This window comes from Hemitrygon akajei, chromosome 10, assembly GCF_048418815.1.
Source record: "Hemitrygon akajei chromosome 10, sHemAka1.3, whole genome shotgun sequence".
Taxonomy (NCBI): domain Eukaryota; kingdom Metazoa; phylum Chordata; class Chondrichthyes; order Myliobatiformes; family Dasyatidae; genus Hemitrygon; species Hemitrygon akajei.
Window position 1 is genome coordinate 114,106,900 of NC_133133.1, and position 144,179 is coordinate 114,251,078.

At 42.6% G+C, this 144,179-nt stretch overlaps 1 protein-coding gene across 3 annotated transcripts; it reads left to right on the forward strand.

Annotated features, from left to right (window-relative positions):
• The first annotated feature begins 12,504 nt into the window (after window positions 1-12,504).
• Window positions 12,505-93,127, forward strand: nap1l1 (nucleosome assembly protein 1-like 1). Of its 3 annotated transcripts, none has more exons than XM_073058773.1 (16): window positions 12,505-12,627; window positions 27,319-27,352; window positions 32,340-32,425; window positions 37,794-37,896; window positions 41,228-41,369; window positions 44,355-44,435; window positions 45,206-45,334; window positions 45,900-45,971; window positions 53,921-54,060; window positions 64,785-64,930; window positions 65,020-65,039; window positions 69,570-69,692; window positions 70,933-70,965; window positions 71,150-71,200; window positions 88,979-89,016; window positions 92,283-93,127. In XM_073058773.1, exons 2-15 carry the CDS (start codon window positions 27,336-27,338, stop codon window positions 88,982-88,984), a joined length of 1,149 nt encoding a protein of 382 aa, XP_072914874.1. In that variant the 5' UTR covers window positions 12,505-12,627; window positions 27,319-27,335; the 3' UTR covers window positions 88,985-89,016; window positions 92,283-93,127. The 3 variants fall into 3 exon arrangements, with proteins under 3 accessions (XP_072914874.1, XP_072914875.1, XP_072914873.1); XM_073058774.1 differs by having other exon boundaries at window positions 88,979-89,012; XM_073058772.1 differs by lacking the exon at window positions 88,979-89,016 and having other exon boundaries at window positions 12,506-12,627.
• Window positions 93,128-144,179: the final 51,052 nt, after the last annotated feature.

Genomic DNA, 144,179 nt, shown 5'->3' on the forward strand with positions numbered 1-144,179 from the left:
CAAGGAGCTGGTGGTCTGTCACTGGTGTAACCTTTTGTCTGTAGAGATAGTGGTGGAACTTCATACTGGACCAAAAGGTCTCTTAGTTGATCTGTGCATAGTTGTGTTCTGTGCTCATCAGCAATCTTGAAGCAATGCGATCAGACATGCAGATCTATCTTTCATAGTATATGACAAAAAGCCACAAATGCCATAAGGGGATGCCAGCCAGTCCGATGGGCAGAGATGGGTCATATTGGGTGAGCAGTTCATTTGCTGTTTGCTGTTGTTAGTCTTTTTGTTTCCTTGAAAGCTCTTTCACATCTTTCTGACCATTCCCACTTTGCTCCTGACTGTAACAGTGCATTCAATGGATGCAGCACTGTAGCAACGTTTGGAAGAAACAAGTGGTAGTAGTTTTCAAGTTTGACCTGAGTTGTGACACATTTTCCAGTTCGGGTGCCTGCAGCATGGCTTCATTCTTCTCTTGTGACTTTATGTAAGCCATGCTTGTTAATGATGTGTCCACAAAATTAGATTTCATTCTTGAAAAACACACATTTCACTCTCTTTGCGCACAGACCATACTCACTCAGCCTGGTAAGCACTTTACCAAGGTTCTGGAGGTGCTCTTCATCATTTTTGCCAGTCACAATGATGTCATCAAGATGACATTGTGTTCCTGGGGTATCTTGGAGCACTTGGTCCATTGCTCTTTGCCAAATTGCAGGAGTAGATGTGACGCCAAAGACGAGATGATTATACTGGAACAGTCCCTTGTGAGTGTTAATTGTGTGGAATTCCTGCTTGACCCTTAATCCCCATTTGTAGAAAGGCTTGTGACAAGTCAATCTTTGAAAACTTCTCCCTGCCTACCAAAGATCCAAAAATGTATTCTATTCATGTCAGGGGATTTTTGCACAGTATGCAGCATTGGGCTGATGCTCACTTTGAAGTCCCCAAATATGCAAACGGCTCCGGCCTTCCCTTTCTTGATCACTGGGACAATGTGGTTGGCCCAATCACTCCACTCAACCTTGGAGAAATTCCAGACACCTCCAAGCTCTGACATTCAGCATTCACTTTAGGTCGTAGTGCATAAGGCACTGGACAGGCTTTATGGAACCTTGGCGTTGCTGCTTCATCCAGTTCAGTACTGGTCTTCTTGCCTTTGAGTTTACCAATCCCCTTCTCAAACACCTTCTCATTAGCATTAAGCAGCTGTGACCGTCTCTGGTTAGTGCTACCGTTTGGGCTGCAGTTGCCTGTCGATGACACATTGAGAGCTTTGAGTGTGTACCAGTCTGGTTGGATTTTTCTCAACCACTCACATCTAAAAAATGCTGGGTCCTCCGCTTTTCAACACAAAGCTCTAACTGCTGTGTTTTGCCTCCATACATCACATTTACTTTTAGTTTTGCCTTTGGGAGACTCTTTTTTGCCTCTGTAGGTCTCTACCAGATCTTTTCTAATGGTAGCTTAGAAAACAGTCTGTTGTAGCGAGCCTTTGAAATTATAGACACAGCTGACCTAGTATCCAGCTCCATTTTCAGTTTTACACCAGATACATTTGTTGAGATCAATATGATTTTGCGATCTGCCTCGGAAATTCTATACAGTTCTAGGCATGACAGCTCACCTTTGTCAGACTCTGTGTTGTCTGATTCAGTTTCACATACAGTCACTTTATGTATCTGTTTCGTTTTGTTTTTGAAACTTTTCACTTTGTGTGCTTTTTCTCTTCGGTTGTGCTTTTTGTCTGATTGCACACTCTCTCTACGTGGCCTTATCTGTAACACTTTCTGCAAACATTTTCTTTGAACCAACAAACATTTGCATTATAGGAGGATTTGCCACAGCGATAACATTTTTGGTGTTTTGCACCATTCAGGGAAATTTTATGCATTTCACATTCTAGACTCTTCTTCTGTAGTTCTGTCACATCCTTTTCTGCTGTCTCCAATGATGTTGCAATGGTCAATGCCCGTTCTAAGGTTAGGTCTCTTTCTGACAGTAGCCTCTTTTGAGTGCTTTGACTATACATGCCACATACAAGCCTGCCCCTTAATGCATCAGAAAGTCAATCTTCAAAGTCACAGTATTGGGAAATCTTGCACAGTTCTGCAATGTATTTAGAAGTGCCTCCATCCTCTGACAGGTTCCCTTTGTGATATCTAAATCTCTCAGCTATTACTAGCGGTTTAGGGTTTAAGTGATTTTGTAAAATTGCAACAATTTAATTGAATGTCTTGCTTGCTGGCTTTTCAGGAGTTACTAAGTTGCATGAGAGACTCTACGTTCTAGCACTCATTAAGCAAAGAAATGCGGAGGCTTTTGTTTCCTCATCCACATCATTCATGTTACAATACAGTTCAACACTTTTGATATACGACGCCCAATCCTCATTAGTACTAGCCAATTCGTCACCTTTCCCGACTAAGGCTATTGTCATGTTATTTTCACTTTAGCTTTGCTAGTTGTGTATCTCTCACTGTGTACCAGGCACTATTAATCATGCAATCATGCATCCCTTTTGTTAGCATCCATGATGGCCTTCTCTGTACTGATTCACTCTTTCTTCTCACTGTCTCTCTCCCTTCCTTGGAATTCTGTTGTCTTGTAACTGTCAGCGCAGTTGGTGATATTCGCCGACATTCAGGTTCGTGATATTCAGTTTGTTTTGTCGGTAGAATTACATAACAATTAAATAAAAGTACGCATGCGGGGGTGAGGTTAATTGGTATATTACAGCGAGAGAGAGAATAACAGATCAATGCTCATAGGTAAGTTATCAGTCAATAATTATTGCTAAGAGAATCATTGCGCTAAAATAATGATCCATACGTCACAATATACATATACAAATTTATACAAACAACATAAGGCCTGCTATGCATAGAGGCAGATACATTATGGACATTTAAGAGACTCTTAGATAGACACATGAATGACAGAAAAACGGAGGCCTACGTGTGAGTGAAGGGATAGATTGATCTTAGAATAGGTTAAACGATTGGCACAACATTGTGGACTGAAGGGCCTGTACTGTGCTGTAGTTTCCTATTTTTAAATTCCTGACCAGCTGAGTTGTTCCATTGCTTTAAGGTTGGTGGTTTAAGCCAAAAGTGATAAGCTCTTCTTACTTTGAGCTTTGCACAGATTCAGCATGTCATCTAAAGCTTTAACAAACTTCTATAGATGCACAGTCGAGAGTATCCTGATTGATTGCACTGTGGCCTGGTATGGAAATACCAATGTGCAGACTTCCCCTTCAGTTATTACCCTTGAACCATCAGGCTGGAAAATTTCACTCAACACTGAAATGGCTGTATAATCTAACTTTCAAGACTCTACAATTCATATTCTCAGTGTTAACCTTTATTTGCATAGTTTGTCTTCTTTTGCACTTTGGTTGTCTGTCAGTCTTTGTGTATAGTTTTTCATTGATTTGATTGTATTTCTTAATTTTCTGTGAATGCCTGCAAGAAAATGAATCTCAGGGTAGTATAGGGTGGCATATACATACTTATATAATAAATTTATTTTGCACTTTAAACTTTGAAGGACCTATGCAGTGCTGTAATGTTCTTGAAGATGCATAATGGAGCTTATATGAACTGGGTGCAGTGACAAGCAAGGAATATTGATGGGCGATTTTGCAGATGCTGGAAACCTGGAGCAACACACACAGAATGCTGGAGGGAATCAGCACATCAGGCAGCCTATGGAAGAGAATGGACGGTGGACAGTTGGAAAAGAATGGTGTTATTTTAGAACATAGAACAGTACAGCACAGGAACAGGCCCTTCAACCCACAACATTGCAATGAACCAGTGTAAAAGTAAGTCAAAAAACCCTCAAAAACTAATCCCTCTGACCCACACAGTATCCATATCCCTCCATCTTCCTCATATTCATGTGCCTATTTAAACGTTTCTTAAAATCTTCCAAAGCATTTGCCTCTACCACCATACCAGACAGCGCATTCCAGACATCCACCACTCTCTGAGTAAAAACTTACCCCTCACATTGCCTTTGAACCTACATCCTCTCACCTTCATTGCAATCCATCTGGTATTAGACACCTCCATCCTGGGAAAAAGATACTTCCTGTGCCCTCTACCTATGCCTCTCATAATTTTATAAATCTCTATCAGAGCTCCCCTCAGTCGCTCCAGAACGACCCAAGTTTATCCAGCCTCTCATGATAGCACATGCCCTCTAAACCAGGCAGCATCCTGTACCCTCTTCTGCACCCTCTCCAAAGCCTCAACATCCTTCCTAAGGAGAGGCAATCAGAACTGTATGCAATATTGCAGATGTGGCCTAACCAGAGCTTTATAAAGTTTCTGTATAACCCCCTGACTTTTGAACTGAATGCTTCGAATAATAAAAGCAAGCATTCCATAAGCCTTCTTAACCTATCGACCTGGGTAGTCACTCTCAAGGAGCTAGGAACCTGCACCTCTCTGCTCAGCAGTACTTAAGGGTCTTGCCCTTATCAGTGTACTGTCTCTTTGCATTTGCCCTACCAAGGTGCAACATCTCGTATTTATCGAGGTTAAAGTCCATCTGCCATTTCTCTGCCCATATCTGCAGCTGATCTATATCACACTGTATTCTTTGCCAGTCTTCTACACCGTTGACAACTCTGCCGATCTCGGTATCATCCGCAAAGTTTCAGACCCCACCCACCTACATTTTCATCCAGGTCATTAATATACATCACAAACAGCAGAGGTCCCAGCACAGATCCCTGTGGAACTCCACTTATTACAGGCCTCCAGCTCGAATCAGTCACTTTAACCATTACCCTCTCTCTTCTATCTGCAAGCCAGTTCTGAATCCAAACAGCCAACTCGATGTGGACCCTATGCATCCTAAACTTCTGGATTGGCCTCCCATGAGAGACTTTGTCAAATGCATTACTAAAATCCATGTAGTCAATATCTACCCTTCTTCAAACTCTCTCATCATTATGTCAAAAGACTCAATCAAGTTGGTAAGACACAACCTGCCCCACACAAAGCCATGCTGGCTCTTCCTAACTAGGCCATGGGTTTCCAAGTGCTCATATATCCTATCCCTAAGAATTTTCTTCAGCAATTTCCCTACAACTGATGTGAGACTCACCGGTCTACAGTTTCCAGGATTTTCCTTTGTTCCCTTCTTAAATAGAGATACAACATTAGCCACTTGCCAGTCCTCCAGGACCTTGCCTGTGTCAAGAGAGGACACGAAGATGCTGGTCAAGGCCCCAGCAATTTCATCTCTTGCCTCCCTCAATAACCTGAGTTAAATCCCATCAGGCACTGGGGACATCCCCCTTAATACTCATTAGCAGGCCCAACACTTCCAACTCCTTGCCCTTTAAATGCCCTAACATATTTATGCCCTTATGCACTGATCTCCTGGTCTTCCATGTCTTTTTCCTTGGTAAGTACTAAAGTAAAATTCTCATTAAGGACCTTACTCACATTCTCCGCAAATGGTTCTCACTCACATTCTCCAAGCAAATGGTTCCCCTCTATATCCTTGAGCTCCAACCTTCTTCCCAGTTATCCTCTTGCTCCTGATGTATGTATACAACGCCTTGGGATTCACCTTAATCCTACTTTCTTACTTTATTTTATTTTGTTTAGAGATACAGCATGGTAACAGTCTCCTTCAGTCAAATAAGCCCACGGTGCAGAATTATGCTGCTCAGTGTGACAGTGACAGGAATTGAACCCAGTCACTAGCCCTCGAAAGCATTATGATTACTACACTACTGTGCCGCTCACTTGAAATACTTGATATTGTTGGGTTGCTGTGAGAACTTAGGGCTGGCTGGTGCTGTCCCCAGAGATGTCACACAAGCCTTTTATTTCCCAGATAAAGGTGGTAGGTTACTGTAGTCAATCCTGTACATTCTGGCCAACAGGAGATACTTAGATACTTAGGGTGAAGTGCTGATCAAATGAACAATAATGTCCTGGATGGTGGAGCAACACGTAACATTCGAAAGACGTACGGGATAGGGTTAGGATACCCATGGGCATGCTACGTTGATGCCAGAAGCATGGTGACACTTGCCAGCTGCCCCCAGAACATCCTCGGACTGTGTTGGTTGTCGACACAAATGATGCATTTCACTGTATGCTTCAATGCAGATGTGACAAATAAATGTAATCTTTTCTTTTTTCTTTTTCATACACCAAGATACAATGAAAAGCTTCTGTTTGTGTACCATCCAGACATTATTTCATGCATAAGTCATTGAGTTTCCCTGCCTTTACAGGTCCCTTTGAACAGCGATGAGGAGGAATTTCTTTAACCAGAGGGTGGTGAATCTGTGGAATTTGTCACCCCAGACAGCTGTGGAGGCCAAGTCATTAGGTGGATGTGAAGTGGAAGTTGATAGGTTCTTGATAAGTCAGGACATCAAAGGTGATGGGGAGAAGGCAGGAGAATGGGGTTGAGAGGGATAATATATCACCCATGATGGAATGCCAGAGCAGAATCAATGGGCTAAATGGCCTAATTCTATTCCTATGTTTTATGGTCTTTAAGAAATCTCAAAAAGAATCTCCAGGTAATATATGGTGACATGAACATACTCTGATAATAAATTTACTTTGACCTTGACTTTTAACTTTGATGAATTTCCAAAATGTGGGAGAAATCAGCTGCTTTGACTCTGTCACAAAGTTGTGAGTTTTCAGCAGGAGAGCTGAAGAAGTTCGGAGGTTTCCTGTCCACAACAGGGAGTTAGCTGTGATGCAGATCTGTGAATCCAGCAATACACATCCTTTATTTCCAAAGGATTGTCATCTGAAACTAGGAATTAAATTACAAAGCTTTGCAAATACATGCACATTCATGGGGTTTTAGTCAGAGCCATTCAGAAGGTGTCAGCACTTTGTTGTTTTTGTCAGCAGGTTTTGACGCTGACTCAGCTTTTGTTAACTGCCAGAGCTGGAGCCATGTAAGGACAGATGAAATATTTCTTTTAATTTTTATTTGGACATACAGCACGTTAACAGGCCCTTCCGGCTCAATGAGCCTGCAGCACCCAATACACCCATGTGACCAACTAACCCACACATCTTTGGACTGTGGGAGGAAAGTGGAGCACCTGGAGGAAATCCACGCAGACATGCGGAGAACGTACAAACTCCTGACAGGCAGCGGCAGGACTGAACCCAGGTCACTGACTAGGCACTCATTCCCAGCAACATCAGACTCACTATTGAAGTCCCACTCCAGAGATGAACCAAAAGGTGATGGTTTCAGTGTAACGATAACATCTAATCTAAAATGGTTATTTTTGGGTAAAACGCAAGATTAAGATGGACAACCCTTAATCACTACAGTTTAGCATCACTTTGATCACTTTACACTAAAATTGACTTTGGTTCTCGTTGTATTCGATCTTGTAAAATTTGTGTATAATTTATGTATATGTTTTCCTTGCGAATGGTGCTTATCTGATGCTATGTACCTGTGATGCTGTGGGAAGTAAGTTTTTTATTGCACCTGTGCTTTCATGTTCAAAATTCAAAATTTGAATTAGAATTCATTATCAAAGTACATATATGTTCCCATATATTAACGAGATTCGATTTCTTGCAGTAATTTTTAGGAAAAATAAAGAAATACATTATAAATTATGATTCTATGAGAACCTATGTCTATTGAGTGTTGAAAGGCAATAGAGTAGATGTGGAGAGGATGTTTCCTATGCTGGGAGAGTCTAAAACCAAAGGACATAGGCTTAAATAGAGGGGCATCCTTTTAAAATGGAGATGAGAAGGAATCTCTTTAGCCAGAGGGTAGTGAATCTGTGGAAATTGTTGCTGCAGACGGCTGTGGCAGCCAAATCATTGGGTATATTGAAGGCAGAGATTGATAGATTTTTGATTAGTCAGGGCATGAAGGGATACGAGGAGAATGCAGGAAATTGAGGCTGAGAGAGAAAATGGATCAGCCATGATGAAATGGTAAAGCAGACTTGATGGGCCAAATGGCCTAATTCTGCTCCTATATCTTATGGTCTTATAAACAATGACTGACAAACAACCAATGCGCAAAAAAAAAGAAAGCAAAATAGGTTTGTCAAAGTTTTTTGGTGACATCTGGTGCAAAATATATGTAAATTTCTAAGAAAGTGAGGCTTGTTGTGTCTTCTTTGTCATGACGCTTACATCCTGGTCCCTGGAAATATCCTCTGATATGCTAATGTAAAAGGAAATTAAAGCTACTGACCCTCTGAATGAACATGGACATCTAGCTTGTTCCTCCTGCGGTCAATAACCAGCTCTTTAAATTGGCCAATGTTGAGAGAGAGGTTATTGTTGTGGTACCATTCAACCAGATTTTCAATCTCCCTCCTATATGCCAATTGGCCTAAGGACACAACTCCTCACCTATGCTGATGGAGATTGTGGAGGAGATGTTGCTACACATATACTTGTGCATATGATAATAAACTCGACTTCGATCATGTACCTCTGCAAGCAGAGCATTTGTCACTAATACCTTCGCAAGTGGTCCATTGAGGCAACTGGTGAGGGGCAAAGTGATTCTTTCTGCGCTATGGGGTTAGAGTCATAGAGAGCTTCAGCACAGAAGTATGCCTTTAGCCCATCTAGTCCATGCTGAACTATTATTCTGCCTGGTCCCATCGACCCACACCTGGACCATAGGCTTACATACCTCTCTCAGGGATCAAGGCTCACCATTCACATTTACATATGTTAGGAATTCACTGTGGTGTGTTGGCCAGCATGCAACATGCAATCAAAGATAATACCACTCAAGAATTATAAAGAATAAAGATTTATATGAAAAATAAACTTCATCCACGTACTTATCCGAACTTTTTTTAATTCTGCAATTGAACCCGCATCCATCACTTCTGCTCTCTGCTCATTCCACACTTGCACCACTCTCTGAGCGAAGAAGTTTCCCTCACATTCCCCTTAACTATTTCACCTTTCACCCTTAACCTATGCCCTTTGGCTCTGGTTTCACCCAACCTCAGTGGATATAGCCTGCTTCCATCTACCCTATCTATGTCCCTCTGTCAAATCTCCCCTCATTCTCTTATTGTGTTTTAAAAACAAACAAAAAAGGTCTTATCTGAGAGACTACATGAACGCTATCATTTTAATGTAAACAGTCTTTCCTGTCAGATAACTTGTTGCAGTTTCACAACTGATCACCAGTCAGTGTAGCTGAGCAGTAATAGCGTTATAGAGCTATTAAACAAAATTTCACATCATCACATCATCTGATCAACCATTCTGGAGAGCACCCCCTCCCCCTCTATCTATTACCTCAGTCACTGCACCGTACACACTTTAAACCACTTTTTATAACACTGTTTACATTATAAATACAAGCTGATATTTGTGTATTTATGCACATTTTATTCCATATCTATACTTCAACCTTTAACTTTATATAATTCACTATTCATTTTAATTGTTGAATGTTGTTTTCTATTGCATGTCATGCTTTGACCAACACACCAGTGTGAATTCCTAGTAGATGTATATGGCGAATAAAGGTGATCTTTGATTTACTGTGGAGTTCTAGCCGGACCTGCTAATGTGTAGTCTGTAACAATTCAATACTGTTGCCCGTCAGGCCCCGGGATCCTTGATTTGCCCTTTGGTTGGACGGATTAGAGGTGAATCATTGGTTAATTTACAAACAGGTAAAATCAAAGGCTGTGAAGGCAGCCAGAATGTTGTTTCCTATTGCCGAGGGTTTGGAGTTCACGAATAGGGAGTTTGTAGAGAATGTTGGTGGGACAACATCAGGAATAGTGTCAGCCCCTTTCCATTTGGAGACACCCAATTTCTCCAGTCTTTTGTGTGTGTTGCTCACGACTACCAGCAAGTCTTGTGATTATAATTTTCTGTTCCACTGTGAAGTTTATTCAAGGCAAAAAGATTCCTAACACTTCTCTACAGTGAGACCCTCTCTCACTGTTCCCCCTCTGTGTTCTCTGCTGCTCTTGGTCTCTTAAACCATGCCTCCTTGTACACCTTCCCCTTGCCCCCACCTTTTATTCTGGTTTCCGCCCCCTTCCCTTCAAAGATCTAGGATCTCGAACTGTAAGGGATGCAGACTCAGTTGGCACTTTTAACCACCAGATCAAAAACTATTTATTTAACCTTGCTTTTAATTAACATTATCCCATTGTAAAGCACTTTGAACTATATAATTTGCATGAAAAGTGTTCTATAAATAATTTACATTGTTATTAAGATCAAGGATCAACTTTATTCACTATTTTTACATGTGTTAGGAATTTGCTGTGGTGTGTTGGTCAGAGTGTGACCAACAAAAATAGCATTCAACAATTATAAAGAATAAAGAGTTATATAAAAATAAAGTTAGAAAGTACAGATATGGAATGAAATGTGCATAAATACGGTATGTAAATATCAGCTTGAATTTATAATGTAAACTGCATTATAAAAAATGGTTTAAAGTGTGTACATTGCAGTGACTGAGGGTAATAGATAGAGGGGTTTGGGGGGGGACTAACCATTACGTTTGATTAAATCCTAATGAAGGGTCTCAACCCAAAATCTTGATTGTTTATTCCTTTCCATAGATGCTGCCCGACTTGCTGAGTTCCTCCAGCTCAAGATTTCCAGCATCTGCAGAATCTCTTGGATGAGAGGGCTGTCCTCCTAAGAGGGTCTGGACAAACTTGGTCTGTATCCCTCTGCAGTTTGCAAGAATGGGGGATGAACTAAGGGGCTTGTTGAGGGTATCTTGAGATGTTTTCGTTAGTGGAGACTCGCAAATAAGGGGGTTTGCCAATTAAAACTGAGATGTGTAGAAACTTCTCTCAGAAGGAGGTGAATCTCTGGAATTCTCTGGCCTTGAAAATGATTGAGGTTGGATCATTGGAGATATTTAGCATCAGGGTAGATAGACATTTGACAGATTAAGGAATTTAGGGTCACGGGGAACTGACACAGAAGAGGAGTTTAGGCCAGCATAAATCAGACATGGTCACATTAAATAGTGGGGCAGGCTTGTGGGGACTCATGACTTCTCTTCCTTGTGAATAACTGATGGCTTTGGAGCATACAGGAAAGTAAATTTATGATTAATTAGCAGGAACATCATCAAAGTCCTCACCCACCTTGGACATTCTCTCTCCTCTTCTGTCCCACTGGACAGAAGATACAAAAGCCTGAAAGCACCTATCACCAGACTCAAGGACAGCTTCGATCCCATTGTTAGTAGACTTGAATGATAAGATGGACTCTTGACCTCACCATCTACCTCGTTACGATATTGCATTTTATTGTCTATCTGCACTGCACTTTTTTGGTAGCGTTTACACTTTATTCTGCATTGTTATTCTAGCTCAATGCTCTGTGTAATGATCTGATCTGTATAAACAGAATCAGAATAAGGTTTAATATCACTGACATATATTGTGAAATTTGTTGTTTTGCAGCAATAGCACAATGTAATATATAAAGGAATTATAAATTATAACTATATATAGTTCTTATTATCATTTATATATCATATATTATATATATACACACATCAATAAAAATCAAATTTTCTTTAAAAAAAAATAAACAGGACGCTCTTTGCCTATTGTATCTGCGCTGGCTCTCACTTGTCTCACTTACCCTTCACATTCTCCAAAGCCTCTCCTATACTAAATCAATCATTGCACCTTTCAGGACATTATTAATCTTGATTTGAACAACTTGTCTTTCTTTTGCACATTGGATGTTGTCATTCTTAGTGTTTCATGAATTCTTCTATAACTTTATTTTCCTGTAAGTGCCCGCAAGAAAATAAATCCCAAGGTAGTATATGGCAACATATAAGTACTATGATAATTTTTTTTCTTTGACTTTGCAATTACAGTGTAAACTCCCTTTTGGAAATCATCATTGATTCTCGAACAATGCCTTCTTAGAACATCATACTTCCCTGCATTCATAAACAAACGCCTTCTCATATTTCTCTCTCGTTTGTCAATAACTTTGAACTTGCTCTGGTTCCTGACCCTGTGGCGAGTACAAACAAATCCTCCGTATTTACTCAGTGAAAACCACTTACGTGGTGGAAAATAAAAGCACCGGGTTCTGGGTAAATTTCCTGATCCAAATAGGTATTGCCTCCTAAATGCCATATTCCCAGAATAATGCAGGCTTCTATCTGACTTTTACGTGAAGGTAATTGGCGCTGCATTACAAGCCCATACAAATAGGGCGCAGTTCCCTCTTCGGGAAAGACAGACCTCGCGAACAATGAACATGAGAATTATGAATGGATTCTGACAGGCGCTTTGATTGACAGCTTGCACGACGCCCCCTGAAGGAGCGGAGCGCGGGCTGGAGACGGCGCGCGCACGCAAGGCTGCGGCTCCACCAGTGCTGTGGTCCGGCAGGAGGGCTGCGCATGTGCGGCGGTCGAGGAACCGGGGAGATGGGGGTAGAGAGGGGAGAGAGCCGTGAGGCGCGCAGGCGCAGCGCCTAAGGAGAGCCAGAAGTAGACGGGGCGGGACTGCGGCGCGCGCGTTCCCCTCGTGGTTATATCCAGCCAATTGGCACGCTCTTCTTCCTTTAGCGCCATCGGAGAGCAGCTCGCGCCGCAGGAGCCGTGCGTCCGGTAAGCGGCGGTCGGGGAGCACTGGGATCCGAAGCCCCTCACCCGACCACCCCTACGGGGTGCAATCAGAGGAGAAACTGGGCCTCCGATAGGCCCAGTGTTGAAAAATGGGGGCGGTGGCTGGGGAGGGGAAGAGACCCGTCGAGGGTTTTGGGAGGGAGAGACCCCTTTGAGGGGGATTTGGGAGGGGGGAGCAGTTGCGGAATGGAGCAGGCCCCGAGCTCCGCTCCCGGTTCTTCCACATCGCTCTCCCCTCCTCACCCGCGAGAGCACGTGTGTGTCGGGGAGAGAGCGGTGCAGCATGGCCTGTCAGGGATGGGGGTGAGGCGATGGGAAGTGGTCGGTTAGGCCGTGGGGCGTTGGGGGTTGGCGTGGCGGGAATGCGTCACCCCCACCCCCGCACTCTCTTGGGCCTCGACTACCCGACTGTGTCGCACTTCCCTCCATCACGCCGCCGCGTAAGCACCACCTCTCTCCTCCCCCCCCCCCCCCACTCCTTACGCTGGTAATACGGACTGGGGAGGGGGAGCCATTCACCTCCACCCTTACCCCACCAACACGTGGTGGAGCTCCCGACCCGGGTGTTAGTGGCATTAGAGGGGAAAGGGGTTCGGCGGCCGGCGGCTCGGTTCCACTAGTTCCCTTTTGTTCTACGTGTCCTGCCGCAACCCCAGGCTCTGTCTGTGAAAGCTCGCATGTCGTCTCATTTGGCGGCGGCCTAGGCCGCTGCCACCCCCACTCACCCACCCCGAGATCGGCCGGAGACCACCTTTATTCTTCTACCGCTCAGCATCTCAATTGGATACTAGCCGATGGCTTCTCACACTTGGTGTGGCAATCTAGTGTGAGAAAGGGTGTGATTGTAACTCGAATATGACAGTAACTTGTCAACTGCATCCTTTTGTAACATCATCCCTTAACATTGATTTATCCTGGTTAAAAAATTGTTCTCTCTCTCTTCCCCACTCTGGCCTCTTACCTCTTCACATCTGCCCATTAACTCCCCGTGTCTCCACCTCCTTTCTCCTATGGACCTATTAATTCTTTCCTCTCCAGCCCTTTACCTTTTCCACCCACCTGGCTTCACCTGTCAACTTCTAGCTTGTCCTCCTTCTCTCCCCCCCCCATCTTTTTATTCTGGCATTTTCTCCCTTTCCAATTCTGAAGAAAGGTCTTGTCCCAAAACGTTAACTGTTTATTCATTTCTGTTGATGCTGCCTAACCTGCTGAGTTCCTCCAGCATCTTGTGTGTGTTACTTTTAATTTCCAGCATCTGCAGAATTTCTTGTGTTTAACTTAAAACCTTGTCTAGTTAGAACACCTCAGGCACTGGTTCCCATAAGCCTGCATGTTTGGGTTGCCCAACGGTCTTAAATGGGTGAGAATTAATATGATTAACGTGTTTACTTAATGTTGTCAGTTTGAAATTTACGACTTTGATTTACGGAATACAAAGTATATAATGTTTTTATCATCCATTTGAAAATTGTCATTAATTGGAATGTTAACCAGATATGAATGTTTTTCTAAATCACAGGTTGCTTTAATCAAGATTCAACTGATTAAATTTTCCCATGTGATTTGGTTTTGTAAAAATGTCATACAGCATAGATACATGCCCTTTGGCACAATCAGTCTATGCTGACCAAGGTACCCATCTGAGCCAGTCCTATTTGCCCGAGTTTGGCTCACATTGAGAAACATTTCTTACCTACTTGTTAAAGCACTTTCTGAATGTTGTCATTCTTCCTCTGACAGCTCATTCCATAAATGACCACTCTTTGACTTTAAAAAAAAAACTGCCCCTCAGGCTTCTATTAGATCTCTCCCAGTTCTTGATTCTCTACACAATTCCAGATTGTCCCTCATTCTATGAATGAAGTGGTAGCTTGTTTAACCTTTCTAAAACTGAGTCCCTCATGTCCTGGGAGTATTCCCTTTGCACTCTACATCTCAATCTTAAATAAAAATCCTGCTATCCAGCTTTTAATCTATGATATAGGCTGATTGCTGAGGTTTTTAGTGAGTTGAGGATTTGGAGCAGGGGTTCCCAACCTTTTTTATGCCATGGACCCCTACCATTAATTGAGGAGGCCATGACCCCAGGTTGGGAACACTTGGTTTAGGGGGACAATATCTGCTTTAGGAATTATAGTTTGTAAGGATTCCATTGTATAGTGTTTGTAATCAGAAGTTCTAGTATCTTAGCCAATTAATGTTACAAGTAAATTAATGTGTGGTATATCTCAAAGCTTATGGAATCATGGCTAGTTACAATATTTGATCAAAACAAATGAAGAACTGTCAATAACAAAACACTTTCTCCCTGAGTTGTCATGATCCAGAACTCTGCACTTTTAGATCCTTTTGTCCTTTTACATTTTGACTGAACAGCATAACATTTTATTGCTTAGCTGAGAAAGACAGACAATAGGGGAATTGCTGAGATGAAGCTCTTTCATTGTCTAGTAAGTACCTTTGCAATTATAGTTTGGTGACCCAAATTCAATCCTGCTCTGCTATGGTACTATGTGGAGTTTGTACATTCTTATGACCATGTGAGTTTTGTTGAGGTCTTAATGTTTTCTCCTATCCCAAAGTAGAATTGGTTGGTTAATTCACTACATTACATTGCCACTACTGTAATTTGCTGGATGTGGGGGGGGGGGGGTGCTTGTGAGAATATGGGAGAACAAAATGGGATTAATTCAGGCTAATAGGTGTGTGGACAGCACAAGTTCAGAGGGCACTGACTGCTGTTGGATTCTGACACTGTTTTAATTAGGTAAGATGCAACACTAATGGAGTTGGTTCTTGATAGGAAATCGTATTTTTACCCCCAGAAAGACAGTTGGACCTGTACAATTGAGACAAGTGACTGCAGATGCTGGACTCTGGAGCAACACAAAGGTGCTAGAGGAACTCAATAGGATCAGGATAGTTTTGACCTAAGACATCAGCTGTCTCATTCCCTAGGTGCCTGACCTGTTGAGTTCTTCAGCACTTTGTGGTGGACCCATAAAATTGCTTTTTCCAGAAAGCATGTGCAAAATAAAATCCTTTTGCTGGGAGAACCCAAGCAGCTAGTCCACAACATTGTACTTCACTGAATTAACAGTCATTTTGCCCTTTGGCACTGGTATTTTAGATGGAGAAATCTGTAGTACAGTGCTGTGGACTTGTGCAACTGACTGCTGTTGTGAAGAGTCAGAAAAGATTGAATTTATTGGCTTGGAAAATTTAGAGCCCTAGAATTGGGTAGTATGTAATCAGGCCCTTTAGCCCACCACAGTTCTGTAGATTATCTTGCCTGCATTAATTCTATAATCCTCTGTTATGCTCATTAAAATACCTGTCCATATGTCTGAAGTGTTGTTATATTCCTGGCTCCACCACTTCCACTACAGTTCATTCCAGATATCAACTATTTTGTGTGTGTGTGGGAGGGAATACTATTTACATCCCCTTTAAATTTCCTCCCTCCCTCCCTCCCTCCCTGAAAGTCATGTCCTCTAGTTTTAAGCACTCCAATCAATATCTATATGTCTCTCATAATTTTACATTATCTCTGTCAGGTCAGCTATCAGCCTCCTTTCCTAAAACCCAGCCTATCCATTCAATTTATAACTCAAGCCCTCCACTCTAGGCAATGTCCTTGCGAATCTTTTCTGGGCCCTCAATCTTAATCACATTTTTCCTGTAGTGTGGCTGACAGAACTGTATGCAACATTCCCAAGTGTGGCCTAGCCAACATTTTGTGGGTCTGTAACATATAATCAGCTGATGAAAACAAGTAAGTTGGGATTGGACCTAGAAGGTTGCATATCTTGATTTCAAAATGGACATTTTGTCTATATTCAAGATTATCAGTAGTTTTCCTCTCGGTGATTTCTAAATTGCAGCTTGTTTTTGTTTCATCTAAATTAGTATCATTTTTAAAATGTTTTCTTTTCAGGCTTGGAAAGAAAACAATTGAAACAACTTTTGTTCCCAGTTTTCTTGGGAGCAAGCTGGATTTTTATAAATTAATCCTTTTATTTTTCAGTTGGATTTTTTTTGCTAATTCCTGGCATAAAGAATTTTTTATTTATTGTCCTCTTTGAAATTGTTCTACCTCTTTTATTTGGAAGGGTGGTGGGGAAATACTGTGCTACTGTAAATTTTTGGGGAGGTTTTTAATTCCATTTTCATAATTTGGTATTTGCAATATTTTTATGTTCATATTTTTAAACCTTTGAAAACCTTGTGGCCTTCTTGATGGGTCTAAGCTTAGAGTAACCAAGGAATGCAGAGTAAGGTCTGTAGTTCATACTTGTCTGTTCATTCCCTGGTCTTAGCTGCAGCATTAGACCAACAATCCTTATGGTGTTGACAATATAGAGAAGAAATTCTGTCTCTGTTGTATACTCTTGTGGAATGTACAGTACATGTACTTGAGGGCAACAATCAAATGCAACTGTGTGTCCTTGTGTTCAAGTATTTAACTAAACAAGAAAGATCGCTACCCAAGCAAGAGAAGCTACTACTTGAAAGATGATTGTTAGTGCTCATTTTGGGATCTATAGTTTTAAACAAAAAGTCATATGGTGAACTTTGCAGTGTTATAGAGAAATATATCATTATTGCTTTTACTTATCATTGATTTTAAAAAAGAATCAACTGGTCATTCTTGCATCCTAGTAATTATCTGAAGCTGGAATTTTAAAGCTACAATAACATCTATTCATTCAGTACATTCTAAGGTAGTCCCAATTTGTCATCTTTGGAATGATGAACTTAATTTCAAGGAATAGCCAGCATCTTGGGAAGAGCAGAATTTAAGGCGAGGCGTTTAAGAATCGTACCATATGAAATTTGTTTCCCTTGTTTAGTGTATGTGTTGGGGCACATTTCATGAAGATGAAGTAATATTTTGTCTCTAAATCATTGAGTAGATATAAACATAATTAGTGTTGTTATAACTTTGTAAATGCAGGTTTTTCCTGTTCAGTGGCTGTAGTAACTCTACGGTTTTCGCTTAGGCAGTCTCACTCCAGTAATTCAGATTTTGAGGTGCTGATGAAGTGGTGTTGGGCACTGTAGATTCTTCCCTGAGTGGGTCAGGATTAGTGGTGGACTCCTTTCATTTATGCTGGGCTTCTTTGTGGCTTAGACTGGTTTCTGGTTTCTCATAACGTCACAAATGTTGCTTGATTTTGAGTGGCTTCCCACTTTAAGAAATGTTTGGAATCATTTTCTATGCCTACCTGATAATCTTTTGCACTGACTTGGAGTTTTGATGTTACGCGAGTCTAATGTTGGGTATATGACTGTATCCTACTTTTTGGTGCTAAGAGCAAAAGATTCATTGGCCTGGTGGAGAATGCTTGGCATTGGTTTATCCTGTGAGTGGATTTGGAAGATATTGCAGACACCACAATAGTACCTTTTCAAGTGCTATTTTACAAGTGATCTGTGTCTCAGAAGTATATGAAAGGGTGGAGAGTTAGGACATTGCATATAGTGCTGGTTTTGAGGTCTTAATACTCATAATCAAAGGCTATGCTGGTACACGGAAGGTAATAAATTTCAGTCCATCGATGATTGACCTTGTTTGTGTGATTTTATTGAAATGCAATATTTTCATCCTATCCATTTACTGTATACTTTGCAATTGTAGCTGTTATGCAAAATGACCCATTGGAAAATGGTCACCAATATGACATCAATAATTTTATAATTAATCCTACCATTGGATTCCTTTTGAAATGCATCTTTTAAATTCATGGCTAGGATACTTCATTATAGAACATAGAACACTTTTCCTAGGTATCATGCTTTTCATAATCTTCATAGCCTTCCATTTGTCTTATCATTCATGTGGCTATAAGTTTCTTGCATACCCTTAATATATCTGCCTCTACCAAATCCCCGACAGGGGGTTCTACCCCTGCACTACTATTTATTAAAAATAATTAAAACCTATCTTTGACAATCCTCCTATACTTTCCTCCAATCACCTTAAAATGTTGCCACCTTAAATTAGCTATTTCTGCCCTGGGGAAAGAGTCTCTGGCTATCCACCTGATCTGTGTCTCTTGTACACAAACATTCAAAGTTTAAAGTAGATTTTATCAAAAGTACGTATGCCATCATGTATATCCTTGAGATTCATTTTCTTGTGGGCATACTCTAAATCAATAGATTAATAACCATGACAGAATCAATGGCAGACTGGCCAACTAGGGTGTTCGACCAGAGTGCAGAAGACGACAAAGAGGAAATAATAAATAAATGAGATCCTTGAAGTCCTTGAAAGGGTTATCATATGAGGAACGTTTGATGGCTCAGACTGTACTCGCTGGAATTCAGAAGGTTGGGGGGGGGGGGGCGATCTCATTGAAACTTTTGGAATATTTAAAGGCCTAGACAGAGTAGATGTGGTAAGAATGTTTACCAAGTGGGAGTGTCTAGGACAAGAGGTCACAGCCTCAAGGATAGAGGGACGCCCTTTCAAAACTGTGCGGAGAAATTTCTTTAGCCAAAGGATGGTGAACTTGTGGAATTCGTTGCCACATGCAGCTGTGGAGGGGAGGTTGTTGTGTATCTAAGGCAGAGATTGATAGGTACTTGATTGGATGTGGCATCAAAGGTTATGGGGAGAAGGCCGGGAACGGGTTGAGGAGGAAAAAAAAGGATCAGCCATGATTGAATGGTGAGCAGGATTGATGAGCCAGATGGCCTAATTCTGCTCCTGTGTGTTACGGTCTTATGGAAAGTGAGTCCACTGGTTGTGGGAACATTTCAAATGATGGGGCAAGTTAAGTTATCTGCTTTGGTTCAAGAATGTGATGGTTGAGGGCTAATACGTTCCTGAACCTGGTGGTGAGTTCCGGGGGGTCCTGTACCTTCCTGACAGTAGCAGCAAGAGAACATTTTCTTGGTGGTGTGTGTCCCTAATGATGAACACTGCTTTCCTACCTGAGTCCTGCTGAAGGGCTTCAGTCCAAAACGTCAACCATACTTTTTACCACAGATGCTCCCTGGCCTGTTGAGTTCCTCCAGCATTTTGTGTGTTGTTTGGATTTCCAGCATCTGCAGATTTTCTCTTGTTACAGCTTTTCTACAAGTGTTTTATGTAGATGTGCTCAGTAGCTGGGAGGGTTTTACCTGAGCTGATTACACTACTTTTTGTAAGATTTTCTGTTCAAAGGTATTGGTGTTTCCATACCAGGCTGTAATGCAGCCAGTCAGTATATTCTCCACTACACATCTATGGAAGTTTGTCAAAGTGTTAGATGCCATGCTGCATCTTTGCAAACTCCTAAGGAAGTAGGAGTTTCTTCGTAATTGCACTTGCACAGGACAGTCCTCCAAAATAATAATACCTAGGAATTTAAAGCTGCTAAACTTCACCTCTGATCCTCCAGTGAGGGCTAGCTGCCTTTTCCCTTCTGAAGTCTGTAATAAGCTCCTTGATCTTGCTGACATTGGGTGAGAGTTATGACACCAATCAGCCAGATTTTCAGTCTCCCTCATATGCTGATTCATCACTACCTTTGATTTGGTCTACTGTCGTCAACAAACTTGTATATGGCATTGGAGCAGAGCTTAGCCACACAATCGTAAGCATAATGCAAGTAGAATGGGGGGCTAAGCACAATCTGATGGCGATTGTGGAGATGATGTTGCCAATCCAAACTGACTGGAGAGTCTGCAAGTGAGGAAATCCAGGATCCAGCTGCACAAGGATGCATTAAGCCCAAGGTCTTTGAGCTTATCAATTAGTTTTGGGGGGACTCCTACAATATCACCTCTTGTCCTCCTTTGCTCGAAAGAGAAAAGCCCTAGATTGTTTAGCCTAAATGTAATTTTCATGGCCATTTGCACCCATCAGATGAGTGGCTACTGGTGTTGGTCCACATTGCATTACTTGCTATTTGTCATAATTCATGCCCTCTGTAAGAAAGCCATGCATGTTTAGCAAAACAAAATTATATAGCAACACACACAATGCTGGGGAATCCCCACAGGTCAGGCAGCATCTACGAAAGTGAATAAACAATCGCAAATTTTGGGCTGAGACCCTTCTTCAGGACTGGAAAGGAAGGGAGAATAAAAAGGTGAGGGGAGGGGAAGGAGGCTAGCTGGAAGGTGTTTTGTAAAGCCAGGTGGGTGGGAAAGGTAGAGGACTGGAGAAGGAGTCTAATAGAGTAGCAGAAGGGGTGGGGGAAATGATAGGAGAGGTAAAAGAAGCAGGTGGAAAATTGTAGAGGGAGGAGGGAACTTTTTTTAACCTGGAAATAAGGTGTTGCTTTTTCACTCTTGAGGGTGGCACAAGAGGAGGACATGGACTGGTGTTGGAATGGGATTGGAAATTGGAATTAAAATGTTTGGCCACCGAGAAGCTTTGCCTTTGGTGGATGGAGTGGAGCTGTTTGAATTGGTCCCCCAATTTATGACAGGTCTCACTGATGTAGAGGCTGCATTAGGAGCACTGGACACAATAGACGACCCCAGTAGGGGTCGAAGGGGTGTGTTGCCTCACTTGGAAAGACTTATTTGGGGCCCTGAATGGATGTGAGAGGAGGTGAATGTGCAGGTGTAGCATTTATGCTGCTTGCAGGAATAAATGCTGGGAGGGAGATTAGCACAGAGGAGCAAGTGGAAAGGGAACCTGTAGAATGCAAGGGGATGGTTATATAGGTTGCTTTGAGGAATAACAGTGTGTCCATTGCACAAAGAAGTTGTTACTTTAGACTCTAGTAAAGGTATCTGGATTTGACCCCCCTCAAAAACAGTAGACAGCATACAGTGGAATCTATATAGTGTTTTTCTATAATACATTTGTGACTGCACAAATGAAGATTATAGAAGTATATTTGTGATTATAGCAGACCCTGTAGTATCTGTTTCAGGAGGTGACTTCAGTTAAGGGGTTGTTGACTGGATTGACGGGCTGGACATTCAAGGGTTGGACTTGAATGAAAGAAACCAATAAAAGTTCGCAAACTGTTATTACTGATGGTGGTATATTCCAACAAAGCAAGTTCAGCTTATTTGTGAATGTTACTATGTTTTGGTTTGGTAGGTAGGCTTGATTATTCTTCAGTCTTGATTTTGATTGAATCATCCTATTGTTTGCTATTACCCAGAATTTGAAAGTCACCAATTTTCAAGCAACTTGATAAAATAGTATTTCACCATTGAGATCAGATTCATAGGTCCTCTTCACACCATTTTCATAAGGTTTTGCTGAGTTGTGATCTGAAATGTAAACCTCAGATTACTTTTGCTTTACATTAAGGAAAAACTAAAGATAAGTTGGCAACTTCACTGAAAAACATTGGCTTTCTTTCTAAGCACTTCCTGATTTTATATAGATTAATCTGACTTCCTGTGGAAAAGAAAATGTAGATTCTATTCTAGGTTTCATCTCTTGTAAACTTGAATGCCTGTGTAAGGATGTGTTGGATAGATTTTTGCATAGAAGGGGAATCAAAGGTTATGGGGAAAAAAGCAGGTAGGTAGATGGAGATGAGTCCATGGCCAAATTAGCCATGATCATATTGAATGGCGGTGCAGGCTCAACGGGCCAGATGAGTTTCTCCTGCTCCTGCATTGATGAATTGGCAAAGATTATACAAATATAGGCTTCAGTGGTTTAAAGAAAAACTGTCATTGAGGGCTGGCAGTTTAGTTGCCTAATGGAAATTTGAAGGCTAATTTGAAAAAGAGAAAACTGGTAGTGAGACAAAGTTTGATCCATCTTTAATGGTACATGGGAGAGAAGTGTCATTCATAATATTTGACTTTTCCATCTATTGACCTGCCAAGAGGTTTTATCTTAGTGAATAGCTATGGGTTTGAGTTGTTTTGGAATCAGGTTTATTGTCATGTTGGGGAATTTGTTGTTTCGTGGCAGTAATGTGCAAGATAAGATTACACAAGTTACAATTTTTAAAAAATGATGCAGAAGAGGAATGGTTCAGAAATCTGATAGCTATGTGTATGTAGTTTGGCAGACAACTAGCATGCCAAGCATGAGTTTTTGATATAGAAATATAGTCAAATGTAGTGGAATTTGACTTTTCCTTTGTAGATGTTTTAGCTTTTAATTTTTTTCAAATTTGCAGGCATTTTGGTGTATTTCAGTTGTTCTGTTATCTCCCAAACTGCAGCTTCTGCCAACAAAATCAGCTCAGCAAGTGTGTGGGAATGTATTGTCACATGACAAGTTGTGTACTGTCCTGACTTGGAGTATTTCACCATTCATTGTCACTAGGTCTAAAACCCGGAATTTCCAACCATTTCATTGAGCGAGGTGAGGTTAGTCCTTCATCGGGAGAACTAGTAGTGCTAGAAGATGGGTCATCACCACCTCTACATAGAGAACAGTTGGACACGGGCTTATCTTTGTTCTTAAAGAATTGAACGTAGCCACAGCTATGTTTTAGAGAATTTGTAGTTGAAGGCTAATGTTGAAATGGTGAGAAAATACGAAATGGCGCAATTAGTAAGGCTGAGAACCAACACCATGAAGGGGACACTGAGAACCAACACTTGAAACCTACCTTCTGTAGATCTTTGTTTTTGTGCACAAATAGGATGCAAGACAATCTGTTCCAGATAAAGGCATGTCAAGGTTTGTGACTACAGTTGAGTCCCCAGCAAGGTTTTAATTGTTCTTTAAGTGAAGGTTTAATTGTTGAAATGAATAGATGCAAATTGTAAATATGAAATGTTTGATTTTAGTACTGAATCTCTTGAATAATTTGTCCATATGAGAGATGTGGCGATAAAGGCTTTGTTTTGTGCCTTCAGCTTCAATGCCACATAGTTTTAAAGTAGTAAAACATCATTTTTTAATTGGTATGTTAAGACTTCTGAGGATGTGCAAACTGACCAATTCTCACCAGAATTCAAGGTGAAAATCCTCAGTATATTCCTGAAGATGCAGAGAGAAATATGAAATGCTGAGAGTGTTTATTACTTTGCAGTGGCTCACTCTGATTAATATGCCAGTTATAACTGAATAAATGTTTTGATACATGGCATGAATTCAACTTTGGAAAATGTTGGGTTACTTCATTGGATTAGATGCAAGTATAACTATAAGCAGCAGTGGGTAAAGAAGATGTTAGACCATTTCATGTGGCTGACATTGCAGAATAGATCAGTTTGAAGAGTCCATCATTTAGTAGATCAGGAATAGGAAAGTTATGGGGAAAATTTCATTGGATTATTCCAAGATGGATTGTGGAGTTTGAAATTGTTCAGGATACCAGGAAAGCTTGCTGGTACAACTTTAATACTTCAAGGCCTAGGATCCTTCTGTGCATTGCCTAGCTTGACCAGTATAAAAACTGATGAAACTCAGCACCTCTGAATGGTAATTTTATATTTCAATATAAAGGGGAGGTTGAGATCATGAAGGTGATATAGAAAGCTTTTGGCACATTGGCCTTCATAAATCAAAATATTTAGTACAGGAAAGGGGATGTTATGTTGAAGTTTTGTAAGATGTTGGTGAGGCCTAATTTGGAGTATTGTGTGCAGTTTTGGTCACCTACCTACAGACACTAAGATTGAAAGGGTACAGAGAATTTACAAGAATGTTGTTGGGACTAGAGGACCTGAGTTATAAGGAAAGATTCAATAGGTTAGTACTTTATTCTTTGGAATATGGAAGACTGACTGAGGGGAGACTTGATAGAGGTGTACAAAATTGAGGGGGATAAATGTGGTGTACGCAAGCAGGCACCCACTGAGATTGGGTGGGACTACAGCTAGAGGTCTTGAGTTAAGTGTGAAAAGTGAAATATTTAAGAGGAAACTTGACTGAGGGGTGTCAAAGTGGAGTGAGCTGCCAGCGTAAGTGGTGCATGGGAGCTTGATTTCAATGTTAAGAGAAGATTGGACGGATATATCAGGAACATCTCTGACTCCATCACACTGAGCACTGGATCCCCACAAGGCTGTGTGCTTAGCCCATTGCTGTTTACACTGCTCGTTTACATGACTGTGAAGCCAGATTCAAGGAGAACCTGATCATTAAATTTGCAGATGATACCACAGTGATGGGGCTCATCAGCAAAAATGATGAAACAATGTACAGGGAGGAGGTCAAACACCTAGACATCTGGTGCAGTAACAACAACTTGATGCTTAATATCACCAAAACCAAGGAGATGATCGTCGATTTCAGACGGTCTCAGCCTGAGCACACACCCCTCAGCATCAGTGGCTCCACAGTGGAGAGAGTGGAAAACATCAAGTTCCTTGGGGTGCAGATCTCGGACGATCTCACCTGGTCCAGGAACACCACTGGGATTGTGAAACGAGCCCAGCACAGATTGCACTTTCTGAGGAAGCTTAAACAAGCATCACTCCCCACTAACATCTTAACTACATTCTACAGAGGAGTGGTTGAGTGTGCTGACCTTTTGCATCACAACCTGGTACTCCAGCTGCAGTGCTGCCGACAAAAAAGCCTTGCAGAGGGTGGTTAGGGGAGCAGAGTAGGTTATTGGGGTTTCCCTGCCTTCTGTCCAAGACCACTTTCAGAGTCGATGCCTCCAGAAGACACGGTACATCATTAAAGACCCCTCACACCCTCTCCATGAACTGTTTATTCTTCTGCCATCAGGTAAACGTTACAGGAGCATAAAAACTAAAACCACAAGGCTACTAAACAGCTTCCTCCCACAGGCAGTCAGACTGCTAAATAGCTGCTCTACCTGACTCTGCTTTGGACACTTTTAACTTGCACTGGACACTTATAACTTGTTTTTAACTGACGTGGCTGTTGTGTTTTACTATTTATTGTTGTGTTTATTATTTAGTGTTGCATTTGTTATGTTATGATTGCACTGCTCCTGGGAAACGCTGTCTTATTCTGCCCTGCAGAGCTGATGTACGGTTAGAATGACAAAGTTTTTGAATCTTGAATCTTTGAATATATAGGAGGAAAGTGGAGAGCTATGGTCTGGATGCAGGTCACTAGGACTAAGCAGTTAAAATGGTTTGGCATGGACTAATGGATCCCAAAGGGCCTATTTCTATGCTGTACTTTTTATGACTCTGAGCAACACCTGGAGAAATGCAGCTTCAGGCAGTGTTTATGGAGATGAATAAACAGTTGACGTTTCAGGCAGGGTGCCTTTTTCAACACTGGAAAGGAAGGGAAAAGAAACCAGAATAAGGTGGGGCAGGGAGGTGGTGTGCAAGCTGGCAGGTGAGGGGGGAAAGAGATGAAGTAAAAACTGAGCTTTGCTGCAGAATCTCTTGTTTATAGGTTGAGGTCATGTGGCTGCTGACAAATAGTGAAATCTGTCATCAAGCAGGTATACTAATGCATCGACTGAATGCAGGTGTCTTTGTGACACATGGAAGTCTGACTTGAAGCAGTTGCAAATCTCTTTTAAATCTCTTGTGGATGCGGAGTTTTATTAGATGAGAGGCTGGTGATAATACAAAAAAAAATTAAGGGGCTTTCATTTGTGCTCACTGGCTCAAGAGACGGATGAAGTTGGTGTGTTCTGCATGATCTAGTTTCCATTCTCTGCTGGGAAATTACTTAAGTAAGGTGGTAGTGATAGATTGGATTAAGGAGTCAGCGTTTAGTTTTCAAGTCTATTCTACTTTTGAATGGCTGTTGATGTAACTTTTGGCTAGTTGTCAGTGAATTATTGAAGTGTAGAAATTGTCTCTGCAGGAAAAGTAGAAAGCAACACTGCTGTGAAATTGTGGCTGAAGATAATTTTACAATCCTTGACCTAAGAGCAATGATTCTCTCTTGCCACATGTCCCATTATTTGTAATTGTTTTTCATATGAAGAGACAAAATTCATGTTTTTGATGTACTAGTTACATATTTGGTTTATTTGTGATAATTCAGTCACTTTTCAGAATAATTCAATAATCTGATTGGAATTTGGCAGTTTAAAATGGTATACGGATTTTTGCACTACAAGAATGCATTATAATGCCCTCTAGTTGTGAAAACTGGATATTGCAACTGGTAAGATTTTTAGTTGACACATGTCTACCTTACTATTCTCCTTGTCACTTGTGTATTTTAGTTTCATATTTCACACTGTAACTTAACTGTTTACACCTGGAATTGCTTTGCTACTCTTTAAAACTGGAGAATGAAATCCTGTTATATGCAGCTTATTAAAAGCTTTGTCTGTTTGGCCAAAGTAAGTGTACATTTGAGAATTCCTTACTGGGATGCTTATTGAGATCAAGTTCTGTTTAGTTTGGGATGAATATTTTAATGATTTGTAGCTCTAAAGATAGCTGCAGAGAATCTTTCAGGGGCTATATTTCTGGTGTTTGATTTACCTATAAACATGATTTTTCAGGAGAACACAGGCACCATGGTAGAGTAGTAGTTAGTGAGTTGCAACACTGAGTTCAGGGTTTTGATTATTGGAGTTCAATTTCAATACCATCTCTATGTCGTTTGTATGTTTTCCCCAAGACTGCGTGGGTTTCCTCCCATATTCCAAAGACCTACTGGTTGGTAGGTTAATTGGTCATTGTAAATAGTCCTGTGTTTAGGCTAGGGATAAATAGGTGGGTTACTGGATGGCGAGACTTGTTGGCCCAGAAGGGCTGATTCCATGCTGTATCTCTAAATGGATAAATTAACAGTTAAAATCCATAACTTTGAAACCACGTTGAACTTTCCCTTTTCCTCCCCAGATACTTAACTTTTGAAGATGGCAGACATTGACAAGTAAGTACCTGAATCACAGAAACTACTTAATCTGTAAATTGACTGTGTTTAGTATTTAATGGATGTATGGGTCTAGTAATTTAAATACCTGGGGTGGGGATTAGGCTTAAATTTGGTAGCAGTTGGGAGGGTGGGAGAGGGGAAAGTTAAGGAACAAGGTATATGGGAGTAAAATGGGTATAAGTGACTGGAATGGGAGGGGAGCAATGTATACTAAAGTGAACATTCATTAGAGCAGAGGAAAAAATGGTTTAGAAAATCTAAATTGAAGATTCTTTGTCTGAATGGGCACAGCTTTGGTAGTTGATAATTGCATGGTGGAAAGGGATGGGTACAGTCTGCTATACAAAGTGATCAAGCTTGGTATTAAATATTTCAAGGTACCTTTAGAAGAGTAACAAAATGGAAAATGAAGATAAATCACCGGTTTTAAAAAAAAAATGAAAAAGAAAGGAATATAGCTTGGAAAATGAAGCAACAGCAGTTTGGAAACACCAAAAACAATACATTGGTGGGGGTTGTTCTAGGCTCCCTAATGTTAAGGAAGGGCATATTATTTCTAAGAAAGGTAGAAGCACATATCAAAGGGTAATGAAGAATCACAATGGACTGTAATCTGCACAGAATGATTTTTCAAATTAGTAATAGTGGGAGAATTAATTCAAGGTTTAAAGAAATGATTTCTTAAGTCAGTGACAAGCCACTGAGGGGAACATTTTTGAAAGACAGTGTTACGCTTTGAGAAGGTTATTTTTGTTGTTAAAGGAGGCTTTAGGTAAGTGTGATCGTGTGATGGAATTTCATGTACATATTAAGAGTGATAGTTTAATCAGAATCTTGTCTGAATTTAAAAGCTCAAATATGAATTGGCTACAGGAGATTAGAAAACCATTTTGAATGGTATAGTAGTAAATTAATAATTGGTAGCATATTGTAGGCTTTATGGGTAGAACTAAGAAATAAGAGTGGTTTGAGCACATTAATGGGATGATGTTATAGACCACCCAAGAGTCCATACAAACAAATTTGTAGAGAGATTGCAGACTTTTGTAAGAAATGCAAGGTTGTTATAGTAGGTGATTTAACTTTACACATATTGACTGGGACTCCCATACTGTAAAGGAACCAGATGGGATAGAGTTTGTCAAATGTGTTCAGGAGCATTTCCTTAGTGAGCGCACAGTAGTCCCAACACAAGTAATCTGCGATTAGTGAATGAGACTGGACTGGTGACAGAAGCTTGTAGAGAGATACTTTGCATTTCGGTCTCAACCCGAAATGTAAACTGTTTACTCTTCTCTATGGTTGCTGCCTGGCTTGCTGAGTTCCTTCAGCATTTTATGTGTTATTTTCCATCTCGTGATCATAGTGCCATTAATTTCAAAGTAAGTATGAAATAAAATGGGTCTTGTCTGTAGAGTGAGATTCTGGGTTGCAGGTTTTACTTCCGGTCTTTTTGCCCCAGTGTGCATGTGTGTAACTAATCAATTTGGAGTCAATCTTGCCTTTCAGTAAGGCCGAGGTAGGGGATCTTATGCTTAAAAAGGTTGGTGACCAGTACTCTAGAGCATAGAAGATTGAGGGGAAATTTGATAGAGGTATACAAAATTGAGGGGGTATAGATAGGATAAATGCAAGCAGGCTTTTCCACTGAGATTGGGTGAGACTGTAACTAGAGGGTGAAAGCTGAAATATTTAATGGGAATATGAGGGGGATCCTCGTATACTAGACTTTTCTATACTAGACAAGTATATGGAGGAATGTAGAGTGGAGGGTTATATGGGAGGCAGGGTTGAAGGATCGGCACAACATTGTGGGCCGAAGGGCCTGTACTGTGCTGTATTTTTCTATGTCCTATCACTAAGAGGGAGGTGAGAGTATGGAATGAGCTGCCAGAACAAGTGGTACATGTGGGGTCAATTTCAACTTTCAAGACAAATTTGGAGAAGTACATGATGGAATGGTTATGGAGGGATAAGGGGTGTATGTCAATGGATCTAGGCAGGTTAATGATTCAGGACGGATGAAATGGTCTGAAGGGTTTCTGTTCTGTAGAGTTCTATGAAGCCATGACAAAATGTGTCCACTTGGGTTGGGTACTGCAGAGTGTGGTGCTGGGGCCACCCTCGAAGAGTCACCTAGACATCTACGTGCATGGCTCCCAAGTTGTTGGGCATAGTGGTGGTTTAAAGAATCTAATCTGAGTGACACACACAAAATGCTGGAGGAACTCAGCAGGCCAGGCAGCATATAGATGAAGTGTCTCTGCCCGAAACGCCGACTATACTCTTTCATTGATGCTGCCTGGCCTGCTGAGTTCCCCAGCATTTTGTGTGTGTTGCTTGGATTTTCAGCTTTTTCAGATTTTCTCTTGTTTGTGCTCAATCTGATTTAAATGAAGATTATCAAGTATTCAAGTTAGCTGAGGTTAGGTTGGGTTGTGATGAAAATACTGGGCACATGGCAGGTAGATCGAATGTAAAATGTGAGTTCATCTACTTGAGTAGAAAAACAAATGGGGTTTTCAAAAATGACACAAACTTTTGTCAGATAACATGGGTGTCCATGCACATGAAAAATTAACTTGCAGATTGAGCAAGCAAATAAGAAGGCATATGGTATTTTGGCCTTTATTAAAAGAAGACTTTAATGAAGAGTCTGCTCAGTCATACATGTGTCTTGCTGCACTAACAGAGCTCAGTGAACGTTGGAAAATGTGTTTAGGCAGGTTGTGCTTATTCTCTCAAGTTTAGAAGAATGATAGTTATTCCATGGAAACCTATCAAGTTCTCGTAGGGCTCGATAGAATAGATGCAGGAATGTTTCCCTTACTTGGGTATCCAACATCAAGCTTAGCAGTTTCAAAATAACAAGTCACCCCTTGAGGAAGACAAAATATTTCTATACCAGGAGGATGTTGAACCTTTGGAATCTGATAACTGTCCTCTATTGCTCTTAGGTTTTTTTTTTAAGAAAGAGATTGGATATTGGAATTGAAGAATAAGGATTTAGTGCAGGAAAATAATATTGGGGTAAATTTCAGGAATGATAGTTTAATTGATGGTGGAGCTGAAGTGGGAGCTGAATGGCTTTCAACTGTGGTTCTTGTATTGAACCACAGAATCCAGTATGTGAGTATGGAACAGGGGGCCATTTCTGGCAGATGTAGCCTACTCTCAAATCATTAGTAAAATGATGCTGTCAAATGGCATTCACCAATAAACTTCTCAGTTTGCTTTCCCAGAATCATTCAGTTCCTGACTATTTTGTAGCTTCAATTTATGCTTGAGCATGCATCCTCTTCAATAATTCATGTTGCAAGGGTGATAATCATTAAGACAGTATCTGATCAAAATGGCATTAAGACAGCTTAATTCTTGAGTTGATATGAATTTTGGGAAGAGCTGGCTGGAATCTAACCCCTCTAAATAAAAATGGGTGTGATGATTGAAGCACTGCCATGTCTGACCACCTGCTATTAGAATTTTAGTGTATGATTGGTTAGCTTCAACAAAATAACGGGAGCACTTCCACCCCAAATGAGACATAACTGGGAATATTCACATCATGAGAATGAAGGGTTCAATATTATTATAACTTGATGTATCCATACTCTGTTAGTAACAATATGTGAACTTGATCAAGTTTCTTACTACCTCAGTGTTGTGTAAGGCAAAGTATTAGCAGTAGTCCTGGCAAGTATGAAGCAATGTGGCTGGATGCAATCACATTGTTTTAAATTATGGCTACTGATTTAGTGGAGATACCCAGGAATGGACATTTTGTTTAGCTACATTGTTCTGGCCTAACAGTGGTGAGCAATCACAGGCATCCATGAAGTTCAGGTAAATTATTCATTGTATGAACAATAATTTGAAATTCTCTGGAATTTTGTCAATTTAATATTAATAGCTGATAAGTGTTAACTTGGCTGTTGTATTTGATTAGTAAAGCAAGCAATAGCACTTTAAATCTGTAGAAGACTTGTGCACAAGTGATATCTAATTTAAAAATTACAATACATTGGAAGTGTTTTTGACAATTTAAAAACTTTTCACTAGGTGCAGTGCTAAGAAATGTTAACTAGTTTTAAAAAGATCTGCAAACTAATTTCACTTATTTCACATATTCACTAATTTCACGTATAAAATTCTAAAGGGATTGGACAGGCTAGATGCAGGAAAATTGTTTCCGATGTTGGGGAAATCCAGAACGAGGGGTCACAGTTTAAGGATAAAGGGGAAGCCTTTTAGTACCAAGATGAGGAAAAACTTCTTCACACAGAGTGGAGAATCTGTGGAATTCTCTGCCACAGGAAACAGTTGAGGCCAGTTCATTGGCTATATTTAAGAGGAAGTTAGATATGGCCCTTGTGGCTAAAGGGATCAGGGGGTATGGAGAGAAAGCAGGTACAGGGTTCTGAGTTGGATGATCAGCCATGATCATACTGAATGGCGGTGCAGGCTCGAAGGGCCGAATGGCCTACTCCTGCACCTATGTTCTATGTTGCACTTGACTTCGTCATCTGTATATGAACATAGTCTGCGCTCTAGTCAATCCAGAATATTATAAATTGGCAGTCATACCAAGTGCTATTAAATTTTGTTAACCTGTAATTGACCTGGATCTATGATGCTTCCTTCCCCTCCCTCCAACTTTTTATTCTGGTGTCATTCCCCTTCCTTCGCAGCCTTGAAGAAGGGCTGTTTATTATTTTCATAGATGCTGCCTGACCTGCTGAGTCCCTCCGACATTTTGTGTGTTGCTTTGCATTTCCAGCATCTGCAGATTTTCTGATGTTTATGGTTCCTAGTTCACTTTTTCTTGTCAGAATGAGTTTTAACCATTATTTTTTATTGGATTTTGGAAAATATTTATTGATTTGTAGCTGTAGGTCAGCTTTTAAATTTGAAGTTATTTATCCCAGTACATTCTTGTGATTACGAAGTTGGTGTAGTTGAAATGTCTTGTTTGAAAATCTTTTAGCAAAGAGCAGACTGAAAGTGATCAGAAAGAAGATATGGAGGATGTCGAAGATATTGAAGAAGAAGAAGCATCCGAAGATAACAAAGGTATCTTTTGCACAACTTTACATCTTGAATTCACTGAGCTTTGGAAATAGATCAGTAATTATAATTAAAATGAATACAAGTACAACTTTTGTTACTCTACTAGTGCTGTTTTGACAAAAGGAGTGTTAACAGGCAGGGGAAGGAGAATTGGTTAGAGAAGCAGCATGCTTAATGGTCGTTAATCTGGTAAACATGTTGGTGATCAGTAGATACAAAAATAGAGATCAAAAGTAGTTGGTAAAATTTATGAAAATCTGCAGATTTGAAAAACATCTGTTAACACCTCAGGAGAATAAAAGGAAATGGGTTTGTGTCCCTGGTTCAGTTGTTACCACTGGTATTGTTTGATTCTTCTCCAAACCTCAGTTCATCTTTTTGTTGTGTCATCATATCTTGCCTTTCACTGATAATGATCAGTATTCTGCCTGCTGCCACAACTGCTTTGTGTCATCCCTTCCTGCTCTCGGAAAGGTATCTTTCCCCCCCCCCCACACCACCACTGCCCCAAAATCTATTTGGTCCACTTTCGTGGTTGAGGCATCAGTTTTTTCAGCTCCAGCAAGAGGGAGTTCCAGATCTTTTCTTTTAAAAGTCAGTTGAGGAGAGTGTCATCCTTTCAACAAAAGCAATAGATACTGCATGGAAGTTCAAAGTAAAATTCATTATCAGAGTACATGTCACCACATATAACCCTGAGATTCTTTTCTTGTGTGTATACTTAGCAAATCTATAGAACAGTAATTAAACATTAGGTACTTGTAAACAAACTACAAATGCAGGTATAAATAAATAGCAATAAATAACGAGCTGTAGCAATGTGCTACACACAGCGCTGAAATAATGACACGTAGTCGGTAAGTCGTTTCGAGACTAGTTTATTCAAACTTTGTGGCGCTGGCATTTAATCCCTAGCACCCGCCCTCTCCGGGCAGAAATGACGTCAGAGGTGCATTACCAAAGTCTCCCCCCGCGCGCTGGCTATTTGTGAGCCGGTTCGCCTGCGCAGAAAGTTGGTCGCCACATACCCCCCCCCCCAAAGAACCAGCGATACACCCCCCAATGTCCACAGTCTGGATCAGCCTCTGTTTGGGAGGTCTGCCTCTGCTCTGCGGTGCCTGAACGTCGACCGGCTGCGCCAAGTCCACATGGGCTGGTTTGAGTCGGTCTACCGTGAAAACCTCCTCTCTCCCCCCAATGTCCAGAACGTACGTGGACCCGTTGTTGTTGATCACCTTGAACAGCCCCTCGTATGGCCACTGTAGTGGTGCCCGGTGTCCGCCCCTTTGTACAAACACAAACTTACAGTCCTGCAGGTCTTTGGGTACATGGGTCGAGGTCCGTCCGTGCTGTGAAGTTGATACGGGGGCCAGGTTGCCGAGCCTTTTGCGTAGCCTGTCCAGGACTGCTGCGGGTTCTTCCTCTTGCCCCTTGGGGCTGGTATGAACTCTCCTGGGACGGCCAGGGGTGCGCTGTACACCAACTCGGCCGACGAGGCATGCAGATCCTCTTTGGGCGCTGTACGAATTCCAAGCAGGACCCAGGGAAGCTCGTCCACCCAGTTAGGTCCTCTCAGGCGGGCCATGAGGGCCGACTTCAAGTGACGGTGGAAGTGTTCCACCAGTCCGTTCAACTGTGGGTGGTAGGCAGTAGTGTGGTGTAGCTGCATTCCCAACAGGCTGGCCACAGCCGACCACAGGCTGGAGGTGAACTGGGCGCCTATGTTGGAGATAATGTGGGCTGGTACCCTGAAGCGTGCTACCAGGTTGCAATCAGTGCTCGGGCACAGGAATTGGCAGATGTGTCGGTGAGCGGGACTGCCTCTGGCCACCTCGTGAACCGGTCTACCATAGTTAGGAGGTACCGCGCTCCTTGGGACACTGGTAGGGGACCCACGATATCCACATGAATGTGGTCGAACCTCCGGTGGGTGGGTTCGAACTGCTGCGCGGGGCTATAGTGTGCCGCTGCACCTTGGCTGTTTGGCACTGCACGCACGTTCTGGCCCATTCACTGACCTGCTTGTGCAGTCCGTGCCACGCGAACTTGCTGGAGACCAGCCGGACGGTTGTCCTGATAAATGGGTGCGCCAAACCGTGTATGGAGTCGAAAACTCGCCGCCTCCAGGCTGCCGGGATGATGGGGCGAGGTTGACCGGTAGCCATGCCGCACAGGAGGGTCCTCTCACCTGGGCCTACGAGAAAGTCTTGCAGCTGAAAACCGGAGACTGCGGTCCTGTAGCTGGGCATCTCGTCGTCTGCCTGCTGCGCCTCCGCCAGTGCTGCATAGTCCACCCCAAGGGACAGGGCCTGGACAGCTGGTCTGGAGAGTGCGTCCGCCACGACGTTGTCCTTTCCCGAGACATGCTGGATGTCCGTCGTGTACTTGGAGATGTAGGACAGATGTTGCTGCTGGCGAGCCGACCAGGGATCAGACACCTTCGTGAACGCGAAGGTCAATGGTTTGTGGTCCGTGAACGCGGTGAACGGCCTGCCTTCTAAGAAGTACCTGAAATGCCGGATTGCCAGATACAGTGCCAACAGCTCCTGGTCGAAAGCACTGTACTTGAGTTCAGGTGGTCGTAGGTGCTTGCTGAAGAACGCCAAGGGTTGCCAGCGCCCCTTGATGAGCTGCTCCAGCACCCCACCGACTGCTGTGTCGGATGCGTCCACCATGAATGCGGTCGGAACGTCCGTTCTGGGGTGCACCAGCATTGCGGCATCTGCCAATGCTTCCTTGGCTTTAACGAAAGCGGCCGCGGCCTCCTCGTCCCAAGTAATGTCCTTGCCTTTACCTGACATCAGGGTGTACAAAGGGCGCATGATACGGACTGCTGAGGGGAGGAAACGGTGGTAGAAGTTCACCATACCAACGAACTCCTGTAGGCCTTTGACTGTGTTGGGCCAGGCAAAGTGGCGGATCGCGTCCACCTTGGCGGGCAGAGGTGTTGCTCCGTCTTTGGTCATTCTGTGGCTCAGGAAGTCGATGGTATCGAGACCGAACTGGCATTTGGCCGGGTTGATTGTGAGGCCGAAGTCACTCAGGCAGGAGTAGAGCTGGCAGAGGTGGGACAGATGCTCCTGACGACAACTGCTGTCTATAAGGATGTCGTCCAAATAGATGAACGCAATGTCCAGGTTGCGTCCCACCATGTCCATTAGCCGCTGGAACGTCTGTGCAACATTCTTCAGGCGGAACGGCATTCGGCCGAACGGGGTGATGAGTGCTGTTTTGGGGATATCTTCAGGGTGCACCGGGATTTGATGGTATCCCCGGACGAGGTCTACTTTGGAAAAGATTCTTGCCCCGTGCAGGTTTGCTGCAAAGTCCTGTATGTGTGGCACAGGGTAGCGGTCTGGAGTGGTAGCCTCGTTCAGTCTGTGGTAGTCGCCGCATGGTCTCCAACCCCCGGCTGCTTTGGGCACCATGTGCAGGGGGGAGGCCCATGGGCTGTCAAACCTCCGTAAGATCCCCAATTCCTCCATCCTCTTGAACTCCTCCTTCACCAGGCGGAGCTTTTCCGGGGGGAGCCTTTGTATGCGGACATGGAGGAGTGGTCCCTGGGTCGGAATGTGGTGCTGTACCCCGTGTCTGGGCATGGCTGCTGTGAACTGCAGTGCCAGAATCGATGAAAAGTCCACCAGGATTCTGGTGAATTCGTTGTCCGACAGCGTGATGGAGTCCAGGTGTGGAGCCAGCAACTTGGAAAGTCTTGGCATGAACCAGTCTTTTCCCTTGCAAGTCGACCAGCAGGCTGTGAGCTCGCAAGAAGTCCGCCCCCAGGAGTGGTTGAGCCACGGCGGCCAGTGTGAAGTCCCACGTGAACCAGCTGGTGCCAAACTGCAGCTGCATTGTGCGGGTGCCGTAGGTCTGTATCGTGCTGCCGTTTGCGGCCCTCAGGGTGGGTCCTGGCTTCCTGTTGCAGGTGTCGTACCCCGTTGGGGGCAAGACGCTGGTTTCCGCTCCGGTGTCGACCAAGAAGCGGCGTCCCGACTGTTTGTCCCAGACGTACAAGAGGCTGTCCTAGTGGCCAGCCGCCATAGTCATTAGCGGCAGCTGGCCCTGGCCCTTGCAGGGCTGGCGACAACAGCGGGCTTTTGTGCCCCACCGCAGGTGGTAGAAACACCACTGTTCACTGTCCTCCTCACTCCTGCCTCTGTGTTGTGTGCGCCCCCCTGCTGGGCCTGGTCTGGTCCGCTGTTGGGCGCGTGGCCTGGTAATCTGACCGACGGACATCACGCTCTCCCTCATGGCTTTCCACAGCATGTCTGCCCGGGCCGTCACCTTCCGGGGGTCACTGAAATCTGCGTCGACCAGCAGCAGATGTATGCTCTCGGGCAGTTGCTCTAGGAACACTTGCTCGAACATGAGGCAGGGCTTGTGTCCATCAGCCAGGGCCAGCATCTCGTTCATCAATGCTGACAGCAGCCGGTCTCCCAAACCATCCAGGTGAAGCAGGCGGGCACCCAGCTCACGCCGTGAGAGGCCAAAGGTCCCAATGAGCAGCGCTTTGAATGCTTCATATTTGCCTTCTTCCAGGGGCGACTGTATGAAATCCGCAACCTGGGCAGTCGTCTCCTGGTCAAGGGCGCTCACCACGTGGTAGTAACGCATGGAATCAGAGGATATCTGCCGAATCTGGAACTGGGCTTCTGCTTGGCTAAACCACACGTGGTTGCAGCGTCCAGAAAGTCGGCAGTTTTAGCGAAACTGCGTGAACTGATGAAGAGTGGGTCATCTTTGGTCCAAATCCCGTTTGGACCGTCGGGGTCACCAATGTAGCGATGTGCTACACACTGCGCTGAAATAATGACATGCAGTTGGTAAGTCGTTTCGAGACTAGTTTATTCAAACTTTGCAGCACTGGCATTTAATCCCTAGTGCCCACCCTCTCCGGGCGGGAATGACATCAGAGGTGCATTACCAAAGTCTCCCCCCGCGCATTGGCTATTTGTGAGCCGGTTCACCTGTGCAGAAAGTGGGTCGCCACAAAGCATGACATAACAATATAACAGTCCTAAATGAGTGTAGCTATCCCCTTTTGTTCAAGAGCCTAATGGTTGAAGGGTTAGTAACTTCCTGAACCTGGTGGTGCAAATCCTGAGGGTCTTGTACCTTCCACCTGATGGTAGTAGTGAGAAGAGAGTATAACTTGGGTGGTGGGGATCTCTGATGGATGCTGCTTTCCTCAGTGTTACGATTTATACTTTCTTTTCAAGAATGTAGACAGCTGTAGCTGCAATTTTTGAAGTTTTCCTTCCCTGTAACTTAAATAATTACTGTAATCTTCACTTTGTATAAAAACTGTTGTATAGCAATCCACTACTTGTCATAATAAGTTGTGCAATTTCCACCCACTCTACGTGAGCAGCTCGACAACTTACAGTTCAGATGATGCAGAATCCACGGATTTTGGCAGCACTGCAGGAACGACTTGACGGACTTGTTGGAAACCCATCTGGTTACATAGAAAGGTAAAGATTATTGTCACTGTTAGCTGTTGCATGTAAGGAGTGTAGCTAATAAAGTGGCCGTAGTAGTGGAAACTAGTCTGCTGCTGCAGCCTGGACTCGGAAGTTTCACACGTTGTGTATTCAGAGATGCTCCTTGCATGTACTGTTGTAACACGTGGTTATTTGAGTCGCTGTTCTCTTCTGACCTCTGTCATTAAAACGTTTTTGCCTAGAGAACTGCTGTCACTGGATGCTTTGTTTTTCCACACCATTTTCTGTAAACTCTAGACACTGTTGTGCATAAAAATCTTGGCTCAGTTTCTAAGATGCTCAATCCACTTCCTCTGGCACCAACAATCATTCTACAGTCAGTCACTTAGATCACGTTTCTTGGTCAACCAAGTCTGCATGATCTTATGCATTGATTTGCTACCATGATTGTCTGAGTAGGTATTTGCATTAACAAGCAGGTGTATCTAAAAATGGCCACTAAGTGTATATATTTGACATGCTGTGACAGATGCATTGTATCAGTATTAATATTGGAAATTAACTTTATGACACATTCGGCCAACATTGTGTTCTTAAGAGTCAAGTTGCCAAATAGGAAATGCTTTGCAATGATGCATAGCTGGACCCAGAATCTCAGCTCTCTCAACTGAAGATCTAATTGGAATAGAGGACTGCTAGAAATGGCTGTACTTTTGAAGTTTTTTAAATACTGGCTCATCTTGATTTGAGCAATCTAAGTGAAACTTCCTTCATTTGGGTTGCTAAGTAAAATAGGCCAACTCCCAAATTAGCATTTGTTGGTTTGAATTTTGGTTAAAAATAACCAGCAATCAGATTGACAAATGGTGTTTGTTTGTGCCTGGAATTTATTTTTGGAGGTATATTCATGACTTAGAAGGCGGTATGGATTGCAGTTTTCCAAATCTCATGGTGTGCTAATCAATGAAGTTGGTGGGCGAGAGAGGGATAATGAGATAGTAATAGATTGATTGCATGAGGGCGTGTAGTAATGGAATTTGCATTAGTGTTGGCTAGTTTGGGGTTCATTGATGCAGAGAAAATGCGATGCACACACAATATCAAACTCACACCAGATACCGTTATGGAATATACTTTAAAGATTTTACTAAAACTAAATGAGTACTAACAATACAGTATATATGAAGGAAACGAAAATAAAGTAAAAGGCGCCAACTTATCAGAGTTCAGTCAGTTTAGTGCACATCGTTGGAGCTCAGCCATCGAACCATTTGACCCCTCGTCACTTCCTCTGACCTCCATGTCTTTGCATCTGGGACCACCCTGATGGTCGACCGAGCAGTGCAGCATACATCCACCTTCTTCGGCGTCTTCTTCCCCGACTCCCTAAAAGACCGCGAAAACCCCCTCCCAGACCCACAAGACAAAATAACAATTCCCCATTGGTTAACAAATGAATACAATCCCATTATCAGCAGTTCTAAAGCTAAACAACTGCGAGAGAAAGCACTTATAATAAAGAAGCATTCCTACTCAATAAAACAAGCCATTTTGATTAACATATGCAGTACATTGTACACAACCTTTTACAATTGCTGGTTAAACTGTACTAGAGTACAGTCGGCCCTCTGTATCCGCGGATTCAACCAAACGCGGGTCAAAAATATTTGGGGAGAAAAAATACCAGTAAGTTCCAAAAAGCAAAATTTGAGTTTGCCGTGCACCGAGCACTATGCGGAATCCATGCGAATGAAGTGATGTGTAGGCATACACTGCTGTAGCCTCCTGCCATTTCACAGATCCTCAGTCTCTCTCCAGCACTCGTTGTTTGAGTATTGTTCGCCTCGCGTCTCGTTAATTCGTGACATGTTGTGAGCAAAAAGGAGGAGTTTAAGACTAGGAAGGGATGTAGAGCGCTACAGCCTCCAGAACTTAAGGATCACGGGAGAATTTGCATCGGCTGATGCCGAGGCAGCATCAGCGTTCCCAGAAGAGCTATGATGGTACTGAACACGTACAGACTTTTTTCTTGTCATTATTCCCTAAACAATATAACAACTATTTACATAGCATTTACATTGTATTAGGTATTATAAGTAATCGAGAGATGATTTAAGGTATACGGGAGGATGTGCAAAGGTTATATGCAAATGCTATGTCATTTTATATAAGGGACTTGAGCATCTGTGGATTTTGGTATCCACGGGGGTCCTGGAACCAATCCCCCGCAGATACTAAGGTATGACTGTATTGAGATTGGTTATAGTCACCATACTGTTATAAGCGTACTAGAATTAGGATTACTATGATGAGGAACGCGAAGAAAATTTGTTACTCAAGCAAACAATCTGAGAGGAGATTTGATAAAGCAATAAGACTATCGGAGGAGCTGTTAGTTTATGAGAGGCAAAAGATGTAGCAGTTAAAGAATACTGTTATGATCTGGTCTATGTGGGTGGTTGATATTGTTAGTATGGGCTTTCTAAAGAGAAATGGAAAGGCATTTGAAGGGCAGTAACTTGTAGGTTATACTGAGCAAGTGAGCAACTTAAGCGTTTTTGATGTTTTGCTGACTTTCAATATTCAAACTAAATACATCAGTGAAGCAAAGTCACAACAAAAATAATCTTTAAGTTCATTTTGTCATTCAGCCATACACAGGTATACTGCCAAATGAAACAATGTTCCTCTACACTAAGATGCACAATACAGAACATACAACTCACCTGCCCAAGTAATATTACCACAAATAAATTAACATGTAATAAGGTGCACTTATGACACAAGTTTAAAAAGTAAACAGTGTAATGTTACTGGTGCTTCATATGTGATATGTGGTGCAATGAATTCAGTAGTCTTATAGCCTGGAAGAAGCTATTTCTCTTTTGAACAGTTCTTATCCTAATGCTATGGTACCTCCAGTCTGATGGTAGGGGTCAATGAGGTTATAGGATGGATGAGAGAGATCACTGACAGTGCTATGTATGCAGCACTTCTGATGAATATCTCTGGTTGTGGTCAGATCCTTTGAAGTTCCCATACCAGATGATGTTGCAGCTGGTCAGGACACTGCTCCAGTAAAAATAAATAAATCTAGAAATGGGGTGAGGAGTGGGGAGCCTACCTTGCTCAATCTCTAGGAAGTGGAGATGCTGCTGTGTTTCCTTGACCAAAGAGGTGTTGAGGGACCAGGTGAGATTATCTGTTATGTGCACTCTGAGAAACTTGGTGCACCTCCATGGAGAGGAGGCTTTTACATCCAGCGAGGAGTGGTCCTGAGGTCCACAATGTAAATAGTGTTGGGTCTTTGGCTGTATTCTAGGAGGAAGTAAATTCTAACTGATCTTATTCTGGTATGTAGCCTGCCCAAAATTGTGAAGAAGCGTGTAAATGCTTTGAAGAACCTTCAGGTGAAGTGCGCACATATAGAGGCCAAGTTCTATGAAGAAGTCCATGAATTGCAAAGAAAGTATGCTGCTCTCTATCAACCACTTTTTGATCAGGTGAGATGGTTCGTTGGTCATGCACCTGAGTTTGGATTTGGAAAGTCTATTTTCTGTCTTGAATTCAGAACAATAACATTTGAACAGCAACACAATAGCATTTTCAAATTTGATCTCTGCATCTCCACACCATACTCTTATATGCTGCATACTTCCTAACAGGTTTCCACCTGAGGTGTGGATCACTAGGTCATTTGCTATTGAATAGGAATTGTAAATCTCCCCTAATATTTTGCACTTGGACTTTTTTGGCAATTCCAATCTACTTAGTCTTGTATACAACCTGATTAGCAGATGGGATGCTTTTAAATAATTGTGTTCAAGCTATCTGCAGTTTCATGATGCATTAGATATGCAAAATTGAGGATATAGATGGGGAAAATTCCTACACTCCATCTGCCAGAAAAACTGGGATCTCCCAGTGGCTGTCTATTTTAATTGCACTTCTCATTCCCATTCTGACATGTTGATTGATGGCCTCCTTTACTGTCGTGATGAGGCCACACTCAGATTGGAGGAACATTGTCAGGGTAGCCTCCAACCTGATGGCATGAATGTCGATTTCTTGATCTTCTGGTAATTGCCCATCCTTCACCATTCCCCATCCCCATTTCCCTTTCTCCAGCCCTGTATCTCTTTCACCAGTCAACTTCCCAGCTCCTCACTTCATCGCCCCCGGTTTTACATATCACCTTGTGTTTCTCTTTCCCCTCTCCCACCTTTTAAATCTACTCATCTTTCTTTCTCCAGTCCTGCCAAAGGGCTCAGCTCAAAACGTCGATTGTACTTTTTTCCATAGATGCCGCCTGGCTTGCTGAGTTCCTCCAGCATTTTGTGTGTTGCTTAGATTTCCCACATCTCTTGTTTGGGAAAATGCAGACACGCTTTTTGCACTGAGGTTGGATGAGACTAGAACCAGAGGTCTTCAGGCTAAGGGTGAAATCTGAAATATTTGAGGGGAACCTGAGGGCATGCTTCTTTACTTAAGAGGATGGAATGAGCTGCCAGTGGAAGTGGTGGGTGTGGGTTTGATTCCAACATTTAAGAGAAGATTGGATAAGTACATGGATGGAAGCGGTATGGAGGGCTGTGATCCAGGTGCAGGTTGATGGAACTGGGCAGTTTGGCATAGAATAGGTGGACCAAAACGGCTTGTTTTATGTGTGTGTATGTGTATACAGTGGCATGTAAAAGTTTGGGCACCCCAAGAGATTTGAGCTCTCAGATAACTTTTACCAAGGCCTCAGACCTTAATTAGCTTGTTCACAGTCATCATTAGGAAAGGCCAGGTGATGCAAATTTCAAAGCTTTATAAATACCCTGGCTCCTCAAACCTTGTCCCAAAAATCAGCAGCCATGGGCTCCACTAAGCAGCTGCCTAGCACTCTGAAAATTAAAATAAATGATGCCCACAAAGTAGAAGGCAGCTAAAGAAGATAGCAAAGCATTTTCAGCTAGCTGTTTCCTCAGTTTGTAATGTAATTAAGAAATGGCTATTAACAGGAATGGTGGAGGTCAAGTTGAGGTCTGGAAGACCAAGAAAACTTTCTGAGAGAACTGTTTGCAGGATTGCAAGAAAGGCAAATCAATACCCCTGTTTGACTGCAAAAGACTTTCAGGAAGATTTAGCAAACTCGAGGGGTGGTGCACTGTTCACTGTCAAGCGATGCCTGCACAAATATGACCTTCATGGAAGAGTGATCAGAAGAAACCTTTTCCTGCGTCCTCACCACAAAATTGAGCATCAGAAGTTTACAAAGGAACATGTAAACAAGCCTGATGCATTTTGGAAATAAGTCCTGTGGACTGATGAAGTTCAAATAAAACTTTTTGGCCACAATGAGCAAAGGTATGTTTGGAGAAAAAAGGGTGCAGAATTTCATGAAAAGAACATCTCTCTAACTGTTAAGCATGGGGGTGGAGCGATCATTCTTTGGGATTGTGTTGCAGCCAGTGGCATGGGGAACATTTCACTGGTAGAGGGCAGAATGAATTCAATTAAATACTAGTAAATTCTGGAAGCAAACATCACACTATATATAAAAAAAATCTGAAGATTAGAAGAGGATGGCCTCTGCAACAGGATAATGATCTTAAACACGCCTCAAAATCCACAATGGACTACCTCAAGAGGTGCAAGCTGAAGGTTTTGCCATGGCCCTCACAGTCCCCCAACCTAAACATCATTGAAAATCTGTGGAGACCTCAAAAGAGCAGTGCATGCAAGACAGCCCAAGAATCTCACAGAACTAGAGCCTTTTGCAAGGAAGAATGGGCGAAAATCCCCCAAAACAAGAATTGAAAGACTTAGCTGGCTACAGAAAGTGTTTACAAACTGTGATACTTGGCAAAGTGGGTGTTACTAAGTACTGACCATTCAGGTTGCCCAAACTTTTGCTTTAGGCACTTTCCCTTTTTGCTATTTTGAAACTGTAAAAGATGGAAATCAAAAAGTAATCTTTAAATATGAAAGATATGTCATCTTTAACTTTATGCCTTTTGGAAATCAGGTCATCTTTTACTCGCTTAGCTATTTAACAGAAATTTTGACCGGGGTGCCCAAACTTTTGCATGCCACTGTGTATATTATATACACACATTTTACAATTTTGAAAATGAATGGGTTAGCTACCATTGGGTAGAAAGTAGCTCAACACAGATTTTTTGAGTCCATTATTTGGAACAAGACCAGAGTGGTATTTTTAATATCTGCATTTTGTGAAAACAACTTCTCTTAATAGGTTTTGCTGTAAGATTTTTTAAGTTCACTTGCTCAGATAGATTTGAGGTTGGTACAGCATTGAACAATGTATAACTAATTCTGTAAAACTTCCTTGCACTGCCATAACAACTGTTCAGAGATGCATTTTGCCATTTATTGCTTTTTACATAATCTTAATCATGTAGCTGCATAAGTTACTTGGAGAGTAAAAGATCTGGGTTAAGAATTCCCATTAACTAATGAGTCTCTTGTTTATTCCTTAGAGGAGTGATATTATCAATGCCATCCTTGAGCCGACAGAGGAGGAGTGCAAGTGGCAAGGAGATGAAGAAGAGGAATTATCAGTAAATATTCTAGATTTTGTAAACTGTATTTGTGCAGGTGACATGATTTATTTATTAGAATTTAACCTGTGTTGTACCACTTGTTATCTATAGTGTAAGCTAGATAGTGTGATATCTAGACTTGTAACTTTTTGCTACACTTTGTTTTAAATAATGTAAGCAATAATTACGTAATGTCATGCCTTAGGTACCATCAGTTGAATGAATCTTTCGGTATTTAATAGTGTTTTTCACGATAGGATTCTTGTAAAACTTTAAACAATTTCAAATGACAATCCTAATTTTCCATCTTGATACTAATCCTTGTGTATTTAAAGACCTCATCAGGCTGTTAGGGAAATATTCAGCATTTTTTTATTAAAGTAAGTACTCTTTGGTTGTTATTCATCTATTTCTTTTCACCCCTTCATTCTACTGATGTGTGTTTATTCATTTGGCTAATTGGTTTTCTTGTAAATTTCTTGAATTGAGCCAAAAGCTCCACCAGATAGTTAGCTCCATCTGACTTGTCCAAAATGTCATTTTGACCTTTAAACGTTACCACTATTCAACGATCTTGGTAGTCTGATTAAATTCAATATTCCTGCTTTTGCTTGTATCTCAAAAGATATGGTTATCAAAATTCTTTCAGCTTGATTTGAAGTTAACAAGAATTGCTTTTCATTGAACATTTCTACTTTTCTACCTCCACTTCTATTTTGTACCTGTAGCCCTTTAAAAACCCCCTCTCTGGATAATATCTATAGTTCTATTGTTCTGATTCATGACAGGATGAAATGAAAGAAAAGGTGAAGGTGGAGGAAGAAAAGAAAGATGAGGAAAAGGATGCACCAAAGGGAATTCCAGAATTTTGGTTAACTGTCTTCAAAAATGTGGATTTGCTCAGTGACATGGTGCAGGTAGGCTTGTTTAAATGGATAATGAAATAATATGATGGATTAAAGTACACAATGTATACTTGGAGCAAGATCTCTCGACAACTGCACACTGTACCAAAGTGGAGTGTCAAATTCACTACAGTGCAATTATTAAAACATGAGTTTCCCTTTGGTAATTTATTCTATAAAGCCCATTGGAATTAATGGATTTTGTTTGGGTATCATTTTTCAAGTAAAATGGCTGAACCTCAATGGTTCAACTAAGGTCATTTGCAATGGGCAGTAAGATTCCAGCAGAGGGCAGCAAATTTTGATTTTATTTAATAGAATTAAACCTGCCTGCTTGATGCTTGAATCAATAGTATGGTTAACCCAACAATGGTTATGTAGGTTTGTGGTTTCTAGTATAATTTAAAAGTGTGTGTGCTATTTATCTTTTGTATTTTTTATTGGATATTGTTGCTGGGATTTGTTAAGCTTTGATATTATAAGGGTAACCATGATGTGGGGCCAGACTGTGGCAGTTTTGGAGGCTACTGCTAAATCAAGTGCAATAGATGTAAAATTGAAAATTCTCTATTTTCAGGAACACGATGAACCTATTTTAAAGCATTTAAAAGATTTGAAGGTCAAATTTTCAGATCCTGGACAACCAATGGTAAGCTGCTTAAAATATTTTTTAATTGTTTGGTTGGACGGTCTTGAAGATCCCTAATTGCTTGCTAATCTGAATGATATTGTCATTTATCATGTCTGTTAGACACTTCAGTGCCGCCTGAGATTCTGAAAGGTGATGCAAGGCTGCATGTTTTTCATTCATTCATTCATACTCAATAAGTGAGCAGAGTCTAGTTTCCAATCATCTTTGCCATTGGACTTTGATCTGTTGTGTAGCTCCTGTGTCACCCCACATTGAAAGAAATTAACCTTCTAAGTTAATCCCAGTCACAGGCCTTAATTTTGCAAAGCTGTTATAGCTCAGGATTTCAGGTGCTCCCCTGATCAAGAAATGACCATCTGATCTTCTACCAAAGCATTTCACTTTGTGTACTAGAAACACAAACCAAAAGTATTGTTATCTTTATTGCATGAATTTTACCATTTTAAAAAAAAAAGAGCTAGTCTGTCTCAGTAACTTCTATGCCTCATGACCTTGTATCTGGGACCAGCTGGCTGCAGTTGTTGGATCATGTTTCTCCAACTTACAAGCAATAGCTGAGGTCAAAGGGGAATTCCATTCTGTGGAGTTTAATTGTTCCGAGTTCTATTAGGAGGCCAAATGATCTTCATTTTCATTGCCAGATTTGAAAAGGATTTGAACCTTCTGGAAAAGTGATTTGACAAAGTGGGTGAAAGTTCTCAAATGTTGTCATAATCATAAGAAATAGGAGTTGGCCTTCTGGCCTGTTGAGCCTGATCTCCATTCTATAAGATCATGGTTGATCTGGTCACAATCAGCTCCACCTACCTGCCTTCCCCCCCATAAAATTTAATTCACCTACTATGCAAAAATCTATCTAAGTGCGTCTTAAGTATAATGAGGTAGCCTCTACTGATTCCTTGGACCAAGAATTCCACAGGTTCATTACTCTGGGGGTGGGGGGGGGGAACATTTCCTTCTCATCTGTCCTAAATCTACTCCCTTGAATCTTGAGGCTATGCCCTCTAGTTCTAGCCTTGTCTACCAACGAAAAGAACTCTTCTGCCTCTATCTTATCTATCCAACTTGTCATTTTTTGTGTTAGAGATAAATGTAAAATACCTCATTCTAACACCCTTGAGCATGGGTCCTGTTAGTTTCTCATTGTCCAGGTGAGGACTGCAGAGATATTTTTCAACTTGATCAGAGTCATCTTTGACCCCAAGGAATCACCTAACAAGATTGCATCGTGCTGTTATCTCAGTTTCAGCGACTTGGGTTCAAACTTATCATTTAGTGCTGTTAACATAGAATTTGCAGACTTTCCCTGTGACACTGAGTTTCCTCTTTGTGTTCTGGCTTATTCACAATACAAGAGGCTTGCTATTTTGATTAGCAACTACAAATTGCGCCTCTTGTCTTTGGATATTGAAGAAAACAGGATTTCCCTCAACAATCCAATGGCTTCATGGACAGCGTTACTGAGAATAGCTGTGATTTTAAAATCTCCAGTTATTAACTGAATGTAAACTGCATTGTGGAATTTGAACTCTGGATCATAAATAGAGGCCTCAGTGTTAACAGTCTGGTAATTTAACTGCTGTTCTTTTCACAAGTAGTTGCTGTGCTGCAACAGCTCAAGTGGGAGCTACCAAGGGATAACAGTACCATCTTTTATCCATACATAACTGATGTCTGAAGTAACAATCTGTCTGTTAACTTGGTCAGCTTTCACTGTGACTGCACTAATCACTGCAGCGCCGCCTCTATGGCTAGTTATGGTTCATTGTATTTGCTTTTGTATATCAGTACTGATTCAAGCGTTTATGGACAAGAAGTATCTGATGCTTAGAGCATGGTCCACCAGTCTTCACAATCTTCCACTTTGGCACTGTTGCCTTTTTCGTTGACTAGAAATCTTTTTTTGAATGCACACAGTTAAGCTTCCATTAGTTGTCTGAGGCAGATAATTACGATGCATCACTCCCCTTCTGAATGAAGAATTCCAATCCCAAACAGCCAATCAGTTTTCAAGCTGTGGCCTTGGTGCTATAGATCACAATCAGGGGAGACATCATTTAACCCATTGGGTCCTAAAAGTATTTAAGCTTCATCAAGGTCTTCTCATCTCTTTGAATTCCATGGCATACAGCCATGATCTACTGAATCTTTCCTCATAGAGCAACTCCAGTTAGTGACACTTTGCTATGTCAAGAACATTTTACTTGAATAGTAAGACCAAGACTATACACAACACAAAATTGCAGTCAAGTTTCCTTATCCCTGTATTCAAACTCATGCTATTTGCCCACCTGATAACTTGTTGCATCTTCAGGTTGTCCTGCAGTGATCTGTGTACAAGCATATTCAGATTCCCATGTCTTCATCTTAGTCATTTTCAAGTTTAGTTGTCATTTCTACCATACGCATGAGTACAGCAAACAACAGATACTTTGGGGCCAAGGTGCAAAGCATAGTGCTAATAGCCATATAGCACATATAGTTACGACAGCAGAAAAACAGTCCCAAAAAATACCTGAGTGTCATGGCCCGTAGATTTACGGTGAATGGGATGTTGTGCTAGAGCCATGTTTCTGCAAAAGAAAGTACATTTATCAAAATGAATGACCGCACATTTCGTCCTTGTAATCCACCTGCTGTTTCTGTTCACTCGGCTTATCCATCTTCTCTTGAAACCTCTCTCCATCCTCCTTTGTTCTCACGATATCCTGAAGTGGGAAGCTGAACCACCAGAGGTCTTGGTATATATTAGTACCAACGATATGGGTAGGAAAAGGGAGGAGATCCTGTAGGGAGTTGGGAAGGAAGTTGAGAAGCAGGGCCTCAGAGGTAGTAATCTCAGGATTACTGCCTGTGCTACGCAACAGTGAGTATAGGAATAGAGGGAGGTGGAGGATAAATGCGTGGCTGAGGGATTGGAGCAGTGGGGCAGGGATTTTGGATCATTGGGACCTCTTGGGGCAAGTGTGACTTGTACAAAAAGGACAGGCTGCACTTGAATCTGAGCAGGACCAATATCCTGGCAGGGAGGTTTGCTAAGGTTACTGGGGAGAGTTTAAATTAGAATTGCTGGATGGTGAGAACCAAACTGAAGAGACAGAGGAAGGGGTAGTTGGCTCACATTTAGAGAAAGCTTGGAGACAGTGCGAGAGGGAGGACAGGCAGGTGGTAGAGAAAGGGATACACTCAGATCGATGGTATGAGACTTGGAGCTCTGATGTTGTGGCCATTATAGAGACTTGGATGGCTCAGGGGCAGGAATGGTTACTTCAAGTGCCAGGTTTTACAAACCCCATTTCCAGAAAAGTTGGGATATTTTCCAAAATGCAATAAAAACAAAAATCTGTGATATGTTAATTCACGTGAACCTTTATCTAACTGACAAAAGTACAAAGAAAAGACTTTCAATAGTTTTACTGACCAACTTAATTGTATTTTGTAAATATACACGAATTTAGAATTTGATGGCTGCAACACACTCAACAAAAGTTGGAACAGAGGCATGTTTACCATTGTGTTACATCACCTTTCCTTTTAATAACACTTTTTAATCGTTTTGGAACGGAGGATACTAATTGTAGTAGATTTGCAATTGGAAATTTTGTCCATTCTTGCTTGATATAAGACTTCAGCTGCTCAACAGTCCGTGGTCTCCGTTGTCTGATTCTCCTCTTCATGATGCGCCATACATTTTCAATAGGAGATAGATCTGGACTGGCAGCAGGCCAGTCAAGCACACACACTCTGTGTCTACAAAGCCACGCTGTTGTTGCCCATGCAGAATGTGGTCTGGCATTGTCCTGCTGAAATAAGCATGGACGTCCCGGGAAGAGACGGCGCCTTGATGGCAACATATGACTCTCTAAAATCCTAATATACACCTCAGAGTCAATGGTACCTTCACATACATGCAACTCACCCATGCCGTGGGCACTGATGCACCCCCATACCATCACAGATGCTGGCTTTTGTACCTTTCGCTGATAACAATCAGGATGGTCGTTTTCATCTTTGGCACAGAGAACTGGACACTTGTTTTTTCTGAAAACTAGCTGAAATGTGGACTCATCTGACACAGCACACGGTTCCACAGTCTTTGGTCCATCTGAGATGAGCTTGGGCCCAGAGAACTCGCCGGCGTTTCTACATAGAGTTGATGTATGGCTTCCTCCTTGCATATTACAGTTTCAAGTTGCGTTTCTGGATGCAGCGACGGACTGTGTTAAGTGACAGTGGTTTTCCGAAGTACTCCTGAGTCCAGGTGGCTATAATTGTCACAGTAGCATGACGGTTTCTTAGGCAGTGCCGCCTGAGAGCTCGAAGATCACGCGCATTCAACAGTGGTTTCCGACCTTGCCCTCTATGCACTGAGATGTCTTTGAATTCTCTGCAATCTTGCGTTGAGAAATATTATTTTTGAACTGACTAACAATTCTCTCTCGAATTTTGGCACACAGTGGTGAGCCACGACCCATCCTTGCTTGCAAAGATTGAGCCTTTGATGGACGCTACTTTTATACCCAGTCATGATACCTCACCTGTTACCAATTAGCCTGCTTAATGTGGAGTCTTCCAAACCGGTGTTACTTGAATATTCTACGCACTTTTCAATCTTAACTCTGTCCCAACTTTTGTTGAGTGTATTGCAGCCATCAAATTCTAAATTTGTGTATATTTACAAAATACAATTAAGTTGGTCAGTAAAACTATTGAAAATCTTTTCTTTGTACTTTTGTCAGTTAAATAAAGGTTCACGTGAATTAACATATCACAGATAGTTGTTTTTATTGCATTTTGGAAAATATCCCAACTTTTCTGGAAATGGGGTTTGTAGATGTTTCAGCAAGGACAGGGAGAGAGGGAAAAGAGGTGGGGGTGTGGCACTGCTGATCAGAGGCTGCAGGAAAGGAGGAAGTCATGGAGGGATTGTCCGAGTCAGTGGCTGGAAGTTAGAAACAGGATGCGGTCAATTACTCTATTAGGTGTTTTGTTTACAGACCATCCAATAGTGATAGGGACATCGAGGAGCGGATAGGAAGACAGATTCTGGAAAGGTATAACATGGTTGTTGCGGTGGGAGATTTTAATTTCCCAATTACTGATTGGCATCTCCCTAGAGCAAGGGGTTTAAATGGGGTGGAGTTTGCTAGGTGTGTTTAGAAAGGTTTCCTGTCACAACATGTAGATAAGCCTACAAGGGCTTTTCTTTCGTAAGCTTTTCTTCTTGACTAGATTTACAACAGTGTTTGTACACCGCGGGTCCTGTACCCCGCCATCCTTTCACACTCTCATTGGAACATACCTATGCAGAATGTCACACAAATATCCCCTGCACATTTGCCACATTTCTGCCATACATTTCCCTGAGAACATCTGTTCCAATTTATGCTTCCAAGTTCTTGCCTGATAGCTTCATATTTGCCCTTACTCCAATTAAACTCTTTCCTAACTTGTCTGTTTCTATCTCTCTCCAATGCTATGGTAAAAGAGATAAAATTGTGATCACTATCTCCAAAATGTTGACCAACTGAGAGACCTGACACCTGACCAGGTTCATTTCCCAATACCAGATCAAGTTTTGTGAGTCTTACTTCACTGGTTGATAAGTTGATGGAAAAGATCCTGAGAGGCAGGATTATGAACATTTGGAGAGGCATAATATGATTAAGAATAGTCAGCATGGCTTTGTCAAAGGCAGGTCCTGCCAAACGAGCCTGATTGCATTTTTTTGAGGATGTGACTAAACACGTTGATGAAGGTAGAGCAGTAGATGTCATGTATATGGATTTCAGCAAGGCATTTGACATGGTACCCCATGCAAGGCTTATTGAGAAAGTAAGGATGCATGGGATCCAAGGGGACATTGCTTTGTGGATCCAGAACTGGCTTGCTCACAGAAGGCAAAGAGTGGTTGTAGACAGGTCATATTCTGCATGGAGGTCAGTGACTAGTGGTGTGCCTCAGGGATCTGTTCTGGGACCCCTTCACTTTGTGATTTCTATAAATGATCTGGATGAGGAAGTGGAGGGATGGGTTAGTAGATTTGCTGATGACACAAAGGTTGGAGGTGTTGTGGATATTGTGGAGGGCTGTAAGAGGTTATAGTCTCAGGACATTGATATGATGCAAAACTGGGCTGAGAAGTGGTAGATGGAGTTCAACCTAGATAAGTGTGAAGTGGTTCATTTTGGTAGGTCAAATATGATGGCAGAATATGTACATAATGCTGGAAGAACTCAGCAGGCCAGGCTGCTCAGCAGGTTGGCAGAATATAGTATTAATGGTAAGACTCTTGGCAGTGTGGAGGATCAGAAGGATCTTGGGGTCTGAGTCCACAGGACACTCAAAGCAGCTGCACAGGTTGACTGTGGTTAAGAAGGCATATGGTGCATTGGCCTTCATCAACAGTGGGATTGAATTTAAGAGCTGAGAGGTAATGCTACAGCTATATCGGACCCTGGTCAGACCCCACTTGTAGTACTGTGCTCAGTTCTGGTCACCTCACTACAGGAAGGATGTGGAAGCCATAGAAAGGGCACAGAGGGGATTTACAAGGATGTTGCCTGGATTGGGGAGCATGCCTTACAAGAATAGGTTGAGTAAACTTGTCCTTTTCTCCTTGGAGTGATGGAGGTTGAGAGGTGACCTGATAGAGGTGCATTGATTGTGAGTAGTCAGAAGCTTTTTCCCAGGGCTGAAATGGCTATTATAAGAGGGCATAGTTTTAAGATGTTTGGATGTAGATACAGAGGAGATGTCGGGTAAGTTTTTTTTGTGTAGTCAGTGGTGAGTGCGTGGAATGGGCTGCCGGTGACGGTGGTGGAGGCGGAAGCGATAGGGTCTTTTAAGAGACTCCAGTATAGGTACGTGGAGTTTTGATAGAGGGGTATGGGTAAACTTATGTAATGTCTAAAATACGTGTTCAGTACAGCATTGTTGGCTGAAGGGCCTGTATTGTGTGGTAGTTTTTCTGTGTTTCTGTCTCACCACATTTAGTATTGTGAGGAAAAGTTGGAAATGTGACATTTTGCACCCTTGGCTAAACTGACAAAAGCCATGGAAAATCTGGGTGTAAGTCTGTTTTTGAGAATCTCTGACCAATGACTGCTCAGTGATGAATGAGCATTTTGGGTGGTTTGAGAACTCAGCCCCAAGTTCGTACATCAGAAGTTGACAGTAGCCTAGCATAGATAGTTGTCAGAACACATTACCTTAAGTCGTTTGCCTATCTATTCCAGCAAACACTTCGAGGTCATCTGTCAAAATATGTGTTTTCCACATTGGCCTCATCAACTTGAGGCCTTTTCAACAATGAGTTCAATGTTGCTGGTGCCCCTTTGGGACAATAATTAATTCACCTTTCAAGGTATTGCTCCAGAGTGTCTCAATGTTTAGTTTGAAGTACTCAAGTCAAACAGTATTCTATGTTTAGTCACTTTCTAAAGCCCTGAATTATTAAATATTGTATTTGAGTTATATCAAAGGGCGTAGCTTGAGGATTCTTAAATTTCCTGAACTGCTACACCTAATGTTGCTTGTAATAAGACTGTGTAGAGGTGACATGGTAGCATAGTGGTTCGCATAATGCCTGTTCAGCGCCACCAACCCACGTTCAATTCTGCTGTCTGTAAGGAGTTTGTTTTCCCCTTGTTTGTATGGGTGCTCTGCTTTTCCTTCCACATTCCAAAGATGTGTGAGTTAGTAGATTAATTGATCACTTGGGTGTAATTGGGTGGCACAGGCTTGTTGGGCTAAAGAGCCTGTTACCATGGATAGATGTCTCTATAATATTCTCTGCATTAAGCATGATAATTTCATTAGGTATCTCCCTATTTGCATTATTTTGAGAGCAACAACTCTTGGCATAAATTTTAATTAAAAAATAAAAATAGTACATTTGCTTTAATTGAACTTGATCTTTATATCACTGTGTATTTTTTGTGTAGAGTTTTACCCTGGAATTTATGTTTGAACCAAATGAGTATTTCACAAATGAAGTAGTGATAAAAACATACAAGATGAGATCACAGCCTGATGAATCGGATCCCTTTTCATTTGATGGACCAGAAATTATGGGGTGCACAGGGTAAGTCAGCCTCAACTTGCATAGAAGTTTAAGATGCAGTTTTCTTTTTAAGTGGTGCATTTAAATACAAGTTGTTCCCCGTTTCATTTTCTGTTGGAAGATGTGCCAACATATTAATTTCTGATGAGGGCTCTCTGGCCCAAAATATTAACTCTGCCTGAGAATTTTGTTGTTGATTCTCGTCCATTTCCAAATGACCTTATTTTCAAAGATCATTTTCAACACTGAATGGTTGTATTATGCTCTGTATTATCATTAGTTCATATAAAGACTCTCATCAGTATGGTCAAATTTGAACATTTTTAGAATTTATTCCTGTATCTAAGTATTCAGATATTCTGTGAAGCAGAACAAACTATATTTTTTCTGTTTATTATTGAAGGGTACAATTGAAACTGTAACACCCTTTTTCTGCAGTGCTTCAATCAATGACAGTAGGGATGTATCTGTCTGATTAGCTGCCAAGTTTAAAAAAAATATCAGTTTCTTTGTTGTTAGGGAGGGCAGGGATTGGAGGCCATTTGTTTCTGTTAAAATAGTACAAAGTTAATTCACTGAATGTCAGTGTGCCTAAGGATTGCCTGTTTGCTCCAGTGGTGGGGGGGGGGGGGGTGGTACTGAGTTGTTTCTAGGCCAGTAAAGTTTTTTTTAAAAACTTGGCTTTCTGTGTTAATTTTGTGTTTTGGGGAGGTTAGAAAAAGTTCGGTAAATGCTGTATCTTTTATGTACCATTGTGGCAGTTGCAAAGTGACACCTACTTGACTATTTCTGTGCCTTTGGCCATTCTGTACTGTTCAGTTATTTATTGGAGCGGACTAGAAAATAAAAACAAGGATATAATGCTGAGGCTTTAAGGCATTGGTCAGACTGCACTGGGAATATTATGAGCAGTTTTGGGCTCCTATCTAAGAAAAGATGTGCTGACATTGGAAAGGTTCCAGGGGGCATTCATGAGAATAATTCTGAGAATGAAAGGGTTGATAAACCTATGGAATATTCAAAGGCCAAGATAGTGTTTGTGGGGAGGGTGTTTCCTATAGTGGGGGAGTGAGTCTAGGATCAGGCCACAGCCTCGTAGGATTGTCCATTTACAGCAGAGATGAGAAATTTATTTGCCAGAAGTTAATGAATCTTTGGATTTCATTGCCACAGACGACTGTGGAGGCCAAGTCATTGGGTATATTTTAAGTGGAAGTTGATAGGTTCTTGATTAGACGGGGCATCAAAGGTTACAGGGAGAAGGCAGAAGAAAAGGATTTTGAGGGATAATAAATCAGCTACGATAGTGGTGGAGCCTAGTCCTGAATGGCCTAGTTCTGTCCCTTTGTCTTATAGCCTTATTCATTAACTCGAGTTAAATTATCTGAAGTGTTTAGCTGCAAGATTACTGTTGTCAGGCTCTTTTTTCATGTTGTGCCTGTGCTATTTATTGATCTGCTTTCTTTATAGTCACAATGCAACTTCCTGCCATTTCTATATGAATTGTCAATAAGCCACTTTCTTGTCTTTCACCCCTCCACTTCTCCCTAAGCATGACTAAAAGGAAAAAAGTTCATCTGTTTACAAATCCAAACTTACTAAATTCTCTGCCTGATTTTCTTTAGTATATGGCAGGCATTACAGACTTGCTGGAAGGCATCTTAGGCAGCTTGTATTGAAGCATTGGCAGAAAACATTTGCGTATCAGGCAGCATTTGCAGTCAGTGACCCTTCATCAGAGCTGTATCACTTAAGATTTCTTTTTGTGGTGTTACGAACCCCATAACTGGGTTACTTACCAGCAAAGATAGAGACGTCCGTTGAAGTCTGATGATACTATTTTTAACAGTATTAGTAAATATACACAAAAATAATATCAATGCAAAAATACAGATAATATACGTCGTCAATACTAAACCTAAAACTGCGGGTATAATAATAATCAATAAGAAATAAGCTCTATCGTTGTCTAGGGGATAATGAATTGTCTGATGGAAATATAAAGTTCGCTGCAGTTCACACAGGCTGCCGTCGTTTGTTTGTCGCTGTGTTGCAATGGTTGGAGAGAGAAAGAGAAAAACTTTCCGACTTTCCTTTATGATTTCGATCCGTCGGTGTCTCGTTGGTGTGGCCGTTCAAGTGTGACCTTTCCTTTAGCTAAACCGTTCTTCTGTGACGAGCCTGCCACCCAGGCAAGGGAGGACGCACACGAGCTCCCACCGGCTTTCGCTATAAAACGCTGTCACTGGATTTCTAGCGTTTCTCCTGGTGCGTCAAAAGGGGTGTTCCCCAGACCCCTCTTTTATCCTCACTCACTCAGATGTCAATCAGGTTGGGATGATGCAATCCCTCAACCAGACCACTCTGGTTGTCCCCTGAGGGGTTTCAATGAACAGTACAGTACTCAATACACAATTCCTTCTCCAAGAGACAATAGCGGTAGTCAGTGGTTCCGTTCCGCTTATGTCAGGAGACATTCCAAACCTTGTGTATTCTGCGTCTCTCTCTCATTATTGACATGATGTGTACCTCTCTCATTTCCTGGGTCTCAGACCTGAAATAATAGCGATCTTGTGATTCTCAAAAAGGAGGGGGGGGCGACTTTGTACCCTTCGGCCCCTCAGAGTTGTTCCACATTCGTAACAGTGGTAGAAAATAAAGTTTTGAAATGTGTAAGAGGGGATAACTACTTAACAATTAGTGATGACCATCATGAAACCCTTGTGATGAATTTCAACAATACCATAAAACAGGATAAATATTCAAGTAAATCCATTGAATCCTATATATTAGGTTTACTCTACTTAAGTAGTATATTACTTTCATAAATTTATTTCTTTTCTTGTCACTGCCCTTTCTGCCCTACTCACCTTATTTTTCAAATCTGTTGTCAGTTTTCTGGTGTGAATCTTTTGAAATCTTTGGTTTAAGATGGTGCTGGTGAAACAGTGACTACTTGCTGGCAGCAAACAAAACAGTTAGCTACTGCATTAATCACATTTTCTGGAAATCTATCACTGTAATCAATAGCCTGCAATTTCCTTTCATAACTAAGCTTTTGAACTGCCTGTATGACCCAGCATTTTTGCAGTGTGAACTGATGTCTTGAAAGTGCAGGATGGTGAGTACCATAGCATATATGGACCCGATCAAGGTGTGAGGCCCTGGCCTGAAAGTGAGGAATGAGTCACTGTTTGGCCATTGCTGGGAGTGGAGTTGGAGCCAAGTTGAAATGGCAAATCTGAGGCGAGGCAGTTGTAATGGTAGTTAATGTTGTTCTTGTGCCACTCAGAGTTACTTTCAAATGAGAGGACTTCACGTACTGTACAAGCAGGGTTGTCATGGTGTCAGAAGTGCTCATTCATTGATAAATTGGTGCTACAGACCAAGTGAGATCCCATTAAGAGAGAATTTACAGAAAGACTGCTCTTGTCCACAAGTATGTATGAAAAATCTCTAGGGACTTATCAACCTAAACTGCCTATGCTAGTTTGCTATATTGTATGCACCATGGAGGCTGAGCTGAGAAAGGGCCAGGGTGGGTTGCTAGGCAATGCCTTTCAAGTTATACCCAAAAGTGGATACATTGTAATATTCTGTGGGCCACTAGCCTGGGGAAGTGCACAGAGACACGGACACAGCAGAGGAGTCAGTCAAGTTCTCGGAGAGAAAATGAGACTTTTGTAGTTCAAATAAATGCAGCAATAAATTAACAAACAAGACAATGGAGCAAATACCTGCAGTACCTACATTTGTGTACCTAATAAAGGCCTCCAAGACACTTGATTTCTCTAAACTGGGGGACTTTGAGAGATGGCTCAGAAACTTGATTTAGGGTTGCAAGCAATCTCCCACAGGCTTCAGAAGAGTATCAAGTAATCGCAGTGATAGATGGCATGCGTACCAAAACCAGATGACATCTTAGGTGGATTAGGGTTGACAGATGCTTAGAAAAAGGAGTACAAAACAGTGCTGAACAAATTCAAAGAGTATTTCACAGGAAAGCAAAATGAAAGTGTAAATTACTTCATAGACTTGTATGCCCTGTCAGACAACTGCATATGGAAATCTGAGAGGTATGCTCACAAGAACCAAAATTGTCAGGCTACTAGACACCAAATTGTAAGATTTCAGTTGCAGTCAAATCTCACACTAAAGAAAGCTATTGCTATGGTCAGCCAGAGTGGGAATGTTAATCAGCAAAAGGCAGAACTTGGTCACAAAAACAATGCTACGGTAAAGCTAGAAGCAGTACAAAAAGGAAGGGTACAAAAGAGTCAGAAAGAGTTGACTGTAGAGCTCATCTCATACAAAACAGACAAGCAAAGCAGAGCAGGTAAAATGTCCAACTGCAGGTAATGTGTCAAATCTCCATTCCATTTCAAAGATCTGTCCAGCACAATAAGTGAAATGCCACCAGTGCAATAGGTTGCCCACTATAAAAGCCAGTGTCACTCAAAAACTGGTTTTTCGGGAAGTCAAAAACATGATTCAAATGAAGAGCACTTTTCTTGGGGCTCTAGAGAAGGCTGGCATATTAAGGTGCAGTTGCAAACTGAGGCAGTGATGGGATCCTGGACAGATGTCACATTCAGCTCCGAATGTTTGTTCACAAAACTGGCGAAGAAAACAGGCTGTGGACTAAGCCCAACAAGGAAGTGCTCATGGGGCCAGGTAAACACAAGTTCAGAGTGAAAGGACTGTTCACTACTTCCATCTGTAAAAGTGAGAAACAGATAAGAGGATATCCATGTTGTTCAGAAACTATTCTCACCACTGATGGGATCAGATGCCATCGAGAAACTGAACGTTGCAAGGTTGTATTTGTTAAACAATGTTCAGTGGCAAGAGGAAGTACCTGGAGTTGTTCACAGGCCTGGGGGTACTGAAAGAAAAATATTTTACCCAACTGAGGCCAGGAATGACACCCTACTTTCTGACCACAGCAAGGATACCAGTTCCGTTGTCAAGAACAAAGTCAAAGCTGAACTTGAAAGAATAGAGGCAATTGACATTGTAATTACCGTAGATTTCGCACTACAGAGCGCGCCTGATTAAAAGCCGCAGGCTCTAATTTTAGAAAGAAAATCAATTTTGTACTTGTACAAGCCGCACCGGATTTTAGGCCGCAGGTGTCCCACGTTGTAATATGAGATATTTACACAGAAAGATATTACACGTGAGGATTTTTTAACTTTTAATTAAATCCATATGGTAACATAAACAAATACATATTGCAAATGCTTTTTTTCGAACCGTGCCTGTAACACAGCTACTTTTAAATATACATACGTATCGGTAACACACAAATTACGTTGCGTATACTTTTTTACTGAACAGTGCACGAACAACATTCCAATATCTCCTAACGACTGGTAAAAAAATATATACTGCAGCCTACCAGGAAAAGTTATTGATCGCCTTTAACTTAAAAGCAGCGTTTTCGCTCGGGTCTAATGCCGCTCGCCCCCACCTTCCCGTTTATCGCAAACCGGTATTTCCCACAAGACGCGGCGAAACCGGATGTGACGTCAGAGCATCCCGGGATGTAGTACAGAAAACAAATATATTTAAAACACTTCTAACTTTAACTAGAAAATACTAACAAATGAATTACTAAGCGAAAATATTATAAACTAAATGACTGCCATAAAGGCAGCACAAAGCTTTTCTTCGAGTGGTTTCCATGTTGATGAGGGTGAGTACAAATGACTGATTTACAATAATTTAATTGTGAAAGTGCGCTTGATTTATCGTACAATTTCATTGGACCTCTGTGAACTACTCATCAATTTTATTGGTCTACTGTTACGAGGCAAAATGTTTTTGGCGGCATGAAAAAAAATCATGCATTAGCCGCACCGTAGTAAAGGCCGCAGTGTTCAAAGCTGTTCAAAGCGTGGGAAAAAAGTAGCGGCTTATAATCCGGCATCTACGGTAGATTGATTGAATGAACCTACTGACTGGTGTGCAGGCTTTATTCTTGTTCCCAAGCCTGGTGGTACAGTGAGGTTCTGTGTTGATCTAACCAAACTGAATAGAGCCTGCCCTCTGAGCAGTCATTGGATATGCTGAGTGAAGCAAAATTCTTCAACAAAATAAATGCAAACTTGAGGTTCTGGCAGATCCATTTAGCTCCTGAGTCCCAGAAGTTCACAACCTTTATCACACTATATGACCACAATTCCTTCAAACAACTCTCTTTTGGCATCCCATCAGCCCCAAGTTCTTTCAGATGAGGATGAACTAATTTTTGGAGGGACTGGAAGGAGTAGTCTGTCACATGGACTATATACATACTTTAGGAGGCACTGAGAAACATGACAAGAGTGGAAGCTGCCTTGAATTAACAAACGTGTTGAAATCACCCTGAACAAAGAGGAGTGCGAATTTGTAAAGTTGGAGGCGAAGGTCTTCGGCCACCAATTGTCTGCAGAAGAGGTAGCAACCAGATTCGGACAAACTGGCATGAGTTCGGAACATGGAACAACCCCTGAATGTATCAGTGATCTGCAGTAAACCGGCTGGGAAATTTCATTCCAGACTTGGCAAAAAAACAAAATCACTGACTTCCTCTCTGAAAATGTTTTGACACATGACTGAAAAAGCCATTCTCAATACCTAAAGCAGAGCTAATCTCTCCACCAACATTGGTGTTCTTTGATTCAACCAAAACAACCAAGGTCTCAGCAGAGGCTTCTTCCTTTAGCTGGAGGGAGGGCAGGGGTGGTGTGTTCATGCAATACTGCAGTGGTGTATGGAAACCGGTGGCAAGAGCACCAACTCTTACTGAACAGTCTTAAGTCCAAATTGAAAAGGAGAAGCTGGCTCTCCTGTGGGTTTAAGTGCTTCAGCTGCTAGTTGATAAAGTTAAATTCCAGCTTGTAACAGAGCACAAGCCACTTGTCAGTCACTGCAGCTCAGCACTTGGTTGATTTACCTCTTGCGTCTGTAAAGATTCTGTATGAGGCTTGTGTGATACTGTTATGACATCAAACACGTCCCCAGCAAATCGCTTGCAACACCAGACACCCTGTCATGGATGCCATACAAAAGTGAGTGGACAGACGTCGACTCATGGAAGATGCCAACATCTACTTATGTATGTGAAAGCTTTCCTGCATCATGGAGTAAAATGGATGGAATTCACACAGAGTTGAAAAAGGACCAAATCTGCAGTAAGGTCATGCAATACTGTGAATATGGATGGTCAGCTGTGCCAAAAGAAGCTCGCGCTTTACGATCTTATTGACTGATCATTCTTAATGGTTTGTAGCTAAAGAGCTCCAGACTCGTCATTCCTGTTTCTGTGCACGCTAAAAACTTCTGTCAAATCCACCAAGGGCATAAAGGCATTGAAAAAGGCAATCTGTGGAGGCCTGGTCTGAACACAGTAGGGAGGTTATGTAAAGCAATGCGAAACATGCAAAAAACTACACGAAAATCGAACAACTCTGTCCTACAGAAAGTTGAGGTCTCCAATCTGTCCTCTACATCCTCAACAGCAGTTTTACAACTCCACCTGAAAGCTGCATTTGCTCACCATGGAATACTAGAGACACTTGTGTCAGACAACAATTCACAATTCAGCTACTCAGAATTCAAAGCCTTTGTGAGGGACTTGAGTTCAAACACTATACAAGCAGTCCACATTACCCACAGGGAAATGGAGAAGCAGAAAGAGCAGTGAAGGCAAAATACTCCTACAAAACACTACTAGTTTATTGCTCCACTCCTCCTGCGATTGGCCACAGTCCATTGATCCATTGGGCTGGAGACTGAGAACATGCCTGCCTGTTTTTCCTTCCCTTCTGCAGTCTCAATTAACCAAACTTAGACAAAGTGAGAAATTTAAAACAGAGGAAAACAAAGAGCATACTTGATCTCAGACACAACAAAATTTTTGTCACCTCTCAGGAGTAGTGAAGCTGTTAAGGGCTTCAGACCAATTCACCGACGAAACAATAGTTTGGCAGCAGGCACCATGATTGTTTGCGATCAGAACATCAGGTGAAATCAGGCGGAAATTGTGTGCTCGTGCACCTTCCAAGTCCCGAACTGATCCTTATGACAAGGACTACTTACCTGAGGTGGATGTACCTGTTCCAAGAATTTCCAGGAACCTATACCAGATCGGTTCATTTATCTGTCCACCGCAGATATACAAACCCCATTTCCAGAAAAGTTGGGATATTTTCCAAAATGCAATAAAAACAAAAATCTGTGATATGTTAATTCACATGAACCTTTATCTAACTGACAAAAGTACAAAGAAAAGACTTTCAATAGTTTTACTGACCAACTTAATTGTATTTTGTAAATATACACGAATTTAGAATTTGATGGCTGCAACACACTCAACAAAAGTTGGAACAGAGGCATGTTTACCATTGTGTTACATCACCTTTCCTTTTAATAACACTTTTTAATCGTTTTGGAACTGAGGATACTAATTGTAGTAGATTTGCAATTGGAAATTTGTTCATTCTTGCTTGATATAAGACTTCAGCTGCTCAACAGTCCGTGGTCTCCGTTGTCTGATTCTCCTCTTCATGATGCGCCATACATTTTCAATAGGCGATAGATCTGGACTGGCAGCAGGCCAGTCAAGCACACACACTCTGTGTCTACAAAGCCACGCTGTTGTTGCCCATGCAGAATGTGGTCTGGCATTGTCCTGCTGAAATAAGCATGGACGTCCCGGGAAGAGACGGCGCCTTGATGGCAACATATGTCTCTCTAAAATCCTAATATACGCCTCAGAGTCAATGGTACCTTCACATACATGCAACTCACCCATGCCGTGGGCACTGATGCACCCCCATACCATCACAGATGCTGGCTTTTGCACCTTTTGCTGATAACAATCAGGATGGTCGTTTTCATCTTTGGCACGGAGAACTCGATGCCCGTTTTTTCTGAAAACTAGCTGAACTGTGGACTCATCTGACACAGCACACGGTTCCACAGTCTTTGGTCCATCTGAGATGAGCTTGGGCCCAGAGAACTCGCCGGCGTTTCTGCATAGAGTTGATGTATGGCTTCCTCCTTGCATAATACAGTTTCAAGTTGCATTTCTGGATGCAGCGACGGACTGTGTTAAGTGACAATGGTTTTCCGAAGTACTCCTGAGTCCAGGTGGCTATAATTGTCACAGTAGCATGACAGTTTCTTAGGCAGTGCCACCTGAGGGCTCGAAGATCACGCGCATTCAACAGTGGTTTCCAACCTTGCCCTTTACACACTGAGATGTCTCTGAATTCTCTGAATCTTTTCACAATATTATGTACTGTAGCTGTTGAAAGACCTAAATTCTCTGCAATCTTTTGTTGGGAAATGTTCCTTTTGAACTGACTAACAATTCTCTCAAATTTTGGCACAAAGGGGTGAGCCACAACCCATTCCTGCTTGCAAAGACTGAGCCTTTTGTGGACGCTACTTTTATACCCAGTCATGATACCTCACCTGCTACCAATTAGCCTGCTTAATGTGGAGTCTTCCAAACCGGTGTTACTTGAATATTCTACGCACTTTTCAATCTTAACTCTGTCCCAACTTTTGTTGAGTGTGTTGCAGCCATCAAATTCTAAATTTGTGTATATTTACAAAATACAATTAAGTTGGTCAGTAAAACTATTGAAAATCTTTTTTTTGTACTTTTGTCAGTTAGATATTTAGATAAAGGTTCACGTGAATTAACATATCACAGATTTTTGTTTTTATTGCATTTTGGAAAATATCCCAACTTCTCTGGAAATGAGGTTTGTACATTCCATAGCTTTGGACAAGTGACGAAAGAGGCAGAATAATCCTCTCAACTTGCAAAAGTGTTGAGGGTAGTCTACCCTAACCTCCATTAGATTTGGTGTTTTTTCTTCAAAGAGTTCTATTGTTGAAAGCAATTCAGAAAATGAGACCATTCTTTTAAAAGAAAAGGAATTGGTAAGGAAAGAAAAGGAGGAATACAGCAAGCGACTGTTAAAACAAAGCAAAAGACAATTATAATGTTGGCATATGTTTTTGTTAACGTAAGGAGCATAAGTTACATGCTATGGGTAATTGGAACTGGATCGCTCAATTTCAGTGACTATAATTTCCATGCGATTCTGTGGAGAGGGAAGTACATACCTAGCTATTTTTTTCCAAGCAGGAGAGACGTAGTTAATTGTGTTATTCCTATGTCAATCATTTAGCCACTTCCACATATGAAGAGTTAACATACTGTACAAGAGTTGTCAAAAAACTGGTTCAGTATCCTGCCTGCTGGTGCTCTGGTGTGCTCTGCATTATCCTTTAGTAATGAACACGACAGTTTGAGGCCTGGGCACAAGAGCAGAGAATGAGCCAACGTTTGGCCGATTTAAGCCCCCGGGCCATATTGATAAGGTCGTGATGTCAGGGCTGGTGGTGACTAGCTCGCTGAACTGAGACTGCGGCCTGCAATTAATAGACTCCTGTGTAGATTGTGACTGGCTTCATTGCTGTGAAACATTTGAGTGAACTTCTGTTTGCACATTATTGTTTGATGGTCTTTTTTTAATGGGTTCTATTATGTTTCTTTGTTTTGTGGCTGCCTCAATCTCAAGGTTGTGCATAGTATACATACTTTGATAATGTACTTTGAACTTTGCTAAATTCTATTTGTGCTGTCGAGTCAGTCCATATTTTGGTGTTTTTTAAAAAAAATCCTATGTCTCCAATATCTAGCTGTGTTTAAGAATACTTTTCTGTAACTTTCATTGCAGTTGCCATATTGACTGGAAAAAGGGGAAGAACATAACAATGAAAACCATTAAAAAGAAGCAGAAGCATAAGGGTCGTGGTACTGTTCGGACTGTTACAAAAACTGTACCAAATGATTCTTTTTTCAATTTCTTTTCGCCTCCTGAAGGTGAGTGAATGGTTGATGTGATTTATACATCTTCGATTGTGTTGGTAAATAGAGTTCTAACATGCCTTTTTCACTTTATTTCTTCACAGTTCCAGAGAATGGAGAGCTGGTAAGTTGTATTTTGGTCTGATAGGTTTGTTGTCAACAGCTTCCTTGACAAAAAGGAGTTTAGCTTTTCTATCATTATTGTATATAATGCACAGTTTTTTTTAAATTGCTGATCTGCTCTTTGGTGCTGTACATTTGTTTTACTGATTAGCAGTATCGTCTATTGATATCCAAATGCAGGTAAAGAACAATTGAGTACTTTTTTAACCTTTTGATTGAAACCTGAATATTTGGGAGGAAAGGTGAGAATGAAGATATAGGAATAGTGAGGTGGATGATAAATGCGTGGCTGAGGGATTGCAGGAGGGGGCAGGGATTCAGATTTCTGGATCATTGGGGCCTCTTTTTGGGCAGGCATGACCTGTACAAAAAAGACGGGTTGCACTTGAATCCCAGAGGGACCAATATCCTGGTGGGGAGGTTTGCTAAGGCTGTTGGGAGAGTTTAAACTAGAATTGCTGGGGTCTGGGAACCAAACTGAAGTGACGGAGGAAGAGGCGGTTGGCTCACAAATAGAGAAAACTTGTAGACAGTGCAAGGAGGATGGCAGGCAGGTGATAGAGAAGGGATGCGCTCAGACTGATGGTTTGAGATATGTCTTATTTAATGCAAGGAGTATTATGAACAAAGCGGATGAGCTTAGTGTGGATCAGTACTTGGAATTATGATGTTGTGGCCTTTACAGAGACTTGAATGGCTCGGGCAAGAATGGTTACTTCAAGTGCCAGGTTTTAGATGTTTCAGAAGGAATAGGAAGGGAGACAAAAGAGGTGGGGGTGTGGCACTGTTGATCAGAGATAGCGTCACGGCTGCAGGAAAGTCATGGATTGTCTATGGAGTCTATGGGTGGAAGTTAGAAGCAGGAAGGGGTCAATAACTATTAGGTTTTTTATAGACCTCCCAATAGTAACAGGGACATCAAGGAGTGGATAAGGAGACAGATTCTGGAAAGGTGTAATAATAACAGGGTTGTTGTGTTGGGAAATTTTGATTGGTATCTCCCTAGAGCAAGGGGTTTAGATGGCGTGGAGTTTGTTAGGTGTGTTCAGGAAGGTTTCTTGACATGATATGTAGATAAGCTTACAAGAGTAGAGGCTGTACTTGATCTGGTATTTGGAAATCAACATGGTCAGGTGTCAGATCTCAGTGGGAGAACATTTTGGAGATAGTGATTGCAATTCTATCCCCTTTACCATAGCATTGGAGAGGGATAGGAACAGACAAGTTAGGAAAGCATTTAATTGGAGTAAAGGGAAATAGGATATCAGGCAGGAACTTGGAAGCATAAATTGGGAACAGATGTCCTCAGGGAAATGTACAGCAGAAATGTGGCAAATGTTCTGGGGATATTTGCATGGAGTTCTGCATTGGTACATTCCAATGAGACAGGGAAAGGATGGTGGGGTACAGGAACCGTGGTGTACAAAGGCTGTTGTAAATTTAGTGAAGAAGAAAAGAAAAGCTTACAAAAGGTTCAAAAACTAGGTAATGATAGAGATCTAGAAGATTATAAGGCTAACAGGAAGGAGCTTAAGAATGAAATTCGGAGAGCCGGAAGGTGCCATGAGAAGCAGTTGGTGGACATGATTAAGGAGAACCCCAAGGCATTCTACAAGTAGGTGAAGAGCAAGAGGATAAGATGAGAGAGAATAGGATCAATCAAGTGTGTATGGAACCGGAGGAGATAGCAAAGTATTCACTAAATACCTCTGCTTTGGTATTCACAACGGAGAAGGATCATGGCGATTGTAGTGATGACTTGCAGTGGGCTGAAAAGCTTGAGCATATAGATATTAAGAAAGAGGATGTGCTGGAGCTTTTGGAAAGCATCAAGTTGGATAAGTCACCAGGACTGGATGAGATGTACCCCAGGTTGCTATGGGAAGTGAGGGTGGCAATTGCTGAGCCTCTGGCTATGATCTTTGTATCATCAATGGGGACAGGAGAGGTTCCGGAAGATTGGAGGGTTGCAGATGTTGTTCCCTTATTCAAGAAAGGGAGTAGAGTTTGCCCAGGAAATTGTAGACCAGTGAGTCTTACTTCAGTGGTTGGTAAGTTGATGGAAAAGATCCTGAGAGTCAGAATTTATGAACATTTGGAGATGCATGATATGATTAAGAATAGTCAGCATGGCTTTGTCAAAGACAAGGTTGTGCCTTATAAACCTGATAGAATTTTTTGAGGATGTGACTAAAGTTGATGAAGGTAGGGCAGTAGATGTCGTGTATATGGATTTCAGCAAGGCATTTGATAAGGTACCCCGTGCAAGGCTTATTGAGAAAGTAAGGACGCATGGGATCCAAGGGAACATTGCTTTGTGGATGCAGAAGGCAGAGTGGTTGTAGATGGGTCATATTCTACCTGGAGGCCAGTGACCAGTGGTGTGCCTTGGGGTCCCAGAACAGATCCCTTACTCTTTGTGATTTTTATAAATGACCTGGATGAGGAAGTGGAGGGTTGGGTTAGTAAATTTGCTGATGACACAAAGGTTGATGGTGTTGTGGATAGTGTGGAGGGCTGTTCAGCGGGACATTGATAGCATGCAAAACTGGGCTGAAAAATGGCAGATGGAGTTCAGCCCAGAGAATTGTGAGGTGGTTCATTTTGGTAGGTCAAATATGATGGCAGAATAGTATTAATGGTAAGAACCTTGGCAGTGTGGAGGAACAGAGGGATCTTGAGATCCAAGTCCATAGGACACTCAGCAGCTACGCAGGTTGACTCTGGTTAAGAAGGCGTACAATGAATTGGCCTTCATCAATCGTGGGAGTGAGTTTAGGAGCTGAGAGGTAATGTTGCGGCTATATAGAACCATGGTTAGACCCCACTTGGAGTACTGTGTTCAGTTCTGGTCACCTCACTACAGGAAGGATGTGGAAACCATAGTAAGGGTACAGAGGAGACTTACAAGGATGTTACCTGGTTTGGAAGGCATGCCTTATGGGAATAGGTTGAGTGAATTATGAGAGGTGACCTGATAGAGGTGTATAAGATGATGAGAGGTATTGATTGTGTGAATAGTCAGAGGTTTGTTCCTAGGTCTGAAATGTCTAACACAAGAGGGCACAGTTTTAAAGTGCCTGGAAGTAGGTACAGAGGAGATGTCAGGGGTAAGTTTTTTTACGCAATGTGGTGAGTGCATGGAATGGACTGCTGGCGACGGTGGTGGAGGTGGATATGCTGGGGTCTTCTGGATAGGTATATGGAGCTTAGAAAAATAGAGGGCTATGGATAACCCTAGGTAAATTCTAAGGTAAGGACACGTTTGGCACAGCTTTGTGGGCTGTTGGGCCTGTATTGCGCTGTAGGCTTTCTTTGTTTCTAAGATATGCAATCAGCTGGAAATGGTTTATTTTATTTCCCTCCATCAAGGCTGCCAAAAACGGATTAAGCTGACATCTGAAGTGGCATTTTGTTTCATGGACAGGCTGGAATTAAGTTTAGAAAAGTGAAAAGAAACAAAGAGCCAGATGGATTTTAAGGGTTTATTTGCTGTATACATTTATTACGAGTTTGCTGTTGTGTATTGCTTAGGATGGGATGTGTAACAGTGTGGATGTAGTAAGGATGTCGCCTCTTGTGGGCAAAATCTAGAATTTGAGGTTGCTATTCAAATGCAATGGGATAAAGGATTGCAAAGCCTGGTTCTGACTTCAAGGCAGGGGTTTATACTATTTGATGCGGGTGGGTTGCAGTATGAGTAATTACTAAATACAGGCAAGATTATATTGTTGATAGTTGGACCAGCCATATTTGAAATATAGAATACACTAGATGGACAAATGGTTTCCACATTGTTAATTTGTGTGTATTAATAAGATTATTGTGTATTGGCCACATAGAAACCAATGCTCTGGTTTGAGTGTAGGGTGCAATTTGAATTGTGTGTACACCTTCTGAACTAGGATCAACCAATCTGAGAGGTCTTTAAAACAGCTCAAATCAGTTAAGGAATATTTGAGTAGTGGGGTTTAACTCTGTTGCCCTGTTCCTTCAAGCTGGTCATAGAGCTTTGAAATTCATGGCAGGTACAGCACAGAAACAGTAACCTGGTCTTTGAAAGATTTTTTTACGTTAAAAAGTAAATTTTCTAGCTTAGTTTTGTTTTCAAGTGAAGAGTTACTTCAGTGTTTTGAGTGTATTTTGTAATATCAGCCAGGATTTGCTCATTTTCTCTGATCAGGAAGAGTTTAAATTGAATTTTCCTTGTTTTAATCTAGTTTGCCATCCATTATTGTACTTATTTAATTAGACTTATTGGTAAACTGCTCAATCAGCCTGTTTTTATCATTGGTGCTTTTCCTGAAATTGGGGTGCCAGTTTGGAATGAGATCTTTGCATAACAATGGGGCAGGTGAGGTGGAGAAGAGAGACTTTTAAAAAAATATTCTTAAATGAACAGTATGTTGAGGTGTGATACTGCTTTAATCTTGGAATGTGGGCAATCAATATTAACTTGGCTGCATTAAAGCAAGGTTTTGCATTGCAGATAAAAATGAAGCTAGAACTTGTTTTATTTCTGCTATTTCAGGATGAAGACTCTGAGGCGATACTTGCTGCTGACTTTGAAATTGGTCACTTTTTGCATGAACGTGTAGTTCCACGAGCAGTGTTATACTTCACAGGCGAAGCTATTGAAGATGACGATGATGATGTAAGCCACTTTCTGAATTTAAGCAGTGGAATAGTATAAACTGCGCTAGTAGTTCTTTCCGATAAGCTGCAGATTTAGTATACTAGTAAAAAAACATCAGAAGGGAATTGTTCAGCAATTTTGTAGATGTTCCGCTGTTAGGTCATCATGTTCCCCAGACCAAATGTTTGAGGTCGTAATTTAAACGTCAAAAACTAATAGTTTGCATTAGAAATGACCAGCATGTTACTGGCGTGGATATGGCACAGTGGTTAACTTACTGGATTAATATTAAGGCCTGGTGATTTTGAGACAGCTTTGAATCATACCATATCAGGGAAGTTTAAATTCAGTATTTTAACTAATCTGTGACAAAACTGCTATCAATAAAGGTGGTAATAGATGAATCTGATTCATTAATATCCAACAGGACAGGAAAGCTTGCCATCCTTACATGGTCTTCTAGCTTGCGACAAAATGTTCTATAATTTGGCCTGGCATACAATGTTGGGTGCAACTGCGGAGGTGCAATAATTTCTGTTGTGATTAATATTCCATGAACAAATACATTTTTGAAGTGCATATCATGATTGAAAGCCCAATTTACTGAATAAAATGGAACTAAAAAAGGTTTTACTGCAGAAATTTATTACGCGCCTCTGAAATGTCAGCGATGACTCAGATAATGGCATCTTTATTTAAAAGTGATTTCTATTCAAGTTGGGGGAGCTTTATTCATGATGGTGACCGTATAAGACACATTGACTAAAAAGCTTATCTTAAATATTTTATATAACTAGTAATTTATTTGAAGTAATGTTGAGTGCAATCTGTAGTAAATTATTTGTTGTCCAAATAGGCTGTTCTAGAATAGAAAGATGACTATTCACATATTCTAGAAGGCAACATTTTTCTGATCATATCAGATCATCTCTATTGCCATGTTTTTTTCTAGGGCAGCAAGAATACTGTCTGAAACTTTTCCACTTGTGAATCTCAACTTTTGTGTTTGTGCGAAATTTAGATGACAATTAGATAAAATCTAATTGTTATGCTCAAACTTTTAAAGTGACTGATTTTGTTTCTTGTATCGAATAATTTACTCAGTTAAAGTGCTGCATTGGAGCTCTTGAAATTGGTTTATGAAATTGACCCTCAAATTAGATGCATTTCAATACATCTATGGCAAATTATTTTTGTATTGGTTCATTAGATATAAAATGCAAAACAAAATCTGATGGGTTTTTTTCTCCCAATACAGTATGATGAAGAGGGTGAAGAGGCAGATGATGAGGTGATCTTTTTACCTTTATATGGTTGGGGGGGGGAGGCGGAGAATGCTTTGGTGGTGATGTGGAATGTGTCCTGATTGTAGTAAGATTTTTTTTTTGTTTTACTAAATTCTTGTTGCGATATGTGATCTTCCTGATGTTTTAAGGATAAAATTAGACCACTACCTTTGTGTTCTGTTTAAGCAGGAAGGAGAAGAAGAAGCAGATGAAGAGAATGACCCAGAATATGACCCTAAGGTGGGAGTTTGTTTGCTTTCCAATAGATGTGTTGCTAAATGGTGCTTAGCTTGTTTTCAACTTCAGTGCCATTTTATGTATTCGTGGAGGTCATTGCTACCCTGAACTATTTACCAAATCTCTTGTCTCCTTCATGATATTCTCAAATATATGTAAAATGTTTTGAATCATTTTCTTAAGTCATCTTTTTCCAACCGAAATGATGTTCAACAGGGTGTGGTGTTGACACTAAGCCTACTGTGAACAGTATTAAATTAAGCATAACATTTACAAACTCTCAAAGTTTGAGCTGTAATTAGTTAGACCTAGTAAGGAGCTTAAAGAATTTATTTTTAGTTTGGTTGTTTGCATCATGCAAAACACTCTCATTGAGAGAAATGAGTCTGTAAGATTCTGGGGAACACAGTACAGCACAGGAACAGGGCATTTGGGCCACATCGTTGTGCTGAGCCAGCTAAAAAGCAAATCAGAAACACCCAAACACTAATTCCTCCTACCCTGCACCATGTTCATATCCCTCCATCTTCCTTACATCCATGTGCCTATCCAAACGTCTCTCAAAGGCCTCTAATGTATTTGGCTCTACCACCATACCAGGCAGCGCATTCCAGACATTCATGCCTCTGAGTAGAAAAACCTGTGCCTCACATCCCCCTCTCACCTTCATTGCCCTCTGGTATTATACATTTCAACCCTGGAAACAGATATTCCCTTCAATTCTGTCTATGCCTCTCATATTCTTGTACACCTCTGTCAGATCTCATCCAGCCTCTGCACTCCAGAGAAAACCACCCAAGTTTATCTAGCCTCTCGTGATAGCACATGCCCTCTAAACCAGGCAGCATCCTGCCTCTTCTGCACCCTCTCCAAAGCCTCAACATCCTTCCTATAGTGCGGCAATCAGAATTGTATGCAATACTCCAGAAGTGGCCTAATCAGAGTTTTATAAAGTTGCAACGTAACATCTTGACTTTTGAACTCAATGCCTTGACTAATAAAAACAAGCATTCCATGAGCCTGCCTTAACCACCTTATGGATCTGTGTAGCCACTTTCAAGGAGCTATGAATTTGGATCTCCTCAATAACACTATTAAGGATCTTGCCTGTGACAGTATACTGTTTCCATGCATTTCCCCTACTAAGGTTAATCTGGGTTAAACTCCATCTGCCATTTCTCAGCCCATATCTGCAACTGATCTATATATCGTGCTGTATTCTTTACCAGTTTTCTACACTATCCACAACTTCACCAATCTTGGTATCATCCACAAATTTACTAACCCACCCATCTATATTTTCATCCAGGTCATTTATATACATTACAGAGAGGCGGAGGTTCCAGCACAGATCCTTACAGAACTTTGCAATTACTGACCTCCAGCTCGAATAAGTCCCTTCAACAACTACTGTTTCTGTGCAAACCAGTTCTGAATCCAAACAGCCAATTTGCCACAGACCCCATGCATCTTAATCTTCTGGATTAGTCTCCCATGAGTGACTTTGTCAAACGTTTTACTGAAATCCATGTAGACAACATCCATTACACGGCCCTCATCAATCTCTTGTCACTTTATCAAAAAATGTAATGAAGTTGGTAAGGCACAACCTGCAATAAACACAGCCATGGTTTAGGCCATGTGTTTACAAATGCTCATATATCCTGTCCAAGAATTTTCTGCAGCAAATTCCCTACAACTGATGTGAGACTTGCCAATCTGTAGATCCCAGGATTTCCCCCTGTTCTTTTCTTAAACAGCAATACAGCATTAGCCACTCACCAGTCCTTTGGGACCTCACCTATGGCTAGAGGGGATATGAAGACATTGGTCAAGGGCCCAGTAATCTTGTCTCTCGCCTCTTTCAATAATCTGGGGTAAATCTCATCAGTCCCTGGTGAATTATCCACCTTAATACTCATTAGGAAGCCCAACACTTCCTCCTCCTTGACCTTTAAAAGCCCCGAAGTAAAGTATTTGTATAGTGGTGCTAGAAAGTTTGTGAACCCTGTTGAATTTTCTCTATTTCTGCATAAATGACCTAAAATATTATCAGATCTTCATATAAATTCCAAAGCAAGATGAAGAGAACCAATTAAATAAATAACACAATATACTTATTTATTGAGAAAAATGATCTAATATTGCACTTGTTGGGAAAAGTATGTGACCCTCTGAAGTAATATCTGCTCCAATCAATGAAATGAGATTGGAGGTGTAAGTTGTAGAGGTGCCCTGTAAAAGAAAGAAAGAAGATGCACAGGCTACTGACAGAGCCTGCTCTTAAAGCTTTTATGTGCAGCATGATTTGATCAAAACAACTTTCAGAGGACCTTGGAAAAATTATAGCAATACATGAAGCTGGAAACGGCTACAAAAGCATTTCTAAAGACCTGAGTGTTCACAGTAAGAGAAATTGTCTCCAAATGGAGGAAACTGTTGCTACTGTCCTAAGGAGTGGGCATCCTGCACAGCTCACAAAAGAGCGCACAATGCAATGCTGAAGGAGGTGAAAAAGAACCAAAGGGTAGCAGAAAAAGACCTGCGGAGATCTAGAACTTGCTAAAGTATCTGTGTCCGCTATAAGAAAAACACTGAACAAGAATGGTGTTCATGGAAGTACACCACAGAGGAAACCACTGCTCTCCAAAAAAACATTGCTGCATGTCTCAAGTTTCTAAAAAAAAAAAAAAAACAAAAAAAAAAAACCACCTGGATGTTCCACAGCGCTTCTGGGACATTGTTCTGTGGAGAGGTGAGACAAAAGTTGAACTTTCTGGCAGAAATGCGCCTTGCTATGTTTGGAGGAAAAAGGGCACTGCACACAAACACCAAAACTTCATCCCAGCTGTGAAGCATGGTGGAAGGAGCATCATGGTTTAGGGCTACTTTGCTGACTCAGGGCCAGGACAGCTTGCAATCAGTCCATCATCTGAAGCTTAATAGGAGTTGGATATGCAACAAGACAGTGATCAGAAAGATGACAGTGAATAAAATCAGGTCTCCCTACTTGTACATAGTTTTCTCCTTTTGCTTGTTCTTTCTTTCCTCTCTTCTATAAGTTTATACCTCAGATAAATATGTGGAGATTTGTTTCTCTCGCTCACTCACTCACTCACACTCACTCTCTATATGATAAATATGTACAATATCTGAAATCTTATGGAAATGTTTGATGAACTTCAATAAAAAATAAATTACAAAAAAAAGAAAAATAGAATGAATCAACAACAGAATGGTTTAAAAAGAAGAAAATTTGTGTTTTGTAATGGCTGAGTCAGAGTCCTGACCTTAATCCTATAGAAATGTGGAAGGACGTAAACCAAGCAGTTCATGCAAGGAAGCCCACCGATGTCCTGGAGTTGAAGCAGTTTTTCAAGAGTAACGACCTAAAATTTCTCGGAGCTGATGTGCAGGACTAATCATCAGTTACCTGAAACGTTTGGTTGAAGTTATTGCTGTACAAGGGGGTCACATCAGTTACTGAAAGTAAAGGTTTACATACTTTTTCCAACAAATACATGTAATATTGGATCATTTTCCCAATAAATAAATAAGTATAATTTTTTTGTGTTAATTAATCAGGTCCTCTTTATCTAGTTTTGAGATGTGTCAAGATACAATCATATTTTAGGTCATATAAGACCGTAAGACATAGGAGCAGAATTTGGCCATCTCGCCCATCGAGTCTGTTACGTCATTTAAATCATGGCTGATCCATTTTTTATCTCCTCCTCAACCCCAGTTTCTGGCTTTCTCCCGTAACCTTTCATGCCACGTCCAATCAAGAACCTATCAACCTTTGCCTTAAATACATCCAACGACCTGGCATCTACAGCTGCATGTGGTAACAAATTCCACAAAATCACCAGCCTTTGGCTAAAGAAATTCTCTGCTTCTGTTTTGAAAGGGCGCCCCTCTATCCTGAGGCTGTGCCCTCTTGGCCTAGACTCTCCCGCCATAGGAAACATCCTTTACACATCTGTTGTCTAGCCTTTCAACATCCGAAAGGTTTCAATCAGGTACCCCCTCATCCTTCTGAATTCCAATGAGTACAGACCCAAAGCCATCAAACGTTTCTTATGAACCTCCTCTGGACCCTCTCTAATGCCAGAACATCTTTTCTAAGATGAGGGGCCCAAAACTGTTCACAATACTCAAGGTGAGGCCTCCCCAGTGCCTTAAAGCCTCAGCATCACATCCTTGCTCTTGTATTCTTGACCTCTTGAAATTAATGCTAACATGGCATTTGCCTTTCTCACCACTGACTCAACCTGCAAGTTAACCTTAGAGGTTCTGCACAAGGACTCCCAAGTCCCTCTGCATCTCAGATTCCTGGATTTTCTCCCTGTTTAGAAAATAGTCTGCACATTTATTTCTACTACTAAAGTACCTGACCATGAATTTTCCAACATTGTGTTTCATTTGCCACTTTCTTGTCTATTCTCCCAATCTGTCCAAGTCCTTCTGCATCCTGTTTCCTCAACCCTACCTACCCCTCCACCAATCTCTGTATCATCTGCAAACTTGGCAACAAAGCAATCTATTCCGTTATCTCAATCATTTATGTACAGCGTAAAAAGAAGTGGTCCCAACACCGACCCCTGTGGAACACCACTAGTCACTGGCAGCCAATCAGAAAAGGATCCTTTTATTCCCACTTACTGCCTCCTACCAATCAGCCAATACTCTAACTTTCCAGTAAAGTGTTCCTAACTTGGTAAGCAGCCAAGGTGTGGCACCTTGTCAAAGGCCTTCTGAAAGTCCAAAAGTGCCACATCCAGAGCATCCCCTTTATCTATCCTACTTGTAATCTCCTCAAAGAATTCCAACAAGTTCGTCAGGCAAGATTTTCCCTGAAGGAAACCATGCTGACTTTGTACAATCTTGTCCTGTATCACCAAGTACTCCATCACCTCATCCTTAACAATTAACTCTTAACATCTTCCCAACCACTGGGGTCAGGCTAACTGGTCTATAATTTCCTTTCTGCTGCCTTCCCCCTTTCTTAAAGAGTGGAGTAACATTTGCAATTTTCCAGTCCTCTGGCACCATGCTAGAATCCAATGATTTTTGAAAGATCTTTTCTAATACCACCACAATCTCTAACGCTACCTCGTTCAGAACCCTAGGGTGCAGTTCCTCTGGTCCGGGTGACTTATGTACCTGTAGGTCTTTCAGCTTTTTGAGCACCTTGTCTCTTGTAACAGTAATTACACCCACTTCTCTTCCTTCACACCATATTTATGCAGAAATAGAGAAAATTCTACAGGGTTCACAAACTTTTCTAACACCACTGTACACTCAGCACTGATCTCCTGATCCTCTATATCCTTTTCCATGGTAAATAGTGAGTACTTCTCTTCAGTAAGTACCTCATTCACATTCTCTGCATCCAAACAAATGTTGTGTTTGTTCTTTTTCCCTAACCCCCCATCCTTGAGTGGTCTCACCCTCTCCCCAGTTATTTTCTTGCTCTTGATGTATTCATAGAATGTCTTGGTATTTACCCTACTCCTACTTGCTGAGGACTTTTCATGGTCCCTCTTGGCTTTTCTAATTTCCGCCTTTAGTACTTCTCTGGCTTCTTTAAAATTCTCGTGCTCCATTTGGTTCTAAGTTCTGAAGCTTGATGTACTTTTTCTTCTTGACTAAATTCATCGCCTCTCTGCACAGCTACCTTCCCATCCCTGCCCCTCCTAATAGGAACATTCCTTTTCTGTACTCAGTGCAATTGATCTTTCAACACTCTCCACATGTTTGTAGACTTGCCAGATAAAACGTGTTCCCAGTTAAGGCTTAGTTCCTGCCTTATGCCCTCATAATTTGCCCTACTCCAATTTAACTCCCAAGGACCATACCTATCCTTGTAGCTATCCTGAAAATTAAGTAGTTGTGGTCACTGTTCACCCTCTGAAAGGTCAGTCACCTGGACAGGTTCGTTACCTAACACCAGGTCCAGTACTGCCCCTCCTCTTGTTGGACCATCTATATTTTGATAAGAAACCTTCCTACTGGGTACACTGAACAAATTCTGTCCCACCTAAACCCCTTACACTGAGAAGGTCTCAGTTTATATTAGGGAAGTTGAAATCTCCCATGACAGCAACCCTGTTACTTTTACACAGTTCTGTAATCTGATTATTTATGTGGCTGCTGGGGGTTCTAGTACAATACCATCAGTGTGATTACACCTTTCCTATTTCTGATTTCCACCCAAACAGACTTGATGTCTGACCCTTCTTTTATGTCTCCTGAGTGCAGCTGTGATATTTTCCCTGAATGGTAATGCAACTCTTTCACCTTCCCCCACCCTTTGCCACCACATCTATCTCTCCTAAAACTTTGAAAATCTGGTATATTAATCACCTATTCCTGCCCCTCTCAACCAAGTTTCTGTAGTAGCCACAGCATTGTAGTTCCATGTACTGCTCCATGCTCTTGAGTTCATCTCCCTTACCCATAATATTCCTAACAAAATATCAAACACCAAACTATCTGACTCATCATGCTTGTTATGAGTGAGCCTCCAGATGGCTGTGGATCTAGAGGTGTGACCCGTGGACCAGTGCTGCTGGGACACAAGCCGGGGCCTGATCAACCCTAGCTGGATGTCCTGGGCAAGGGTGTCTGATGTTAAAAGACCCCACCACTCCGGTTACATCATTGATGGTGTGTCCCAGTGCACCCTCAGCATCTACAGTTATTTTGATTGTTTACATTTGGAAAATTTAGACAAGAATTCCACCACATGCTTTCTTAAGTACACTTCAATTTAATCAATTTAATAGCAAGGTTATTTGTATAATGATATTTTTCTTTTGTTCAGATCAGTTTTCTGAAACAGGTATTATAACTTTTGTCCCTTTGCCTACTTTTTAATAAGCACCATCCCATTGTAAAAGTTGGTGAGGTATGCATTAGGAAGAAAAATGTAAGTAAACAAGAAAGCAATCAGCATGGATTCAAAGGCTTGCTTCCTGGCTGGATGATTCTGCAAATGTACCTAGAACCAGAGTTCAGCACAGAAATATTTTAGTCCACAAAAGCTATAAAACCCCATTTTCTTTAATCCCATTTATTTCCCCCTATTTTACACACTATGGGCAATTATCTCACCAGTTTATGTTTTTCAAATATTGAGGGAATTCAGGACATCTGGAGGAAATTCATGCGATCACAGGATTGAACCCAGTTGGCTGGAGCTATAACTCTGCTGGTTGTGCTACTGAACTGCCTTGTGCCTGTAGTGAATAATTTTGTTTAGTCTTCATTAGTGAATAGATAATTCTGAAGGTTTATTGTTTGGCTGAATGTATGACCTAGCTCAGGGGTGTCAAACTCATTTTAGGTCACGGACCGGATTGAGCAAAATGCAGCTTCATGCGGGCCGGATCAGTCGGACGCGTGCGAACGCAGCTTTCGTTGCCTCCGTTTTTTCAGCCTGCTCTCATGTGTCTCAGTCTCTGCTATAACTACAAAGTGTTTCACTTTACAAATTCCGTTTCTTATGAAGAAGACTGCCGAATAAACACTAAAAACCCTGAAAACCTGGTACCTGAATAAACTCAGCATTAGCCATATCATACGCCATAGGCGCTTCGATTACTGGGGCCAGCTTTAATAGTAATTAGATATTATCTCGCGGGCCAAAGATAATTCCACCGCGGGCCGGATTTGGCTCGCGGGCCTTGAGTTTGACATATATGATCTAGCTACTAAACAAACGCTATTGTTCCTTAATGTTTTTCTGTTGCAAATGAAAAAGAATGGTGCAACTATTTGTTTTGACATAATTACTAACATTTCATGTGCCTGATTACAACAGTGCAATTTTCAGTAGCCATTTTTAACAAGTGAAATGCATTATCAGAAATCTAGACTTCATGGGTGATGAACACTGAATGCAAGGCTACTGTAGCCTGTGATATTCAAGTAATATTCTTAATTATTATTTTCACATTTAAAGTGCCTGTTTAAAGTGTAAGTAACTGGTTTTTAGTGAAAAGAGTTCCTTATTCACAGTCAAAGGTGATTTTTAATGAAAACATTAAAAATCATTCGTTTGACAGTGAATAAGGAAAAGTTTTCAATTGGTCATTAACCAGAGGCCACATTTAAGATAACTGGTTACCTTAAGTTTTTAAGAGATGAGACAGGGAGAAATGTTAAGATTTTAAATCTACTGCCTCAAGGGGTGATGGAAGCAGATACAATTTAACTCCATAGGGGACTTATCACATAGGAGTGCTTATTAGTTGGAAGCTGGCCCATGTCATGAAAAATTATTGTACTTAGTTCTGGCAATCCAACTGGAAATGTTCTGGTCAATTGGATGCTTGTTAATTTGTAAATGGCTGAGTAATTGGGGAAATTTGTAAGTATATTAGTTGAAACATGCTGGATTTTGATTGCTGTATCATGAAGTGAAAATGCAACCACGGTAGAGATATGTACACTGAACACTTTTTAAACATCAGTTGAAACTTATCAAATTAATATGACACTTCTGACTAGTTCAACAATATGTGGAGGACACAGCATAACTTTGTTTAATGCAATAGAAGTGTAATTTATGAATTAGCTAGGAATCCTTGGAGAAGTATATCATGTAATACAGAGCTGGGAATTCAATCCATTGTAGTGATGGGCTAAACACAGCGCTGAAATAATGACACGCAGTCGGTAAGTCGTTTTGAGACTAGTTTATTCAAACTTTGCGGCGCTGGCATTTAATCCCTAGCGCCTGCCCTCTCTGGGTGGAAATGACGTCAGAGGTGCATTACCAAAGTCTCCCCCTGCGCGCTGGCTATTTGTGAGCCGGTTCGCCTGTGCAGAAAGTGGGTCGCTACATAACCCCCCTGCCCCCCAAGAACCGGCAGTACACCCCCCCAGTGTCCACAGTCTGGATCAGCCTCTGTTTGGGAGGTCTGCCTCTGCGCCACAGTACTTGAACCTCAACCAGCTGCACCAAGTCCACATGGGCTGGTTTGAGTCGGTCCACCGTGAAAACCTCCTCTTTTCCCCCCAATGTCCAGAACGTATGTGGACCTGTTGTTGATCACCTTGAACGGCCCCTCGTACGGCCGCTGTAGCGGTGCCCAGTGTCTGCCCCTTCGTACAAACACAAACTTAGTTCTGCAGGTCTTTGGGTACATGGGTCGGGGTCCGTCTGTGCTGTGAAGTCGGTACGGGGGCCAGGCTGCTGAGCCTCTCACGTAGTCTGTCCAGGATTGCTGCGGGTTCTTTCTCTTGCCCCCTTGGGGCTGGTATGAACTCTCCTGGGACGGCCAGTGGTGTGCCGTACACCAACTCGGCCGACGAGGCGTGCAGATCCTCTTTGGGTGCTGTGCGAATTCCAATCAGGACCCAGGGAAGCTCGTCCACCCAGTTAGATCCTCTCAGGCGGGCCATGAGAGCCGACTTCAAGTGACAGTGGAAGCGTTCCACTAGTCCGTTCGACTGTGGGTGGTAGGCAGTAGTGTGGTGTAGCTGCGTTCCCAACAGGCTGGCCGGGGGACGTCACGTGATGACGTAGGATCGAGACGTAGAAATCCAGCTCTAGTAAAAAAAAACCAGTAAAATAACGTTTAAGTGAAGAAAAGTTAATACTTTTTAAAAACTATTTGTAAACTATTCAGGATTGTCTTAAGATATGCCTTCTAAACAGAAGCAGAAGAAAATTACTACTTTGAAGACAACACAAGTTGGAAAGGAATCAAGGCCGGTTGCTATGAAAGAGCCTTGAGCTCAACTGCATTTTACCTCTGGCAATACAGAACAGGAAACTGCGGCAACATCAACCGTTTCCAAAAAAAAGAGCAACGTGAATTGCGCATGCGTGAAGGAGAGGGCATGTGCAAACACGAGCAACCCAAACTACAAATCCCAGCTGCGATCGGAACTGAAAGTGAAGATGAGGTGGAATCAGATTCTCTGGATAAATCAGATGAAGATGAAGAGACAAAGAAGAGCAACAGGAAGAGGTTGGAGGTGATGGAGACATAAGAAAAACTTTGGTGCAAATAATGCATGAATTAAAAGCATTAAAAGTAATAAAAAGATATTAAAAATATGAAGATTATGTTTGATAAAATGATGAAAAGTCAGGACAAAATGGACTTGAAAATTTAAAAACTTGGAAGAAACAATGGGAGACACCATTGATAGAGTGAATAAAATGGAAGATAATATTTCTGCCTGGACATCAGAAAGAAAACAGTTGTTGGAAAAAGTGGATGTGCTTGAAAATTTTAGCAGACGAAACAATATTAAGATTGTTGGACTTAAAGAAGGTATAGAGGGAGAGGATCCAATAAATTTTTTTCAAAAATGGATCTCGGAAATTTTGGAAATGGAAGAAGGAACCCAGTTAATTGAAAGGGCTCACAGAGCCTTAAGACCAAGATCTCAAGTTGATCAAAACCCACGATCAATCTTGATAAAATGGTTAAGATATCAAGATAAAGAAAAGATCCTGAAGGCGGCTGCCCAATGTGCCAGAAAGAGAAACGGGCCATTGATGATAGAAGGGAAAACAGTTCTTTTCTATCCTTATATAAGTTATGAACTTTTGAAGAGAAAGAAGGAATTTAACCCAACAGGCTGGCCACAGCCGACCACAAGCTGGAGGTGAACTGGGTGCCTCTGTCGGAGGTAATGTGGGCCGGTACCCTGAAGCATGCTACTCAGGTTGCAATCAGTGCTCAGGCGCAGGAATCGGCAGATGTGTCGCTAAGCAGGACTGCCTCTGGCCACCACGTGAACAGGTCTACCATAGTTAGGAGGTACCGCGCTCCTCGGGACACTGGGAGGGGGCCCACGATATCCACATGCATGTGGTCAAACCTCCGGTGGGTGGGTTCGAACTGCTGTGCGGGGCTTTAGTGTGCTGCTGCACCTTGGCTGTTTGACACTGCACGCACGTTCTGGCCCATTCACTGACCTGCTTACGAAGTCCGTGCCACGTGAACTTGCTGGAGACCAGCTGGACGGTTGTCCTGATAGATGGATGCGCCAAACTGTATGGAGTCGAAAACTCGCCGCCTCCAGGCTGCCGGGACAATGGGGTGAGGTTGGCCGGTAGCCATGTCGCACAGGAGGGTCCTCTCACCTGGGCCTACGAGAAAGTCCTGCAGCTGCAAACCCGAGATTGCGGTCCTGTAGCTGGGCATCTCGTTGTCTGTCTGCTGCTCCTCCGCCAGTGCTGCATAGTCCACCCCCAGGGACAGGGGCCTGGACAGCTGGTCTGGAGAGTGCGTCCGCCACGACGTTGTCCTTTCCCGAGACATGCTGGATGTCCGTCGTGTACTCGGAGATGTAGGACAGATGTCGCTGCTGGCGTGCCGACCAGGGATCAGACACCTTCGTGAACACAAAAGTCAGCAGTTTGTGGTCCGTGAACACGCTGAACAGCCTGCCTTTTAAGAAGTACCTGAAATGCCGGATTGCCAGATACAGTGCCAACAGCTCCCGGTCGAAGGCACTGTACTTGAGTTCGGGTGGTCGTAGGTGCTTGCTGAAGAACGCCAAGGGTTGCCAGCGCCCCTCGATGAGCTGCTCCAGCACCCCACCGACTGCTGTGTCGGATGCGTCCACCGTGAGTGCGGTCGGAACGTCCGTTCTGGGGTGCACCAGCATCGCGGCATATGCCAAGGCTTCCTTGGCTTTAACGAAAGCGGCCGCGGCCTCCTCGTCCCAAGTAATGTCCTTGCCTTTACCCGACATCAGGGTGTACAAAGGGCGCATGATACGGACTGCTGAGGGGAGGAAACGGTGGTTGAAGTTCACCATACCAACGAACTCCTGTAGGCCTTTGACCGTGTTGGGCCGGGCAAAGTGGCAGATTGTGTCTACCTTGGTGGGCAGAGGTGTTGCCCCATCTTTGGTAATCCTGTGGCCCAGGAAGTCGATGGTATTGAGACCGAACTGGCATTTGGCTGTGTTGATCATGAGGCCGAAGTCACTCAGGCGGGAGTAGTGCTGGCGGAGGTGGGACAGATGCTCCTGGCAACTACTGCTGTCTATAAGGATGTCGTCCAAATAGATGAACGCAAAGTCCAGGTCGCGTCCTACCGCATCCATTAGCCGCTGGAATGCCTGTGGGCATTCTTTTTTTTTAAACTTTTTTTTATTGTTTTCAAATAGTTACAGAATAAATGTGCATGAAAAAAGTGTTACCCAGCCCCCCTCCCCTTAACCCCTCCCCCTAACATCCCTATTAAAAAAATAAGAAAGAAAAAAAGAAGGAATGCCTGGATGTTGGAAGATCCCCACATGCTCCACAGAGTTCTCATTTTTTTTAATATATGTTAAAATTCTTTTTCTTTTTACTGGCCCATTAAGCCCATTAACATTAAAACTTAAAAAAAATTAGTAGATTAGTCTTTTTTTTATTATATTACTCCAATCTATAATAATACCTAATCTTTCCACTTTCGTGGTATCCTGAGAAATCTTTATAAAAATCTCCATGTTGCTATGTGTGTCCCCACCAATCATCCAGGCAAAAAGATGGAAAAAAATTAAAATATAAAGGAAAAAAAACCCCTCTACTAATGTTGTAGAAAAAAGACACAACATTACCCCCCTCTACTGTACGGGTCATGGCAACCGCCATGATTACACACGTGAATCCCACAGTAACCGATCCACAACCTCCCAGCCCCCCCCCCCCGCAACATAAAAAAGTATATGTATAAGAAGAGAAAAAAAAATACTATTCTCATTTAGTATTTCTAAAATTTTGCTTTTCTATAATATCCATAAATGTCCATCGCTTCTGTTCCTTGGGTCTATCTTCATCTTTAATCCATTACGTTTGGAAGCCTCTATGTGTAATTAGCGAATAGATGGAAGGTCTTGTACAAACTCCTCCGCTTTTCGATAATCGGAAAAAAAAATTTTTCCCTCCTCCAAAAAAATTATCAGTGTTGCTGGATGACGCATTGTAAATTTATAACCCTTTTCCCATAAGGCTTTTTTCGCTGGGTTAAATTCCTTCTTTCTCTTCAACAGGTTGTAACTTATATCAGGATAAAAAAGAATTGGTTTCCCTGCTATCATCAGTGGCCCGTTTCTATTTTTGGCACTTTGGGCAGCGGCCTTCAGGATCTTTTCTTTGTCTTGGTATCGTAAGCATTTTATCAAAATTGATCGTGGGTTTTGATCAGCTCGAGGTCTTGACCTTAAAGATCTATGCACCCTTTCAATCTCAATTGGAGTTTCTCTTTCCATTTCCAATTTTTCAGGAATCCATTTTTGAAAAAAATTTATTGGATCATCTCCTTCTATATCTTCTTTAAGTCCAACAATTTTAATATTATTTCATCTACTGAGATTTTCAAGCTTATCAATTTTTTCCATAAATTGTTTTCTTTCTGATGTCCAAGCAGTATTTTCCTTTTCCATTTTGTCCATTCTTTCAACCATGTCTTCCGTTGTAGTTTCCAAGTCCGTAATTCTTTTTTCCATTTTTTCCTGTCTCTTTGTCATTTTATCAAGCATAATCTCCATATTGGTCATTTTTTTTCCCGAGTATTTTTTGATTATTTTTAATTACTTTTAATGTGTCTAATTTACGCATTATTTGCCTCAAAGTCTTTTCTATATTTCTAGAAGGACTTTTACCTCTTTCTTCATCTGATCCTTCCGAGAGATTTGACTGTCCCTCCGATTCGCTATCACTTTCAGTTGCAGTGGTAGCTGGCCTTTGTAGTTTTTGTTGCTCCCGTTTGCGCAGTTCACGATGGTTTTTTCCTTTGAAAGTGGCCAGTGTTGCCACAATCTCCTGTTCCGTATCGCCGGTGATATAATGTACCTGAGACCGCGGTTCCTCGGTAGACGTGGGCCTTGTTCTTGTTCCAACTTGCGTAGTCTTCCCGGTATTAGTTTTCTTCATCTTCCTTCCTTGAGGCATAGCTTGACACATCCGGAGTCGTTTATAAGTAACTTTTAAAAAGTATTGACTAACTTTTCTTCATTAATTTATTAACTTTTTACGGGAGAGCTGGGTCCCTGCGTCTCGATCCTACGTCATCACGTGATGTCCCCCCCCGTGGGCATTCTTCAGGCGGAACGGCATTCGGAGGAACTCGAACAGGCCGAACGGGGTGATGAGTGCTGTTTTGGGGATGTCTTCAGGGTGTACCGGGATTTGATGGTATCCCTGGACAAGGTCTACTTTGGAAAATATTCTTGCCCCGTGCAGGTTTGCTGCAAAGTCCTGTATGTGCAGCACGGGGTAGCGGTCTGGAGTTGTAGCCTCGTTCAGTCTGCGGTAGTCGCCGCATGGTCTCCAACCTCCAGCTGCTTTGAACACCATGTGCAGGGGGGAGGCCCATGGGCTGTCGGACCTCCATACAATCCCCAATTCCTCTATCCTCTTGAATTCCTCCTTCGCCAGGCAGAGCTTTTTCGGGGGGAGCCTTCGTATGCGGGCGTGGAGGGGTGGTCCCTTGGTTGGGATGTGGTGCTGAACACTGTCTGGGCATGGCTGCTGTGAACTGCGGTGCCAGAATCGATGGAAAGTCCGCCAGGATTTTGGTGAATTCATTGTTGAACAGCGTGATGGAGTCCAGGTGTGGGGCCGGCAACTTGGCTTCACCCAGGGAGAACATCTGGAAAGTCTCGGCATGTACTAGTCTTTTCCCTTGCAAGTTGACCAGCAGGCTGTGAGCCCGCAAGAAGTCTGCCCCCAGGAGTGGTTGGGCCACAACGGCCAGTGTGAAGTCCCACGTGAAGCTGGCGCCGAACTGCAGCTGCACTGTGTGGGTGCCGTAGGTCCGTATCGTGCTGCCATTTGTGGCCCTCAGGGTGGGTCCTGGCTTCCTGTTGCGGGTGTTGTACCCCGTCGGGGGCAAGACGCTGATTTCTGCTCCGGTGTCGACCAAGAAGCGGCATCCTGACTGTTTGTCCCAGACGTACAAGAGGCTGACCTGGTGGCCAGCTGCCATAGTCATTAGCGACAGCTGGCCCTGGCCCTTGCAGGGTGGGCAACAACAGCGGGCTTTTGTGCCCCACCGCTGGTGGTAGAAACACCACTGTTCACTGACTTCCTCACTCCTGCCTCTGTGTTGTGTGCGCCCCCCTGCCGGGCCTGGTCTGGTCCGCTGTTGGGCGCGTGACCTGGTAATCTGACCGACGGATGCCACGTTCTCCCTGTTGGCTTTCCACTGCACGTCTGCCCGGGCCGCCACCTTCTGGGGGTCACTGAAATCTGCGTCGGCCAGCAGCAAGATGTATGTCCTCGGGCAGTTGCTCTAGGAACGCTTGCTTGAACATGAGGCAGGGCTTGTGTCCGTCAGCCAGGGCCAGCATCTCGTTCATCAATGCTGACGGCAGTCTGTCTCCCAAACTGTCCAGGTGAAGCAGGTGGGCACCCCGCTCACGCCGTGAGAGGCCAAAGGTCCCAATGAGTAGCGCTTTGAATGCTTCATATTTGCCGCCTTCTGGGGGCGACTGTATGAAATCCGCAACCTGGGCGGCCGTCTCCTGGTCGAGGGCTCTCACTACGATAGTAATGCGTGGAATCGGAAGATACCTGCCGAATCTGGAACTGGGCTTCTGCTTGGCTAAACCACACACGTGGTCGCAGTGTCCAGAAAGTTGGGAGTTTTAGCGAAACTGCGTGAACAGATGAAGAGTTGGTAATCTTTGGTCCAAATCCCATTTGGACCGTCGGGGTCACCAATGTAGCGATGTGCTACACACAGCGCTGAAATAACAACATGCAGTCGGTAAGTCGTTACGAGACTAGTTTATTCAAACTTCGTGGCGCTGGCATTTAATCCCTAGCGCCCTCCCTCTCCAGGTGGAAATGGCATCAGAGGTGCATTACCAAAGTTTTCCACTGCGCGCTGGCTATTTGTGAGCCGGTTTGCCTGCGCAGAAAGTGGGTCGCCACACCATCAACTTTTCCTTTTGCATCTTTCACACTATTAGGAGAGCCAGTAGGGGCCATGAGAAGGCCTTGGTGGGCAAGATTAAGGAAAACCCCAAGGCATTCTGCAAGTAGGTGAAGAGCAGGAGGATAAGACATGAAAGAATAGGACCTATCAAGTGTGACAGTGGGAAAGTGTGAATGGATCTGGAGGAAATAGCAGAGATAATTAATGAATACCTTGCTTCAGTATTCACTGTGGAAAAGGATCTTGGTGATTGTACTGATGACTTGCAGCAAACTGAAAAGCTTGAGCATGTAGATATTAAGAAACAGGATGTGCTGAAGCTTTTGGAAACTATTAAGTTGGATAAGTCACCAGGACTGGATGAGATGTACCCCAGGCTACTGTAGGAGGCGAGGGAGGAGACTGCTGAGCTTCTGGCAATGATCTTTGCATCATCAATGGGACGGGAGAGGTTCCAGAGGATTGGAGGGTTGCAAATGTTGTTCCTTTATTCAAGAAAGGGAGTAGAGATAGCCCAGGAAATTGTAGACCAGTGAATCTTACCTCAGTGGTTGGTAATTTGATGAAGATGATCCTGAGAGGCAGGATTTATGAACATTTGGAGAGGTATAATATGATTAGGAATAGTCAGCATGGCTTTGTCAAGGGCAGGTCCTCACGAGTCTGAATAAATTTTTTGAGAATGTGACTAAACACATTCAAGGAAGAGCAGTAGATGTAATGTGTATGGATTTCAGCAAGGCTTTTGATAAGGCACCCCATGCAAGGCTTATTGAGAAAGTAAGGATGCATGGGATCCAAGGGGACATTGCTTTGTGGATCCAGAACTGGCTTGCCCACAGAAGGCAAAGAGTGGTTGTAGACGGGTCATATACTACATGAAGGTTGGTCACCAGTGGAGTTCCTCAGGGATCTGTTTTGGGACCCTTACTCTTCGTGATTTTTATAAATGACCTGGATGAGGAAGTGGAGGGATGGGTTAATAAGTTTGCTGATGACACAAAGGTTGGAGGTGTTGTGGATAGTGTGGAGGGCTGTCAGAGGTTACAGCGGAACATCGATAGGATGCAAGACTGGGCTGAGAAGTGGCAGATGGAGTTAAACCCAGATAAGTGTGAGGTGGTTCATTTTGGTAGGTCAAATATGATGGCAGAATATAAAGAATCTTGGCAGTGTGGAGTATCAGCAGGATCTTGGGGTCCGAGTCCATAGGATACTCAAAGCAGCTGCGCAGGTTGACTCTGGTTAAGAAGACGTACAGTGTATTGGCCTTCATCAATCGTGAAATTGAATTCAGAAGCCGAGAGGTAATGTTGCAGCTCTATAGGACTCTGGTCAGACCCCACTTGGAGTACTGTGCTCAGTTCTGGTCGCCTCACTACATGAAGGATGTGGAAACCATAGAAAGGGTGCAGAGCAGATTTACAAGGATGTTGCCTGGATTGGGGAGCATGCGTTATGAGAATAGGTTGAGTGAACATGGCCTTTTTTCCTTGGAGCGATGGAGGATGAGAGGTGACCTGACAGAGGTGTATAAGAGGGAATCCCAGGAACCATTGTGAATAGATTCTCATTCTTTTTCTCCCCATTCTTAAAGCATTTTGGAAGTTTTGACATGGATTTTTATTGATATTTGTGTATTGCAAAATTGCTGGAACTTATAGTTTTGAATAGTACATAAAGTTCTGAAAAGGTCCATGTCTAATTTTCCTTGAGATTTATTTGTATTATTAATATTTTAATAGTATAATACAAATTACCTTTTGAGATTAGCTTTATTAGTTCAGAATTAGTATGTTAATTGGAATTTGAACATAACTAGTTTAAATTTTGTACTTTCATGTCAGCTGCTCTTTGAATTTTTCCTTACTAGGTTTAAATGATGGCTAGAAATAACCCTACCCCTGGTAGGTAAGGCTTGCTGATCTTTATTACATAATACTTGAACTAACTACATGCTTTTGTCAAGTACTAATTAGTGGCATCTTAATTTGGTTCTTGCTGCAGTAACTGTCAATGTTTTGACTTTCTAGTTTTCAATCCAATCTGGCATAATTACTGCAGTGAGACATCAGTTCATAAATCATTTTTAAAAATTCAGCTAGATATAGTGTGTGCTGTGTAAATTTTTGTAGAAGTGATGCTGAATGTGATCAATCAGCTTAAGAGATTGGAAGGATTATTATATTGAAGTTGTGTTTGAGGAGTTTTATTCAACAAACTGCTTATACTGAATATAAGTTCATGTGCTTCTAATTGTATGCTCCTCAATGTATATGAGAGTCTCAAGATTAGCATTATGTTGATGTTCCTGTATTGTGCTAAACATGTAAAACAAATGATACTTTCTGGAGTTTGTGTTGTGTTGAAGTTTGAAGTTGAACATGAGTTGTTGCTAAGTTAAACTGAAGGGCACAACTAGGTGTTGGAGGAAAGAATCACCTGAACAGTGTGTCAGGTCTTTCTTTGCAACAGGTGGCTCCATGGCAGCTTCATAAAATCGAACTTGTAACTACAATTGTTAAATATGGAGACTGCAAGTTTTTAATTCCTGGCTTTTTTCAAAGCAATGGCATCTTAATCAAATAATATTGGTGCTGCAGGAGGGAATTGAATTGTGCTAGTTTTGAGAGAATAGAGCAATTAACTTTTCATTTATGATAATGACATGACCTGCCACTACAACCCTAAATGACTTGATAGGGCATGATTTGAATGATTAATTGCTGTACACTGAAATCTGAATGCTTACCTTGCCTTTTATTGCCCCATCACCCTTGCCTACACATACACCACTTCCCATTGTCCCCTTACAAAAAATTTAGTTAACACAGGTGTTGTACAATAAGTTTTTCATGTTATCCTTTGTTTTTGAAATCCCCAAGTTAATGAAGTGTTTGAACTCAAGTGCAACAGAAGTTCAAATGAATTGCAACAGCCTGGAAAAAGTATTCCTGAGACAGGGACCAATATAGATAACTAAGCACAGTGCTGACGGATGTCAAGATCTAGTGTGAGTTAGTTTGCATTCAGTGGAGTTTTGGATTTAAAGCTGCACATTTTGGAGACAATTACAAAATAGCAATGTTTCAGTAATGTTTGGGAGTTATCATTTGGCATATAGATGTCTTTATTCTTTGCTTGCTCAAGCATTCTGTTCAATTACAGTGGATTCCAGTTAATTGGGATAGCGTTTATTTGGGACAACTCTTAAAGAACTAAATCGAGAAAATAGCCAGGATTCCTTTTGTTTGGGACGATGCTGCTTAGTTGGGACAGGAGACTTACTAAACAGTTTTAACTGGCATCAGTTGTGTGCACTTGCATGGTCGTAGACATTACCGTATTTAGAGTAATCGGTTTTTTAAAAAAAAGTGTCAGTTACATGTGTTTGTGTTGAAGGAGCAGTGATTTTTGTCACTGAATTGGTGAGAAATAAGTAGTATGATTCAGATCTGACTCATCATGGTTTCAAGCAATAAGGCTTGGAGATGCCAGAAGTTACCTGGAGTGAAAATGAAACATTTTCACTGCTTCATCTTAGGAACTACAAAGCATTTGAAGGTATTGATAACTATCTTGAATGTTACAATGAAAATAGATTTGCAGGATTTTGATCATCAATGTCTGGGGCCCTGAATCGTTGTGGCTGTTTAGGGCCCTCACTACCATTCAGGTTCTCAAGCAACCCTTCCAGGCAAGGCGACACTTCACCTGTGAGTTTGTTGGGGTTATGTACTGTGTTCGATGCTCCTAGTGTGGCCTCCTGTAGATCGATGAAAAACGGCGTAGATTGGGAGACTGCTTCGCTGAGCATCTACGCTCCATCCTCCAGAACAAGTGGGGTCTCCTGGTGGCCACCCATTTTAATTGCCATTCCAATGTATCCATCCTTGGCCTGCACCACTGTTGTGATAAGGCCTCACTTGGGTTGGAGGAACAACACCTTGTATTCTATTTGGGTGGCCTCCAATCTGATGGCATAAACATTGATTTCCTCAAATTTCCAGTAATGACCCCCTCAACATTTCCCACCCCTCTTTCCCCTCTCATGTTATCTCCTTGTCCACCCATCACCTCCCTCTGGTGCTCCTTCACCCTCCCCTTTTTCTTCCATGGTCTTCTGTCTCTTTCACCAATAAACTTCCTAGCTCTTTGCTTTATCCCTCCCCCTCCAAATTTCACCCATCTCTTGGTGTTTCTCTCTCCCCTCCCTCCACTTTCCAAATCTACTCAACTTTTTTCTCCAGTCCTACCAAAGGGTCTCGGCTCGAAACGTTGACTGTGCTCATTTCCATAGGTGCTGCCTGGCCTGCTGAGCTCCTCCAGTATTTTGTGTGTGTTGTTTAATAATGTTGACCTGGAATATATTTTGAAGTTTCAGATTGCACATTCTGCCAATATATCCAAAATGTTGGCCTCCTTTTTGTTGGTTCGATTGAACCAGAATGAGTAGTGTCACTAGTTTGTCCGGTCAGTGTGTGTTTGTCTGGAAGATATAAACTAATCTCCAAGCCTCAATTGAATATGCAGGCTTGTTTTGGTGTTCTTTAGAATGATTCAAACATATGCTTCAGAATGTAATATTACTTTGATCTAAAGAAAATGATTGGTTCTTTTGCCTTGTTTAAAATTGGACCTGGCTCCAAGCATAGCTATCATGTGTTTTGTTCTGCAATGTCCTGGATGGAAATGTGTGTGGAGTCAAGCAAATTCAAATTGATCTGTTTCCTGGTATGAGATTTTTTTTTAGATACAACTTGGGTTTTGGCCAATAAGTTGCTTTCCATACTCCCTCTTTCCCTATTTCATACTAATAATCACTCTTTTGAAAGAACCTGTGTTGGTATATTCAATGAGCTGCTTTGTGTTTATAAAGACCTCGTCTTGTGTGCTCATCTGTTTGGAAATCCTGTTCATGTATATGTAGATAAAGATAGTTAATGTTTCCCTGCTTTCTATGATCCAATTTCCTCAAATAGTGCAGTAGATTAAAAATGTTACAACCAGAGTCACTAATCACTTTTGTAGAATACAAATTGCATTTCAATATGTGCTTGAACTTGTTATATATAACTAGTTGAAGATTTAAAGGATGTTTGTAGTGCTGCAGATACTTTATCCAAGCCATGTCTGTTTCTGATTATTCTAATTTGCTTTTCTGTCTCTCTCAACAGAAGGATCCAAACCCACCATCTGAGTGCAAACAGCAGTGAAGTCTGCTTATGTGGCCTTGAGGAACAACTGCACTGTACTGGCTTACAATAGACAACTAATAGTTACTTAACAGCCTTATAATGTTTTGTATTTTCTTGGTAGGACAAATTTCAATTAACTTTTTTTGGTTAATCATGAGCCCTTGAATCAGCCAGTTCAGAATATGGTTGGTACTCTTGTATTGTCTATTAATTGGTTGTTCATGGAATGGAGTTCATAGAAGTCCCAGAATTTGTCATTCCAGTGCTACAGAATTTGGATTCTTCAGAATAACGTGTATTAGAGACACCGCCAATGGCTTTTAGGAACAGCAAAATGCCGAGACCAATATTTGTTTTAGAGATATCTTGCTGGAGAACAATCAACCAAAGTAATTAACCTTCTCTTCAGCCCTGTTGTCTAAATGTATAAAACTGTGGAAAGATTTGTTTTGTAGCTGGATGAGTGTAATGTGGACTTTATACAAAATTATAGAAATAAAATTGTGCAACATGTCTGTGCTTACACTAGCTGTGCCTTCATTACTCGTGTTCCTGTAAAAACACGCAGTTCCAGTGAGTTATCTGCTGAAGACGCATTGAAAAAATGTGGCTGGAATCTATAAATGGAGTTGCAGAATAGTTAATGGAAGGTTTATAATATGTCCAGCCATCTGTACTGCTCATACATTGTTTGCTTAATTATGCTATGGTTTTGTTTATTTGTTTTAATGTCAGATTGTGAGCAACATGATAACTTAACCACCACCTAAAAGGTCCTGCTGTACCACTTGGGTTGTGAATAAAAACTAGTATTTTCAGATTTTTTTTATTCGTCCAGCTTGTGTGCTGTATCGTTTACTTTGTCACAACACAATCACACTTGTTGCTGTTTGGGCTGTGATCTAAAAGAGCACTTCCACTTCTGATTGCGGGCCTGTGCTGCAGTTATTCTTTCAGCTCTCTGATTTGTATATCTGCTGCATCAGCAATTTAAATGCTCCATTTAAAAACTATTGGCATAAATCATCTTTGTTTTAACTTCTGTGGATGTACTTTAATCTCAGTTGAGCAATGATCTCTTGTCCTGAAGTGGAATAAAATATATCCATATACTGTACATAGTTATTTTTAAAGTGTTATGAGTTCCTGATTTTACTGTGTTTTATCATTTTGTAAAAATATCGGCCAACTGAGTAACATCTAATAGTTTAACTTTGAAGTTTTTTATTTATAGGCAGTCAATCAACCATAAACTTTCCTGTAATTTCAGTTTAATGGTCTTGAATCAATCTGACAAAATTTCAAGTATAAAATCTAACACCATTAGTCATAGAGCACTACAGCACAAGTGGGCCCTAGTTTGTGCCAAACGATTATTCTGCCTAGTCCCATTGACCCACACCTGGACCATAGCCCTCCATCCATATACCTATCCAACCTTAAATGTTGAAATCAAACCCATGTCTACCACTTCTGCTGGCAGTTCCTTCCACAGATGCATTGCCCTCTGATCAAGAAGTTCCACCTCAGATTCTCCTTAATATTTTGCCTTTCACCCTTAATCGATTACCTCTCTCTGAGGTGATTAGGGCCATGCCTGATCATGAAACAACAAATTTTGAGAAATAATCTTAATGTTAAAGGGTGCTTATTTAAATGCAAGTTTGTTGATAGTTCAGTGCACAGCTATGAAAAAATGCCTTTATCTTGCAAGTTAGACTTTTTGAAGTCAAACTTGCTGAAGAAGCTGGTGGTTTTGAATTCTGCAATAATTTAACAATGCCCTGGTTAATTTGGTGTTTTCCATATCTATTGAAGACCAGTTTGCTTTTATACTGAAGTTAAATTGCTTTAAAAGAAGCCTTTGATTTTGTTTCTCCTGAAGAGGATAATGTGGCATATACAGTATAATGTAGGTAAATGCAATGTATAACACCCTCATTCAATGACTATATCACCTTGAAATCTCCTTGCATCCTTCTGACTGTGTACTATCACCATTCTGCCCAAGCTTCATTTCAGCAAGTGTGGATATAAAACATTTTGATTCCCTATTAAAGTTGATAACACAGTAGCTGGAGTCCAAACAGATATACTTTGACCACGGCTTCTTTGGGATACTGAATTTTTTTTACTAATTCCCTAGCATTTCTGAAGTTATTTATGCCATTGTTTTGTAATATCAAATCTATGCCTTCTCCCAACAGAGCTTCTGATCTGTCATCAGTTAATCTTTGGGATGTTGAGGTTCCCAATGCACCTGGTGGAAATGGGTTACTTTGCAATTTTTGGGATTTTACTGTAAATTCTGTTAACCCTAACAGATCCACATTTGTCTTCATTAATCTTCATATCTTTACATAATTTGTAGAATATTTCACAACCTGCTTTGGTGTTCCTTGTATATTCTTCTTATTTTGGTTCTTTTAATCAATCTTTCTTCACTTTGACTAAGTTAATTGCTCCCAAACCTTGGGCTTCAGCCTCCCTCAAAACAAAATCTGAGCTCTCCATGATTATTACCTTGGACAGGACTAAGCTACAAATATTTGTCATTCACTTCTAACTGGCAACTGTGTTTCCAAATGGATGACTCAGTGCATTTTAAGGATGAGAATCATTACACCCTACCATCCTGAAGTAGCTTTGGTGAAATACGAATGTTGATCTTGCCCTCAGTAAATTTAACATAATTTTTAGTTTGGTTTCCAGATGCAGCAATATTCTTAGCTAATGGATCTAGAACTGCCCAGTGTTTCAATTGTACTCTTGTGTGCAAGGAATTAAGATAATCCTGATGAGATGGTCTGACTTGTTTCTCCCTCCACAGATAGACAATAGACAGTAGGTGCAGGAGTAGGCCCTTTGGCCCTTCTAGCCAGCACCGCCATTCACTGTGATCATGGCTGATCATACACAATCAGTACCCCGTTCCTACCCTCTCCCCATATCCCTTGACCCCGCTATCTATAAGAGCTCTATCTAACTCTCTCAAGTGCATCCAGAGACTTGGCCTCCACTGCCTTCTGGGGCAGAGCATTCCACATATCCACCACTCTCTGGGTGAAAAAGTTTTTCTGCATCTGTTCTAAATGGCCTACCCCTTATTCTTAAACTGTGGCCTCTAGTTCTGGACTCACCCATCAGCGGGAACATGCTTCCTGCCTCCAGTGTGTCCAATCCCTTAATAATATATGTTTCAATCAGGTCCCCTCTCATCCTTCTAAATTCCAGTGTTATACAAACCCAGTCGCTCCAATCTTTCAACATATGACAGTCCTGCCGTTCCGGGAATTAACCTTGTGAACCTATGCTGCACTCCCTCAATAGCAAGAATGTCCTTCCTCAAATTTGGAGACCAAAACTGCATACAATACGCCAGGTGGGGTCTCACCAGGGCCCTGTACAGCTGCAGAAGGACCTCTTTACTCCTATACTCAATTCCTCTTGTTATAAAAGCCAGCATGCCATTAGCTTTCTTCACTGCCTGCTGTACCTGCATGCGTGCTTTCATTGACTGATGAACAAGAACACCTAGTTCTCGTTGTACTTCCCCTTTTCCTAACTTGACTCCATTTAGATAGTAATCTGCCTTCCTGTTCTTGCCACCAAAGTGGATAACCTCACATTTATCCACATTAAACTGCATCTGCCATACATTTGCCCACTCGCCCAACCTGTCCAAGTCACCCTGCATTCTCATAACATCCTCTTGACATTTCACACTGCCACCCAGCTTTGTGTCATCAGCAAATTTGCTAATGTTACTTTTAATCCCTTCATCTAAATCATTAATGTATATTGTAAACAGCTGCGATCCCAGCACTGAACCTTGCGGTACCCCACTGGTCACAGACTGCCATTCCAAAAGGGACCCGTTAATCACAACTCTTAGCCAGCCAATTTTCAATCCATGTCAGTACTCTGCCCCCAATACCATGTGCCCTAATTTTGCCCACTAATCTATGTGGGACTTCATCAAAAGCTTTCTGGAAGTCCAGGTACACTACATCCACTGGCTCTCCCTTGTCCATTTTCAAGGGACTGAATATCATTCCTCACCAACAGAGCCACCCCACCCCCTCTGCCAGTCAATCTGTCCGTTCGATAAGATGTATATCCTTGGATATTCATTTCCCAGGTCCTGTCCGCTTGAAGCCATGTCTCAGTTATTCCCACAACATCGTACTTGCCAATTTCCAACTGAGCCTCAAGCTCATCTACTTTATTCCTTTTACTTCGTGCATTCATATATAGTACTTTTAGTTCGGTACTCCCCTCTCCTTTCATATCAATTCCTATTTCACTTGGCCATACTGTATGATCTCTTGAGCTTTCTACTCCATTGATTCTGTTGTCCTTTTTAACTTTTCTTATTTTCACTTTCCCTTTAACTCCATCCTTATATTTCCAGTTCATCCCCTCCCCCCACTACTTAGTTTAAACACATCCGTGTTGCAGTGGCATACCTGTCTACCAGAATGCTGGTCCCCCGCCTATTAATGTGCAACCCGTCCCTTTTGGTCCCCCCTTTTTCATCCCTACCCCAAAACAGATCCCAGTGGTCCAAGAATGTAAATCCTTGCTTCCTGCACCAGTTCCTCAGCCACACATTCAGATCCATTATCTCCCTCTTCCTGCCCTCTCCAGCATGAGGAACTGGAAGCAAACCAGAGATAACCACCCTGGAAGTCCTGCTTTTCAGCCTTCTTCCGAGTTCTCTGAAGTCCCGCTGCAGAATATCCTTCCTCTTCCCCATAACATTTGTGCCGACATGCACTACCACTTCCGACTGTTCACCTTCACCCTTGAGGATTCCCTGCAATCGGTCCATGATGTCCTGGATCCTAGCACCAGGGAGGCAACGCACCATCCTTAAATCTTGCCTGTTGCCACAGAAATCCCTTTCCGTACCTCTTACTATGGAGTCCCCTATTACCACAGCTCTTCCTGATGTCTGACTCCTCGGCTCTGCTTCTGCACCAATTTTCGGCTCGCAGACCTGTCCGCCTCTCAGACTGGCAGTATCTTCTGTCCTGACAGCTTCCAAGAAGGTGAACCTGTTTATGAGAGGTACATCCCCTGAGGTCTCCTGTACTTCAAGCATCCTTTCCTTACTCATCGTCGCCCCCTTTCTCTCTTCTGGTATCCTCGGTGTAACGACCTCACTGTAGCTCCTGTCCAGAAAACCTTCATTTTCGCGGATAAACCTGAGGTTATCCAGTTCTTTCTTCAGTGCTGCAACATGTTCCTTCAGAAGCTGAATCTGGACACACTTTCCACAGCTGTAGCAGCCAGGGGCACTATCAGTGTCCCTGACCTCCCACATCATGCACGTAGCACACTGAATCAGCTTAGCGGTCATGTCTTCACCCTCTGCAATTGTGCCTGGTGTAGTCTCACCGAAGACTCTCGAGCCAAAGACTAGTACTTTTCACACCAGGCACTTCCCTTGACCAGGCCACTTCCCGATGTTGGTTAAATATTTCCAGTTTTTGTTTTGGATTTCCAGTATCTGCAGTACTTTTTTAAATTTTAGCATTAATGTACAATGCTTAAAGTGCCAGTAAAATTGCACCACAGAATTAATAGTAATTAGGAAATAGTTTGCTGGTTAAAAATAATAATTTAGCAATTAAATAGAATTTTTTAGATTATTAAATCTCAAGTTGTTAAATCAGGTTTCTAGTTGGTCTTCAACTGCAGATATGTTCTCAAGGGGCTGAATGGCTAGCCCAAATGTTCAAATGGAAATGTGGAATATTAACCATGGTAGTGTAGAGGTTAGTGTAACACTTTACAGTGTTATCTGTATAAGACTGGTGTTTGATTCTCACCACTTTCTGTGAGTAGTTTGTTCTGTTTTTGACCATGGGTTTCCTCCCATGTTCCAAAGACCTACAATTAGGGTTGGAGTTGGGGGCAGCTCAGTATTATTCTTGCTGATTGATTTGATGGAAACAATGCATTTCACTGTCTCAATGCAAATGTGACAAAGCTAATCTTAGTACACATTTCCAAGATGGTATCTGAATTTTGATTCAGCTCAAACAATGTTGTGGATCAAAGGTTTGATGAAAGGGAAAAAAAGCAATAAAATAATTGCCCCTGAATACCATGGTAACTGGTGCCAATTGGCTTCCAAAGAAAGAAATTAAAAGTATGGAAGTAGTGTTAACAACTTCTTTGGAAAGCTTGTAATGGAAATTGATTCCTGCTTGCCCCATGTCTAACTCCTTTCACAGCTGGGTTTGGGACTGTCCAGAGCGGAGTTTACTAGAATAGTGCACACTAGTTAAGGTGGCCTATCTTTTACATAATATTAGATTTTATGGCTTTTAAAAAGTCCGGTCAACATTTAATTGTTAGGTGAGAAAGGTGCTAACTAAGATGTTTGTAAATTTCTAGATTGAAGTTAATATACTTAATGTTTTAACATTAACATAATTAGTCATAATTCAATTTCATCAAGCAGAATTTATTTTTGTAAAATAGTTTTGAAATCAAAGGTGACTTTGAAATACTGATCTTGATCTGTTTCTCATTGGTGGGTCTTAATGGAAGGAAGCTGGTGTTGCTTGTCTGCCATATCCTATGATGACAAGAAGCCTGTGTGGGTATTTTTAAAGTGGAAAAGCAATTGTATTGAGGTAGTTCCACTCTCAAAACTCAGATGTCTGTGTCCAGTGGTACAAGTATTCATCACAACTAGGGTCTTCCTTGGTTGCATTGGATAACCATGGCTAGTGAGAGCTGCATGTCCAGTCAGCACCAAAGGTGAGTGCGCTGCAGCAGAATGGACAGGGCAAGTCCTTTCAGGGGTGCTACCCTTCCCTGGACACCCCATGCACCCCAAGAAGGAAGCTGGTATATGCAAATTGCTAGAGGAACTCAGCAAGTAAGGTAGCATGTATGAAGAGGAATAAGTATCAAAATCAGGTTTCATCGTTGCCATATGTCATGAAATGTAATGTGCTGTTGCATATATACATGTGCAAAAAACATGGGTTAAAAAATCAGACAGCAGAGGGGAAGCTAATCCTAAAACATTGAGTGTGTGACGTAAGCTCCTGTACCACCTTGATGTAGCAATGAGAAAAGGGCATGTTGTGGGTAATGACAGATGCTGCCTTCTTGAGGCATTGCCATCTGAAGATGACCTATGCAGAAGAGGTTAGTGCCCATGATGGAGCTATCTGAATTTGCAATTTGATCCAATCCTATGCAGTGGCTCCTTCATACCAGACAATGATGCAACCAGTTAACATTCTCTCCATGGTGTGTCTTTAGTGTCATACCAAGCTTCCTTAAAGATCTGATTAAATGTATCCTGTCATGCTTTCTTTGTAATTGTAGAGAAGATCAAAATAGATCTTCAGAAATATTGACACCCAGGAACTTGAAACTGCTCACCCTTTCCACTGGTGTGTGTTAGATAGATAGATAGATAGATAGATAGATACTTTATTCATCCCCATGGGGAAATTCAGCATTTTTTCCAATGTCCCGTACACTTGTTGTAGCAAAAACTCATTACATACAATACAATACTTAACTCAGTAATAATATGATATGCATCTAAATCACTAGCTCAAAAAGCATTAATAATAGCTTTAAAAAGTTCTTAAGTCCTGGCAGTTGAATTGTAAAGCCTAATGGCATTGGGGAGTATTGACCTCTTCATCCTGTCTGAGGAGCATTGCATCGACAGTAACCTGTCGCTGAAACTGCTTCTCTGTCTCTGGATGGTGCTATGTAGAGGATGTTCAGGGTTTTCCATAATTGACCGTAGCCTACTCAGCGCCCTTCGCTCAGCTACCGATGTTAAACTCTCCAGTACTTTGCCCACGACAGAGCCCGCCTTCCTTATCAGCTTATTAAGACGTGAGGCGTCCTTCTTCTTAATACTTCCCCCCCAACACGCCACCACAAAGAAGAGGGCGCTCTCAACAACTGACCTATAGAACATCTTCAGCATCTCACTGCAGACATTGAATGACGCCAACCTTCTAAGGAAGTACAGTCGACTCTGTGCCTTCCTGCACAAGGTATCTGTGTTTGCAGTCCAGTCTAGCTTCTCGTCCAACTGTACTCCCAGATACTTGTAGGTCTTAACCTGCTCCACACACTCTCCATTAATGATCACTGGCTCCATGTGAGTCCTAGGTCTCCTAAAGTCCACCACCATCTCCTTGGTCTTGGTGACATTGAGACGCAGGTAGTTTGAGTTGCACCATATCACAAAGTCCTGTATCCCTCAACCTTCCCCTTCCTGAAGTCTGCAATCAATTCTGTGGTCTTACTGATATTGAATGCAGGGTTGTTTTTGTGACACCACTCAACCATCTCATTCCTGTACAGCTCATCATCTGAAATTCTGTCAATAATCATGTCATTTTCAAATTTATAGATGGTGTTTGAGCTGAACCTAGCAACACACTCATGGGTGTAGTGAGAGTAGAGTCATGGGCTAAGCAAGCATCCTTGAGGTGTGCCAGTATTGATGGTCAGCAAGGAGAATGTTACCTCCGATCTGCACTGACTGTTCTGATAAGGAATTCAGGGATCCAGTTGCAGATGGCTGTACAGAGGCCCAGGTTTGGGAGCTTGTTGATTCATACTGAAGGTATGGTGGTGTTCAATGCTGAGCTGTAATCAATACACAGCAACCTGATGTAGGTATTGCTATTGTCTAGGTGATCCAAGGCCAAGTGGAGAGCAAGTGAAATTACATCTGTAGACCTGCTATGGTGATAGGCAAATTGCAGTGGGTCAGGTCCTTGTTTGGGCAGGAGTTGATCCCAGCAATGACCAACCTCTCAAAGCACTTCATCACAGAAGATGTGAGTGCAATTGGGTAATAGTTGTTGAGGCAGCTCACACTGTTCTTCTTGGGCACTGATATTATTGTCACCTTTTAAAAATGATTGGAAATTCTGACCGCAGATGTGAGAATTTGAAGATGTTTTCGAACACCCCTGAGAAGTGGTTGGCACAGGTTTTCAGTGCCCTACTAAGTACACAATCAGTGCCCGACACTTCGTGAGGGTTCAGCCTCATGAAAGGTGACATCAGCCTCCATGACAGAGATTACAGGGTCACCAGATGCTGTGGGATTTGCACAGGGATAGTTTATTCTCACTTTCAAAGCATGCATCTGGTAGTGAAGCTTCACAGCCGTTTATGATGTTAGATTTCGCCCTTAAGTCGATGCTTAAGGATCTTGGCCAAGGAAGTGGGATTCTGGCTTCCTCTCCCTTCCTTTCCAGTCCTGATGAAGGGCCTCTACCCAAAACATTGACTGTTTATTTCCCCCTCCATATATGCTGCCTGACCTGAGCTCCCCCAGCATTTTGTATGTGTTACTCTGGATTTCCAGCAACAGCAGAACCTCCTGTTTAAAATCTATAGTCATAGTCCTGTTCCCTCTCCCCAATGACCTCTCCTCACCTCCTTCCTCTCCCTCACCTGACTTGTTAATGGTATTCAAATTCTACTGTGATCCTTTATTCACCTTCCCCTGAAGATGAATTTTGGAATTAGCTGATCAATTTTGATCTCTGATATATCTAGCAGGTGGCACTTATAGATCTACTGGGAAAGTAGATCATTTGGGCCTGTTTATATTTTGAAAATACTATTGGTCTCCACTCATTCCTTCAAGTCTGCTCCACTGTTTGCCTTTCCAATTTTGTTTTGATCATTTCCATCTTTGTAGGTGGCAGGTACCACCCACTGACTGTTCACTTCCCTCTTTTGCCCTTAGCCTTAAATTTCTTATTCCAATTCATTGTCCCATCAGCTAATGAGACCAGCTACTTCATCTAAAGCTGTAATAATCTTGCAAGTTACCATTTTTCCTCAAACCTCTTTGCTCCAAGGAGAACAACCTCAGCTTCTCCAAGCAAACCTTGTAGCTCAAATCCCTTATATTGAGAACTATTCAGGTAAAGAGAAAGATAAGTACTTTTGAAGAAGTGCAGGAGCGAGTGTTTTGGATTTTTGGGTCTTTGGACTTTCTTCCAGTGAAGTTGGACCTGAACAGGAGGGGGACTAATATTCTAGCAGGAAGGTTTTCTAGGGTTGAATGTGGGGAGGGGGTTAAACTGGAGTTGCAGGGGGCCAGGGCAGATGGTGGAGTAGCTGTGGGGAAAGATGTTGTTAAGCCTACGTGTAAAGAAAGGAATCAAAAGGTTAAGCATGATGCGAATAGTGTTCTGAGTTGTCTATTTCAATACAAGGAATACAGTAGGAAAGGTGGATGAGCTTAGTGCATGGATCAGTATGTGAAACCAGCATGTTGAATAAAGATTAACTGTACTTGTCACATGCATTGAAGCATACAGTAAAATGTATTAGTTGCATCAATGACCAACTCAGTTTGAGAACGTGATGGGGGCAGCCCACGTGTCGCCATGCTTCTAGTACTACCATATGCCCGCAACTTTCTAACCTGGACATATTTGGAGTGTATGAGAATGTCCATCATCTCCATGACTGTAGGGTATACTCCTTACATACAATCTCAATCACTGGCAATGTAAAGCATTACACTAACCACAATACTGCCACACCGCTTTTTAAAGAAGAAAAGGTAAAAACTCTGCATCTTGTTCGAGAGTGTAGTGACCAGAAATGGACAGCATATTCTAATTGTGGCATAAGCAGAGTTCAGTATAGTTCTTCTGTCTTCAGTAACTCTTTTTGTGAAGCACAAGATCCTATATGCTCTGCTAACTACTCTCAATTTGTCTTCCCTGTGCACTTACATCTACTGTTCCTTTGAATGCATCACTTCACTGTTCTCTATTGAACTCAATTTGCCTGTTCATCTGGTCTACATCCATTGCAGTTAGTTGGTATCATCTCTAGTATTTGCAACACCTTCAAGTTCCATGTCATCAGCAAAGTTTGAAATTTTACTGTGTATATTCCAAAATCTACATAATCTATACATTTAACAAGAAAACAGTCCCAGCGTTGACTTATGGCATGTCCCTCTGTATTCTAATCTGAAAAACAACCAACCACAATAAGAGGCTACATTTTGCTATAGAACATAGGACACTACTGCACAGTACAGGCCCTTTGGCCCACGATATTGTCAACATTCTAAGCTACTAAGACAAGCCCAACCCTTCCTTCCCCCATAGCCCTCTATTTTTCAAGAATCAATGTGTCTATTTGAGTAGATAAGCTATTCAATCTATCTCTGCCTCTTACCAAGTTGCCTCTCATCTTCCTTTGCTCCAGAGAAAGGCCCTAGCTTGCTCAATCTATCCTCATAAGACACTTCCTTTAGAAGCATTTTATCAGAAATTTTCAAACTTGACCTTTCTGTTCTTTCAACATCAATTCTGTTTAACAGCTTTTATGAAATACTCTTTAAAATGTTTTTAAATATCCATGTAGTTCATCACTCTCTCTATTATCATCCTTGCACAGTTCCATTAAAACACTTCATTTCCACAATTTTGACAGGTTTCCTCAAATACAGCAGATTATATCTAACCAGGGATGTAAAATTTAACTTTCTCTGTCTCCATGTTGCCAGTTACTCTACCTAGACTTTGAACAGTTTAACAATTGGAGTTCAATCCAGAAAGGTGTGACGTGATACACTTTGAATTTAAAGATAGAATACAGGATTGATGTTAGGATTCTTAAGTGTGGAGGAACGGGGGATCTTGGGGTCAGTGTCCATAGATCCCTCAAATGTTCTGTGTAAGGTTGTTAAGACAGTGTATGGAGTGTTGCCTTTTATTAGTCAGGAGATTAAGTTCAAGAGCCAAAAGGTAATGCTGCAGCTCTATAAAACCCAGTAAGACCACAGCTGGAATATTGTGTTCTGTTCTGGTCACCCCATTATGGGAAGGGTGTGGAGGCTATGGAGAGGGTGCAGTAGAGATTTACCAGGATGCTGCCTGGATTAGACAACAAGTCTTATGAGGTTAGGTTGAGCAAGCTAGGGCTTTGGTCTTTGGAGTGAAGGAAGATGAGTACAAGATGATAAGAGGAAATGATCAACTGGGTAGCCAGAGACTTCTTCAGGCAAAAATGGCTAATATGAGGGATACAATATAATTTTAAGGTGTTTGGAGGGAAGTATACGGGGACTATCAGAGAAGTTTTGTTTACACAGAATGGTGAGTGCATGGAACACACTTCCAGTGATGCTGGTAGAGGAAGGTACATTAGGGACATTTAAGAAACTCATAGGCATATGGATGATAGAAAAAAGGAGGCTAGGTAGGAGGGAAAGGTTAGAGTAGGTTAAAATGTCACAACATTTTGGCCAAATGTGGGCCTATCTCGTGCTGTACTGTTCCATTTTCTTCCTTCAAACCCTCCAGTCCCCCTTTGCCTACAAACTCTTTGCCATTCTGTTTTTATTGCTTCTCCTCATTTTCATACCCAAGTCCTTCAGTTGTCGTTCTTTTGAATTAAATTTCACCAGTTAACATATCTGTCAATTTTACCAGCTGGTCCCTCAAACACATTTCCAGTTTTGTACTGTCTGAAAAAGCTTCCTCCCTCCTCAAATCTGTAATTTCATTAACATACAAGAAAATTATGTCTCTAACTCTGAAACTGGGCAAGATTGATTGTGATTATGTATGAACCCAAGGTGAGCTTAGAACCCAGACCAAAGGGAGAGAGAGAGAGAGAGAGAGAGAGAGAGAGAGAGAGAGAGAGATCTGCCCTCATCCCATTTTCCCACCACCTTAACAATGATAGAGTTCCTCTTGCCCTTACCTGCTGTCCATGAGCCTCTGCACCCTACAATACAGATCAATACATAGTGCTGGGGGTGGGGGTGGGGGTCACTGCTCTAAAAGAAATAGATCCGTACATTACACTTCCAATTAATTTAGATTAATGCAACATAGAACTGTATATGGACAAAACATTCAATTTCCCTTTCATAAACCCATATTCCAAATAAACATGCTTTCATAATAACCATCCATAACTAACTTCACAATTGCAATATCATTAGAGAGGAGGTTAGAATGTGAAATGCACAAAATATCCCTGAATGGTGTAAGGTTCATCTAATGTCTTGCTAGCTGGCTTTTCAGGGTACAAATTGTGTAAGAGACTGTACATTCTTGAGCCAATTAAGCTAAGAAGCATTAGGGCTTTCTTTGGTTCCCCCGCATTGTTTGCCTTACAATACAGTTCCACCCTCTTGATATACAACTTCCAGCCTTCATTAGCGTTATCAAATTCATCAACTTTCCCAAGTGAAGCCATCGCCATGCTATTTTCACTTGAAATTCGGTGCATCTTTCACTATGTACTATGCTGTACTCACGCCTTTGTTAGTGTCCGTGATGCCTTTCTCGTGCTGTGTAACTCTCGCTGTTTCATCCTGTAAGCCTGCCTTTTTGTTGTTTATGTGGAACAGTCCATGTCCCAAACCTTCCCTGGTAAAACTTCCCAGCTCCACTACATTGACATCTTTTATAAACCTACCAATTCCCACCCTGTCTCCTGTAAAAAATGTTATTCTCTCTTCTCAGATCCTTAGAGTCCACCGCATCTGTTACCAAAATGAGGTTTTTTCTTTCCAGGATATCAGAGATGTTTCCTTCTGCAAAGAGCAGGGTTTCCCTTCCTCCACCATTGATGCTGTCCTCACCCACATCTCCTCCATTTCCTGGAGATCTGCCCTCATCCCATCTTCCCACCGCCTTAACAGTGATAGAGTTCCTCTTGCCCTTGCCTACTACCCATGAGCCTCTGCATCTTACACATAATTTTCCTCAACTTCCGCCAACACCAAAGGGATCCTACCACCTAACACATCTTTACCTCCTCCCCCCACTTTCTGCTCCCCCCATGATTCCCTTGTCCTTTCATCCCTCCCAGTACCCCCTCCTTTCCTCTTGGCCGCTCCCTCAGAAAGAATTGCATGATCCTCCCTCTCTCCCCAAAATAGTGAGGGAGTGATGGGGTAGGAAGTGAACAATTTTCTCTCCTCGTTCCCATGCCCAAGGGAACCAGATAGGAAGTACAGGCCAAAATTGGGGTGGTGGCCAAGTTCCAGATTAGCAGCAGTGCAGTGAAACAAAATACGTATCCACAAAGAGAATCCAGTCCCAACCTGGAGAGGCATTGGCACTGCAGAGTATTCCCCGTGGATGGAGAAGGTGCTGTTGGGGTGATGGATGGAGATGAAAACCCAGAAAATGGGCCTCAGAATGGAATATCCCGACCCCACGAGATCTCCCAGAGATGAAGAGTGAAAAGGAAGGAATGGGAATTAGGGAAAGGAGGGAGAGCAGGAGGCAGGGAGGGGGAGCAGGAAAGTGTGAGAGTGAGGGGTAGAGGAAAGGGGACAGAGAGGAGAGAACAAACAACATAGAATATAGTACAGCTCAGGAACAGGCCCATTGGCTCACGATGAATGATTACACTGGGCATTAAATGTCTAACTAAACTAACCACTTCCTCCTACACAATCCCTCCATTCTCTGGACGTTCAAGTGTCGAAGAGTCCCTGAGCCTATTACTACAAACATATCAACACACTCACACCCCTGGTCTCAATCTTCACCAACCCTCCCCCACGCTCCACAACACATTCTCTCAATAAAAATAAAATAAGCAATAGATAGATAGATAGATACTTTATTCATCCCCATGGGGAAATTCAACTTTTTTTTCCAATGTCCCATACACTTGTTGTAGCAAAACTAATTACATACAATACTTAACTCAGTAAAAAAAATATGATATGCATCTAAATCGCTATCTCAAAAAGCATTAATAATAGCTTTTAAAAAGTTCTTAAGTCCTGGCGGTTGAATTGTAAAGCCTAATGGCATTGGGGAGTATTGACCTCTTCATCCTGTCTGAGGAGCATTGCATCGATAGTAACCTGTCGCTGAAACTGCTTCTCTGTCTCTGGATGGTGCTATGTAGAGGATGTTCAGAGTTTTCCATAATTGACCGTAGCCTACTCAGCGCCCTTCGCTCAGCTACCGATGTTAAACTCTCCAGTACTTTGCCCACGACAGAGCCCGCCTTTCTTACCAGCTTATTTAGACGTGAGGTGTCCCTCTTCTTAATGCTGCCTCCCCAACACGCCACCACAAAGAAGAGGGCGCTCTCCACAACTGACCTATAGAACATCTTCAGCATCTCACTACAGACATTGAATGACGCCAACCTTCTAAGGAAGTACAGTCGACTCTGTGCCTTCCTGCACAAGGCATCTGTGTTGACAGTCCAGTCTAGCTTCTCGTCTAACTGTACTCCCAGATATTTGTAGGTCTTAACCTGCTCCACACATTCTCCATTAATGATCACTGGCTCCATATGAGGCCTAGATCTCCTAAAGTCCACCACCATCTCCTTGGTCTTGGTGATATTGAGACGCAGGTAGTTTGAGTTGCACCATATCACAAAGTCCTGTATCAGTTTCCTATACTCCTCCTCCTGTCCATTCCTGACACACCCCACTATGGCCGTGTCATCAGCGAACTTCTGCACATGGCAGGACTCCGAGTTATATTGGAAGTCTGATGTGTACAGGGTGAACAGGACCGGAGAGAGTACGGTTCCCTGCGGCGCTCCTGTGCTGCTGACCACCGTGTCAGACCTACAGTCTCCCAACCGCACATACTGAGGTCTATCTGTCAAGTAGTCCACTATCCAATCCACCATGTGAGAGTCTACTCCCATCTCCGTTAGTTTGTGCCTTAAGATCTTGGGCTGGATGGTGTTAAAGGCACTAGAGAAGTCAAGGAATGTAATCCTCACAGCACAACTGACCCCATCTAGGTGAGAGAGTGATTTGTGCAGCAAATACGTGATAGCATCCTCCACTCCCACCTTCTCCTTATACGCAAACTGAAGAGGATCCTGGGCGTGCCTGGTTTGTGGCCTCAGATTCTGTATTATCAGCCGCTCCATGGTCTTCATTACGTGCGACGTCAAGGCAACAGGTTTGAAGTCATTCAACTCCTTTGGTTGTGGTTTCTTCGGTACCGGGACAATACAGGATGTTTTCCACTGTCTGGGTACTCTTCTCTGCTCCAGGCTCATGTTGAAGATGCGCTGTAGTGGTTCTCCCAGCTCAGTCGCACAGGCCCTCAGTAATCGTGGGGAAACTCCATCCGGTCCAGCCGCCTTGCTGGTACAGATCTTCCTCAGTTGTCCTTCCACCTGTGCAGCCGTAATCCTGGGCGTGGGCAAGGTCTCCTGTGAGTGGCTATTTTCCTGTGAGGGAAGTAAGCCTGGTCTGGATCTCAATAAAGGTGGGTGGGTCTGGAGCCAGGAATGAAGGTATGGGCCATATCACAGTGACAGTGCCTGGTGAGGCTGATTCTCCAGTAAAGGGAATTGTCCCACTACCTACTAACTGACACCCTAACATAGAAAATAGAACAGTACAGGCTCTTCAGCAACAACGTTTTAACCTTATCCAAGATCAGTCTCACCTTCTGTTCCACAAACCCTCCAGTTTTCTTTCATTCATGTGCGTAATTAAGAGTTTCTTATACCCCTAATATATCTGCCTCTAGCACCAGCCCTGACTCTATTCCATGCACTTCCCACACTCTGTGTGAGGAAAACCTACCACTCACACCGCCCCTCCCCCCGGACTTTCCTCCAATCACTTTAAAGTTATGTCCTCACCTATTACCCATTTCCGTCCTGTAAAGAGGAATTGGCTGGCCAGGTGATCTAAGCTTCTTATACACCTCTATCAAGTCACGTCTCGTCCCTCTTTGTTCCAAAGAAAAAAGCCATGAATTGCTTTACATTTCCTTATAAGACATGTCCTCTAATCCAGGTAGCATCCTGATAAATCTTCCCTGCACCCACAGTAATACCTTGACATCCTTCCTATAATGAGGTGACCAGAATTGAGCACCATATTCAAAGTGTGGTCTAACCAGAGCTTGAAAGAGCTGCAACATTACATCGCAGCTCCTGAATTCAATCTCCTAACTAATGGGGGCCAACACACCATATCATACGCCTTCTGAATACCTCTATCAACTTGTGTGGCAACTTTAAGGGATCTATGCATGTGGACCAGATATGGTCCCAAGAATCTTTAATTCGAGCAAGATTTCTCCATTCCTGTACTCAACACATCCTGCCAAAAGGTGCCAACATTTCATTTTGCTTCCCAAACTGCATGCTCATCATTATTTTTAGTAATTCATATACAAGTCCAGTCAGGTCCCTCTGAACATCAACACCTTTTAATCTGTCGCCACTTCAAAACTACACTACCTTTTCATTTTTTTCTCTATCACAGCCAATAATTACATTTTATCTGCCTGTCTTTGTCCATTCCTTTTAGCCTGTCTACATCCTCTGAATCCCCTCTGCATCTACTTCAAGCCACACTACATTTAACACTATATCAACTTTCCCTGCAGGCTGTACCTCAGTCTGTACATGTAGAAATTAGTTAGACAAATTGCTTCATGATTAATTCCATTGGCTTGATTAATTGCGAGCACATGGAGACCGAAAAAAAACAGATAAATGTTTATTAATTCAGTCGGGTAAATTTTGATTCCGCACAATAGTGTAAAAGGAAAACTCTCCTTCATTCCCTGTCCATCGTGAAGTACACAATGAAGCCCAATCTCTCTAGTTTATTGACTCTCTCTGTGTTGGGCATCACTGGGAGAGCTATTGCCCCATAATCAAGGGCTTGCCTGGTGGTGACATGAGAACCATATTTTGGTCTGGTGTCTTGTAAAGTCTAGGATAAATGTGGAGGGATAATTTCTTTATCTATTGACCATGAGTTAACCAGATGGGCACCTTCAGTTTTAAAATTGAATTATTTAATTGAATTTAAATTCTCTGCCTTGGTAGGATTTGGAATTGATCTTTAATGTGGATTACAAGTCTCTCCTCCTGATCTACCAGCTCATACCACACTCAGCCCTACCACCCTGTTCCTTCCTCAATCCGCCCATCACCTACACAATGTATCCCCTTAGTCATCTCACCCACCCCAACCCACACTGTTTCCATTTGCCCTCCCACCTCCTTTACTTGGTTCCCCGACCCACTTGAATTTCCTGTTATTTCCACTCCTCCCGCCTCTGTCTGCCTGTCACTCCACCTCCCCTGGCTCCACCTGTCACTTGCCAGATCTTTATTTTGAGATACAACATGGGACAGGCCCTTCTGATACTTTGAGCCATGCCACCCAGTAACCCATCACCTTAATCCTGGATTAATCACAGGACAATTTACAATGATGAATTAAACATTTGGACTGTGGGAGGAAACTGGAGCACCCATTGATAATCCCACACAGTTCACCAGGAGGAACGTCAAACTTGCTTACAGGGGATGCCAGAATTGAATTCTGAACCCTAAAGCCCTGGGCTGTAATAACATTGCTATGCTACCTTGGCACCCCTCACCTCTTTATACTGGCCATTCTCAGTCTATGACTCAGTCTAGGTGAATTCCCTCCCCAGATGCTGTCTGACCCTTTGAGTTCTTCAGGCAGCTTGTATTATTTTTGATTCAAGATTTCAGCATCTGCAGTTTCTTGAGACAAACAGAGTGTTCTCGATGACACTACTCAAGAGTTGGTTTAACTAGTGTTTTATGGAGCTGCAAAGTTACCTCATGGCTTCTTAAACTCAATTCCACAAGGGTCCCCTTTCTCCTTTCCTTTACCTGTCAGAGCCCAGCACTGATGACTCAAGGTTCAAGATTGTTTAATGTCATTTCCAGTACATAAGAAGAATAAAATAATTGTTACTCCAGATCCAATGCAGTACAAAAAAAACACAATAAGACAAAAAACTATAATGCTAATATGCAATAAATATAAATACGTAAGTTAGCTTAAAAACGTAGATTAATTGTATGTCCATTAAGTGATGATAGGCACAGAAGTGTCTGTACATAAGGGGACTCTGATAGGAAATCATAAAGTAATGGTGGTTGGGAGTGTGGAGGGGCGGGTTAGTGGGTTGAGGTGTCAGACAGCCTTATTGCTTGGGGGAAGTAACTGTTTTTGATTCTGGTGTTCCCGGTTACAACACAGCACATAACGAAAGAAGTCCTGGTGTGGATGCTACATAGCCTCCTCCCTGATGGGAGTGGGATGGTAAGTGTGAGGTCAAAGCATTGCATATTGATTGCATTCCTTAGCTGCTAAAGGAGGAAGAGAAGACAAACAAGGGTCTGTTTAACAATATATATTAAGCAAAATATTGATTCAAAATTTTATTAACCAATAAATATATTAAACATTTATTGAGTGGTTAATAGATATAATAAAGGATTGCCCCTTCAGGGTGGAACTGTTGAGAAATGTCAACTAGTGATTATGACTCTTTGGACTATTAAGTATCTTATAGCACAGAAACAGGCCATTTAGCCCAACTTGCCCATACTGACCAGATTAATCCTATCTCCCAGCACTTAGTTCATAGTTCATAGGCTTTTGACAATTCAACTCATAGCACAGAAACCACTCCTTTGGTCAACTGGTTCATCCAACCAAATTCCCTATCAAAGCTAGCCAATTTGCCTGTATTAAGTCCACGTCCCTCAAAATCTTTCCTATCCATGTTCATTTTTATTTATTAGTTTATTTATTTACTTAGCAATATGGCATGGAGTAGTTCCTTCCAGACCCCAGCCAACCCACAACCCCAATCAATCCTAATGTTACAGGACAATTACAATGACCATTTAACCTGCCTGGTACATCTTTGGACTGTGGGAGATCTGGAGCACCCAGGGAAAACCTATGCATTCCATGGGGAGAACATTCAGAGACTCCTTACAGAACGGTGCCGGAATTGAACCCCAAACTCGGGAATGCCTCGAGCTATAACAGCGTCACGCTACATTGCTGTGGTACCCGTCCACAATGGAAAGTTTTAGTACGGAAAATAAAACTATTGTACAGAAAGTATTGTACCAAAATTTCCAAGTACGTTTTAAATGTTGTTAATGTACCTGCCTCAATCACTTCCCTTGGCAGTTCATTCCATATACTGCCCACTGTTGGGCCCTCGGGTTCTTAATAAATTTCTCCCCTCTTACATTTATTAAACCGATGCCCTCAAGTTCTCTCTCTCGCTCTCCCTCTCTCACTCGTGACTCCAAATGGAATCAGCTTATTTGTAATATTTTGTTGAATAAAGAGACTGCATCATATCTACCAGTACTTCTCGCCCGTGACTTCATTCACACAACCCTAGGTGAGGCCCGACCTAAACTGGGGGACCTCTTCATCCCTTTTCCTTTCCACTCTGGTGAACAGGCTCAACCTGAAATGTCAACAAGATTAAATTGCTCCTTCAGAGATCTGTGGAGGTGATTTTATTGAATATATTGGCAGACGTTCGGTCTGCTCAGTGGTTTGTGGGAAGCAGAAGGGGGAAAAGAATTTGAACTGTAGCCAGGATCAAATTGATGGTAGTTGCTCTTATAGAACACACTGGAGAAATGGCAGTCAGCACCTGTTTCTGTGTTTTGATTTATTACTTTTATAATTTAGAGATACAGTATGGAATAGGTCCTTCTGGTTCATCGAGCAGTGTCGTCCAGCAACCTCCTCTTTTAACCCTACCCGAAACACGGGACAATTTACAATGTCTATTTAACTTACTGACTGCTACATCTTTGGACTGTGGGAAGAAACCCACACAATGACAGGGAGAACATGCCAGACAGCATCAGAACTGAACTCTAAACTCCATTGCCCTGCGCTGTAATAGCGTCATCTAACCAGTCAAGGTATGGAATTGCTTCACCATTGATTTATCAAAGGGCATGATTAAAATGTATTTGCACTCAAGTTGCATATGAATGAGACTCCAGGGATCAATAAAACTCCCAAAACACTGAATTTTCAAAGTCTAGGGTTCAAGAGAAGTATAAATCAGACCTGTCAACCTTGAGAAAGAGAGAGCATAGGGAGAATGTAATAGTTGGGTACATGAAGACTAAATAACCATGTTTGTGAGATGAGTCCTATTTTCCAACCAATCTAGTGACTGCAGCAGGACTGTTGGAGCCATTTGTCATTGCGATGTTTATAGATACTCCTTGAATCTCGGAGAGAAGGGCACAGCAATGGATGCAATTTTAGTTTTCTGTTAATCATTCTGCTGATATCAGTGAAGTGCCTCTGGCTACTTGGTGTCTGGAATTCCCTGAGGAATTCTCTGCCGCTTTCTTTTAATTTTCAAGATCAGCTTCATTTGTCACTCGTACATCGACACAGACAGTGAAATGCTTCATTTGAAGCAATGACCAGCACAGTCTAAGTATGTGCTGGGGGCAGCCCACAGGTGTTACCATGTTCCTGGCAGCATGCCCACGGTTTACTGACTCTAACTTGTATGTCTTTGGAACGTGGGAGGAAAGCAGATACCCAGAGGAAGCCAAGCTGTCTCAGGGAGAATGCTTGCAGACAGTGGCAGGAATTGAACCCTGATTACTGGCACTGTAATATCATTACACTAACCGCTACTCAACCATGCAAAGTCCCTGAACTGCTGCTTTGAGCAAACTTTTGATTGCCAGAACTAATCTGCCCTAGTAGACTGTTAAATTGTGTATGATCAACTCAGTTAGAAATGCCTCAGGACATGTTTACTATGCAGCAACTGCTAAGCTGAAGTATCGGTCTCTGCTGTTCCCTTTGGTTCATCGGCATAGTGCAGGAGGGGAGTCTGCTGCACGGGCAGCAGCTTGCTCTCCATATCGTTCTGCTCCGGCTTGAGTGCTGGCTTGAAAATTGACTACATAGACAGCTAGGATGCGACATCCACGGTCAACCCAACCAACAGAGGGCCTCAACATTTTATGGTCAAAAATAAAGGACTTTTGGAGACTATGTCATTGAGTATATTTAAACAGGGGTTGGTGATTAGTCAGGGTGCCTGAGGTTATGGGGAGAATGGGTTTGAGAAAGGGAGAGTGAACCAGCCATGATGGAACAGCACAGTGGGTCAAATTCTGGTCCCATGTCTTAGAGTTAGCAAATAAAATCTAATCAAATCACACGGAAATAGTGATGTTTCCATTCCACTGTTATAGGGTGGCATGGTAGTGTCGCAGTTAGCGCAGCAATTAGGGTTCAAATCCAGCGACTGTCTGTAAGGAGTCTGTACGTTCTCCTCCTGACCCGGTGACCCTGTGAGTTTCCTCCCACAGTCCAAAGACAAATGGGTCAGGGCTAGTGAGTTGTGGGCCCATAATATTCATCAGAACAAAACATAACACAACAAGCAACTAAATGATAACAACAAAAAAGTCCCTTTCCTCCCTCCCACTCTTCTTCCACACATACCTACAGTCCTCCAACCCTAGGACGGGCCTTCAGTGTCCAATCTCCAGGCTTCAGCCACTGGGCTTCGACTGAATGAAACTGGCCACCCGCCAGTTAGCTGTATGAAAAATTCCTGGAAGAAATTAATCAGGTCCCTGTCAGCGCTGCTGGAACTGGCATTGTGTGGTGCCAGTTTCTCAGAGATTCAACTGTGTTCCTGGCCATCACATTCTGTGCAACTTTTTTTGCAGATGACGCTAAGGTTGGTAGTGTTCTGGATAATGTAGAAGTTTGTTGTAAATTACAACAGAACATTGAGAGGTTGTGAAGTTGGGCTGAGAAGTGACAGATGGAGTTCCATCCGGAAAAGAGTGAAGTGATTCACTTTGGAAGGTGAAACTTGAAGGTGGAGTACAGGATTGATCGCAGGATTCTTAGCCATTAACTAACGAACAGAGGGAACTTGGTATTTTTGTCCATACGTTCAAATTGCAGCAGTGGTTGAGAGGATGCTTAAGAAGGCCTTTGTTAGTGAGGAGATTGAGTCCAAGAGCCTTAACCCATGACCTTTGGTTGCTGTCCCACCCAACCTCAGTGGAAAAAGCCTGTTTACATTTATGTTATGTATACTCCTCATAATTTTGTATACCTCTATCAAATCACCTCTCAGTCTTTTATGTTCTAACAATTACAGTCATAACCTAATCAATCTTTCCTTATAACTCAGGTCCCCCAGACTTGGCAACATCCTTGTAAATTTTCTCTGTACTCTTTCAACCTTGTTTACATCTTTCTTGTAGGTAGGTGACCAAAACTACACACAATACTCCAAATTGAACCTCACCAGTGTATTGTAAACTTCAACATAACATCCCATCTCCTGTACTCAATACATTGATATATGAAGACCAATGTGCCAAAAGCTTTCTTTGCAGCCCGATCTACCTGTCATGTCACTTTCAACAAATTATATACCCGCATTGCCAGGTCACTTTGTTCTACCACACTCTACAGTGATCTACCATTCACTGCGTAAGACCAACCATGGTTTGTGCTACTGAAGTGCAACTCCTCACACTTGTCTGCATTGAACTCCATCTGCCAATCTTCAGCCCATTTTTCCAGCTGATTCAGATCCCTCTGCAGCCATGATAGTCTTCCTCACTGTCCACTACACCCCCAGTCTTGGTGTCATCCACAGATTTGCTAATCCAGTTAACCACGTTACCATCCAGATGATCGATATAGATGAGAAACAACAACAAACCCAGCACTGATCCCAGAGGCACACAGGCCTCCAGTCAGAGAGGCAACCATCCAGTACAACTCTCTGGCTTCTCCCACAAAGCCAATGTCTATCTCATCTTGAATGCCAAGCAACTGAACCTTCTTGACCAATCTCCCATGTGGGACCTTGTCAAATGCCTTGCTAAAGTCTATGTAGACAATGTTTACTTTTTGGTAACTTCCTTGAAAAACTGGTTAATTAGACATGACCTACCACACACAAAGCCATGCTGATTACCCTTTAAAAAATCCAGATCTATCCAAATACTAATTTATCCTGTCCCTTGGAATATTTTCCAATAACTTTCCCACAACTGATGTCAGACTCACTGGCCTAAAATTTACTGGATTATGTTTAGAGCCTTTCTTAAACAACAGAACAATATTAGCTATCCTCCAATCCTCTGGTACCTCACCTGTCACTAAGGATGATTTGAATATCTCTGCTAGGGCTCCAGCAATTTCTGCAGTTGTCTCGCATAGGATCTGAGGGAACTCCTTGTCAGGCCCTGGGTATTTATCCACTCTGATTTGCCTCAGGCTAGCAAACACCTCCTCCTCTGTAATCTGTACAGGGTCCATGAGGTTTATGCCACTTTGCCTCACTTCCATAGACTCTGTGTCCATCTCCTGAGTAAATACAGATGCAAGGAATTCACTTAAGATCTCCCCCATCTGCTTTGGCTCCACAGATGGATTACCATTCCGATTTTCAGCTTTATAATGCTTGTTTGACCACACTTGAATATTGCATTTGGTTCTGGTCACCTCATTATAGGAAGAATGTGGAAGCTTTAGAGAGGGTGCAGAGGAGATTTACCAGGATCCTGGCTGGATCAGACAGCATGTTGTATGAGGATAGGTTGAGCAAGCTAGGACTTTTCTCTTTGAAGCTTCAATGTACAGAAGAGAAAACCATTACTTCCTTATAGTAATTCATTATGTTACACATTTACCCTGATTAGAATGTGACTGCTTGTTAGATCCCAAGAATTCCAATCACGTTATTATTAGGAAGCACAGTAGCACAGAGGTTACTGCATTGCTTTACAGCACCTGCACCCACTCATCGGGATTCCAATTCCTACCGCTACTTGTAAGGAATTTGCACATTCTCCCAGTGACTGCATGGGTTTCCTCCAGGTGCTCTGGTTTCCTCCCATGTTCCAAAAAATATGTACAGTTTAGGGTTAGTGAGTTGTTGGCATGCTATGTTGGAGTTAGAAGCAGGGTGACACTTCGCTGCCTAGTATAATCCTCACTAATTTGATTTGGCAGAAACGATGCATTTCATTATGTTTCAATGTTTCAATATACGTTTGACAAATGAAGTCAATAATTTTTTAATCTTTTAAAGAATTATAAGAACATTAAGCTGGCTTTTAGCAGTGTTGTCTGTGGGATTTCCACATGACAAATTGGGTTAAGTGTGTTCCTTCAGGTTTCTATTCATAGTTACATCTGATTGCATTTTGAGTTGTAGTGAAAAACTGAGCAGGTTCGGACTTTATTCCTCGAACTATAGGGGAATGAGGGGAAATTTGTAGAGGTATGTAAGATTATGAGGGATATAGATAGGTTAAGCACAAGCAGGTTTTTTCCACTGAGGTTTGGGGAAACACAAACTAGAGATTATAGGTTAAGGGTGAAAGGTGAAATATATAAGAGGAGCCTTGGAGGGGCATCTTCACTCGAAGGTTGTGAGGGCGTGGAACCAGCTGCCAGCAGAATTGGTGGATGTGGCTTCGATTGCAACACAAGAGAAGTTTGGAGAAGCACATGGATGGGTGAGAGATGGAGGTCTATGGTCCAGGTGCTAGTCGATGCGAGTAGGCAAAATGACAATTTGATATGGACTAGATGGGTCAAAGGGCCTGTTTTGTGTACTGTAGGAAAAAAAAACGTGTACTTAGTGTTTAAATTGCCAAAACCTCTCAAGGCTCTTCATAGGACTGTTACAAGAACAATGTTTGCTACCAGACTGCTCAGCAGAGATTCTAGCAACAGAAGCTTGATGAAATGGTTGCTTTTAAGGAGCAGTTTAAAGCAGGCAGAAGGGTTATGTGTAGGAGTTCATCCAGAAAGTCACAAGGCATGGGAACCATGAAACTTAGTTAATATAGGCTTGGAACTGGCTTACCCACAGAAGGAAGAGGGTGATAATAGATGGAGGTCACTGACTAGTGCTGTTCTAGGACCCTTGCTCCTTGTGACTGATAAGGAAGTGGAAAGGTGGGTTAATAAGTTTGCAGGTGACATGAAGGTTGGTGTTCTTGTGGATAGTGTAGAAGGGTGTGGTAGGTTACAATGGCATGTAGACAGGATGCAGAGCTGGGCAGCGAAGTGATAGATGGAGTTCAATCCAGAAAAGTGTGAAATGATGTGGAAGATTAAACTTGAAACTAGACTGCAAGGTTAATGGCAGGATTCTTAGCAGAATGGAGGAACAGAGGGATCTTGGGTCCAATGTCCAAAGATCCCTCAAAGTGGCTGTTCAAATCGATTAACTAGTCAAGCAGGCAGATGGTATGTTGGTCTTCATTAGTCAGGGGATTTAGTTTAAGGTGATGTTGCAGTTCTGTAAAACTCTGGTTAGACCACATTGGTTGCTTCAATATGGGAAGGATGTGGAAGCTGTAGAGAGGGTTCAGAGGAGATTTACCAAGGACCTGCTGGATTAGAGTTTATGCCTTATGAGGAAAGGTTGAGTGAGCTTGGTCTGGATGGTAAGGGTCCGTCAATAGGGACCTGCTGCTGCCATCAGGAAGCAGGTACAGGAACCTCAGGACCTACACCACCAAGTTCAGGAACAGCTATTGCCCCTCAAGTGGGGACACCTCTTTTTCCCTTATTAGGGAGAGAGAGAGCCTGTGGTACGTTGAATTACCAAGTGAATGAGTAGTCTTTGGGGTACTGCAAGTCTGTGTCTTTATTGATGTTTTGCTGCACACTTGGGTGCTCGGTGGGAGGGCGCTGATGTTGTTTTTGCTGTTGGGGGTTCGTTGCTCTGCTGCTGCTTATGCGTGGGGGGGCTTTGGGGTTCTAACATTTAACTGTCATTCATTCTATGGGGCACTCCTCTGTTTTTGAGGATGTTTGCGAAGAAAAAGCATTTCAGGATGTTTATTGTATACATTTCTCTGACATTAAATGTACCTTTGAAATGATAAGGCTCTTGAACCAGAAGGGATAACTTCACTCACTCCAAGACTGACCTGATTCTGGAATCAATCTTAAGAACTCTACAACTCATGTTCTCAATATTTAGTGTCTGTCTGTTTGTTTGTCTGTGTATTTATTTTTTTATTTATTGTTTTCTTTTTTGTATTTGCACTGTTTGTTGTCTTCTGCACATTGGTTGTTTGTCTAACTTTGTCATGTGTAGTTTTTCATCATTTATCTTTATCTACTTTATCTACTGTGGATAAAGTCTTTACCTACTGTGGATGTCCACAAGAAAATGAACCTCAGGGTAGTATATGGAGATGTATATGTACTTTGATAATAAATTTACTTTTAAACTTTGGAGTGAAGGAAGATGGGAAATGACTTGATAGACAAGTGCAAAGATACAGTGTAGATAAATCTAGAATTAAAGCACTGATGTGTGAGAGAAAAGCAGATAAAACCAGAATGTAATTAAAGTTGAACTACTAAATGTGATTACAATCCTCACAATTCATTGCAGGATCTTGTGATCAGTTGCTTTGTAATTCCTATACCAGACAGTGATATATTTCATCAGGAGTTTAGGTTTGTCCACCTAAAACACTTGAAAACTTCTACAGATGTACCGTGGAGAGCATTCTGACTGGCTGCATCACCGTCTGGTATGGGGTTGGGGGGGAGTGCTACTGCACAGGATTGAAATAAGCTGCAGAGAGTTATAAAATTAGTCAGCTCCATCATGGGTACTAGCCTCAAGTTCAAGTTCAAGTTGCTTTTATTGTCATTTTGACCATAAACTGCTGGTACAGTACACAGTAAAAATGAAACAACGTTCCTCCAGGACCCTGGTGCTACATGAAACAACACGAAACTACACTAGACTATGTGAGACAGCACAAGGCTACACTAGACTACATAAAACAACATAAAAAACTGCACTAGGCTACAGACCTGCAGAGCGCTACATTAAGTGCACAAAACAGTGCAGGGCAGTACAATAATTAATAAACAAAACAATAGGCACAGTGGAGGACTCATTACAATGCCAGTCTAGACCCCGAGTATTGAGGAGTCTGATGACTTGGGGGAAGAAACTATTACGTAGTCTGGTCATGAGAGCCCGAATGCTTCGGAGCCTTTTGCCAGATGGCAGGAGGGAGAAGAGTTTGTATGAGGGATGCACGGGGTCCTTCATAATGCTGTTAGGTTTGCGGATGCAGCATGTAGTGTAAATGTCTGTAATGGTGGGAAGAGGGACCCCGATAATCTTCTCAGCTGACCTCACTATCCGCTGCAGAGTCTTGCAATCCTAGACAGTGTAATTCCCAAACCAGGCAGTGATGCAGCTGCTCAGGATGCTCTCAATACATCTCCTGTAGAATGTGGTGAGGATGGGAGGTGGGAGATGGACTTCACAGAAAGTAGTCTCCATAAAATCCAAGACGTCTTCAAGGAGCAGTGCCTCAAATAAGCAGCTTCCATCATCAAAGACCCCCCATCACCCGGGACATGCCCTCTTCTCATTGTTGTCATCAGGAAGGAGGTACAGAAGCCTGAAGGCACACACTCAGAATAGTTTCTTCCCCTCTGCCATCTGATTTCTAAATGGACATTGAACCCATGAACACTACCTCACTACTTTTTTAAAAATTTGTTTCTGCACTACTTACATTAATGTAACTATTATTTTTATATATATATACACACACACATACTTACTGTAATTCAGTTTTTGTCTATAATTATCATGTTTTGCTTTGTAGTGCTGCTGCAAAGTTAACAAATTTCACGACATGTGCCGGTGATACTGAACCTGATTCTGATTGTTGTACAGCTGGTCAGGGCACTCTCGATGGTGCTCCAGTGGAATGTGGTTAGAGTGGGGGTGGAGAAGCTTGCTCAGCTCAGTCTCCTCACCAAGTGGAAGGAGGTGCTGCTGTGCTTTCTTGAAGAAAGAGGTGGTGTTGAAGGACCAGGTGATATCACCCTTGATGTGCACTCCAAGAAACTTGGTTCTTCTGACTCTCCGCAGAGGAGCCATTGATGTACAGTAGGGGAGTGGTTAGTCTGCAGCTTCCTGAAGTCCACAATTATAAGACCTTAAGACATAGGAGCATATTTAGTCCACTCGGCCCATCGAGTCTGCTCCACCATTCCATCATGGCTGATTTATTATCCCTCTCAACCCCATTCTCTTGCCTTCTCCCCATAACCTTTGACACCTTGACTAATCAAGAATCTATCCAACCCATTTTAAATATACCCAAAGACTTTTCCTCCACTGCTGTGCATAGTAATGAATTCTATAGATTCAACACCCTCTGGCTAAAGAAATTCCTCCTAATCTCTTTTATGCCTTACATGCCTTATAAAGACTCAGCATTATATCCTTGTTTTTATATTCTAGCCCTCTCAAAATGAATGCAAACTTTGCATTGCCTTCCTAGCTACAAAGGCACAGAGGAGTACCCTGTCATCTCTTCAGTCTTGTCCACATTGAGACTTAAGTTGTTGTGTTCAGTTCATACCAGTCCACAAGCCGCTCTATGTATGGCAATTCATCATTGTTGCTTTTGAGGCCAATCACTGTTGTGCAGTCTGCAAACATGACGTGGTTAGGGCTGGATCTAGCAGTATATTTGTGCTTCAGCAGTATAAACAGCAGCAGGGTGAGCACGCAGTACTGGGGGGCACTGGTGCTCGGCGTGATGAAACTAGAGGTGTCAGCACTCTATGGAAGTCAGGGACGAGAGAATAAGAGGAGCACATTCAGATAAGGCCGGTCGCTTTCAGTTGCACAGGTGTGGTAAGTGTCAGCATCAGAGGCCTAAACTCAGCCGCAAATAAAAGGAAGGTAGGCTGAAGCAGAGTGGCCATTGTCAGAGTGTGCCAGTGATAGAGTGTAAAGGCTTTGGTTTAACAGGCTTCGGCGTGAACAGCCGGAGACACAATTAAGAATAGGAAAGTGTAGGGACTTCTTAATTTCATTAGGCAGTATTCAACCAGACTGTTAAGGGCTGTTATGTCATAAGGGGGGGGGGCATTGAGACTGGACCCAAATGCAGGACACAGACACTGAAGTACTAGGAACAGGATGGGACAAACCTAAAAGACGGGACAGGTCGCAGACAGGGCTGGGAAAGCAGGACTGGGATGAGGGGCGGGGAACAAGGAGCCTGGGGTGGACTCTGAGCTTGAGACTGGACACAGACCCAGAGCCTGGGCCTTGACTCGGGCTCGGACCCCCAAACCAGGTGAAGGCATGACAAGGCCTAGGTTCTAGGAGTTGGAGAGGTCTGGGAATTCTGGGAGACTGGGAGACTTGGGTTCCTGGAGTTCTTGGAGACTTGGAGGCTTGGGTAGCTCAAGGCTAGAGTCTTGGGTTTTGGGAGCTCGAGGCTAGAGTCTTGGGATTTGGGAGCACGAGGCTAGAGTCTTGGGATTTGGGAGCTCGAGGCTAGAGTCTTGGGATTTGGGAGCTCGAGGCTAGAGTCTTGGGTTCTTGGAGCTAGCCTCCTGGGCGGGCCGCTGGACTCCTGGGCAGGACACGAGACACAACCCGATGGAGGCAAGGAACCGGAAGGAACAGAATCAACCGCAGGGTAACGGCAATCGGCCTGGCTTACCTGACGGAGGCAAGGGACAGGAAGGGAGCTTGGTCTGGGGTGGCTCCAAGACTCGAGGTGGCTGGTAACCTCGGCGGGCTACGGAACAGCCAAATCCATAACTCACTGAATGAACTAGCCTTCCACCAGTGGGTTACTCCAAGCAGAGACTGATAAGACAACCCCCCAACTACACTCAATCCCAGAGTCACTTATATTCCCAACCAACAAGATGAGCATCAGGTGCAAATGCTTGAGTCCAACCGAAACAAGGGACAGTCGGAGGACCTGGAGTCCGGAGTCCGCAGACCGGAACGTGAACCGGAATGTGGACTTTGGACCGGACCATGACATGTTAAGGGTTAACTTTGCTGTGTACATAATGTGTTACATTGTACATTATTATGTTTTGGGGGTGGGTGTTTTCTTTATATATACACACACAAACACACAGACAATGTCACCATTTGTTTGCGATGGGAATAAAGTGTATGTTAGAAGTAATTGCGATCGTGTCGATTTTTGCCAACACGCCTACACTGGTTACCCAGATGCTCCTCTGAACGATTCTGGAGAGACGTCACTCGCGTTACAATCATGACAGCAAACGCCGTTGCTCTCAAGCTCCCTGAACTCTGGGAGGAACATGATGCCATTTGGTTCGCTCAGGCAGAGGCCCAGTTTGCAGTGTGGGGAATCTTGCAAAACAACACGAAATATCACTAGGTCGTCGTAGCATTAGACGGCTGTACAGTGACCAGGGTGATGAGCGTCCTGCAGCACCCCCCAGAAGTCGCCAGGTATGAGACTCCTAAGCAACTCCTTCTAGAGACTTCCGAACGTTCCAATTCTGATCATGCCCAGCTCCAAACTGTTGGAGTTGATGGACCATGTGTTGTCCCTTCTTGCCGGACATCAGCCATGGTTCATCTTCAGAGAGCTTTTCCTGAAACTACTACCAGGCGAGGTGTGGTCAGCTCTGGCTGGCTCTCCCCTCAAAGACCTCTGGGCTCTAGCGAGAGAGGCTGACGAGGTGTTTTCCATCACCAAGAGGGCCTATGCAACCATGCGGCTGGGTAACTGCTGCCTCATCTCCATTCGAACATGAGACAATTGCAGTGGCTCAACGACAGTCTCCTACGCTGTATTTCCACCATGCGAGGTTTGGGCTGAGACCTGAGAAGCGCTGCCCACCCTACGGGTTCAAGGAGTTGGGAAACGGAACAGCCGGTACCTGTTAGCTGCTATGGACGTTGGCAGGTCAAGCAGTTTGTTGTTCGTTATGGACACTGTTTCCTCTGTGATACGGGTGCTCAGAGGAGCATCCTGCCCATATCTAAACTGGACATAACAACTGGGGAATATGGACCCTCTCAAAGCTGCAAACGGCAGCACCATCCGGATTTTCGGTAAGCGTGAGATGACGTCGTGCTTCAGCAGGCAGGGGTTCTGCTAGAATTTTGTGTTGGTGGCGGTGTCAACACCCCTGCTGGGGACCAACTTCCACTGTGCCAACAACCTTCTCGTTGATGTCCAGAACTGGCGCCTCGTCAACACAGAGACTTTCTACTCCCTCTCCACTCTGCGCCACTGGCACTTCAAAATTGTCCAGCGCCCTTTCCACCTCTGACAACTTCCTCCTCTTCTCCTCCTCCACTGCTAAACACGGAGTGGAGCACCACATCCTCACCACCGGCCTGCCCATTCATGCCCACACCAGGTGCCTCGACTCAGAGAAGCTAGCCGTCACCAAGGCTGAGTTTGATACCACAGAGCACCTGGCATCGACAGGCGGTCCAGCTGTCCATGGGCTTCCTCCCTCCACATCGTGCGAAAACCTGGGGAAGGTGTGGGTGGCAGTCCATGTGCTGATTGCCAGTGCCTCAACGATGCCACGACCCCTGACCGATATCTGATCCCACACCTCCAGAATTTCTTTGCCCGCCTGGCAGGGAAATTTATTTTCTTGAAGGTGGACCTCGTTCATGGTTATCACCAGGTCGCTGTCCACCCAAGTGACATTCCTAAAACCGCTGTTAACACACTGTTTGGTTTGTTTGAGTTGCCATTCGGGCTGAAGAAGGTGACCCAGACCTTTCAGCGCCTCGTGAACTGTGTTCTCAGCGATTTGCCATTCCTGGTTGTTTACCTACATGACATTTTGGTAGCCAGCTCTTCTAGGGACAAACATCTCTTACACTTGAGAACCCTTTTTGAATACCTTAGTCAGCTTGGGCTTATTGTCAACCCAGCGAAGTTCCAGGTTGGACTGCCCGTGGTCAGTTTCCTCGGTCACTGCATCAATACGGCAGGGGCAGTTGCCCTGCCGGATGAGGTTGAGGCCCATAAGCGCTTCACTGGTTCACCAGTCACCATTAGGGCTTTGCAGGAGTGTTTGGGCATGGTGAACTTTTATCACCATTTTGTCTCTCAAGTGGCTGAGCTCATTCAGCCCCTCTACGAGCCCCATATGGGCAAAGTGGCCAAGCACGTCATGGACTGGGTGGAGGAAAGGTCCAAGGTGTTCTCGGACACTAAACAGGCAATGTCTAAAGCAACGCTACTGGTGCACCCCCTCCCAGACGCGCTGATCGCTTTCCCCATGGGCGTGTCGGATCGCATGGTAGGCGTGGCGCATGAGCAGTTGATCAAACGGCGTTTGGCAGCCTCTTGCCTTTTTAGCTGTCAGCTTCACCCCTGCGAGCACAAGTACAGCAAGTTTGACTGTGTGATTCTTGGCCTGTACTTGGCAGCGTGGCATTTTCATTTTCTCCTGGAGGGATCTCCTGGATCATAAGCCCCTAACATGGCCAAGCTCTCTGAACGTTGGTCTGCACAACAACAGTGCCATCTTTCTTTTATTCTAGAGTTCACCACAGGCATCCAGCATGTAACCTTGTGGCTGACTGTCTTTCCCAGTCCTTCACTAGTGCTTACCACTTGGGCATGGACTACGCTCAGATGGCGACAGGCCAGGTTTCGGACCCGAGCGTGCAGCAGACACAGGGTTACAATTGGTGGATGTTGTGGAAATTTTGACCTTAGTCGGGTGAAAAGATACTCAACTCCTGAGTCTCGTTTTGGGACTTTTATTTTACTTGGTACCAAGGAGAGAGAGGGCTAGTCTTCACCAGCCCTCCGACTCTACTCTCCTGTTATAATAACGTCTTTTTATACAGTTCAGCATAGTAACAGCAGACTTATTACAATATATCCAATCATTGTATAGAAAGATTGCTACACTAACAATATGTTACTGTTCACTAAAAGAAACTTAGCGAGAAAGGAGTAGTTACAAGTTAAACTATTTTGCAAAGCTCAGCACATTAGTTCTTGTTTCTAGGGTCGCAGCAGATCCGACTCGTACCTTATCTTCCAAGGGTTAGCACGTAGTATTCTTCTACTGGCACACAATGCTTATTGCTTTGCTGTCTCCTTCACCCTAGTCACGTAGCATATTAGCCCTTTCCCTCCACAGTGGACGTTGCTTTTAGTGACAGCAGCGTTGCTCTACTGTGTGATGGGTCAACGGGGCGACCCAGGCCGGTTGTGTCAGGGAGCGTTTTCGACCTGGTCCAAAGGCTTTCTCACCTGGGCCAGAGGGCATGGCAGAAACTGGTGAGAGAAAAGCTTGTGTGGCACGGGCTTAAGATGGACGTCAGGGACTGGACTAGTGCTTGTTTAGTGTGTCAATGAACGAAGGTGCATCGACACGTCAAGGCTCCTGTCACAGTCCCTGTGCAGCATTTTGACCACATGAATGTGGATTTGTTTGCCCCGGTTCTGTGGGTTTAATCACCTCCACACCATTGGCGATAGGACCACATGTTGGCCAGAGGCATTGCCGCTGTCGCAGAAGTGGCATGTGTTGTGTTCTTTATACATACCGTGGGTTACTCATAAAGAAACATATTCTGAAAGAACATAACTAGAACTTTTATTTAACAGCAAACAGCAACCACTTTTTTACACTGCCATGCTTTCTAGACCATACTGTCATTTCTGTGCATGCTCCGAAGTCGATCCAATCACGTTCTTACATGTGACACATGATGTCACCACATCTTTCTTTCCTTAAAAAGAAAACAATTAGCAACATCAATCAAAACAAATACATAATTTAACATGTCTCTATCCATCTCTCTGGGGGTTTACGAACACGAGTAGACCTTCTCACTGGTTCACACAGTTCTTGTGTTTCGTCTGGTCTGCATCAGTTTATTGAAACTCTGAAGATGGCTCTTTTTTAAGGTCTTTGTGAAGAAATTGCAATTCATTCATTAATTGTGTAATCTCTTTTTTATGCTGAGACTCCATCATTTCGACAAAACTACTCAATTCCTTCACTTGTGCTTTCACTTCTTCAATTGGATCCTGATTCTTGTCACTCTTTGGTTTCAGATCAGTATTGTACTGTACCGGCAAGTTTGGTTTTGGTGGCGATGCTTTGTCAGATGCTGGTAACAAAGGGATGGGTCTGGGACTTTTCTTTATGATTTCTTTTACTTTTGCTGCATTGGAATCAAATTCTGTTCTCTCTCTCTCTCTCTCTCTCTCTCTCTCTCATCTCTCTCTCTCTCTCTCTCTCTCTCTCTCTCTCTCTCTCTCTCTCTCTCTCTCTCTCTCTCTCTCTCTCTCTCATCATGTCACTGTATTCTGACTCTGTGTAACTGTCCAGGACTAATACTCTTTTTGCCAAATTCAGTCTCTCACAGGCAGATAAACCCAGTATTGACTGTACATTTTTTAACACAAATGAAAACGTGTGCTCAATATTTTTGTGTGATCATTTTGCCACACATGTTCCTTTAACTGGAATGTCTGCACCTGAACATCCAGTCACTTTTATATTTATCTGATGTAACTTTGGTCTTGGCTTTAATGAATTAAACTCATATTCTGCAAGAACATTTACTTGTGCTCCAGTATCCACTTTAAACAGTTTTGGTTCACTTACAATGGAATAGTCCAGTCATTCTTACTTTGTTTTCACAAAACACATTGTTACAAATCCGCAGTTTTCGTTTACTGTGGACTGTTGCTTTAAGAGTGCCTAAGTGAGGCGGGACTATGACATCAGTCATGGGCTGACACTGTTGCTTGTGGATGTTAAAACACCGAGAGAGAGAGAGCAAAACTGGAAAGTCAGTAACTTCAGCTTGTCACAACTGGGGTCTGGAACTCTCCTATGCCAACAAAGGTGGGTTGATTATCGATCCAGTGCACATCGAATGCATGGCTGTCACCTCGTATAATCCACAGGAGTGGATTTTTTGGGATATCCTGTGGAGACCACTAATGTGTTAACCCTTGCCTGGGTATGTTGTGTGGTAATCACTTGAAGACGATATCCCTGTAACAGGCCACTTTTGGTGATAATTCGTATGTGGATTTGGAACGATGATGGACAAGATCTACAGCAAATGTGATCTCATTTCCAGTGTAGAACCTGTGGAATACCTTTTCTCTTCGTTACAACCTGGATTACAAATATCTCCCTCCCATCATTTATTTTTTGGATTAGTGAACTTTCCTACTTTACCATCAAGATGTTAAGCCTTGTTTTCTCCCATCCCCAAGCTCAATATAGTTTGGGAGTTATATTTACACACACATATACACATAACACTGTTAACTTTTGTTTATCTTGGTTTAAGTACTATATTATGAATAGTTACTAATAAAGATTGTGGTTTTAACATCTCCATGTGTAGTCTATTGCTGCTGTTTCGTTTCTAAAACGTTACAGTTCGTAACAAATTGGGGGCCCGTCCGGGATATTGGAAAAATTTGGAATTATTGACCGATTGATTATCGATCTCATGGCCACTTCTCTTTTGATTTATTTGTGTGTGGAAATCTGCTGAAATGGATGTTAGTGTTGAGGCATTTCTGGAAAAGCCAACCCCCGAGGCATTAGGAAAAGCCAAAAAGGATGAAGTGTTGGCTATTGCTAATGCACTGAACCTTACTGGGATAAAGCAGGCTATGAGGAAGACAGAGATTTAGAGGAAAATAGTTGAGCACTATATATCTACGAAGGTGTTTAATGAGGAGGTTTCCTGTCAGTAAAGAGGAGGTCCAGTTAGGACTGGAACAATTGAAGTTTGATGTTTAAAGTAGAGGCTGAGGAAAAAGAAAGACAGAGACAGTTTGATGCCAGAGAAGCAGACAAACAAAGGGAAGAAGCAGAAAGACAGAGGCAGCTTGAATTGGATAAGTTAAGGTTCGAGAAAGAAGTTGTAGCTCTAAGGAACTGGTCGTATCATTTATTGCCAGCCAGGAAGTTAAACTGGTCCCTCCATTTGATGAGACTGAGGTTGATAAATACTTCCAGTTTCTCCCAACATCCACAGTCCCATGGTCTGCTTCACAGCAGCAGCCTGCCACAGTCATATCTGTTGCTGGGTCTGTGGGAGGTGAAATACCATAAATTCCGGTGAATAAGCCGAGAATTTGGCAGTCCTAAAATTAGGGGGTCGGCTTATCCAGAGGGTCCAACTTTGGAAAAATGAAATCACAGAAGGTAGGTCGCATTTATTGGCTGTTTTTGAGTCAAATTTGTTCCACTGTCGACGCATGAATTCTTTGAATGATTTGTTTAAACTCACATCTGGTGGCTGGAGCACGGAGATCAAACCACTGGGGATGACTGCAATGTCCATATTTTCAGCTTTCAATGTTGCTTTTGTCTCACCTGACAAGTGTGCTTTGAACACATCCCAGACAAGTAGCGACTTTTCCTTCCCAAAACCTTCGGGACGTCGATGCCACACCTCTTTAACCCACTTCAAACAGCCGGCTTCATCCATCCAGCAGTGTTCTTGAACGTAAACAACACCCCAAGGGAATTTTCTGAGCAATCTTTGTTTTTTGTCTCAAAACAAGATCACGTCTATTCATAAATCGGGTGCACCAACTTCGCGTAGCTTTGAAATTTTCGCTGACCTCATGGTGTTCTTCGACCCATTTCAATGTTTGAACTCGAATCATTTCTCTGGTAGCAATGTATCTGGACGATCGCTGGTGATTCACCCACTCTAAAACTTTTTCTTCCAGTTCTGGCCACTGGCATGTTTTCCCGCGGTTTGCACATTTGTCTTTGGCACTTCCCTCAGTGTGTCCTCTGCTTTTCTCCACTCTCTCACACTCTCTCGTTTACACTAAACTTCTTAGCAGCTACAGAATTATTCATTCCTTTAGCAAAATCAACAACCTTCAGCTTGAAGCCAGCATCGTATTGCATTCATTTTAATCTTTTGTACAAGGTGGTTGCAAACTCAATACTGAGTAGACGTACTGATCCCGCCACCCTGTGTTATGTTTTAACGAGATTACGATGAGCGCTAAATGGTTTCACGGGGGTTACATTTCAGAGGATTCTTTACCATTGGAGACCTAATCCAAAATTTCCCTCCCTGATTTATTTATTAAGAATTCACTTATAACGCTCTACAATGTATAGGTCTGTTTTCTTAGTAGGTACTGGTTCACAAAATTTCCTGGTTCCGCATCCGGCAAAGCTGAGTACTGGCACGTGAAATCTTGTGATCTTTTCTGGTTAAATCAAAAACCTCTACAAAAGGGGTCAGCTTATACAAAGGTAACATGAAAAAGGCACTTTTTAAACCTTGAAATGGGGGTTGGCTTATACTCTGGAATGTATGGTATGTGTTGATTGCCAGGTTGTTGCTGCGGTACTACTCCACTAGTTGGCATATCTCACTCCTGTACACCCTCTTGTCACCACCTGAGGTTCTACCAACAATGGTTGTATTGTCAGCAAATTTATAGGTGGTATTTGAGTTATGCCTAGCCACACAGTCATGTGTATATAGAGAGTAGAGCAGTGGGCTAAGCACACACCCCTGAGGTGCACCAGTGTTGATCGGAAGTGTAAAGAAAATATAAAAATACAGCAGAAGGTAATGATGCAATAAAACAGGCTGGTTTTACTGAGTAACTGCCCACTGGTTGTCAGAGGGTTGGGCAGAATTTCCTGCCTCAGGGTGTGCTTGTTGAATCTCTGGACAATTCGATCCTAGAGCCTCTCTGGGGGATATCAAACAGGAACAAACACCTTTAGCCCACGATGTTATACCATAGTAGCTAAATGCCTACCTAAACCAATCCCTTTTGCCTAATCAGTGCCCTCCATTCTCTGCACATTCATGTGCACATCTAAGAGTTTTCTTAACCACTTGTATTGTACCCATTACCACCCCTGGCAATGCACCCCAGACACCCACCATTCTATGTGTGGGAAACTTGCCCCACACATCTCCTGTGAACTTACCCCTCTCACCTTAAGTGTGTGATATCTCATATTAGACAATTCCACCCTAAGGGAGAAAGATTTCAGATGTCTACTTTATCCCTCTCACAGGTAGTCACTCCTAGATTGCAGGGACAGGTAATGGGGTGACTGTCAGGAGAAGGAAGGGAAAAACAGAGCCAGCACAGAGTATACCTATGGCCATATCCTTCAATATCAAGTATACAGCTTTAGATAGTCTTGAGGGGGACCTACCAGTGATGGGGGGGGGGGGGGGGTGGGGAGCAGTGACCGGGTCTCTGGCACTGAGTCTGGTGCTGTGGCTCAGAAGAGCAGAGAGGAGACAAGGACTGAATTGTTGATAGGAGAGTCCATAATCAGAGGAATATTCTATGCTGCCAGGGTCAGGGATGTCTCAGATTGGGTCCATGGCATTCTCAAGGGCCAGAAGTCTTGGTGCATTTTAGCACCAATGACAAAGGTGGACAAGGTGAGGAGGTCCTGAAGAAGGAGCTAGCTGGAAAGCTGAGAAACAGGACCTCAAGAGTAGTAATCTTTGGATTGCTGCAAGTGCCATGTGCCAATGAGGACAAGAATAGGATGATTTGGCAGTGAATGCGTGGCTGAGGAACTGGTGCAGGGGGAAGGGGTTCAGATTTATGGATAATTGGACATCTCTTCTGGTAAGATACAAAAGGAACGAGTTACACCTAAACCCAAGGGGGTTCAATATCCCTGTGAGCAGGATTGCTAGAGTTGTTCGGGAGAGCTTAAACTAATTTGGCAGGGGGATGGGAACTGGAGTGATAGTGCTGAGGGTGAGGTAGTTGGTTTACAAACAGAGGCAATATATAGTGAGCCTCCCAGCAAGGACAGGCTGATGACAGGGCAAAATTGCAGTCAACGGCATGAGCAATGTAAAAGGCAGACAAAATGAAGAGAGTGAATACAAGACTGAAGATGTTATTTTTGAATGCATGCAGTATACGGATAAGATAGATGAACTTGTAGCACAGTTACAGATTGACATGTATGATATTATATGCATCACTAAATCATGGCTGAAAGAAGATTATAGCTGGGAGCTTAATGTCCAAGATTACACATTGTATCAAAAGGATAGGCAGGAAGGCAGAGGATGTGGCATTGTTCTGTTGGTAAAGAATGAAATCAAATCATTTCAGGGTGTTGAATCATTGTGGTAACCCCCCCCCCCCCCCACCGCCCCATACAGTAGTAAGGATGTGGACTTTAAAATACAATGGGAAATAAAAAATACATGCCAAAAGGACAATGTATTTTTGTCCTTTCAGTATGTAGATTGGGAAAACAAGATTGGTGCTGAATCCCAAGAAGGAGAATCTTTTGAATGTCTACAAATGGCTTTTTAGAGCAGCTTGTGGTTGAGCCCACTAGGGGACCAACTTTTCTGGATTGGGTGTTGTGTAATGTACTGGAATTGGTTAGAGAGCTTAAGGTAAAAGAATCCTTAGGGGTAAGTGATCATAATATGATCGAATTCACCCTGAAATTTGAGAAGGAGAAACTAAAGACAGACGTATCAGTATTACAGTGGAGTAAAGGGAATTACAGAGGCAGGAGAAAGGAGTTGGCCAAAATTGATTGGAAAAGAACACTGGGAGGGATGGCAGAGCAGCAATGGCTGGAATTTCTGGAAGTAATTCGGAAAACACAGGATATATATATATATATCCCAAAGAGGAAAGAGTATTCTAAAGGCATGTTGACACAACCGTGGCTAACAAGAAGTCAAAGCCAAAGAGAGGGTGTATAATAGAGCGAAAATGAGTGGAAAGTTAGAGATTGGGAAGCTTTTAAAAACCAACAGAAGGCAACTAAAAAAAATCATTAAGAAGGTAAAGATTGAATACAAAAGCAAGCTAGCCCATAATATTAAAGAGGATACCAAAAGTTTCTTCAGACACATCAGGAGTAAAGGAGTCGAGAGTGTATATCGGACCAGTGGAAAATGATACTGGAGAGATAGTAATTGGGAACAAGGAAATGGCAATGAACTGAGTATTTTGCATCAGTCTTCATGGTGGAAGACACTAGCAGTGTAGTGGAAGTTCCAGGTGTCAGGGGTCATGAAAAGTATGATGTTGCCATTACTAGGGAGAAAGTTCTTGGCAAACTGAAATATCTGAAGGTAGATAAATCAACTGGACCAGATGATGTACACCCCAGAGTTCTGAAAGAGATGACTGAAGAGACTGTGGAGGCATTAATAATGATCTTTCAAGAATCACTAAATTCTGGAGTGGTTCCGGAAAACTGGAAAATTGCAAATGCCACTCCAGTCTTCAAGAAGGGAGAGAGGCAGAAGAAAGGAAATTATAGGCCAGTTAGACTGCCCTCAGTGCTTGTGAAGATATTGGAATCGATTGTTAAGGATGTGGTTTCAGAGTACTTGGAGGTACATGAAAAAATAGGCTGTAGTCAGCTTGGATTCCTCAAGGAAAAGTGTTGCCTGACAAATCTGTTGAAATTCTTTGAAGGAATAACAAGCAGGATAGACAAATGAGGTTGACGTTGTGTACTTGGATTTTCAAAAGGCCTTTGACGAGGTACTGCTTAACAAGTATTACAGAAAAGATACCAGCAGTGGCTGATTGGCAGGAGGCAAAGAGTGGGGATAAAGCGAGCCTTTTTTGATTGGCTGACAGTGGGTAATAGTGTTTCAAATGGGTCTGTGCTGGGACTGCTTCTTTTCATGCTATATGTCAATGATATGGATAATGGAATTGATGGTTTTGTTGCAAAGTTTGCTGATGATACAAAGATAAGTAGAGGGGCAGGTAGCTTTGAGCAAGTAGAGAGGCTACAAAAGGACTTAGACAGATTGGAGAATGGGCAAAGAAGTGGCAGATATTATTACAGTGTTGGGAAGTGTATGGTCATATATTCTGGGAGAAGAAATCAATGGGTTGACTATTTTCTAAATGGAGAGAAATTTTTAAAATCTGAGGTACAAAGGGTCTTGTACAGGATTCCCTAAAGGTTAATTTGCAAGTTGAGTCTGTGGTGAGGAAGGCAAATGCAATGTTAGCATTCAGTTCAAGAGGACTAGAATATAAAAGCAAGGATGTAATGTTGAGGCTTTTTAAAGCACTGATGAGGCCTCACATGGAGTATTGTGAGCAGTTCTGGGCCTCTTATCTTAGAGAGGATGTGCTGATACTGGAGAGTTCAAAGGAGGTTCATGAAAATGATTCTGGGATTGAAAAGCTTGTCATATGAAGTGCTTTTGATTTCGCTGGGCCTGTATACACCAGAATTCAGAAGAATGAAGGGCTAATGAATGGTGAAATGTCTTGATAAAGTGGATGTGGGTGGTGGGCGAATCTAGAACTTTAGAAGCAGAATTTTATACGGCTGCACTGTAACTTCGAGACTCTTGAACTCAAAGACATGATTAATAAAGGCAAGAATGTTGTGTGTCTTCTTTACTGCCCTCGTTCTGTGCAGGGCAATATGTACTTGAACGCCAAGACCCTTCTTGTCCCTCTATGAGAATAGGACTCAGGTAAGCCTGTAGTAAAGGCAGACTTGTTTAGAGTGGGTGCAATTCGGTCAAGATGTGTTGACGGTTCCTATGGGGGGTGGATTAAATTTTCTGGATGGTTGGTGGTTATAGTAGGGGAGGGGGTACAGGAAAGTTCTAGGGGTGAAGTTCTTCCTTACACTCTTATTTTCCATAACAGGAAAACAATTTCATTACTTCAACCAGTTGATTAGTAACGGGGGAACAGACTCCATGCGCCCAATGGCCTAATTCTTCTCCTGTGACTTATTGTCATATGGGAGGAAGGATGAAATAAGGAGCTAGAAGGCGAAAGGTTCAAAGTTCAAAAGTTTAAAGTAAATTTTATTGTCAGAGTACATATATGTCTCCACATACAGCCCGGAGAGTATTTTTCCTGTGGGCATACTCAACAAATCTACAGAATAGTAACTATAATAGGATCAGTAAAACATCAAGTAGAGTGCAAAAGGCAACAACTGTGCAAATGCAAATATAAATATAAATAAATAGTCATAACTAACGAGAATATGAAATAACAAGATAAAGAGTCCTTAAAGTGAGATCATTGGCTGTGGGAACTTCCCAATGGATAGGCAGATGAGTGTAGTTATCCCCTTTGGTTCAAGAGCCTACTGGTTGGACCTGGTGGTTTGGGTCCTGAGGCTCTTGCACCTTCTGCCTGATGGCAGCAGCAAGAAAACAGCTTGGCCTGGGTGGTGAGGATCTCCAATGGTGGACGCTACAGCAGTGTTTCATGTAGATGTGCTCAGTGGTTGGGAGGCTTTACTTGTCATGTACTGAGCCAAATCCACCACCTTCCATAGGATTTTCCATTCAAAGGCATTGATGTTCCCATCATCAGGCCATTGCACAGCCAGTTAATACACTCTCCATTACACTTTCAAGTTTGTCAAAGTTTTTGACGTCATGCCGACTTTCTGCAGGTTCCTGAGGAAGTCGAGGCACTGTTGTGCTTTGTTTGCAATTATATTTTTATGATGGGTCCAGGACAGGGCCTCTGAAATAGTAACACCCAAGAATTTAAAGTTACTGACCCTCTCCATGTCTGATCATGGACCTCTGGTTTCTCTCTCCTGAAGTCTACAATCATTTCCTTGGTCTTGCTGACATTGAGTGAGAGATTGTTGTTATAACACCACCCAGCCAAATTTTCAGTCTCCCCTCTGTGTGCTGATTCATCACCAGCTTTGATACGGCCCACAACAGTGGTGTCATCAGCAAACTTGAATATGGTGTTGGAGCTGTACTTACCCACACAGTCACAGGTGTAAAGTAAGTAGAGCAGGGGGCTGAGCACACAGCTTTGTGATGCACCCCTGCTGATGGAGATGATGGAGGAAATGTTTTCACCAATCCAAACAGACAGGTCTGCAACTGAGGAAGCCCAGGATCCTATTGCACAAGGAGGTATTGAGGCCCAGGTCTTGATAAGTTTAGAGACGATGATGGTATTAAATACAGAGCTGCTATCAAAAAAGAACATCCTGAAGCATGCATCTTTTCTGTCTAGATGTTCCAGGGTTGAGTGAAGAGCCAATGAGATGGCATTTGCTATGGATGTGATGTGCCAGTAGGCAACTTGGGGCGGATCCAAGTCACCACTCGGACAGGAGCTGATATGTTTCATCACCAGCCTCTCAAAGCATTTCATCACAGTGGATGTAAATGCTACTGGACGATAGTCATTGAGGCAGGTTACCACGTTCTTCTTGGGCATCAGTATGATCGAAACCTGCTTGAAGCAAGTGGGTACTGCACACCGCTGAAGTGAGAGGTTAAAGATATTTGTGAACCCACCAACCAGTTGGTCAGTTCAGGTCTGTAGTACTTGGACAGGTACCCCGTCCGGTCCGGGTACTTTCCTTGGATTCAGCCTCCTGAAGGCAACCTGCATGTCAGCTTCAGATACTAACACCAAATGATCATCAGGAGATATGGGAGTTCGCAAAGGCTCCTCTATGTTTTCAACAAGCCATCTCATTTAGCCAGAAAGCCTACTCCCACCCTCTGCTCATCCTGGAACAAGATTCAGCCTTCTGGTCCTTGTCTCAATGCTCGGCCAGGAGATGTGAAAACTAGTTCTTGTTCCTTGATTCCCTGAATGTTCCTCAATGAGCTGGAACACCCTCCATGTCCTGGCTAAGATCCCCAATCTTCTCCACTCGCAGCTCAGTGAGGAGGACCCTCTCCTTCCCTCCTCCTGGATGGAGAGCTGCCCCAAGTTTGGATGTAAAGGGTCAGGTCTCTCCAGTGTAGGCCTCGCAGATATGCGAGCAGTCTGGAGCTCCTGTGGGATGTGGTTGCACAGTTGAAGGGGTCGTTGATGAGGGTCAGGATACCAGTTACAGAGTCCAATGTTGTCCTTGTCACCAAGATCTAGGAGCACATGAGAACTACTCTCCTCTTCAAGACATGGGACCCTAGCAGCAACACAATCATATTCTAAACCAGGACCTGGATGTGTCCTCTGACAAAATGGCCACCTGACCACAGCCAAAAGGGAGGGTTGAGCTCAACTGGACAAAGATCCCATGCCATTGACCCTCTCGAGTTCAGGCCAGGGATGACAGAGATAGTCAGGCCTTTGTCAGCAAGTGGCCTATCATATCCTCAGACTGGGGAGAGAGATTAGAATGTCCAAGCAAAAACAAATTATTCCAGAATTCCTACATGAATGGTGCTCCTTTGTGGTTTTGATGCATGGGATACAGAGATAGGACCTGTGCACAGTACTCTCAGTGTGATTCTGATCCAGGGATATAGAGTTGGGAATCATGCATGACACTCCCAGGTATGTGGAGGCAGGATCGTGAATAATGTTTCCAGTGTTGGTAAAATCAAAGGATACAGAGATGGGAAGTGTGCATGGTCCTCCTGGTACTGGTCTGATCTAGCCCTTTCCACATTTATCACATATTCGACACTGCCCAATACTTAGTACCTGTAACTGATATTCCATGGGGGCATCTGTGGCTTTGGTTTTCTACAATGGTATGTGGAACATTGAAGATATTTAGCATGATACAATAGCTTGTCTCAGTTCTCTGCTGCTCATCCTCGGGAACTCCAGATGGGCAGTCTGATGGGCAGCAACAGTGGAATCCTGTGGGAGGAGATGCAGAGTTGCTGAATTGTTACACTGACTGGGGCAGTGGTGTGCATTGGCCCAGAGATACAAGGACTGGTACTGTGCACGATGGTACTGTGCAGATGGATAGTTTGACATTGGTCAGAGAGCTGGCATTATCTCAAGTCTCACAAGGGAAGGTTAAAAAAAATGGGGGAAATATATAAATGCAGATGCGGACAATGGTGAAGTAAAGTGGCTTGTTTTATTGAGTTGCTGCCTACTAATTGTAGGAGGGTGGTGCAGAATTTCCTGCCTCAAGGTGTGTTGAATCTTTAGATAATTCAATCCCAGAATCTCTTTGGGGGAGATTGAACAGGAACAGGACTTCCAGCCCACAATATTGCATTGAACTAATTAAACTATAGTAACTAAGCACTTTTGACTAAACATTGTCTTTATCCTTACATTATCTTCATGTTTAAAGTAAATTTATTATCTAAGTACATATATGTCACCATTTACAACACTGAGATTTATTTCCTTGTGGGCATACTCAATGAATCCATAATAGAATAATAACCATAATAGAATCAATGAAAGACCGCACCAACTTGGGTGTTCAACCAATGTGAAAAAGTCAACAAACTGTACAAATACAAAAATAAATAAATAATAATAACAAATAAATAAATAAGCAATAAATATCGAGATGAAGAGTCCTTTAAAGTGAGTCCAAGGTTGTGGGAACATCTCAATGATGGGGCAAGTGAAGTTGAGTGAAGTTATCCCCTTTGGTTCAAAAGCCTGATGGTTGAGGTGTAATAACTGTTCTTGAACTTAGTAGTGTGAGTCCTGAGTTCCTGATGGCAGCAGTGAGAAGAAAGCACGTCCTGGGCGGTGGGGGTCTCTAATGATGGATGCTGCTTTCCTGCAACAACGTTTTGTGTAGATGGTGGGGAGGGCTTTACCTATGATGGACTGGGCCATATCTATTACTTTTTGTAGGTCTTCCTATTCGAGGGCTGTGGTGTTTCCCTAGCAGGCTGTGATGAACCAGTCAATATACCCTCCAGCTCACATCTATAGAAGTTTGTCAAAGTTTTGGATGTCATGCAGCATCTTCACAAATTCCTAAGGAAGTAGAGGTGCTGCATTGCTTTTTTTGTAATTGTACTTATATGCTGGGTGCAGAACAGGTCCTCTGAAATAAGAACACTGAGGAATTTAAAATTGCTGAACCTCCCCACTGGACCCCGATGAGGACTGGCTCATGGGCCTCTGGTCTTCTCCTCCTGAAGTCAATAATCAGCTCCTTGGTCTTGCTGACATGGAGTAAGAGGTTGCTGTTGTGTACCACTCAGCCAGATTTTCAATCTCCATCCCATATGCTGATTCAGCATCACCTTTGAATCAGCCTACGACAGTGGTGTCGTCAGCAAACTGGAATCTGGCATTGGAGCTGTGCTTAGGCACACAGTCATAAGTGTAAAGTGAGTAGAGCAGGGGGCTGAGCATACAGCCTTGTGGTGCTTCTGTGCTGATGGAGATTGTGGAGGAGATGCTCTTGCCAATCCAAACTGACTGGCGTCTGTAAGTGTGGAAATCAAGGATCCAATTGCGCAAGGAGATATTGAGGCCAGTGTTTTGAAGTTTATTGATTAGTTTTAAGGGGATGATGGTATTGAATGCTGAGCTGTAGTCGATAAAGAACATCCTGATGGATGCACCTTTGCTGTCCAGTTGTTCTAGGGTAGAATGCCAATGAGATGGTATCTGCTGCAGACCTGTTGCTTCGGTAGGCAAATTGGAGCAGATCAAAGTCACTTCTCAGGCAGGAGTTGATATGTTTCTTCACCAATCTCTCAGAACACTATCACTGTAGATGTACATGCTACCAGATGATAATCATTGACGCAGGTTACCACATTCTTCTTGGGCACTGGTGTAAATGAAGTCTGCTTGAAGCAGGTGGGTGTTCAGACTGCTGAAGTGAGAGGTTAAAGATCTCAGTGAACACTCCAGCCAGGTGATCAGCACAGGTCATTACTTGTTCAGGTACACTCGGGCCAGGATACTTCTCGTGAATGCACCCTCCTGAAGGCTGCTTGCACATCGACTTTAGAGACTAAAATCACACAGGATGTCCATGTGCATATCGAGAGTTTTCATAACCACTTCTATCATATCTGCCTCCACCATCACCCAAGGCAGCTTGCTCCAGACACCCACTATTCTACATGTCGGAAACATGCCCCACACATCTCCTGTGACCTTAAATGCATGGCATCTAGTATTAGACAATGATTCCAGATGTTTATTCCATGCCTCTCATAATCGTATAGATTTCTATAAGGTCTTTGTCATTCCTGAGAAAACAACCCAAGTTGCCACCTTCTCCTTGTGAATAATACTTTCTTCTCCAGACAGTATCCTGGTGCATCTCTTCTCTACCTTCTCCTTACTCTCTGCATTCTACCTATAACCAGATCTAGGTCCAGCTAGGATGTGGGCTGTGAGTGTGTTAATATGTTTGTGGTGACAGAGTTAGGGACTCTTAGATGCTTGGATGAGCAGAGAATGCAGGGATGTGGACACTGTGTAGGCAAAAGTGATTAGTTAAACATTTAATGACTAAAAAAGGATCTAGTGCTTTCCCGGTGTATATGACAAACAAGTTCTTCATGGGCTTCCAGCCAGGTACAGGTATCGATTATAACTGACGTTTGGATGACAACATACACAAAATGCTGGTGGAATGCAGCAGGCCAGGCAGCATCTATAGGAAGAAGTACAGTCGACATTTCGGGCTGAGACCCTTTGTCAGGACTGACTGAAAGAAATGATAGCTTTTGACTATCAATCTCAAAGTGACTCTGAGATTGAAGGCTGCATTCAATACACCCGAGGCAGGAACTTCCACCCCACCTTCCTACAACCGGTGGGCAGTAACACAGAAAAACCAGCCTGCTTCACTGCATCATTGCCTTATTCTGCATTTATATACCCCCCAATCTTTTTCTTTAATCTTCCCTTGTCAGACTGGAGATAATATAGTCTCTCTAACCAATGTGAAACCTCTGCTTCTGAAATCACTATGCATTGTTCCACTCCCATATCCTTGGGTCAAAACATACCAGGAGCACAATCACGGTCAGTGTAGCAATACAGCAACCTTGCGATTTCCTCCACAAGGTTCCCAATGCTGCTGTATATCAGATTGTCCACCTGGAGTTCCTGATGATGATCAGCAGGGAACTGAGACATGCCATTGCGCCGTGCCCCAAATCTCTCATGTTCCACGTGCCATTGTAGAAAATGGAAGCAATGCACAGGCCCATAGAGTATCAGTTACAGGTACTGATTGTTGGGCAGTGAGATTGTCAAGAATAGGTTAAATCTGGAAAAGGCTGGATTAGATCAACACCAAGAGTACTATGCATAGTTTCAATTTCTGCACTGGGGACACTATGCATGGTTCCTGCCTCCATATACCTGGTTCTGACCCACCAGGAAAATGCCATGAAAAATTCCTAAATCCCTATCTCTGGATCAGAACCACAATGGGATCATTGTGTACAGATCCTATCTCCATATCCCTTGGGTCAAAACCACAAAGGAAGCACAATTCACATATGGGAAATCTGGAATAATTCCTTTTTGTTTGGGCATTCTCAACTCTCTCTCCTTCACTACCTCTCTTAGGATATGATCTGCTACTTGCTGACAACGCCCTGTCATGCCTAGCCAGTCCTTGAATGGGTCACCTGTTGTGTATTTAATATTTCAATAACGTTTGAGTGATTATATGTATTGTTTGATTCATTTAAATAATTAATCACGGGTTATATGTAAAAATACTTCACTTGCATATGTCATTACACTACCACGTGATACGTGCATGCCTCGCTAAAATTAAAGATGAAATCACACTTGTATTTTGGACTCCTGGCATGTTCCTTTAATTTAGTTTAATATTTTGAAGATACAAAATATAACATGGGCAACAATGTATTTTTAAAACGAACCTGATAACAGCTATCGACCTGTTAAGCACAGTGCAGTGTTCGAACTAAAAACGCTACAGGGAATGGCCAATACCAAAGCGGCCCAGCACGTGGAGAGACTGTTGAGTTTAAATCAAAAGCAGCCTGCACGTGTTCTTCAGAAGGGAAGACACAATCGAGTTTTTTTTTTAATGATTGAGCCATAAATAGTCAGTACCAGGTGATAATAATCATAAGAAAGAACAGCAATATCTGGCTACGGCAGAAAGATTGACGATTACACAACAGGTAATTGGCTCGTGTATACTGAGCTATTGGAACATTATTTTGAAGTAAGTGAAATAGCCAGTGAGGAGCGAGTGTCAATTTTGCTGAGTGTAATGGGCTTAAAACATACAGTTTGCTTAGAAGTTTGACTGCTGCAAACCAAACCTGCAGAAATGAGCTTCCCTGTTGTTCTCAAGGTAAAGCAGCAACACTTCGAACCAAAGCCAATGTTGAGTGCAGACCACTTTCACATAAGCAAAATCAAAAAGAAGAGGAGTTTGTTTCAGCATATGTGGCTGAACTGAAGCGATTACCTGAGCATTGTCAGTTTGGTAATAGGCTTAATATACACTCAGAGGTTGCTTAGTTAGTGGAATCTTAAAAGAAAGCATTCAAGAATGGCTTCCAACTGAAGAACAGCTTACATTCGAAAAAGCAATGGAAATCGCTGTTTCAATGGAAACCACAGACAGAGAAGCATTTGAGTTGCAGTCAGGAAGGAAAATGAGAGTGAACAAAATTGCATCGTCTGAACAGAAACCGGCATGGCCACACACATTGTGTTACTGTTGCGGCAGGAGCTCGTACACCAAACAAATGTAAGTTTGAAGGTGAAACAAAGTAGGACACATACAAAGAGAATGTCAGACAGGCAAAAATAAATGGACTGCACAGAGAAGAGAAAAAGATAAAAAGTCAAGTTGCAGCTTCAAAAAGAGCACTAAAATGCACATTGTAAATGAAAAATCTAATAATGATCAGAGGTTCAGAGAATTGCGTATCCTTGAAATTTACAGTGTGAAAATTAACAATAGACAGAAGTGGGAACATTCTCCAGCTGTGCTCCCCTTTGGCCGTGGTTGCACATTCTCCAGCTGTGCTCCCCTTTGGCCGTGGTTGCACATTCTCCAGCTGTGCTCCCCTTCGGCCGTGGTTGCACATTCTCCAGCTGTGCTCCCCTTTGGCCATGGTTGCACATTCTCCAGCTGTGCTCCCCTTTGGCCGTGGTTGCACATTCTCCAGCTGTGCTCCCCTTTGGCCTTGGTTGCACATTCTCCAGCTGTGCTCCCCTTTGGCCGTGGTTGCACATTCTCCAGCTGTGCTCCCCTTTGGCCGTGGTTGCACATTCTCCAGCTGTGCTCCCCTTTGGCCGTGGTTGCACATTCTCCAGCTGTGCTCCCCTTTGGCCGTGGTTGCACATTCTCCAGCTGTGCTCCCCTTTGGCCGTGGTTGCACATTCTCCAGCTGTGCTCCCCTTTGGCCATGGTTGCACATTCTCCAGCTGTGCTCCCCTTTGGCCGTGGTTGCACATTCTCCAGCTGTGCTCCCCTTTGGCCGTGGTTGCACATTCTCCAGCTGTGCTCCCCTTTGGCCGTGGTTGGACATTCTCCAGCTGTGCTCCCCTTTGGCCGTGGTTGGACATTCTCCAGCTGTGCTCCCCTTAGGCTGTGGTTGGACATTCTCCAGCTGTGCTCCCCTTTGGCCGTGGTTGGACATTCTCCAGCTGTGCTCCCCTTTGGCCGTGGTTGCACATTCTCCAGCTGTGCTCCCCTTTGGCCGTGGTTGGACATTCTCCAGCTGTGCTCCCCTTAGGCTGTGGTTGGACATTCTCCAGCTGTGCTCCCCTTAGGCTGTGGTTGGACATTCTCCAGCTGTGCTCCCCTTTGGCCGTGGTTGCACATTCTCCAGCTGTGCTCCCCTTTGGCCGTGGTTGCACATTCTCCAGCTGTGCTCCCCTTAGGCCGTGGTTGGACATTCTCCAGCTGTGCTCCCCTTTGGCCGTGGTTGGATGGCCCTTTTGTTAGAAGGCACATACAAATCTTGCTTTTGAATAGATTCTGCTGGGGTTCCATGTCTTGTTGGGGAGAAGAAGAACGGTTCACATGTGCTCCCAGATCTTGGTGGTGAAGACGATGTTGGACTCCATCATCTGTGTCCTGACTCTCATCAACTTCTCCAACAGAGTGCAACCACAGCCCGCAAAGTTCCATGATCATACAGTTGTGTTTCGGGTCTTTCCAGACCTGCCATGGCACTAGTCACCTAAGAGACCTTCCCCTCCATATCAGGTCCTGGGGTAGCCCTCTCCATTGGTGCCTCGCGTCCAATAGTAGAGAGGTAGGGGTCCTCTGAGGGGTATTGAACAGGAACAGGCCCTTCATCCCATGAAGCTAGGTGGGAGGGAAAGGTCATGGGTTGAAGAAGAAGGAGTCTGGTAGGAGAAGAGAGTGGACCATAGGAGAGAGGGAAGGAGGAGGGGACCCAGGGGGAAGTAATAGGTGGGTGAGAAGAGGTAAAAGGTCAGAGAGGGGAATGGGGGTGGAGAGAATTATTTACT

Bases quoted from the DNA above. Each gene is read 5' to 3' on its own strand.
- nap1l1 (XM_073058772.1), top strand. The intron at 32,426-37,793 runs GTATCTTTTGCA...CTACGTGAGCAG, and splicing joins AGCATCCGAAGATAACAAAG to CTCGACAACTTACAGTTCAG. The intron at 45,972-53,920 runs GTAAGCTGCTTA...TTTTTTGTGTAG, and splicing joins CAGATCCTGGACAACCAATG to AGTTTTACCCTGGAATTTAT.